Here is a 130,597-nt window from a genome sequence, read left to right on the forward strand (position 1 = left end):
TTCTGGAATTTGTTCAAATGCTATCTCCTCTCTAAAGCCGATCCCAATTCCCTCAGTGAGAATTAGCTTCTCTCTGTATATGTTCCCACAGTACTTTCTTCTTATCTGTCATAGAATTTTCCAGTAGATTGTCTGGTATTGGAGTTAACTCCATGAAGGTTTGCAAAGGCAGCCCCACTGCATGACAGTCTCATTTTGTATGTCATGGTTAAGTTCTGTTGATAAATAGCAACCCACCCATAATCAACACATCAGTGGGTTATTCTTATGTTCTTTGCAACCCAAGGGTTTCTGTATTTAATGACTCTAATTAAAACTCTTAGCATATCAAAGGAATTTCTTAGAAAAACAGCAATAATTAGCTTTAGAAATTTCCACAATTTGTTACTTTGTCAAGCTCAGTAAGCACTGGTTTTGTTGGTGGTGGTTTTTTTTTTTTTTTTTTTTTCTGCTTGCAAATGTTCCAAGAAAAGCTTTGAAATCCTGAACCTTACAGTCTAGTAAGAAGAAATAGCAAGGGTGACTGTTTTGAAATCCTTCTTTATTTCCCTCTCTTCTCTCACGTGAGAGAGAGACTCTACACAGTTTTTAGGGAGAACCAACTCAAAGACTTATTAATTGTTTCCTGTCTTCTGGGTAATTCTTATCAGCTTTCAAAAATATGCCAGAATCTTCACATTTAGAAACCTTTTCTTAACCTAGTTTATCATTCTAGTAATGGCACCAGCAAAACTTCTTAGCAGGAATTGTCTAAACTCTCTATCCTTACTTCCTCACTGCTTGTTCTCTATTTACCAATTTATTTCTATTTATATTGCATTAGAAATATAGATCCATTGTGCAAAATTAGAAAATACAAATAAACTAAGAGAAAACATGTGGCAAAACTGTTAACACATGGCAAATGACACTTCCCAACTTCCCTTGCCATTGGGGCAAACACTCGCATTCCATTGGTGAGTGAGACACATTATTGCTACCCACTACTAAAATACAAGTGATAGTGATGTGTTCTACTTTCTGGCATGGTCAATAAAATCTCCCATGAACACTCCTCTATACTCTTTCTTATTCCTGAAAAATTCAACAGCAAAGAGTACAGCAACTTTGGAAACCATGTTTTTAAAATGGCATAGTCAATATTAGTCTTGGTCCATAAATGACCTCTGAAAATAAACTTGAGTTTACCCTCAGCCAATGAACAAACATCTACTCAAGAAAATATATAAAAATTCGGTACAAAATGTGAAGGTCTGTGGTATTTGGATCAAGACTACTTTTATCTCCGTCCCCACCAGTTCAGTGATGTGGAAACTGCACTGCAGAATACAATACTGCCAAGAACACAGGGCAAGACTGTGACATTTCCTATTCTGCCCTTAGCACCTTGTTGCCAAGGCCAAGTCTTGGGTGACTGCAGTCAAGGTGCAGGTTGCTCCCTTCTTCCTCCCAATTCCCAGCTATGAAATGACGGCTTCATTTTAGATGTGCCACACTGAGAATACTGGGGCCCTGGTTGCCCTTGTCTTCATTCTTGAGGCAATGGATCCACACCAGTAGTGGCAAGCTGAGAGAACCCTAGGCTGCAGTCCACCCCCTATGCTTCTAGAGCACAGCTGTCATTCGAAAAGAGGCTTAGCATTGTCCCTACCCCCAATTCCAGAGTCCTGACTCAGAGATTTTTGCCTAGAAGGGAAAACTGGACATAAAACAAATAGCTTCTAAACTCTTCTCCAAAAAACTGACTTTATTTGCAACAGAGCTAGAGATGTTCAAGTCTAAGGGTGTTCTCAAGAACAATGGAGACTGTAGTGGGAAGAGATTCATGGATCTAATGAAGATATAGCCTAGACTGTAGGCTGGCCAGTTTACAGAGAGGAGTGGGGAATAAGACAGCTGAGAGAAGCCCTGATGTTAGAACAAATATTAAACACTGACCTCAGATACTATTTATACAAACAGTGACATCAGCAAGATGGTGGGCTAGGAAGTCCCAACCCACATACCACCACGAATGCAATGAATGATTTAACAATCACCACAAACAGTCATATTCCAGGAAATCTCCAAAGTACAATGAAGAAGCTGCAGCAACCAGTAAAGAAGAAAAACTGAGAGTGGCCAGGTAGAAAAACATAGGAAGCATTTTACCTGCATCACCCCATCATGCAACTTGGCACGGATTTGCAGCGCCATCATGGACAACCACAGTTTTTAGTACCAAGGATCCCCGCAGTCTTTGCCAAAGCTGCACTAGTGACAGAGCTGCTCAGAGTACACACTGCTCCCCCTCACCTGAGCAAAAGCTGCTACTGCACCCTCCCTAGGGCCAGAGGTGCCACATCCCCCAACCCAGCACTGACACCACCTCACACACACCTGCACCTTGGAACCCCAGGGCTATTATCACATGCTACACTCTCACCCCGAAATTGGACGGCCAAGGAGGATCTCCTCAGCCATCACTTCCCTTTGCAGGAGAAAAGGAGCACAGGAACTCACTTCACAGCCAAAGAAGTGTGACAGTGGTTTCATACTCATGAAATTCACTGGTCTTACTGTGTTTCTCATCATTTTGAAGCAGCTGGCTTTCTAAAATGGTAGAATGTCATTTTGAAGTCACAGATGCAGCACTAGCTAGGTGACAATATTTTGTGTGGCTGGAACAAATTTCTCCAGAAGGCAAAATATGCTCTGAATCACTATCCAATATATGGTACTATTTCTCTCATCTCAGCATTCATGGGTCCAGGAATCAAGGAGGAGAAATAGAAAGCGTACCACTCAATATTATCCCTAGTGACCCACTAGCAAAAATTTTGCTTCCTACTCCCACAACTTTATGCTCTGTGGCCTAGAAGTTAGTCCCAGAGGAAGAATGCTTCCATCAGGAGACACAACAATGACTTCATTCAACTGAAGGTTAAGATGCCAGCCAGCCACATTGGGATTTTCAGGTCTCTGAGTCAACAGGCTAAGAAGAGAATTACAGTGTTGGCTGGCATGATCGATCCGAACTACCACTGAGAAATTGGACTACTATTCCACAGCAGAGGAAGGAAGAGTATGTCTAGGATAGAGGAGGTCCCTTAGGGTGCCTCTTTGTATAACTATGCCTTGTGATTAAGGCCAGTGGGTAAATACAACCCAATCCATGAAGGACTACAAATGGAATGAAGGTGTGGCTCATTCCACCAGGTGAGAAAACCATCACCAGCTAAGGTGCATGGTGAAGACAAAGAGAATACAGAATGGATAGTACAAAAAGCTAATTATCAATACCAGCTGTGACATGTGATCAGTTATAGAAATAAGGACTGTAACTGTCATGAGTATTTTTCCCTATTTTGTTAAAAATAGGTTTGTGTGTATGCATACATATGTTAAGCAAATATCTTTATTTCCTCCCCTATTCCTCTATCGTGTAAGATTAGATGTATTAACTTCATATCAGAATTTAAGTATTGCTAATTTTACATTATAGTATTTAAATTATGGACTATCAGAAGAAGTGTAAATATCACTCAAGGGCTTTACCTCCTCTTCTCAGGAAGAGTTTAGTGCATTTTCAGGCATGCATGTTAGATTGAACTATGATCTTGTTATTGTCTTTATTTGAAGATTAGGTATGGTTTAAGGAGATGCATGTGGATGCCAAATTGACAGAGTGAACTTGTAATGGTTTTGTTGGTGTTAATTTGACTGGCTTACGGGATGTCCAGATGGCTGATAAACCATTATTTCTGAGTTTGTCTCTGAGGTTGTTTCCAGAATAGATTGATATTTGAACTAGTGAACTGAATAAGGAAGATCTGCCCTCACTCAAATATGAGCAGGCACCAGAACAAGGCAAAGGAAATAATTTGCTCACACTCTCTCTCTCTCTCTCCTAGAGCTGGACACCCATTTTCTCCTACCCTTGGATGTAAAAACTCCAGGCTTTCTGGCCCTCACACTCTGTGACTTTCATGACTGCCCCTGCACTCAGTTCCTCAGGCCTTCTGGTTTGGACTAAGAGTTACACCATCAGCCCTCCTGGCTCTCAGATCTTCAGACTCGGATGGAGTCACGCTACTGACTTGCCTGTTCTCCAGCTTGCAGATAGCACATTGTAGGACTTCTTACCCTCTGTACTCACATGAGCCATCTCCTCTGACAAATTGCATCTCATATGTCTATGTCAGATAGATAGATAGATAGATAGATAGATAGACAGATAGATAGATAGATAGATAGATAGACAGATGATAGTATCATGCATACATACATATGTATTCTATTGGTTCTGTTTCTCTGGAGAACTCTAATACCAATTACAGACGGTTAAAATAAATAAAGTCATATAACAACAAGTATTGATGAAGATGTGAAAAAATCAGAATCCTCATATGCAGTGGAAATTTTAAATAATACAGCCACTTTGCAAAACAATCTGGCAATTCCTCACATGATTGAATAAAGAGTTAAAATGACCCTCCTAAGTACATGTATTCTACTCTTAGGTACATACCCAAGAGAAATGAAAACATATGTCTACACAAAATCTTGCACATAAGTCTTCATAGCAGCATTGTAATAGCCAATAGGGGGAAAGAAACAATGTCCATCAACTGATGAATGGATAAACAAAACATGGTGTATTCATGCAATGGAATATTACTCAGCCATAAAAAGCAATGAAGTGCTGATACATGCAACAAAATGAATGAAATTGAAAATATTATGCTGAGTGAAAGAAGTCAGTCACAGCCAGGCATGGTGGCTCATGCCTGTAATCCCAGCATTTTGGGAGGCCGAGGTGGGCGGATCACAAGGTCAGGAGTTCAAGACCAGCCTGGCCAATATGGTAAAACCCCGTCTCTACTAAAAATACAAAAATTAGCCAGGCGTGGTGGCATGCACCTGTAATCCCAGCTACTCAAGAGGCTGAGGCAGGAGAAGCACTTGAACCCAGCAGCAGGAGGCTGCAGTGAGCCGAGATAGTGCCATTGCACTCCAACCTGGTCCCACCTGGGAGACAAGGGCAAGACTCCATCTCAAAAAAAAAAAAAAAAAAGTCAGTCACAAAAGACCACTGCTATGGTTTGAATATCCCCTCTGAAACTTGTGTTGAAACTTAATTCCCAGTGTGGCAGTGTTGAGAGGTGGGGTCTTAAAAGGTGACTGGATTATGAGGGCTCTGTCCTCATTAATGGATTTATCCATTTGTGGATTGACAGATTATATGGGTTACCATGGTTGGCTTTTTGAAAGAAGAAAGAGATACGTGAGCTAGCACATGAGAGCACCTGAGCACACTCAGCCCCCTTGCCATGTCAGAGTCCCCACCAGCAAGAAGGCTCTCACCAGATGTGACCCCTTGAACTTGGACTTCTCAGCCTCCATAATTACAAGAAATAAATGAATTTTCTTTACAAATTACCCACTTCCAGGTATTTTGATAAGCAACAGAAATTGAACTAAGATAACCACATGTTATATGATTTCATATATGTAAAATGTCCAGAATAGGGAAATCTACAGAGACAGAAGTCAGTCCAGTGGTTGCTTAGGGTTGAGAGGATGGCAATCAGGGGCAGTTAGAGGAATGACACCTAAAGGGTACAGGATTTCTTTTTGAGGTGATCAAAATGCTCCAAAATTGATTGTGGTGATGATTGTATATATCTGTTAATTTATTGAAAAATATTAAATTGTACACTTTAAGTAGGGTAATTGTACACATATGAATTATACCCCAATAGAGTTGTTGGAAAAAAGCTTGAGCCCATTAAATATTAGGATCTATTTGTTATAACGGTTCAGCCTACCCTAAATAATATAACTCATAATATCACAATCCAATGATAAGCTTATTTTGATGTACATATTTACAGTTTGTTTTGCATGAATATAACTTTTTAAAATCAATGAACCAGCTAATATTCTGTAAACTGTACTTTTAACTTAAATGATTGTAACTACCTATGTTAATAAATATGCTTTTTTCATTTCATTTAATACCCAGGATTAAAAATTTTCTGTTTTATGGTAGTTCAACATGTTAATTTTAACAAACTACTAACCTTTATCATCCTTCTTTATTTTGTCAAAGTAATGTCAATTTTTTAACTTTTATTTTTCCATTTTTTTTTGTTCTTGTTATGTTTTACATTCTGGAAGATTTCCTCAACTTTCTGTGCCAATTCTTCTATCATATTTTAAATCTCCTATCCTCTTATCTTTTTCTCTAAATGGTCCTTTTAATAGTACCCTCTTCTTTTTCTATGTACGTAAAATCCTCTCTTATGTCTCTGAAAATATTAATTACAGTGTTTTGAAGTGTTTGAGCTCTATATTGTCTGTTTTCTCTGGGTTCTTTTTTTCCTGTTTGTCAGTTTTGGCCTCTGTATTTTACAATAGAGGATGCTTCAAATGTATGTTCTTCATTGGGTTTCTGTACATGTTTAAAGTAAGGCATGAGAATGTAACCGGAAGCTGTGAGTGTGGGAGTGTAGTACACTGACTGGTATGTCTCACTGTAGTCATGGGGTGGGTATGTGGTCCCTTTGTTTTGATTCCTCAGATGTCAGTATCTGCAGTTCTTTTGTGTTCACTGACAGTTTCTCCAGGCAAAAGTCCCCCAGCCTCCTGCCTTGCACACATAGGTATGGCTGCCAGTATTCTGACTGCTGAGAAAGGCAAGGGCACTGGTGGTTGCCCTGCTCAGTATAGAGAGTTTCCCTTGGTCCCTATTTCGCCTCCTTGCCTTGCTTCTATCCTTAGCTGTGTGGCTGACCCAGGTCCAGAGTTTCCCCATCTCAGTTTCCCCCCGGGGTGCCATTCTCTTCTCACCCCACTCTACTTGGTTTTCCATCATGCTTTCTGCAATGAAGACCCTCTTGCCCAAGTCCTCAATGGCTTCCACCCTGCTGAATCCAAGGATGATTTTCTGCCCTCATTTTACTTAGCCTTTCAGAAGAATTCAGCACAGTTTTAGTGTTCTCGTAGTCTAAAAAATCCTTATTGATTCCATGAAAGGCAATTTCCTGGCTAAACTTGGAATCCATTTCCCACAAACATTTGTAAATCTAAAACAGTCATGACACTCTCTGGCTTAAAACACATGAAAGCTTTTCATCACACTTTGAACATATCCAGTTTTCCTTGCTGTGGCCCACAGACTCCACATCAGCTGTCTTCGCCTGCATCTAACTCATCTCTGACTGCCCTCTGTGCATTCAAAATGCGCCACTGGCTTTCCTTCTGTGGCTCAGACATACTCAACTTAGTCCTCTTCAGGGAATCTGCATTTACATTCTTCTCCACTAAGCATCATTTCCTCAGATCTTCCTAAGACTGACTACTTCTTAGTTATTATTCAATTCTCAGCTCAAAAACTCCTCAACCAATCCAATGACATATTCTCTCACCACTACTCCTGTCACACCTGTTATAGCAATATGTTCTATTGCCACCATGACATTTATAATCATGTAATATAATCTTGATTTTTTTTTTCTTATTCTGAGTCCCCTACAAGAACGAAAGCCCCACATGGACAGAGGTGCTGTCTGTTTTGCTCCCAAATATTATCAAACAGTGCCCAATACATAGCAGATCCTTGATAAGTATTTACTGTATTGATAAATGAAGTGGGTAAGTAGTCATGTGCTCAGTCCTCCATGGGAATCATTGCAATACTACTAAGTGAAGGATCCATTTTCAGCTCAGACTACCACCTAGATGGAACTCTTCCCACCAGAATAGATTTAAAGCATTCCTCAACCGTCATGGTACCCAAAAGTACTCATCACCTCAGGGAGCACAGAACTTCTACCTAGAAAGGCAGAAGACAGACCTCACAGTGTCGTTTCTCATCCATAGAAAAGCAGGCAACTAGTAAGCAGTAAAATCTTCCAATGAAAATATTTAAGAAAAATCCAGTACATTAAGAGGGGACATTGAGCAAGTGAGCAAGTAAATACTAAGAACTTAGCACAAATAAGTGCAGCATGTGAATAACAGAAAAATATCAGAAATAGCCTTTAAGAGAAATTATTCTCTTGGCCCCACTAGTTATGGATTCTAGTCACTTCTTTGATGTGAAATAACTAAAAGTTGCCATCAGAATTTGCTGTAAACATTTTATTATTTATATAACATAATTATGCATAGTAAGCTGCATTTAGGTATAAGCAAAATGATAACAGATTAGTCAATTACCTAAGTCAGCAATTACCTAAGTTAACAAATCCTAACTTAAAGAATGTCTCTCAGTATTGTATGCATATAACATACAAACAGGTGGATACTATGCTTTCTTAACAATGTGAATACTTTTTGATTCTATAATTCTACTTTAAGGAAGTTAACCTAAGCAACTAATTAACAATATGAATTAATTTTTGGCTGTAAAGATAGTCATTACAATGTTATTTACAATAGCAATCTAAATGTCCAACAATAGGAGATTGGTTATAGTCATTCAAAAAAGTATTCTATAGACAAACGTTTATTGGCATAGAATGTGGTCATTAGATTGAAAAAACACATTACAGAGCAATGCAATCCCATTCTATTTATTATATATGCATGTGAACATGTGAATATACGTGTGAATATGTAAATGTGGAAGAGACAGAATAAAAGAGCAAGGAAGAGCATACATGAAACAGATTTTATTAGGTTGGTGCAAAAGTAATTACCGCTTTTGCCATTGAAAGTGATAACAAAAGCCACAATTACTTTTGTACCAAGCTAATAAAAATAGTTTTTCTGAACAGGAAAGATATTCCTTTTACATATTTTTTGTTTTTCTTTATCCTACTCTAATTTTTCCTATCATAAATAGTTGTCTCCATCGTAACATGAGAAAAAAAACTGAATTTGTAATCAAAACTATGTTGGTGACCAGAATGGGTGTTTCTTAATTCATTTATTCTGTCTGAAAGTGCCACATATACATACACGGACAACAACACAAACTTTTAAGTACAAAATAGACCTATGTACCCAATGGACACTTGAAATTTGTATCTTTTCTTCACACAGTTGAACTGTCATTTCTCTTTACACCAGCTTAGTTCTTTCACCTCTATAAAGCTATTATGCCCTGCTTCTCCCCTTAGCCCTCTTAACTGTCTTATTTATTTATTTATTTATTGACAGAATTTTGTTCTTGTTGCCCAGGCTGGAGGGCAATGGCATGATCTCAGCTCACTGCAACCCTGCTTCCTGTGTTCAAGCGATTCTCCTGCCTCAGCCTCCTGAGTAGCTGGAATTATAGGAGCCTACCACCATGCCCAGCTAATTTTTTGTATTTTTGTAGAGACAGGGTTTCACTGTGTTGGTCAGGCTGGTCTCAAACTGCTGACCTCAGGTGATTCACCCACCTCAGCCTCCCAAAGTGCTGGGATTACAGGTGTCAGCCACCATTCCCGGCCTTGATAGTGTTTTTATTCTTTTTTGCAGGCTCCTGGTTTTAGTCAATTTGGGATACTATAACAAACCCCAAAGGCTGGGCAGATTAAACAGCAGAAATTTATTTCCCACAGTTCTGGAAGCTGAAAAGTCCAAGACCAAGGTACCAGCTGGTTTGGTTCCTGGTAAGGGCTCTCTTGCTGGCTTGCAGACAGCTGCTTTCTCACTGTGTCATCACATTCCTTTTCTCAGTTTATGCACATGAAGAGAGAACAAGACTTCTCCCTCTTCCTTCTCATGAGGCCACCAATCCCATCAGAAAGACCCCATCCTCATGGCTTCATCTAACCCTAGTCACCTCCCAAAGCCCCATCTCAAAATACCATCAAACTGGAAGTTAGGGCTTGAACATAGGAATTTGAGGGGAACACAAACCTTCAGTCCATAACACTTTCTTCTTCTGATTAAATATGAATGTTTCATAGGGCTCTGTCCTGATGTTCTACACATCCTCCATCCTTCAGACACGCTGATGGTTTTCGCCACATCTTTTTAAAATTTCAAATATGTACTACTATCCCAGGGAGACCCAAGCTTCAACTCCAGACCTAAATCTCTCTGGAGTCCCACAAACAGCTCAAGCACACATACTCTTAAGTTTCTTCCCTTATCAAATCCTATCTTTTCTTTGTGTTTACCATAAGGGTAAATGAATGGCATGACCATGTACCCATTCACCTAAACCAGCAGACTGGGAGATCACCTACATTCTTCCCTTTATGATACAAAGAATCATGTGGAGAATCATAGTGAGAGAAAAGAGAAATTGCTCAGTCCAGAACTTCAAGACCCAGAATTCAGACTTCAGTGTGAGGAGTGTGTCCTGCCTTGCACAGAGCTATCAGCGGTTCTAGGTGCTAATAGAACCAAGCCCATACAACTCATAGATCTTAGCCTCTCTGGCCTGGTGGACATATCATTTAAGTGGATCTCCAACAGCTGCAAAATATGAGAAAACTCTAGAAACAAGAAGAGCAGTGGGAGGCCTTTGTTCTAATCCCACAAAAGGCATTTCTTGCTGATTTGAGGTTTTGTAAGCAAACCAAAGTAAATGCAACCTTGAGCAGAGGTGAAGGCCTACTCCTCACCAGATTTGGCTTGCCTCACATTGGTCCTATAGATTTCTCAAATACATCTCAAATTTCCTTTTTCCACTTCCCTTCTTAGCTCATGCTCTAGCCATTTCTCTCCAAGATTAGGGCACAGCTCCTAGTTTTCTCCCTCACTCAAATCTTTTCCAACTCTCACCTGTCCTCCACACTGCCCCAGGAGCCGCCTTTCTACCATTGAAAATCCCAGGATGGCTTTCCATCTCCCCCTGAAATAGAAATTCTCTCCTGCGGGCTCCTGCTGGCCCGTCCACACCTTTGCACCTGCATCCTCCACACTGTGGCTACACTTGCCATTCTCAAGCACTCTACGCTCTGCTTCCTCCACACAGTGCAGGTGCCTTCGCTCACCCTGGCTCTCCTTGTGCCCATCCTCCCAGCTCCTCTCCTATGAGAACCTCCCTGAGAACACTTCACAACACCACCACCTAGAGGTTTCAGAGTTCCTTCCTACTTGCTCCCATCATTCCTCCAGGGTATAGCCTCCAGGGTAGCCAGGCCTTGCCATATTTTATAGTAGGTGTTTGTTGTTTTTTTTCCCTCCCCCATTTATTTATTTTATTGCATTTTAGGTTTTGGGGTACATGTGAAAAACATGCAAAATTGTTGTATAGGTACACACGTGGCAGTGTGATTTGCTGCCTTCCTCTCCATCACCTACATCTGGCATTTCTCCCCTTGCTATCTCTCCCCAGCTCCCCACCCCCCACCGTCCCTCCCCTATTTCCCCCCAACTGAACCCAGTGTGTAGTGCTCCCCTCCCTGTGTCCATGTGTTCTCATTGTTCAACACCCACCTATGAGTGAGAACATGCAGTGTTTGATCTTCTGCTCTTCTGTCAGTTTGCTGAGAATGATGGTTTCCAGGTTCATCCATGTCCCTACAAAGGACCCAAACTCTCTCTCTCCACCACACGGCAGGCACTTAGACGACAGGCATAGAGGCTTTTCACGTTTCTTCTGACATGTAATTTGGGGCTTAGACATAAATGTTCAAGGCATATTTCTGAATAAGTGGATTAAATAAAATAATGAACAAACCAAAGAATGACTGAATGTCACCCATGATAATAGGTATTCACCTCTACGGTGAAAACCTGCTTCAGTATTGCTTAGAAATTCTTGCCTTGAGAACATTGAAATTGGACAGTGAGGTTAGCCTTGTGAAGTTATTTGGGTTACGTGGAAATCAGGGGAGTCGGAATAATCCAAAGAGAAAAAGGCATAAGATGTTGGCCTGAAGACATATGCAAGTTTCTATCATACTGGTGTTTTTTAAATAGCCACAAGGAGACATTGCAGCTCAAATCCACCTTTTCTTAGCAAATAAGCTCTAAAAGATGATCCAGAGAAAACAAATTCCACTGAGAGCAACGTTCCATTAATCAGGGGCTCTGAGATGTGACCTGCCCAGGCAGCTATTGGCCTCTTCTGCCATTTTATATTTCCTCTTTAATCAAATCCCTGGATGCTACAGTTCTCAACTTGCAGAGATTTAAAAGGCACTTTGATTAATGGACTTGATCAGTGTCCGCTCTTGTTTAACCATGGTGCTCTCCTCTGTGTTTCACACCCACATCAAACCATCCCCTTTTATTACATGAACTGAAGAATGTGATGGCCTGCCAGACAGCAGAGTAATTTATGAAAAATATATTTTTAAAGGGAGAGTGTATTAAAGCTTGAAAAGAACTCAGCCTGTTGCTATTTTAATTTTAAATAGGCTATGCAAATAATTAAATGTCAGGTCATATTGATGCCATCAAATTTAGGAGAGTATAGATGGTATACAACCCCAGAGTCCTAGAGAATATTAAATCAGATCTATCAGAGCACTGCATCATATCCTGCTTTTGACATGAAACAACAGTATCGATTGAGTTAAAAATGAGCCAATTTTCAAAAACCTCTACCTGCTACAAACGTTTCCATATATACCACAGCTCTTTAAAAAGAGATAAAAAGAAATTGAGATGAATTCATAAATATATTTAAGCACTAAATCCCTCTTTGGTTTTTTTATTTTTCTTAAGCCTCTCCTGCCTCACAAAAGCCTATTTCAAATATTGACTTCAAGGAGAAGATGGATAAGAACAGCCAGTATTCAGGGATAAGGTAATGGATGCTGCTCACTCTACTTTAGAACGGTTTAATTTGGATATTTACCTGAACTTCACTCATGGCTTTGTACACCTGAGTCTCAGTCAGGCACACCAAAGCATACTGTGTACTGTGAGCTATATACTGTGTTCTGCGGTGCAGCTCTTTCAGGGTAGTAGGAAAGTGTTTTAAAAATCCTCTTAAAATGACATTGAGAAAACACAAAAATTGTCAGTGAATAAACATTTACTGTGCACCTACTATGTGCTAAGAATTCTGCTACATTGTAGAAGTGTCAGGATGAATAAGACAATGAGGAGAGGAGATAGCAGAAAACGTGCCTTTCTTCTTTTAAGTTGCCTAACTAGTGATTCAGGGAATTCTTCCTTCCAGAGTACCTAATAACTGGCTATCTCACAATGGCTCAGAATCAAACTGAATGTCAAAAGGAAACCGGTCCTGCATCCAAGATTGGCTGGTTGGCCAATAACCTCCAGTGACAAAAGCTTAGCATTAACCCTGGTAATTTGTCTCTCCATTGCCCATGGCAGACATCACTAATCAATTACAGCATTTGGCCATCTAATCCACAATTACTTATTGAGTGATTCCTACATATCAGCACTCTAATAAGCACAGCAGACCCTACAGTGGACGAGACAAACAAAGTCCCTGCCCTCTTGAAGCTTACATTCTTACGGGGAAATGAGGCAATACACAAGGAAGATAATTTTAGATAATAATAGGTGACAGGAATACAATTAGGCAAGGAAAGGCGACAGCGTGTGCCTGAGGGAAGTGGGGAGAGGAGACACTTTTTAGCTAGGGTGGTCAAAGTTCTCTCAGTAGAGGTCACATTTGCAGAGAAACCACGAGATCTATTCCACCAGCTCCTCCTCAGGACAGCACTCTGGGCAGCCATTACCAATCAAATGTTGATCAGATGTTTCTATGCTATGAGTAAGGCATACTTGGGGATGGAGAAAAAGCCAAGGCAAAAAGCATTCAATGTAGCTATGGGATACATATTTAACAAAATAAAACATTGCAAGATTGAAAGAAAATTTGAAATACTTGGATTCTAGTCTTATTTTAACCTTTTAGACTCTCAGTTTCCTCATCAATGAAATGAGAAGGTTGGATGAAATAATCTATGAAATTCCTTTTAGATCCTGTGGTCAATAATTCCAACTAAGAAGTAAAGTGGGTTTTTAGACAATTGGAGAGAGAGAGTAGTTTAAGTAGAAAAGTATTTTTGTAAAAGAGGTCATTTGAACAGTCAGAGGAGACATGAGATGTAGCTATGACTTCCTGGAGGCTTCTGGGTGACCAGCAGCACCACAGTCAGCTCCTGGTTTTGCAAACAGCTTCAACTACCATCATCCAAAGCAGTTTTCACCTTGAATTCTGCATATAAGCCAATTGGTGTGGTCTTCTCAGCCGTGTGCACATTCAAAATTTCCAGCATTGCAATCTGTCATCTGCTCATCTCAGAACACAAAGACCTACACGAAGGCAAAGCATCATGTTGTGAGAGAAACAAGAAAGGGTTATTAGAGATTACCAGGAAAGAATCCACCTTTTACTGCTGCCTGTGACAGGAGAGCCACCACTTTCAGAAGTGCCACAGGAGAGAATTACAGGTATGCACAGTAATGATGGGTCTGGATCAAGACTCAGGTATTTATTTTTTAAATTCTTGATTTTGCTCTACAATAGCATTAAGGACAAGACCCAAGTGCATTAAAATGTCCCCTTTTTATACAGGCGGTCGTTCAAGATTAGGTCCTTAGCCATAACCCAGATACTTACATGTTACTATGATACTGTGAGTTTGGATGATAAATGATTCAAATGCATTTTGTGGGTACAAAGTGCTTCATAAATACTTAATCTCTGGAGTGATTTCAACTTAGAATTTCTGACTTTATTTGGACTTCTCTTTATCCAACCCATACCAGGTCCTTGCTCCATTTGTAAATATGCAATCTTCCACACCGGCCTCCACACCCCTACCCTTGCTGCTGATGGATGCTGACCTGGATCTTGCATCCAGGCAGACTGAGAGATGCAAGTTAAGAGAGGAATGGTCTCTTGAGTAACCTACGATCCAAGAATAGCCCGGCTGATTTACTGTATCTCCCATTTTCCATGCTCTGGTGCAAAGATGGAACTATCTTTGTGACCTCTGCCAGATCACAGGAATGGATGTTTTCATGAGAGGATGCTCTCTCCAGAGAAAAGCACATGATAGCAATCCAGCATTTTGGACCCACCAATTGTTCATCCACCAAATCACAGCCCCACCTTTCTGCTAGGAGCAGAGCAGAAGGGTGGCCAGGGGCTTGCTTTCTCTAGGAACATACAAGAAATGGCAGTACAGGTGTCATTTCTTCTATTTCCCTACTAAAATAACACTCCTGAAGACACTCTCTCAGCATGGCTTTGGCCTACACTTCAGAGAGCCCTGAGGATCAGGCTGGAGTCTACTGCTATGCTCTGTAACTAACCATATCAGAGAATGTGTGATTAGTTACAGAACACAGCAGCAAAACTACTTAATCTCTCTGGTCTTCAGTCTTCTCATTGATAAAATGAAGGTTTGGGTCCGTCTCTTAGGCTTTAACATCACGGTAGCCTATTTGGTGAACAAGCCTGGTTTGAAATCCTGTCTGGCACTTACAGCTTGTGTTGCCTGGCCTCAATTTTCTTGTCTGTATTATGGAAATAATACCTACTTCAAAGAGTAACTGTAAGAAAGAGATTAGTTAAGCACATGGCACAGCTGTTCAACTGCAGTAGCTGTCTCACCTTATTTTTATAGGGAGAGTCCTCTTACGTTACCATTCAACAGGATTCTCTTTCCCATGGAGAGGCTCACTAAACTTGAGCACCTCCAAATCCAATTTGACAACAAAATTGCAGAGCAGCCCAAACCCTATTTGAATGAAGAGTTTATCTGGATCATTTCTGTAGAAGATGAATATCCCAGGCTCATCACACCTCCCCGCTCATTAAATCTGTGAGAACAACCAGGCAGGCCACACAAAAAGGAGAAAGGAAAAGCAGGCCCCCAGGAGAGAGTGTTAAGTGTATATATATCTGTTCTATTAACTTAGTGGCTTGAGACAACAATTATTTTAGTTTATCTCATGACTTTGTGGGTCTGGAATTCAGGCATAGTTTATCTGGGTGATGATATCAGCTGAGGTCGGTCTGTGGTATTTAGATGTCGAGTGGGCTGGACTTCAAGGTCCAAGACAAATTCACACATGGTTTGGGGGCTGGGCTCAGCTGGGACTGTCTACTGGAGCATCTACCCATAACTGTACCAACAGGGCCATCTCAGGGCATCAGACTTCTTACACGGTAAGGTGACACTTCGAGACAGTGTTTTGAGAGACCAAAGCAGGAGCTTCAAGCTTCTTCTAATCCAGCCTTGGAAGTCATGCAGCGTCACTTCTACCACATTGTGTGAGCAAGTCATCAAAGCTGGTCCAGAGCCAAGGAGGAGAATAAGACTTCACAGCTCAGTGGGACAAGTAACAGAGATTTTACAGCCATCTTTAATCTATCTCAATATCTGAGCCTTAATTCTGCTCTGTAGAATGGGCTATGGGCAGACCTCTCCCATCTTCGCATCCTTTCCAGTGTCACTGCCAATGTCTTTAATATCTAATGAAGAAGCCAAAGGCAAGAGGTCACAGGGCAACAAAAAATCTACAAGTAGGGCCTAGAGGCTCCCCTGACTTACCACCATCTCAAAATATCTGCTGTGTTCAACTGCCTTTCATCAGCCTGGAATCCAGAAAGCCAAAGACTCTCTCAATGTCTGCTTCACAGAGACCTGTACTGTGGATGGGAGGCCATCTGGAGGCTGGCACCGCTGGGATGCTCTCTGTCAACTACTGTTTTCCTGAGGGCAAGCCTGCTGACGTGGGGTGGGGGGGTCATTTCCTCAGGAAGGACAGGGAAATTGGGTGTCTGAAAAGGCTGTATCCTTTTGCAGCTGTTAGCTATTGTGCTAGAAGAATTCAGGCCCTATTAGGTTTCTCAGGGTCCCCAAGCCCTTCCCATTAATTGTGAGCATCCAAGGGCTTGCAACAACAAAGGGTTGATTTTTCATATGCTGCCTTTGCTGTGGGTCGTTGTGGCTTTGTTCCACATCATCTTTACTCTATAACCAGAACTGAGAAAGCAGCTTCTGTCTGGAACAGCGTCAGTTGCCATCACAGAGGAAAAGCTAAACACAGTGATTCTTAATCCTTCTACTCAGAGGCTACACCTGTCAGTTACACTCATGTGTCATTGGTTAAAGCAAGCCAAATGGTCACACTGCATTCAATAGAGCAAGCATGTAGAATCCTCCCACTGCAAGGAGAAGCCCCGCAGAGGAGAGTGACACAATATTTGGTGAACATTAATATGATCCTCCACAGTCTGTGCTCTGGTAACCAAATACACAGTTCCCTCCTCTCCTCTCACAGCAGAACACACTTACTGCTCCCCAAGGGAGACAACCCAAAACTCCCCTCCAGGCACCGTTTGGAGCTGAAAGTCCAGGATCCGTGCTGAGGCAGGAGCCTCTCCAGAGCAAGGTTGAACACACCTCTTTTTGACGGAGACAACTAAGAAATGGCAAGGCAAATCACCTGCTCCCACACACAAACTCAGTATGCAACTTGGGACAGGGACACAATAAACACTCTCATTTGGAAACAGAAGCATGGGAGACACAGCAGTCACAGACCCATGTCATTTTAAAGTCCCTCCCAGGGTATACCCGAGAAACCCTTTTCCTAAGGCTGGGGACTATTCCTTGACCAGCCCCACTGATCGTTTTCCCTTGGAGAAACTTCCCGGCCCATTGCTCCCTCTTGCCCCCAGGCTCTGCCCACTGGGAGGGCCTCTCAATTTCCTACCTGCCTGGGCTGTAGCTGAAAAGGGCCTTAGAGAATGTGCATTCCCTGGGGTGCCAAGCAGGCCTTCAGCCTGCTTCCTACCTATAGATGTCGGGCATCCAAGGCTGTTTTCAGTCTCAGATAGGCACAGTCTCTTTTCTCCAGCCGCTGGCTCCTTCGCCTGTGCAATTCTCTTGCAATGTAAATTGGTTTCTTCTGTGTTTGAGTCGAGTCTGTATCCAGAACCACGAAAGATAATAATAAAATGATCACTTTTGCTCCAGGACCCTTACTTTTAAGTTAGCTTGTTATGCAGCTCTAGATAACCAGAAGAGCATTGTTTAAAGAATAGAGGCCGGGCGCGGTGGCTCATGTCTGTAATCCCAGCACTTGGGAGGCCGGGGCGGGCGGATCATAAGGTCAGGAGATCGAGACCATTCTGGCTAACACAGTGAAACCCCGTCTCTACTAAAAATACAAAATAAATTAGCTGGGCGTGGTGGCTCGTGCCTGTAGTCCCAGCTACTTGGGAGGCTGAGGCAGAAGAATTGCCTAAACCTGGGAGGCAGAGGTTGTGGTGAGCCGAGATCGCACCACTGCACACTCCAGCCTGGGCAACAGAGCCAGACTCCATCTCAAAAAAAAAAATAATAATAATACAGATACCCAGGCCCACTCAAGGCCGATTCAATCAGAATCTCTGGCAGAGAAGCCTCCACAGCACTGATTAATTTCTCCAGGTGATTTCCTGCGGTAGAGTGTTGAGAAGCTGCTGATCTTCTATTGGTGACACCAGTGAAGAAACCCAGAGGCCAAGACAAAAAGCCATCTCTGGTTTCTCCTTACCAGAAACTACCATTTTTTTTTTTTTTGAGATGGACTCTCACTGTGTCGCCAGGCTGGTGGACAGTGGCATAATCTCAGCTCACTGCAGCCTCCACCTCCTGGATTCAATAGAGTCTAGTGCCTCAGCCTCCCGAGTAGCTGGGATTATTGGTGTGTGCCACCACATTCAGCTAATTTTTGTATTTTTAGGGGAGATGGGGTTTCACCATCTTGGCCAGGATGGTCTTGATCTCCTGACCTCATGATCCACCCACTTCCGCCTCCCAAAGTGCTGGGATTACAGGCGTGAGCCACTGCACTCGTCCAGAAACTACTTTTTTATTGTTTCTCCCACTGCATTCACTTAGTGTATACAGCCTGCTACAATTCAGTTAGTATTTATTACCAGTGGTAGACAAAGTTCTGGAAATTACATCATATAAGGAAAGTCTAGTAAAAAAAAAAAAATGGGAATGCACATAATCCTGAGAAGAAAAGATAAGGCACAATCTCAGCGTGTACTTATTTTCACATATTTAAGTAGGCATGGAAAGCTTTTTTCTGCTCACTAGAAAGCAATGGTTAACCATTAGATAGAAATTACAAGGAAAAAGATTATGCTCCATACAAATTTCTTTTTTTTTTTTTTTTTTTTTTGGCCTTCACCTCTACCCTACCCTCTAATTTTTTTAAATAAGCTAGAGAAATCACTTTTTCCTAACAGCAGTTATGGAACTAACTCTCACTATGGTAGTGATGTGGGCTATTTACAGATTACCTGGCATTCACTCCTTCTGAGCACAGGTTAGGACTTCATTTCCCCACCCCTTCCAGGTTAGGAATGGTCTACTGGCTAGCCTTGACCAAAGACATGCGATTGGAAGTGCTATAGATTACTCCACCCAAAAAACTTCAAGCGCCAGTGTGCAAATTCTCACATCCCCTGTCTCTCTTCTGGGATATTGACATGTAGAGGCACCGTTAGCCTGAGTCCTGACAGAGTCCATGGAACAGAGCCCCCAGCAAGATTGACAGCTCAATACAGGATGCCCAGTTACATCTTAATTTTAGGAAACAAATAATAATTTTTAGCATGCAATATCTGAAACATACCTATACTAAAAAAATTCACCAATCATCTGAAATTCAAATTTGAATGTCTTGTATTTTTCTTTGCTAAATCTGGTAACCCTATCCTTAAATGATCCACTGTAGTCATGTAACATCAGGAAGAAATAAACCTTGTTATTTTAAGCCACAGAGATTAGGGATTGTTACTGCCAAATAACTTAGCCTATCCTGACTTAACAACTTCCAATCTTTGATGAGAAAATATGTTGATGAGGCCTAAGTGTAGCCCCAATATTTGAAAGGAAGAAGGCAGCTTCTGTACATAGTAAAAGAGAAACTTGGGTGCTCTGGGATACAATTTGAGAAGAAAGGATGGGTGAAAAATTGGTATAACACAGCCTCAGCCATCGGGGAATTTCACCTCTACTTGGAAACTAAAAATTAAAAAAAAAAGAAAGAAAGAAAACTATAATGGTAGAGAGAAGTCCTGAGGATAAAGAGGCCATGTGAGTTTGGAGTACACACAGAAGGACTTCATGGGGAAAGGTTTGCCTGGCCAGGAGATAACCAAAGAAGCAGGACTAGGGTTGCACAAGAGCTGAGTATCGCAGTTTGTGAGGTTATTTTCCAGAATTTCCAGAGTATACAGGACCAGCTGTCCCTGCAGGGCTGGAGATAAAATGCTAGGTGGTGTGGAAGTTGTAAGAATCAAAATAGGCCGGGCACGGTGGCTCTCACCTGTAATCCCAGCACTTTGGGAGGCTGAGGCGGGAGGATCACAAGGTAAGGAGATAGAGACCACCCTGGCCAACATGGTGAAACTGCGTCTCTACTAAAAATACAAAAATTTGCTGGGCGTGGTGGCGCACACCTGTAGTTCCAGCTACTTGGGAAGCTGAGGCAGGAGAATTGCTTAAACCTGGGAGGTGGAGGTTGCAGTGAGCCGAGATCATGCCACTGCATTCCAGCCTGGCGCCTGGCGACAGAGAGACTCTGTCTCAAAAAAAAAAAAAAAAAAAGAAGAAGAAGAAGAAGAAAAAGAGTCAAAAATGAAGTTACTAATGTTTTTTTCTTTAAAAAAAAAAAAACAAACACTTGACAAGCCAGGCACAGTGGCTCACCCCTGTAATCCCAGCACTTTGGGAGTCCGAGGCAGGCGGATCACCTGAGGTCAGAAGCTCGAGACCAGCCTGGTTAACATGGTAGAATCCCCATCTCTACTAAAAATACAAAAATTAGCCAGGTGTGGTGGCAGATGCCTATAGTCCCAGCTACTCGGGAGGCTGAGGCAGGAGAATTGCTTGAACCTGGGAGACGGAGGTTGCAGTGAGCCAAGATCCTACCACTGCACTCCAGCCTGGCTGACAGAGCAAGACTATCTTGGCAGGTGGGGTAGGGGCACGGAAACCTTGACAAATAGAGCTAGGGAAGGCTAAGAAGGAAGTGTTGACACACTTGTATGCCTGATAACAAAAACTAACACAAAAGACTCTGCAAAACCACAACCTTGCTCAAAGGCCATCACAGGCTTACGCACTGAATAACAACAAAAAAAAACTTCTGCAAGGACATCCACTCAGCAACTGCCTCTAACCTTGGACTGGCAACCCCTTTGTTATTGATCCTTGCAGCCAAGGATAACCATTTCAAAACAAGTATGAAATCCTCCTCATTTTTTCTTTAAAAACCTTTCTCTTCCTTTTTTCCTTTGCCTCCTTGAATACGCACGTAGTTTACTATCACACGCATATTCCCATTGCAATGCCCTGCTCCTGAATAAATACCTTTCTTTAGAGAGCCTCTCTCCGTGTGTTATGTAGGTTGCCAGTGGCCAGCTGGACCCAAGTTTACCAGACTTCTCTGAAGCTGAATGATTGAGTGCATCCACAAAGCCCACGTCAGTGCCTCTGGCAGGCAGTGGTGATGAGACTGAGTAAAAGCACCTTGGTGGGGGGTTGAAAGGGAAGATATTTCAAAGCACAAACCCAGGCACTTTTACTACCTTTTGTTTGAAGCATCAGTGTTACAGTAAAGCTCCTTGGCAGCAAGGGTCTGGCTCTCTTTTTCTGCATGTGTCCCCACCCCACATGGATCCCATGCTTAGCCCATGGCGGGTTCAAAAAGCATAGAATGTATGGAGGAACAGGGCTTGCTTTGTATGTATTGTGACACCCCTTTAGCCGCGACAGTAACTCCTTTTGGCCACCAGGGGGAAGCATGGTGTCTCAAACTAGAAACTGCTCCGGGCTTCAGAATCCGAGAGGAACAGTGAGTGATTCGCAAAAGCCAGTTGGTGCCTGGATGCCAGTCTCTGCCAGCATGTTCACGGGATCATGGCAAAGGGGGGTAGACAACAGCAACGCAGTCATTTTTCTTCCATAAAGCTATATGCATCTAACATAAAGGATTATCCTTCCTTTGGAGATTGTCCTTTTCACTTTTGTCATTCAAGCATCCTTTCTTTTAAGAATGGTGGTAACCACATGCGGTAGAGTTTTTTTGGTTTACTGTTAATATTCTCATGTAAACAAATAAACAGTGGCAACCTTTCTGCATTCCAGAATGTTTATAGAAAACTGCTTTTTAGTCTTGTGAAATCAAAACACAGAGACCCATTAGCATGGAATGTGGGGATGAGCTTGGCAGCATAGGGGGGCAGTGACCCCCACCCTGGCTCCCCAGCCTTCTGCCCTGCCACCCACAGCTCCCTCCTTTCTGCTCACCCCTTTCCCGGTCAACAGATCAGCTCAGGGTCCTGCTTCCAACTTCCTCCTCCTAGATAAAGCCGGTTCTCAACAAAGAACCTGCCATCCACAGCTTATGCCTCAGAGAGAATTTAAGTCACTCTTTTGCTGTCTCAGGAAACCATGCCTTACCAATCTTATCTCTGATTCCAGCATGCAGGTCTGTGTGGCTGGTTCAAGGAATTTCAGCTTCAGCAGGCAGAGGGAAATACCAGCGTGGAAGGCAGCCCGCAAAGTGTTGAAATCCTGCCATCCAGGGAGCCTGCAGATCCCACCCCCTCTACTAGAGAGTTTGCTGGGAAGCACTTCCAGTGCAGGGAACAGGGTCCTCAGCTAGGGTGGCCCCAACTGCTGATTCTTTCTTTATCTTTGTGGATAGTCACTCATCACCCCCATAAGCACTGTGATATTCCCATCCTGCTGACAGGGACCCTTCCATCTCGTAGATCATTGCAGACCTGGTGAGAGATGTCGCCCCAAATCATTGAGGTCCTGCTTCGGTTACAAGTCAAGGGATGTTCTCTGTAAGTGCCCTGTGGAATATGGTTGTATTTTTGCAATGATTACACCACACAAATCAGCAGGGCTGCAAGGAGGCTACCACAGGAGGCTACCTTGCCAGTGTTACAGGCGCCACACAGAAGCACAAGAAGATGCTGCCTTCAAAGAGATCTCACAAATGCTCCCAAACTGCCAGAGTTGGAAAAGAGATGATGACTGTTTGGTGGGACTAAAGAAGGCTTCATACACTGGGCCTGGAACAATGGGTAGGTTTCTGACTGGCAAACATGAAAGGCAGAGCCTATCTGTCAAAGATACAGCCTGAACTAAGGTTCCAGCTAGGAAGGACAAGGCTGTGTCCAGGACATGCGGCCCAGTGGAGCTTGGCCAAGATATCAGGCTGAGTAGCAGGAAATGGATGGAAACAATAACAGAAGGCAGGAGGGCATGGCAGGCAGGCAGAGGTGGGCCCAAGTCCCACTGCCCCAGTGGACCATGTGCTGGCCTTGGCTGGCTTTCTAAGTCTCCACTCTTTGACCCTCAAATGTGGATAACAACCTTCACTCGGCGGAGAATTAAATAAGGGAATCGGTGTGCAGCTGGTATTCCATTTTAGTCCACAAAATCAAGGGTGAAAAAAATGTAATTTTTACTTTTTTCTGACTCAATTTCTGTTCCAAGCCCCATTGCACCTAAGAGCAGGAAGGTCATTTCTTCCTGTCAGGGTTCCTGCTATAGGAGGTCCTGCAGGCCCGTCGGTCCTTTCTCTGACACCTCTGTCTCCACCTGCTCCTCAAGTGTGACCCACGCTCACCGCCCCTCCATCCTTCTCATTCCTGTATTAGTTTGCTAGGGCTGCCATAACAAAGAACTGTGCATGGAATGGCTGGACATAGCAGCAGCATATTCTCACAGATCTAGAGGCTAGAGGTCCAAAATCAAGGTGCTACAGGGCTGTGCTCCTTCCAGAGGCTCCAGGGAAGAAGAGGCTTTGCCTCGTCCAGCTTCCGGCAATGGGCAACATCACAGCAGCCTCTGCCTCCACCTCCACATGGCCTTCTCCCTCTGCACACGTGGCTCTGTGTCCAGATTTTCCTCTTCTTGTAAGAGTGCTAACTCATTGAACTAGAGCCCACCCTCATCCAGTATGACCTCATCTTAATTTAATCTACAAAAACCCTATTTCCAAATCACGTCACATTCTGATGTTCCTTCCAAGTGGGTATGAATGTGAACAACTGTTCAACCCAGTGCACCAAGAGACACCTTGGAGCCTAAAGATTTCCTCTGTTGTTTCTGTGCCTCTCAAAGGCACTGGAATCTCTCAGTATGCCCCTGCTCTGGGATGAGAAAACAGCCCTCTCCCCTCTGATATCTCATATCCTTCCTTTGTTCTACTCAGCAAAGGGGGCTCACTTCCCCACTCCCAGACCCCACGAATCCGTCCTTCCCCAGGCAGCACGGCTGACGGCAGAGAAAGAGACATCCCTGCTCAGAGATCCCAGCACCCAATCCCTCATTACCCCTTCGCCACCCACACCACTACTCTCTTTTCCCTCCCCAAACTGGGAAAGTTGTATTTATTTACCAGATGTTCTCCCACATCTGTTGGGTTTTACCTTTCCATAAGGCTTGAACTTCTAAAACTCAAAAGCCAAGAAAAGATCTCTTTCTCCAGAACTTCACCTGTTCTGACATATACCTCGCTGGCAAAATGAAGCACGGAGATCTGGTAAGAAAATGCCAAGAATAAAATGATTAATAATGTGAAGAGAGCATCTACCACCTCAAATCGCCCAACTCATTGAACCTGCGTGAGGATCCAGCTTTGCGCCTGGTGTATACAGCTCAGTGCACCGACACGACCAACCGCCTGGGTCTGCTTTATTGTCAGTGTTAAAGGCAGGAAAGTACCTGCCAAAGCAGGACAAGGTGGTCACCCATGGTAAACATCAGTTACCCTCCCCAGCCCACGGAGAAAACGACCCAGGGAGACTACAGCTCAGGGACTGAACAGCCCAAAGGCCTGAACAAATGAGGAAGTTTCTCCAACAAAGGCTTTCTTTGACAGGGTAACCAGCCATAATTTCTGAGCATTCCAGGAGTGCTGTGCAGACTCACAGGTATTTGGCAACCAGTGGGATAAGACAAAGGTGCCATTGAGGATGTTTACAGCCAACCCCACCCAGGAGATAACCTCAAGGTCTTCCCTTGCACTTGGCCTTTCCGTGACTCATCCGCAGCAGCTCCCTCCCTCCACCACATGAAGGACGCTGCATGTTCTGTTTCAGTATTCTTGAGAATAAAAACATTGTGGGTTGTTCCATGGAATTGGTTCTCATCCATTTTCTTTCCTTTGACTATAGCCAGGACAAGCATCTAATTCTATAGCTTGTCCATGGAGTGGAAAAACAATTTGGATTTTCACAATCTGAAACCTAATTTCTGGTAGGAAGGTACCATCTGGTGGATATTTGTGAAACTGCTCACGTCCTGCATTTGAAAATGAGCATCTGGGGGCAGCGTGCCTCCCTGAATGTCAATGGGAACGTTGCTCCAAGAGGAGGAGAGCTCCACACTCAATGTGAATGATCCCCTTAACTACGTGACACTGCATATGTGACCATGTGTGAAGCAGTGTCATCCCTGTTTGCAGTTTGCCCAGTTGACAACAAATTCAAATCGCTTCTCATTGTCTCTTCCTCTCAAGCGTGCCCCTTGCTCCTCTGTGACAGGCACATTGATCTATGAGAGTTGTCTCTTGAGAAATCTAGTCATACCTCAGGCAAACATTTTCTAATTGGTGCGCCCACCCCTCTGTGGGTATGTTTGCACACTGTCCTGGGCTCTTTGTGGAGGGTCGCCCCCTTTGCTCACTGCAGCCCCTCTCTCTGAGACTCTGCACTCTCAGCGGGAGGTCACAGGGTGTCTGACAGGTTTGTGGGACTAACCCCCAAACAGCAGGGTGAGCAGGGGTGACTATTCACTCAAGCCGGGCAGTCAGATTCCCACTCTCTTGAGATCTGGAATCAGTATTCAGAAACCACAAACGAGTGTGGCTGCATCTGCGGTGGGGTGGACCCCAGCACATGTGCACAAAGCAGCAGCCCTGCCTAGCCTGCCGAGCAGAGGGAGCTAGGGAGACCCTTCTGCCTCTGCTGTGGGGCAGTCCACATCCCTGAGCTGCATTCTGGCCCTTGGACTTCCTGTGTTATTCTAACAATGAATCCCCTTGACTACCGAAGCAGGATCTGGTGGTTGCTTACATTTAGTACTATGCATTTAGACAGACAGACAGGCACGCACGCACGCACACACACACACATCTGCTGCTGAGGGTCTATCAGCAGATCCTGAAGCCTGCCTTAGGAGGTCTCACAGAAATTTAAAAAAAAAGAAATGCTTCTAATAAAAAAAATGTCAAGGGATTTCAGGTTCCATGTAACATCTCTAGTCAATGGGGTGATAAACCAACCTGCCCCAAGCCTGTTCGAAGGTTTCAGCAAGGGAGGCCACTAAGCCTCTGCCCCAACTGAAGGGCAGGCAGTCTCCACAGGCAAGATCATCCCCTGTGATGCAAACAGTTTGTGGAGGAAGCACATGATGCAGGAGGGAGGAGGCACTCCCTCCCCAAAAGAAGGAACTTGGAGTCTTGGTGGGGAGAGATGAGGCAGCCAGAGAGCGTCTCCATGATGCTGCCTGGTCTCCCTGGAAGCAGAGCCTGAGCAGAGTTCCGTGGGCAGGAGGTTTCTTTTTTTTTTTTTTTTTGAGACGGAGTTTCACTCATGTTACCCAGGCTGGAGTGCAATGGCGCGATCTCGGCTCACCGCAACCTCCGCCTCCTGGGTTCAGGCAATTCTCCTGCCTCAGCCTCCTGAGTAGCTGGGATTACAGGCATGCACCACCATGCCCAGCTAATTTTTTGTAGTTTTAGTAGAGACGGGGTTTCACCATGTTGACCAGGATGGTCTCGATCTCTTGACCTCGTGATCCACCCGCCTCGGCCTCCCAAAGTGCTGGGATTACAGGCTTGAGCCACCGCGCCCGGCAGGAGGTTTCTTAAGGAGTGTTCTCAGATCCGTAACTGTGAAAGGAAGGGAGATGGGGCAGGAATGGGTAGAGGGAGGAGCTAAGCTGCGAGAGGGCACAGCAGTAACCTCGGCCCACCCCACGGGGACCTTTGGAGTTTTAATGGCCTGTCAGGCTTGCTCACAGTGGGCTAACACGGCCTGGCTTTGTCCTTCTGTGTCAGTCATTCACTGGATGTGTGCTGCCCCACAAACGCTGAGACTGGGACGAAGAGGATCTCTACAGCCTATAGCCAGGGCCTGTCTGCTGACGGGGTCCTAGCAGTGGGGTGGCAAGTCCTTCCCTGTGTGAACACCAGAAGGGTTCCTCATGTGATCTTTACTGCCTTGTTAAGGTGTTGTGCTCACTAGGACATGGCATCGTCCACATTCTGTTCCTTCAGTGAGAAACTGACAGTTTAAATTACACTATATCCCAAAGGCCAGGGCCTAGGTGAGGAATATTATGAAGGCATCATCCATTTTGTTCCGTTTCTACTTTTGATCCTTTGCCCCTTCCTTTTACATACGATTCTCCCCTCTTTTTTGTTTTCTCCCCTCTCTCCTTTCCCTCCTTCAGTCGTTTTTCTTTTCCCACAAGATAACCAACAGGACGGGCTAATTCATACTGTGGAGTAAATGACTGCGAACTAATCATTCCAGTCCAGTGTGATCTTCCCCATTCCTGCTGCCATCCAGATGTGCATCATAACTGGGTTTAGATCATGTCCTACCTGATCTCCCTTCTCCATTTCTTCTCTAGTCCATCTTGACCACTGAAGCCACACGAAGCATCACTAAATGCCACCTTCATCATGTCACTCCCTTGTTCAGGAGAGTACAGTGTCACCCCAGTCCCTTCCATGCCCGGTTCAAGCAGCAGTGGCCCAGGAATCAGAGGCCCAAGGGATCATGTAGCTCAGAGGTTAGGAGCATAGGCCCTGGAGCCCAATGGCTGTGTGAGTCTCATTTCCAACAATTACCATCTCTGTGACTTTGGGCAAAGTATTTATCCTCTTCTGTCTCAGTTTCTCCATCTGCCAAGCAAAAATAACAAGCTGCAGTGAGGACTTGATTAATCTAGCTAGTACATCTATAGCACTTAGAATAGGTGCTTGATCATCTTAGCTGTTGGTCGTATTATTTGGACTATTAATCACTGAGTATCAAATACCTAAGTGACCCCAACCTTGGACAAATCACTTCACCTTGCCAGGGAGGGGTCTCGGTGTCCTCATGTTTAAATTGAGGGGATTGCCTACATCATCCTTCAGGCTCTGGCCAGCCCCAGGATTCAGTTTCTCTCATTCTTATCGTGTCATTCAAGGCTCACCCATCCACACGCATTTCCACACTACAGCTATAGTTTTGGGCTCACTCTTGTATAAGCCTTTGTTCCTACTCCTGTTCAGCCTAGCACTGTTCCTGCTCCCTTCAGTGTGTTGTCAGTCTTACTAGATTATAGGACAGAAATGGGTCGCTTTTATCTTTGTGTGCACACAAGGATCTGGAATAACTTCTTCTACACAGGTTTTTTGGAAGTATTTATTGACCAAATTGATGCGGAGCATGGAGTGTTTGGCCACTTTCCAGCTATTCCGCTTGCCAGACTCTACCCCTCTGGAACCACTCCTCTAGCAGAAGCCCTGGAAATGCTCTGGCTTTTCCAATTGCCAGATTAATTTGCTACCATCTGTCACAAAATATGAGTTTCTGGAGGCCGAGAGCACATCTTCTCCCAGAGGCTTAGCACAATGCCCCATCCAGCCCCAGGCAGAGGTAATTTATACACAAAAAAAGACCAGGGTCATGGTGCAAGAGGGGAATGAAGATGGAAGTTGGAAGGACACAAACCATTGCAGCCTTCAGTTTCCTACTCAATTTGCATTGACCAAATTTTAGGAATACATTTCTAAATGTTCAGAAAAAGTAGTGTCTTTGCATAAAGGAATCTTCCAGAAAGAAAAGAACAACCTAGCTATAATGTTCGTTATTTTGTATATTAACACCTGTGGCACCCACCGTAAGTTGTTTGGGGTTAGACCATGATAAGAGAAGAAATTGACAAAAATTCTTAAGATCAACAGGAGTGGGAAAGGGAGGTAAGAAGTGACATTTTTTTCTAGAGGTATCAGTGATAAAACCTGTAATACAGAATAAAGAAGCCACCACAATGTGAATGCATAGGGCAGCTTTGGACCCGTGCCTTCTACCTAGTAGGTCAACAAATACATCCCTACTATGTTTAATAGATGTATATTTGGACCCGTTACACTGGGCATACTAAGAACATTCACTAGAATTTCCAAGAACTAGAACATTCCTTTACAGAGTAACCAAATTTCTAGCAACTATAGCCCTCTGGCACATAGCCAGGACTGTAGAGGTCAGGTAGGAAACACCACAGCATCACTGTTCCCCTGTACCACCAACGGATGTGCATTCAAGAAGCACAGAACAAACAATTCAAGCCTGAGCAAATCATGTACTTGCAAGCATCATGTTAATTGCAAAGCCAATTCGATCTGCTGGGAGTCCCTTTTGTGCTGCAGATAAAATTCTAAAAACGAGTGCAAACAAGAAGTGCTTCTGAATCCAAGGTCTGGTATTTCCCAGTTTCGCCTTGCCAACCTACCCAGCCAATGCTAATCTCCATTGTTAACGCCATGTAGTTTGGTCTCTGATTAATCTGATTGAAGGACATGTGCCCAGTTTCTCTTATTAACGCTTCATGGGATGGTTCCTAACCTAGGGCTTGCTGCCATTTGCTACAAACACAATACAGTGGTTACAGGCTGACTTTTGGGGGGTGATTTCTAGCATCTTGCCTGGAGCTGTTGGAAAACACCTCCTCTATATGTCCTGCTTCAAAATCCTGCCTCCTGGTCCTTAAAAAGCACATTTTATAAATCTCATATATTCAGAGTAAATATAGCAAAAAAAATTTGAGGGGCTGTGGTCATGCTGGAGACAACCAGAGCGGGAACTGCTCCCTCCTCACCCTGAAATGTATCACCTATCCTCTCCTCCATTGCTTTCCAAGAAGAGGAGTGACCCCTCACTCTTTTCCAAAATTAACCCACTTCTCTCTTACTTTCCATCCCGCAATCTCTTACCACTTGTGGGAGCTTGAGTCAAAACCCACCCCCTCTCACTTCTGCCTCCTTAGCCTCAGCGCACAGGCATGCTCAAGGCTGCCAAGGGAACAAACCCAAGCAACCCATTTCCAACTTTCCCTCCAGCCCTCACATAAACATTGAGCTTTTTTTCTTTCTTTAACTGCATATTTCTTGAAAAGTAAAAGCCGTTTCCAATGATTGGAGCCGTCTCATTATTCTCTCGTACTCCAGGGCTCCTTGCAATCCTCTTCAATTCCCATTTCCCAACTAAAGTTGACCCGTCAAAGGCCACCAGTGATCTTCCAACTGGGAAATGTAATGACCTTTTATTCAGTCTTTATCTTTGTCAACTCTCTGCAGTCTTTGGCATTTCTGCCGGCTTTTCCATCATGTCCTTTGCTCTTCTGATTCCCAGGACACTCTGCTCTCTCTCATCCTAATACTGTGGCCACCCCCTCCTTCCTTCTTTGGCTCCTCTTCTTCCTTGGGCCCCCCTTCATATCATTCCCCAAAGCCCTGTTCTTGGCTTATTTCCCATCTTCACCTTTCCTTTCTCAAGGTTTCAGCATTCACCTCTTCATGTATTACTCTTCATCTTCACTTTCAGTTCTGAGGATGCTATTGAGCCAGCGATCTCTATTTCCACCTGCCTAGTGGATATTTCCATTATCTTCCATATAAATCAACAGGTACCAAACTGCACTTACCATTTTCCCTCATAAATGTGCCCCTCTTATTTTAGATATTGTACCAACATCCATCCTCACCTCTACCCCAGTCACCTTGGTCACCTCCCAGGCTAAACAACTCAGCATTGCCCTTCCTCCTCTGCCTTTCCCTAGGTCTAATTATGTCCTAAATCCTATCAATGCTGTCACTACACTAGCTTTCTCATAGTCCCCCTCCTCCCTGTTCCCCTACTCCACCCTAAGTCAGGCCTTCACAGTCTCTTCTCTGAATAATTATGTGGCAGGCCAATTGTCTGAGATACTAACTTGTGTTTTCTGTGCTGACTTTTCCCGCCTCTATTCTGTGAGGAAATGAGCACTCTGCATCCTTGGCTTCAGGTGAAGGCTTTCTGACCTGTATTAAAGAAAGCACATTTAGTGCCTTTGAGGACAAAAAGAGGAGAGGGAAAGACTTAAAGGTAAAAGAAGTTGAATACAATTCAGCAACAAAAAAGAAATACTAAACAACAAAATGGTATGAACCATCGATTTCTACAACAGTACAGGGAAGTCTCACGTATACAGTGTTGGATAAAAGTAGCAGGAGACACTATAGAGTGTATCCTGAGTGATTCTATTTATATGAATCTCTAGAACAGGAAAATTAGTCTATGAGGATAAAATTCAGAAGAGTGACTGCTTTCGGGTAGAGAGAGGATGGGCTGGAAGGAAGCACAGGAGAATTTCTAGAGTGATAAGAATGTCCTATATCTTGATTGGGGTGTGCTTATGTGAGTATTCATCAGAGCACATCAAACTATAAATAAGGTCTATAAATTTCACGGAATGCAGTTTACAAAGAGGTCAGAGACTGAGGGAGGGTGTAGGGAGCAACCTCTTGAGCCATACTGATGGCGGCACCCCAACGAGGCAGCACTACTTCAGAGATGTGTGACATCTCTAGGGAGCCTAGACCCTGGAGACCAAGCTCCTGTGCCCTATGCCACAGGAGGCCTCCCAGCTTCAAACATGTCCATGGCAACCATGATGGGATGGAAATTGGGACTCCTTCCCAGGACTCCCGGACTCCCAGTCATCTTTCCAGACTCGAGAACATGCTTAGGAAAGCAGGAGTACCAAATCATGATTCAGACTGAATTTCCTATAAGCCCAGCAGAATGGAACTTGAACCTCAAATTTTTCTCTCAATTCTTCTTATCCACTTCTGACAAATTAATCTTTCTAATTACAGCTTGGGTGATGTCTTTCTCTGGATAACTCTTTCAATGATTCCATATTCCTTAGGGAACACAAAAATCTGTATCTTTTAACCTAACATTCAAGGGCTTCTTCTGTCGACCTTCCCAACCTCATTAGCCACCACTCCCTAGTAAGGGAGAGAGTGAGAGGGACACGATATTAAAATGATTAACACCAGACAGAAGAAAACAAGTTTAAATGCTTGTTGTCCTGTTATTAGAAAGCCACACTCTCCAAGGCCACAACTCGTTCCCACACCACTTGGCCAGTGTTCAGAGAAAGTGAACAAATTATAATATTTATATAACCCAAATATAATTTTAAGTGCAAACTGCTCAAAATCTAGGGTTATTACAGACATGTTTTTCATAATGGCCAAACACAGTAAGCCCCCATATGCGTGTGACTTAGGGAACGTGAGACAAACACAGGTTTGAGATGAGACAGACTGGGGTTTGAATCCCTGTTCTACTCTCTGTATAGCAGACAATGCTGGTGTGTATCCAATAATGAACATGGACATTCCCCACGTCTTCCAAACAGAGAGAACTGGTTTTGTTCTAGTAGGACACATCCTTTCACTTGTTATCTCACTAAGTCTGTCTTTGAAATCTATTTAACCTAAGAGAGACACATGGTGCAGTTCTGACCACTAAGACATAAAGAACTCTTCTGGAAGACTTGAAGGAAAATTTTCTTTCTTATGAAGGGCCACCCAGGAAGAAATATCTCTTCTTCACATGGATTTGATTATGTCTGGGCCTGAAACAGCAACCACCATCTGTCAACAAAGGGAAGGCACAACGTAAGGACAGAGCCTCCATGCTGAGAATGACAGAACAGAAAGATGGGAAAATACTGGGCCCCTGATGATGCTGGTGGGTCACTAATTGAATCAGTCCTGGAGCCACCTACCTATAGACTGCTTTGATGTGTGATGACATTCTTATTTAATTAGTGAATGCATTGGAATTGCATTTTTCTGTTATTTGCATGCAAAAGGGTCTAGCCAATATGCTCTCTAACCTTGGTCAAGTCTTTTATCCTTATGAAGTGTCCATTTTCTCCTCTGTAAATGGAGTTAGAAATGCCAGTGCATGAAATGGTTGCAGGATCAAATATAAAATATCTAAAACACTGCCTGGCACATAGTAGGCGCTTGATAGTAATTTTATCTTTACCTACTTGGCAGCTTTGTTTTTCAGATGTACTCCTTAAAGTACTTTCTCTTATTAATCATTTCTAAACCTGATTTATCTTAAAGAATTTAATTAATTTAATCTTTCAGGGAAAAATGATTGAAACCAGACTTAAGATCATGACTAGGAAGCTTATTTTTAATTTAACACAGTGCATTCAGGGCTTGCTGATGCATGTAGATTCTTCCTGTCAAATGTGAGAAGAGGAACTTGACACAGGTCTGACAATCTCTGGCTATGCATCTGGTCCTGAAAACTAGACCCATTCCCCAGAGGACTGGGCAGGCAGGACTTGGCAGAAGGGATAGAAAGAGACCCAGCCAGGAAGAAAACCATCCTGGAGACCTGGAGACATTCTGTTTAGCATCAGGAAACTCCATCAGCAGACACATAAGATAGTGATGTATAAAACAGTGGCTCCCAACTGAGAAAGACAGCTGCAGAGGGAGAGAGCATTACCACCTCACAGTAATTTTCTTCTCTAGAAGGCTTCTGTCTCCTTCCCATGGTACAAGGGAGGACTTCTGTTTGTCCCCCAACTCCCATCCAGGCTGGGGTACTCCAAGTAAATACTTCTTGGTGTTTGGAAATGTCTGCATTTTACTCACCAGTTGGAGGTCTGGACAGCCTTGAGTAGAGAACTGAGTAGAAGGGAGCTGTGTGTGCTTCAGCTGTGGCTGCCTCTCCTGGGAGGCCCATGGCTGTCAGAGGAACCAGGGATGGGGCCGTTATCGGCAGGGCCCAATCTTCCACCATCTTGTCTTAATAAATCTAGAGCATTAGGAATTAGATTGGCAGCAACAACTCATCACATAGAGGACAGCAAACTCTCCAACCTCTCATTCTTAATGGAGCAGGAGTAGGGAAGTGGGGAGAGAAGTCAGACCCTGGGCCTCTTAGCCTCAAGTTGCTGGAGCAGCCTCGCCTAAGTTAGCTTGTGGTAAAGGACAGGAGCTCTGAAGTGACTGAAGATGGCAATTTTGGTAAACTGATTAGAACACGAAAGAGTGGACTACAATGGATTTAACAGAAGAGGCTCGGGTTCACTCCTTCCCGGTTCCTTCAATGAGTTGGGCAAAGGAGGGGCAATAAAACTGTTCCAGGCCGTTCTTGGCATGTATGTTACTGAGGTACCCTCGCTTCATCCAACCAATTAGAGCCTAGAAGGATGTAGGGACAGGGACAAAGGTAAGTCCCTTGTCACTAGCTCAAAATATAATACAGTGGCACTTGTTAGGGACCAAATACCAGAAAATAAAGCTTCAGAACTTCTCATTAAGCAAGCATGAACTGAGGAGACATACTATGTGGTAAGAGAACAGGCTAATTTAGAATATGAACTTTATCAAATCCTCTTTGGCTACTCAAAAGCCTCTTTCTATTACTTCCCACTTTTGCAGGCTCTATGAATAGGTGAGGTCACTGTATATCCAAGTTTCAAGGAAGGAAAAGTGTCACTGTAGGTAGATCAACGGCATAGATCCACTTCTAGCCATAGAAAGGGAGAGATTTCTGTTCTCCACTAATCCTCTACCTAAAGGGCATGGTCCACCTTGAAAGCATATCCAGTAAACTGAAACTGTTTTCTATGCCACTATATTCAGATCTATTGATTTCTCCAGTGGTACTACTGAGCTATTTTTAATTTACGGTTTATTTCACTATGCCTTGACTAAAGTAGTGGATGAACCGTAAACATGCAAAGCTTTGAAAAACAAATTACATTGGGGTGAAGAATTGTCCACTTACTTCTGCACATATTCAGGTGCAAATGGCATGCTATATTTCCTTAGAGTAAAAACTGACAGCTTATGACCTCTTAGTTCCTATGCATCTATTTCATTTCTAATGACACCACTAACAAGGGGCGGGTAAAGGGTTATTTGCGCTTATCACACATTATGACAAACACATCTATCCATTGACATTTAGATGACTGCAGACAAATGGAGCTATAAAAGTCTTCAATTGAACAGTGCCTCATTGCTTAAGAGTAATTTGTGCTTTATTAGGCAGAGGTGAAACTGTGATGAGAAGGATGTCACTGATAATCTGTTAGGTTTCAAACTGGGAAAGTTTCAAGGAAATAGCTAAGATGGGAAACTTCTTTGATTCAATGTGGAAAGTATTTATTAAACATTTACTGTGCATCCAATGCTGGTTAAGGCAATTTTTAAAACCCGGTGGAAATGGCCAGGCAAGGTGAGTGGTTCACGCCTGTAATCCCAGCACTTTAGGAGGCGGAGGTGGGTGGATCCCTTGAGGTCAGGAGTTTGAGAACAGCCTGGCCAACATGCTGAAACCCCATCTCTCCTAAAAGCACAAAAATTAGCTGGATGCAGTGGTACATGCCTGTAATTCCAGCTACTAGGGAGAGAATCACCTGAACCCAGGAGGAAGAGGTTGCAGTGAGCCAAGATCGTGCCACTGCACTCAAGGTTGGGTGATAAGAGCAAGACTCTGTCTCAAAAAAAAAAAAAAATTTCTACAGACAAAACCATTAAAAGTGAAAAAACAAGATAAAGGGATATATGTTACATATTATATAAATACACACATACATAATGCTAAATTGCGAATTACTGAAATAAAAAATATCAATACAGTCTTCTTGGTCTCCTATCTGCAATATCAAATACTGCTAAAAATAGTGACAACAGCCAGGTGCAATGGCTCTTGCCTGTAATCCTAGCTACTCAGTGGCTGAGGCAAGAGGATCATGAGCCCAGAAGTTCAAGACCAGATTGGGCATCATAGCAAGACCCCAGTCTCAAAAACAAAAACAGTGACAACAAATATTATGAATACAACTGCCTTAGTAAAGTGTTCCTGAATACTCGGTTAAAATCACTTTCTATCCTTTTGTACTTTTCACTTGGAACGTACTTCTGTCTAGCACAAACAGCCTAAAACCTCTAGGAACCAATCTATGTTTGACAAAGATGATCCATTATCATGAAGAAAACTACACACAGAGGAACCACGGAAATTAAGATTTAGGGGAAGGGTAAAATTTAAATGAATCTGCATTGACCTAGGCTCAGAACAAAGCAGGGCTATGTTTAAAGGGATCAGGTGTGCAAGTGGACCTAGGATCTTGTACCCGTGGAAACTATAGTTAAGATAGATGTGGAATGTGTATCCAAGAACTCCTTATCTGAAGTTCTGCATTTCCTTGAAGAATCAAGGCTGCTTCTCTTTGTCAAAGTGAATTATAAAAAAAAGTGGGGTGTTTCATTCTTACTGATAGAATTTCAACAGTAAAATTTGATAGTCTATGATTTTAGAGAAAAAAGTTTCTCAGTAAGACAGCAAGAGTCACTCAAAGGGAGTTATGACAAGTAAGAGCTGCAGCAGGCCCTTGGGAGAAATACTGTCTTGGCTTTATCTGTGTGTGATGAAGGACAAGGCACTTATACTTTCTCAGTCTGAGTTAATTTTTACTTACTTCCATGACAACACTAAACACACTGTCCTGCATTTTGGTTAATAATATTCAGGGCTGTCTCCATGCTAGGCTATAAATGCAAAATGCACCGTATTCCCACCAAGGTCTAGCACAGTGTCTCTCATATGGTAAATACTTAGAAAAAATTTTGGACTGAACCTGATTACCAAGAAGCAGCAATATTTCAAGTTCATCAACCTAAGGGGGTTACGTCAAGTGGCAGGTTAGGGAGCTCTTCTGCAATTAGAAGAGCTTTCCACTTGCAAAACTGAAGGCAAGCCACTCCTCCTCAGCTGGAAGAAACATTATTTTTACAGGATTCCAACAGGAATCCATTCAACAAAGTTGCTCCTACAAAGGGAACTTTTCAAAGGAAACAGCTTTACACATAGGATAGCCTTCTGTGTAAATCCTGTTTACATAAACATACTTTCAAACCTGCACCTTTTAGATTTTGCTTTTTTTATGGACGATGACAATGAGCCTTTTCTGTATTATCTTACCCTAAGCATTCATTAACTGCTTAAAAAGGCATCGCCTATCGAGTTATTACTCAATGTATGTTCAATCATCTCAGCTCAAATATGTCAGTATTAAACAATCACACCCATTACAGAGAACATAATGAAACCATTTGGAGTGGAAAGCTGTTCTTAACCCCGCAGTACCCCTTGAGTAAAGGGCTTTTGTGTCATAGGAACACTTTCCACTTCATCTCATCATGAAATGTTAATACACTGCAAGGAGTTGTTTGTAAATTAGTCTGGTGGGTGTAAACCAGAGAACAGATAGTACAAAAAGCTGTTGTTCAGAAGAGTGAAAGACACGAAACTAGAACTTCTCTATGTGTTTAATAATTCTAGGGTAAACTTACTGGGATTTAGTGAACATGAAAGTTCCCATCTGATAAAGCAGTTCAGCTCTGCACCAAAATATAATCAAGTTCATCAATGTTTAAATTACTTAATTAAAACTAGATTAATACATGAAAACCATTCCTAAAGCGAAGTCCTTACCAAGTATTCAAAACCATGTCCCGTTGATCAGCCACATGTGGAAGAACTGGCCCTTATCTCAGAGATGACACATAAGGTACATATTCAAAGGCAGCAGTGATGACAAGTGTCAGGAAGGGCTCTCCCTGTAAGATTGCTTTTATTCAATGTGTGGGGCTCCTTCTTGAGGTCAGGAGTGACACTACACATGCACTACTCACAGCTACTGCTTAAAGCCAGGTGTGTAAGACATCTTCGAGCAGGAGTCCTACTTGGCACAATATGAGATGCAGAGGGAAAGCTCCCTCACTCTAAAACAACTCAAGGCTACCTAAAAGACTTTGGCACTGTCAGAACACATATTTACTCCATTTTTCAAAATACTTACAAGCCTTCATGTACCTAACTTCAGGCAGCTATCTCAATCTGAAGTGTTATCCCCCAAACTTACAACCTGGGATGAGGATCTTCTCTGTAAGTGTTAGCTTTAAGCTGTCCACTTTGAGTCAATTTTGCAAGTTTTATAAGAATACTCTAAAAGAATTTGGCAGCATATGGAGGAAAGAAAGCTGCTTGCTTTCTTGATAAAGTTTAGCTTCAGCTTGTTTGCTAACTACTTATGCTAAAACGGCCTGCATCCACTTCCCCCCCCCCTCATTTATTTATTTTATTGCATTTTAGGTTTTGGGGTACATGTGAAGAACATGCAAAATTGTTGCATAGGTACACACGTGGCAGTGTGATTTGCTGCCTTCCTCCCCATCACCTACATCTGGCATTTCTCCCCTTGCTATCTCTCCCCAACATTTCCTTCCTTCTACAGTTGCTCCTTTCTAAGTTTATCATGAGAACAAGGAGGCCAGTTGCTTTGGAAAGGATGATCTAACCAAGGATATAAGCGACCTAGGGCACGTAATGCCCAGACTTCAGAACACCATGCATTTTTTGTTTTTAATGTAATTTGATAATTTCGAGCATTTTAAAGTTATTGAGATTTTCTGTGGAAAACAGCCAACTTAAATTATTAGGATACAGAGGCGAGTATACCTTGAGTAAATATATTTTGGAATACAAAATCAAAATCACAATCTTCTTTCATGCTAAAGCTCACCTTGGGAAAGTATCTTGGGATTGGGATGCCAATGGTCAGTTCTATGCTAAAATAATAGAGTAACTGGTTAAACTAATCCATGCTATCACTCAGGATTCAGATTGAAACATGAAAAACATACCACTTATGTAGTTCTAGATCACATGTTGCAAATATGGAAATAGTTTCTGAACTTTCTTTTCCTGGGAAGAAACCTTCATTTATAGTACAAATATCATCAATATACAAATGTAGGGTCAGTTTATGAGTGCCTCATATCTGCGCGATGATTTAAAGCCAGTTATCATGTATGCATAATGTAATATTAAGGGATAAAGATGTCTTATGTTTTAGTCGATTATGCAATTAACTTTGCCTCTTTTCAGCTGGAGAAATTGTACAAAGTCTAACCTTAAAAAAAAAACATAGAGAACACTAACAAGTACTGTAAAAAGAGAATTTTAGGGGCAAAAAAGAAAAAAAAAAAAAAAAGAATCTTAGAAAAGTTACTCAATCCTTTACCTCTCCTGGCTTTCCTTAATGCAAAAATGTAAATAATCTTATTTGATTTTGAAACTTTAATATTGCTTTGCTGTAGCTTGAATATACTTTTAAAGTTCCAGAATGCAAAAATCATGTGTTTAGTTCACCACTACCCCAAGCACGTTGAAGAGTGCTTAGCATATAGAATGTTCCAAATCAATACTGCTGATAAATCCCACTGCATATTACTGTCACAGCCTAAAGAACACCTTTGGATTTACTGAAGTCATGGGTATATTACTGAAAATGGCATGCTTTAAATGGGAAAATGAAATGCATTATTTCCATAGTCCACATTCAATTTGCTTTTAATAGTAAGCCTTATTGAAATATATTCACTTATAGATAAGGGCAGAAAAGAGAGACATCTAGTGGATGGACTCAACGAGTAAGCTGAGCAGCCACATCTGCCACTTCTTCCATCTCCTGGCTAAATGTCTGAAAGTCATTTGTCAACTTTGTGAAAACAGTTCAAAGGCATGTAGCTACCTCAATTTCAAAGAGTACTAGAACACTAATGACTGAAAAATCTTCCACTTGGGGTTTAAGAAGTCATTTCCTTCTCCTTGAGGGGAAAATACATACAACTATTTTATTCATTGTTCTAGTACCCTGAGGAATATTGTCCACAGAATTGTAACCTTCTACTTTATAGAGGTGAAGATAAATAGCAAAAGATAGTGCTGCCCAGACCAAATAATGCTATTTCTTTTGAGATATACCAGTGGCAGGGGACTCCACAGACATTCAACTCAGATGTTATCTAAAGGTGAGATCACTAGCAGATCTTTGAGCTAGAGGTTAAAACATATATACACGTATAAGGGCTGATCCATTTTTTCAATGGACCATTTTCATTTTTAAATAAAAATTTTAAGACAGCTATAAATGATTGTACAAATATAACTTTAATTTGCACTAACATGGAATCTGTCTTAAAAATCAATATCCCCTTGCCTGTATTGTAAATAATCTTTTTAATTACGGGATCAAAACAGTGATAAGATCAGGGATAGCAACTGTCTCCATGTCTTTTTCGATCCAGAAAACTTTATTCAACAAACATTTAAGCATCTGACACATGCCAAGCATTGTATTTTATAATACCATCACAAACTTCCCTTTTATTTGTAGCTTAAAAATGCTTTACCAGTCTTTAAAGCCAAGTGAGGTGCTTTTTAATTCATAAAAGATCCAGTTTTGTCACTGGCAAGTTGAACCTTCAGTATTAGTAAGATCAGAAACAAGGTACACAAATCTAGAACCAATGTGGAGATACATAGCCCAATTGTGAAAGATCTCAAGTATGCCTGTGGACAAGCTAGATTAGGCAGTCTGAAATCCCCATGGTTTTTCTGTATATGGAATGTCATTTTTCTTTTAAGAGCTCATTGCCTATTCATAAAGTCCAATCCGATCTCAACTAGATTGCTGAGTTTTAGGCTCCTGCATTAGGTTCAGCACATTAGCCTGGTAACTATAGTATCAACCATGACTTGGTCATCTGATACCTCCCTCTAGTAGTCTAGCACAATAATGTTGCTATCAACTTCCCCAATAATGGGTCAGAGAAGGTAGGAAATGTTGCGAAATTTTGAAAAAAAAAAAAATTAATAAACCATGTGCTACTCAATAAAATATCAAAAGAATTATTACCAGTAAGTTCTATTCTGCCACTACTTGTGTGACTTTTGCAGTCACTTTTCCACATGCTATTTATGTCAATCTTGTGTGATTCCACCCTGAACTGCATCGATTTTTTCCACCAATGTTTGTGTTTGAAGGTGTCAAGATATCCTTCAATCTTTTCTCCCATTCTTCTCCTAACTTACTTAACTTCTCCTAATCACAATATGCTAATCCTTCCCCCAACTGCTGTAACTCAAGTTGCTCCTGCCATATCTAAAATATCTTCCCCACATATTCTCCATCTACTAAAACATTCATCTTTCAAGGTCTTGGGTAAGAAAAATCAGTCTACTGCAGTAGAAATTACCCCAGTAGTGCTTTAGTCATCTCATAAATGTGTATATTATTCCAACTAATCATTATGGCATCAAAAACAAGTCTAAGATTTTCTTGTTGCTCAGGAATTTATTTGGGAAAGATCCCATGTACTCCCAATAAGAAAAAGATGTTTGGTTCCAATTCCAATATCAACTTTCTAATATAATTCCAAATAAGATTAACAATCTACTGCAATCTTTTTTTTTTTTTTTTTAGATGAAGTCTCACTCTGTCACCCAGGCTGGAGTGCAATGGCACAATCTCGGCTCACTGCAACCTTCGCCTACCAGGATCAAGCAATTCTCTTGCCTCAGCATCCTGAGAAGCTGGGATTACAGGCATGTGCCACCACACCCAGCTAATTTTTATATTTTTAGTAGAGACAGGGTTTCACCATGTTGGTCAGGCTGGTCTCAAACTCCTGACCTCGTAATCTACCCAACTCAGCCTACTAAAATGCTGGGATTACAGGCAAAAGCCACCGTGCCTGGCCTAACCTTGAATCTTATTCATCAAAAACAGAGGAAATTTAGAATTAAGTCATCTCTAAATCAAGTGGTTTAAGTTGGGATCTGGACAACAAAAGAGAGTCAGTCTGATCAATAAAAGCCAGAGGTAGAAATTAGGCATGTTTCTACTGCTGATGTTGAATGTTACAAGACATTTTAGGACATTTCAACGATCTTAGTACAATGATCTGATTTAGAGCCTATGACCATTTACACTATAGAAATTTCAAAATGACTGAAGACCTAGACAACTATTTAAGACTTACTTCAAAACAGTTATGATCACATAATCCCCAACTATTTTACATAGAATGTCACTTTTAAGGTAGAAACTATTGGAAGAGGAAAAAATGTAATTAATATGGTCATATTTGACAAACATGGGTAAAGGAACAAAAGTTGCATACTCGTGTAATTCAAAGTTTTAATTTTAACATGTAAAATAATTTTTATTTATTCATTCATTGATCAAACACATCTACTGAACTACTACTATATGCCAAGCAATATATAAGGCACTGGAAACATGAAATGAATAAAGCAGATCCTACTGTAGAATTACTTTCTTCATCTGTTGTTGAATGTAACATTTAGGTAAAAATTTTAGGAGCAAAGTACTAATTTTTAAACCATAGTCCCACTTTTATAAGCCCCACTTCCACCTTACATAGCTGAATTTACCCCTATAAACAACTACCACTACTGTTTTTATGAAAAGAAATTCTACACTTACTATCTCTCAAATCTTATCTAGGCAAAATATTTGTCCCTCCTCTAAGAGTGCCTTCACTATTAGACTAGCCTCTAAGCCAAGGAGAGAATATTTATTCATCTTTATGCACAGTATTTGCACCACAGTAGACAGTCAATAAATGCTTCTGGAATTGAAGGCCCAAAACCTGATGCAATATATAGGTAATATAAGTGAATGCTGGTGCTTGAATAAAAGTGAAACTTTAATTTGTCATCTTCATTTTAATGTAATTACCAAAACTGATAGAACACTAGAAAACAAGTAATTGCTAAACCAAAATAGAAAATCATATACTTTTTTCATTTTTTTCTTTCAGGTTTTTCAATTGCCTTCTTTCCTAAATCATGTATTTCTATCATTGTTCCTTTTTTATTGTTCCTGTGACCACTGGAGCACTTGTAATAAATTCTTAACTCAAATAGGTTGTATTTAATTTCAGCACCCAAGTTCCAAATGCATCAGCTATATAGGGTTACAGCACGGAGAATACCTCAGACGACCACAGATTTTGGTTTATTTTTGTTAAGATTCTATCAAGACCAAGGCAAATTTTTTAACGGAAAACAAATTAGGTGGAAAAGGATAAACATTTATACAGTATTAAAGAGTTATCAACAATGAGTAGAAGAAATTCTTTTTCACTGAAGTCCAAAAGCCATTCCCCCAGCCCCTCAGCAGATCTAAAGATTCTTGCTAAAGGTCAATTCAGGATATAGACCTAATACAAGAGCAAAGTATTTACTGTCAAGATTTGCTGTGAAAGTTCCACATAACTTGTCAATAACAACTCTGTCATTGGCCAGCTATACATACAAGGTGCTGTTACAATTAAATATATTCTAAAACACAGATTCCAAACTGAGTAGAACATTTTGCTCCCAGAGTTTGCATAGCTTTTGGATAATTTATACCAGCTAATACAATTAGTACCAATTAACCTGAGTTGGAAATCTGGGTGCTAACAGAGAGACTTCAGAGCGTAATTCAAGGTACTCATGCCTCATTGACTACGAACTACGAAAGATAATAAAGAATGAGTCACAGGAATCAAGGCTGAGCTGGTAAGAAAAGGGGGAAATGACTGACTTCACTACTGATAGATTAACCCAGAATGAAGAGGAAGAGGAACAAAAGCATTATTTTCTATGGCACAAATAAGCTTTTACAACACAAATAATCTCCTCAGTAATCTTATAAATATTCTAGTATCACCCTTAGGGTTACCTGAAACAAGAAGTTTCTATTTCTGTATTCTCTAGTGCTTTTCTGTGGAATTTAAGAATAAAGATCCATAATTGGCCTATTATCCCTGTATTTCATATTATTTCCAAAAATATTCCTAGAAATATCTACAAGAATAGTTATATTGATCTTTAAGCAGCTGTGAAAACAACCCAAAAACTTGTATTGGAGTTCTCAATAGATAACCACTTTATCTCTTATAGAAAAGAAGATAGGTAAGAAGAGGGTGAAAACTTATAGTATGTGCCATGAATTAATGTCTAAGGGTTAAGACATGAAAAATTGCTTACTTTTTAAAAAGCAGGCATCAAGTTAGATAATGATCATTGATTTTATTTATCCATTACTACTTCCCACTTGATCAAAGCACTGCCTATCAAAAATAAATTAGATAATACCTTTACTACTACAAATGAATCAATAGAACAGGCTAGGTTTTGCAGTCAGAATCTACTACACTGCGAATATTAAGCTACGTTATATTCTAACAAATCGAAGAAATTGCAGGATAATCCAATAAAATGCCTCTACTTTACATGTAAACTGAATTAAGATCCAGAGAGTTCAAATAACTTGTCCAAAATAATACAAATATATTTTCCAAGTTTTAACAAAAAACAAAGTTTAAGGAGCTAATATCATCAATTATCAGAACCAGAATTAAAAATTCAATCACTGGTGTCAGTTGGTGCTTTTCTAACGTACTATGCTCATGTTGTTTGGTATCTAATCAGTGTTACAGACTTTAGTTCACCTTGGCCAATCTCTAAATATTTGCAACTGAAGTTGCTTTAAGTTGAAAAAATGGTATACAATCATAGGGGAGACATACAAACAAACACGAATACTGCTTCCATCCTATTAGGGTTCACTCCTCTAAAAGTGGAGCAAAAGGGATATCAGGAAATACAAAAGAAAGGCTGGAGTTTTGTTTCCCCAAATAAGTGTAAGCTTAAAGAAAGTTTTTGACCGTCATGTTTTCATAGTAAATAGTTAAGAACATCTCTATATAAATATGCCTGAGATTGTCATCAACAGCTTTATAAACAACAGCTTTATAAACATGTCTTTCTAGCTTATTCACTTACTACCCAACCATCACCGGTGGAAAAGACATATTTACGACAATGCTAACAATACTTTATTGGGCCAGGAGCATGACATCTTTACTGCTTATCAATATAGTTCTGTATCAAAAGATCTTTAATAAAGCAAAGTACAGAACAGTATATACAGTAAGTTCCTATTTGCGTAAAATAAGGGAGCTACATTTATTTCTATCCACACAGAAAATTACAATACTAGGACATCTAAGACATTCCAAGTAGTCTGTGTAATGATGTAAACATGAGACAGGGTAGGGAAAAAAACTTACTTTTGTTAATCTACTCTTTGGTACCGTTTGAATAGTATTTGTATAAAGTTTGTGAAATACTTTTTCAAGTTAAACAAAAAAAGACCTTTGATACTGATGATAAAACTATAGGATATACAATTTGTCTCTTACAATCCCGTACTAAAAGAATGAAGATTCACAAAAATGATCATAAGATTTTAAATATTCAGATCCACTCTAAACAAAAACTAAAGTTTACTCCCCAATTCTATCTTTATAGTAAAAACAAAACACTTTAATTCTCCTTCACTTTTGAGTAGAAGTATTCTAATCCTAATGTGTTATTTTCATGAATAATGGAGTTCAAGTGTTCATTGATATTGCCTGTAAAAAGACTATAAAACACTTCTCATTTTATCTTTCTATAAATAAATGGTAAAATTTTAAGTTCACAAGAAATTTCTACCATACACATTACAGATATTTCAGTAACTCCCAAATCTCAACACCATCAGAAATCGTATCACATACATTAAAAACAAAGAATTACATTACTTTAAAAAAAAAAAAAAAAAAAAAAAAATTAAAAAAGGTAATTCAGTTTTAATTTATTTTCATCACTTTTTCTTCATAATCCAGATATTTTAAAATGCAAAGAAAATTAACTTTCAATGATATGTTCAGGGACTGGCACTAAAAAAATTTTCAGACTGCAAATGAGTTATACAAATGAAAATATCAAATGGAGATCCAGTTATCAAAATGAAAGCACTCAACATATTAAAAGTTCACAAGTATTTGTATAGAGCACAGTAAAAAAGTCAGCTTGCTAACTTGTGATTTTAAAGAACTATTGCAGAGGTTTGAAGAAAATAGATTTATTAGTTAACTTATAAAGAGATTAAAGAGCCTGAAACAAGTATTAAAAAGAAATCTGTGCCTTTATTAGAATGTTGTTAGGCTTTAAATATGCCAATTTTGATAATCAAACTATTGTTGTTTTGGTTTTTTTTTTTTTTATAAGAAATGACACTACAGAGCTGCAATACTGGTCCAACACTCTTGTCTTTACTCTTCTTTTAAAGCAAGAAACAGAATGCGAGTAATCAGAAAGCACTAGCAGGCATCAGTTAATCCAAGATACTAGCTCTTAGTTCCAAAAGCACTTGCAAAGAAAACCTTTGGGGGAAAAGGGTGGAAGGGGATGGAAGCACTCCATAATAACTGGAATCCCATGAATGTGTATGCCAAGTCTCATGAGGCTATTCTTTGAATTTATCCTTTACTTGGTCATGATTTTTTCCCTCAAATACAATTTTTCTTTGACGTTTTTTCCTCAAAGTATAAAAAGTATGAAATATAAACAAGCTCTTGCATTGCACACTTAGAAGTGTACAATTCAAGCATTATAGAGCTATCTACACACGGATAAATCCCATCAAATCTTGGATAATTCATTAATATACAAAATATCAGGGCACAGAAAGAACTAAAACCCACTTCTTTTTGTTACATATAAGATTCAAATATTCAATCTAAAGAAAAACACAATCACTTTCGCTCTCTTCTACATCTGCATGTTGATACACTTATTAAAATATTCCTGTATAATCATGTTTGGTCTTACTATTTCAAGTCAGGCTTAAAACCTCAAAACCAGCCATCCAGACAAAACAGGTAATCAGAAAGATTATCTCTTCCCCACCTCCCTAACCCCAATAACTATGAAGTCAATTTTACGACATGACTCCAAACACTGGATTGTGACGACAAATGCTAGGTCCAATTTCTTCATAATCCTTTTTGGTGTGGCATACTTGGTAGAACTCAGGCTGAAAACAAAAATATATATTTTTATAAAGATCAAAAATCTACCATCTTGAAAGTATACTGAAATGTACTTTAAGAGTAATGCTTTAAAATAGATGTTAAGTCTAAAATATTTATTAGTCCATTTATGGCATGAAAGCTTAGAAATTCCAGCAACCATGACTTAAAACCAGCTATAAATCTTTATCAGAACTCCAAAAGAGCAATTAATTCCTGTACCCCTATCCTCTCATACACCTGCTGAGAGGATTCTGAAATTCAGAAGAATAGAAGGTTCTCAAATGTGCGGTCTGCTCTACTAGGGCTTTCCCACACTTTAATTGCACCAGTAATGTAAAGAAGCAGCATTCCCCTAAGGTACAGATAAACTACTCCTAGTCATGCTATGACTATTTTTAATCTAGTTCTAAAAAATGTCTAGATCATTTGCCTTCCTCACTCAAGGTCTGGAAAAGACAGACTGTTCCATGTTTTGTTACCTCATTTCTCAGGAGAAAGTCACAAACTCAACTAGGTTATATGGCCAAATTGAAGAAGACTAAAATTTAGGAAGGAAATAACTTTCACCTCCGATTTTGGAAACGGTTTTAAATCCAAAGTTGTATAGTTATACAATAATTCAGATGAAATCTCCTTCATTTTAATATTCCATGCACTACCAGGACAAAGTACCAATACTTCTTATGCTAATGGTATTAGAACACCTTTTAAGAGGGCTTTAAAGACATTTTAATTTGGGGACACGGTCCTTAGAACAACTCCCTTAACTCAGTGTAGAATAGCATATTTCCTATGCAGTGAAACTTTCACCTTAATGTTTTAAAATACTTAAACAGAACAAACAAGGACCTTCTAATGACTAAATTACCAATTTTAATGGATCTTTCCCTACAGATAAACTTTTAAACATAAGATAAAATGGTAACTCTAAAATGTCTAGCAAGCTAAAAAAATACATAAACATTAAATTCAAATGAATTCAATTAAGTTTAAATTATTTTCATTTTTTAAAACACTACAAACATGTATAAAAAGTTTCCAATTATTTTTAGATAAAATTTAAAGGAATTTGCTTTGTTCTGCTCTAAGTACTGACAGACTCTTCTATCTTAAAAAATATATATACATATACATTTAAACATAAGCCTCAGCCAGGTATGGTGGCTCACACCTACAAACTCAGCACTTTGGGAGGCTGAGGTGGAAGGATCACTTGAGCCCAGAAATTTGAGACCAGCCTGGGCAACACAGTGAGATAATAATAAAGGCTAGGTGCAGTGGCTCAAACTTGTAATCCCAACACTTTGGGAGGCTGAGGTGGGCAGATCACCCAAGGTCAGGAGTTCAAGACCAGCCTGGACAATATGGTGAAACCCAGTCTCTTCTAAAAATACAAAATTAGCTGGGTCTGGTGGCACACGCCTGGTAGTCCCAGCCACTTGGTAGGCTGGGGCAGGAGGATCACCTGAACCCAGGAGGTGGAGGTTGCAGTGAGCCAAGATCATGCTATTGCACTCCAGCCTGGGCGACAAGAATGAAATTCCGTCTCAAAAATAAATAAGATAATAAAATAAAATAAAAGTAAGTTTCATCACACTCACCGTGGAAGCCAGCATTGATCCTCCAAACCAAACTGCATATCGCTGCATGTGGTGTGTAATGACTTGTACATCAATAGGTTTTGGCTAAAAAAAGACATAGTGAGATCATTTTAACAGTAAATTGAGATAACAATTTCTGTGTCATTTAACCTTAAATGTACATACACAAAAATAATATTTGTACCAAATTCAGGTGGTATCTTATAAACCAGAAACAACTGAGATTGGCTGTCTACAGAGGAAAGGGGTTGGGAACACAGTGAAAGAGATAGGAAGGGAATAAATGGAAGAAAAACAACGAGCACACGTTTTATATAGCTCTGACTTTAAGAATCAAGTTAGTGTTTTTTACATATTAAAAAGTAACACCTTAAAAGAAGGGGAGGTATGAGGGGCAAAGAAAGTACAACAAAAACAAATTAAATTGTATTTTTTTCAAACATAAGTACACTAAGTTGAGGAAAGGGACTAACTCAAGCAACTTGTGAACACAGTATTTTAAATCTTATAAGCCTTCAGGCTGAAGATAAAATATAAGCCAATATTAAACTCTAGTTGTAGGTCTATTTTTCACAGTGGTATAGATTAATAATTCTGAAACTATTATATACATATTCCAGGATTAAGCAAAAACATAAATATATTATAGATAATAGAAGCCAGGATTCTCACTGTCAGAGAAGGGCATTACAATATGGAAGGGCAGAAAACTAGAGTGAACCCTCTATAACTGAAGACATCAGTATAAATTCATGGTTTTTAATTTATATAGAGAATTAGATATAGATGTATAGACACACACATAAACCGTAGCTCTGATCACTGAGAAGGCCTAGACTCAGTGATACCCCAGTAGCAATGAGCACAATCTAGTATTCAAAACTTGGTTCTTAGTAACATTCTCCACTAAAAGGAACAAGACAAGGGTGTCTTGAAGGAAGCAAAGGGGAAAAGTGGGCTGATTCCAGGGCCAGAAAAGAGAAAGTACAAGATCAGCCTGAAACACTTTGCTGTGCCAGGAAGTACGGAAGTAGGCAAAAAAGGATGGGGCTGCATCAAAAACATATTAGAGCCACTTGAATAACTCCCCCTTGTCAAATTTGAAAAAAAAAAAAATGTGGCATTAAAATTAATGATATGAATGGTATTAATGATATTATGATATCACAATGATATTAAAGATATAGACCAGCTGTGGCTCATATCTGTAATCCCAGTATTTCAGGAGGCCAAGGTGGGTGGATCACAAGGTCAGGAGTTCGAGACCAGCCTGACCAACACTGTGAAACCCCATCTCCACTAAAAGTACAAAAATTAGCTTGCCTGTAATCCCAGCTACTTGGGGGCCTGAGACAGAAGAAATGCTTGAACCCAGAAGGCAGAGGTTCTGGTAAGCCGAGACTGAGCCACTGCACTCCAGCCTGGGTGACAGAGTGAGACTTTGTTTTCAAAAAAAAAAGATACAAACTACAAAATGAGAAATCAGGAGTTCATAAAGATATTACTAAAAGAATCAACGAATGTGGGAGAAGGAAAAACTCTTCCTTATAGTAAAACAAGACTTAAAAACATAGAAGGAATGATGGAATTTGCAAAATGCTGTTTAGCAACTACCACAGTAACAACTGTTTTAGGAAAGAATCACAGTGGATGCTAAAAACCACTGACTGAAACTTTAACAAGAAACAAGGCAGTCTGAAAGTGTCTCCTCGTAAGATTCTTACTAAATATAAAGGAAAACATGTAACTTTATAGTGAAGAAACCTGGCAGACACAACTTCAACCAAATGCTCAAAGTTAACACACAGGACAAATCCTATCATGTGTTTACTGACACAATGCACTAAAAATGATACAACATCAATTCTCTGGCATCACTGCCAAAAGTACATAATCTGAACCTACTCAAGCAGAAATACTGTACAAAATACATGACTGTACTCTTCAAAAATGTAATGGTCACAAAAGACAAAAAACACTGAGTATGTTACAGATGAAAGCGGCACAATAACTAAATTAAACATGCAATCCTTGATTGGATCTTGGATACGGGAAAAAAAGATATTTTGTTTTCCTTTTGCTATAAGGGACATTAGTGAAACAACTGGTAAAATTAGAATCAGTTCCACAACTAGATAACAGCACTGGATCAAGGTTAATTTCATGATTTTAATAACTGTAATAATGTTCTTGATTTTAGAAATACGCTAAAATATTTGGGGATAATCAACCATCATATTTGCAATTCAGAGAGAGAGAGAGAGAGTGAGTGTGTGTATATGTGTGTGTTTACACACTTTACAGAAACAGAATGATATGGCTTTTTTCAAAGCTGTCTGGTTGCCATTAAAAATTATAGACTGAAGAAGAATAAAGCCAGACACAAATACAGATATATAAAGACATGCAATCAAGACCAATAAAAGTTACTGTTTAAGTAAAATTAAGGTGAAGAGGGCAGAGTTCTCCAGAACACAAGGTTTTTCCTTTACATGATGAGCATCCTAAGTCTGCAAATCCAAAATGCTCCAAGATTCAAAACTTTTTCAGCACCAACATGATGCTCAAAGGAAATGCTCATGATTCAGATTTTTGGATTAAGGATGTTGAATCAGTTATATAATGCAAATACTCCAAAATCCAGAAAGACGCAAAATATGAAACACTTCTGGTACAAAACAATTCAAAAAAGGGATACCCAACCTGTTTCTTTAGACATGTTGATATAGTACTGATCACTGGGTAAATGTATTTCTTATTTACATTTCGTATTTACAAGTGTACAAAGAGCTTAAAAATGTTAAAACATTCTTACTTTATTAAAATACTATACCCAAAAACGTACAGCGTTATTTCTTACTTATATATCTGTAATGAATCATTAAGAGCTAAACAGTTACTTAATATATAGATAACCATACCATTAAGATAATCAACTTCAATCTTTTAAGTATTCTAACAAAAAAATCGGAAAAACTCCCAACATGCACAATGTTCAGTCACATAATCAATTATACTAATTATAATTACTATAATTAGTAATTAGTATGATTTCCAGCACAGAGAATTTAAAACCATACTTGCAAAACTCAGTGACTTCTTTTTTAAGGTAGAAGGTAGGATACTAGGCATGTGGGTAACGGGAGTAGATGGATGGGCAGATGAATGGATGAATGGGTGGGTGGGCTGGTGGTTTGGTTGCTTGGGAAGGGGATGCAAATGCAAAGGCAACATTTTAAAAGTCTATTGAGTAGACTTCCTGATATGTGAAGTCATGACATTATAGGGACAGAGTTCAATATTTTGCCTTCCACCCAAAACATACCTTTTTACTGTGCTCCTAGGGATAGGCTTACTTGAAACAATCAAAATACAGATGCTGAATACGGTCAGCGGTCATGCAATTTCTCATCAATCAGCAAACCCTAGAGTGCTGTTCTTTAAGTAATTCTGAATGATTGTGGAAATATCAGATAAAGTCCTTATTCTTGGTAACTTTCCAAGAAGGTATTTTATTTAGCAACTTATCCTCTGAATCAATGTTCTGCTTCAACATGTAACAAGGATTAAAAAAATGAAAAATCTATCTCTAAATACAGAAAGTAGACATCTGAGAATTTTAAATTAATTTTTTTTTTTTTTTTGAGACGGAGTTTCGCTCTTGTTACCCAGGCTGGAGTGTAATGGCGCCATCTCGGCTCACCGCAACCTCCGCCTCCTGGGTTCAGACAATTCTCCTGCCTCAGCCTCCTGAGTAGCTGGGATTACAGGCACGCGCCACCATGCCCAGCTGATTTTTTTTTTTGTATTTTTAGTAGAGACGGGGTTTCACCATGTTGACCAGGATGGTCTCGATCTCTTGACCTCGTGATCCACCCGCCTCGGCCTCCCAAAGTGCTGGGATTACAGGCGTGAGCCACTGCGCCTGGCCCTTAATTTTAATTTTTTTAAGCTCAAATCCAAAGGTCCAGGACATGCAATACAAAGGTTGCTTTGCTAAACCACCAATTTGGCTGCACAGTTTGAGGTTGCTATGTGGGAGCTAAAGTCAGGTTTTTTTGTTTGTTTTTTGATTTTTCGTTTTGAGACATAGCCGTCGCTCAGGCTGGAGTGTAGTGGCACAATCTTGGCTCACTATAACCTCCACCTCCCAGGAACAAGCAATTCTTCTGCCTCAACCTCCCGAGTAGCTAAGAGTACAGGTGCCCACCACCACGCCCGGCTAATTTTTGTGTTTTTAGTAGAGACAGAGTTTCACCTTGTTAGTCAGGCTGGCCTCGAGCGCCTGACCTCAGGTGCACCCATCTCAGCCTCCCAAAGTGCTGGGATTACAAGCATGAGCCGCCAAGCCCAGCCCTGAAGTCTGCTTTTGAGAGCAGGCTTGACTACTCAACATCAGCATCAATGTCAACTCAGCTGTGTTGTCCTTCTACAGTGGTATACAAAATTTTGTGAATTGTATTGTTGGTGCATGCAAAGAACTCTATGAATTATCTAAGGGAGAGGTAGGAAAAAAGTCTTTCCACAGAAATTACTAAAAATTATTTTCCAGAAAATGCAGACAATATCCTAAAAGAATCAAATGATTCAGAATATCATGGACATGAATCTATAACATTAACCATTTCCTTTAGAGTACCTGACAGGTTCCTCTTATTTTCCTAAATCAGAGTGAATGTTGGCAAATATTTGTCATCCCAATCCAGGCACCCTCAACCTTCTCACCAATAATTGAGAAAAACCAACCTTCAATCTACCGCCACTCAATTCCTCACTTAATTTCAGCCGGGCATCTACAGTTCTTTTCAAATCTCTTTGCAAGCGACGTCCAAAGTCCCTGAACATGGTTGAACCTCCAGAGAGGACAATATTCTACATTAGTGGAGAGAAAATAAATATTTAAAAAGAGAAAAGTTTAAAGATACAGTACTGAAATGCTCTATCCTTTTTATGAAAGGTGTTTAAAATCAAAAAACAGACAGAATATATAAAAGTTTTTTTTAAGTTAAGACCCTGAAGAACAATTTTGTTATAAATACCTTGTAGAGAGGACGTCTGACATCAATAGGACAATTCTGAATTACTTCATCTACAACTTCTGAGATAGGTTGTGTAAAGTCTGGATTAGCAAACTGAAAAATAAATTGGATATATAATAGAGACCATATCACTACTGACAAATATCACAATAAAAGGTTAAACAAAGTTTTCAGCTCAAAAACAAAAGGTCTTTTAGAAACTATTAATAGCAGCATGTAACAGATTCAAATTGAAGAAACTGAAATCAGAGAAAACTCAAAATTATGATAATTTTATAACTATCAGAATAGCAAACATGTAAAATCATACATGTATTATGAGCTGGCAAAAGTCTGGATAAATGGAAACTTTCATACGGTGCTTGTGGGAGTATATACTGACATAACCACTCTGGAGAATAATTTGGCAATAATAAAACAGTGACATAGTCTGGCTCTTTGTCCCCACCCAAATCTCATCTTGAATTGCACTGCCATAATCCCCATGTGTTGTGGGAGGGATCTGATGAGAGATAACTGAACCATGGGGTGGTTTCCCCCATACTTTTCTCATGGTAGTGAGTAAGTCGAACAAGATCTGATAGTTTTTATAGGGGTTTCTGCTTTTGCATCTGCCTCATTCCCTCTTTGCCTGCTGCCATCATGTAAGACAGGACACTTCCTCCTTGCCTTCCACCATGATTGTGAGGCTTCCTAGCCATGTGGAACTGTAAAGTCCAATTAAACCTCTTTCTTTTGTAAACTGCCAAGTCTCAGGTATGTCTTTATCAACAGCATGAAAATGGACTAATACAAATAGCTAGTAAAATTTTAAATCCACATGCTAGTAACTCCACTTCTTAGAACAAACCCTGAAGAAACTCCCTAAACATGTATGCTATCACATATGCATATTTACTGTAGCCTTGTTTATAAGAGGAAAATCCCATAAGTCCATCAATAGAGAATGAAATAAATAAATGTAGTCAAACCTCATTATTCATGATTCCATATCTGTGAATCTACCTACTCACTAAAACATATTTATAACCCCAAAATCAACATATAGTCATTCATGGACAAGCACGATCATAGAGCAAAAAAATTTGACTCCACTGGTGTGTACTTTCGCAGTTGAGGTTGAACAGGATGACATAGCCTTCTGGTGTCAGCTCTCACCAGTGTCCTTTTCACAGTTCTATTTAGTGCCACAGTTTCCATATTTTTGTTATTAGTGATTTCACTATTTAAAACGCCCCCCAAGCATACTGCTGAAGTGCTGGCTAATAAACACAAGGAGGTTGTGATGTGTCTTCAGAGAAAAAGCAAGTCAGATCGCTTTGTTCAGACATGTGTTCTAGTGCTATTGGCTGTTAGTTCAATTCAATCCTCATAAATGAATATACTAAAATAATACACTAAATGCAGCGCCTTTAAACAGAAACACACATGAAACAAGGGTAATCATTGATGGGATAACAAAAATGTTACCAGAGGCTCACAGAAACCTAACACCGTAGTTCCCCTAGAGGCAATAAATAGCTCAGTTTTCACTAATTCAATGATCTCAAGAATTTTTTGACACATCTACTTTGAATAACAAGTATCAGCTGTATATTCAAATGATGTATACCATAGTCAAAATAAACTTACTACTTCCAAACAGCTGCCAGGCAAGAAGAGCACACTTTTTAAAAAACTAACTTAAAAAAACAAAAACCAACAACTTGATGCTGTGGGCATGGTGGCTCACACCTATAATCTCAGTGCTCTGGGAGCCAAGGCAGGAGGATTGCTTGAGGCCCACAGTTTGATACCAGCCTGGGCAACACAGTGAGACCCTGTCTCCACAAAAAATTTAAAACTTAGCTAGGCATGACAGCACACACCTGTAGTTCCAGCTAACTGAGAGACTGAGAAGAAAAATTGCTTGACCATAGGAGTTCAGGGTTACAGCGAGCTATGATCAGACCACCACAGTCCAGCCTGGGTGACAGAGAGAGACAGTGTCTCTAAATAAACAAATAATCAAAATCTAGCTCTATTTAGTCAAAAACAAATAAGTGTAGTTTATTAAAAATGAACAAAATAGCTCCTCAGCCACTCATTTTTATAATTAGGTTGTAATAATTGAGATACAGTATTCCTTATTAAACTGAGTCTATAACTGTACCGATTATTAGGCATGTGTCAATTTTTTCAAATTTTTAAGATTAGCTTTAAATTATTTACAGGCTTTGCATACAGTGAAGAGAGTTTAACATTATCAAAGTGACACATAATAATACGAAATCTTTTAATTTAGATAAAATAAAACATCACTAAGAAAGATTCTACTGACTTTTATTATCATAAAAAAAGAAAAGAACCTGGCAGCCAAAACTCTGTCTTTTTGAAGCATGCTGAGGATTGTACATAAGGAACTCTAAGAGGAATATACACCAGGTATGAAAATGTGGCTCATATTGAGCCTTGAGAACCTAACCTACAGACTAGGGTATAACTTATCTGTCAGGAAAAACACAATAGAGCTCAACTCAGCTGGCTCTATAAGTAATTTAAAGGCAAGCTCATGTGCTGGCAGAAAATGGCTTAGTTATTAAGTGAACAGCAGAACTGGAATCCTACAAATTTTATTTTCCATGAACATATCCATGATCTTCGACAACCATTTTCAGCTTCAGACTGTGAAATCTTCTAAAGAGCCTTCAGTTCTCAAAACATTGTGTTTTTATGATCCCATAGCGACACTTTAACCTGATAACCTACCATTTGCTCAAACTTTAAAAAAAGATTTACTTCGCCAAAATCTGTATGGAGAATATTAACAACCTGACAAAAATGTGTTCTGTAATACTCACTTTTAAAAGTGTTGTCAAATTGCTAACACAGAACTTGTAAATTCTTTACATTGTCCTTTGTTGGCTGTACTCTTCAGTATTTACCTAAAACAAGTCTCTCTCTCTCCCTCTCTCTCTCTCTCTCTCTCTCTCTCTCTCTCTCTCACACACACACACACACACACACACACACACACACACACACACAAATTAACCTTCCCATAGTCCTTTTCCTACCTATAAGATAGTTTATCTGCTATACCATCTGTAAGTAAAAGGAACAAACAGGGCAATTCATTACTGTGCTATATCTCTGTGACCTTTTTTTTGGTAGTTTTTAACCAAAAATGCACAGAAGAGGCCAGGCGTGGTGGCTCAAGCCTGTAATCTCGGTATTTTGGGAGGCCAAGGCAGGCGGATCACCTGAGGTCAGGGGTTTGAGACCAGCCTGGGCAACATTGTAAAATCAGGTCTCTACTAAAAATACAAAAATTAGCTGGACGTGGTGGAAGGCACCTGTAATCCCAGCTACTCAGGAAGCTGAGGCAGAAGAATTGCTTCAGCCTGGGTGGTGGAGGTTGCAGTGAGCCAAGATCATGCCACTGCACTACAGCCTAGGTAACAAAGTGAGGCTCTGTATCCCCCCCTACCCCCCAAAAAAAGAATGCACAGAAGAAAAAAAAAATACAGAACCTTTAAATATTCATATACCCTAGGATCCACCCACAAAAATTCTGATTTATAAAAAAATGAAATCTGACTTGGGCATATATTTGGAAAATGTATAAGGACTACTGGACTATAGAGCCCCAAGTGAGAACCGGTAAACTACAGAACAAAGCAGGAAACAATGACTATTTAGTACCTAAGTGAAGAAGAAAAGGAATTAACAATTTTAAAAAGTGACAATAAATTGTCAGAGTATTCAATACTTTAATACTAATAGATTCAACCTAGGGTCTCTCATAATATTTTTTAGACCTTTTCTTTCACTGTCAGCAAAAGAGTTAGTTCTGCATCTAACTGCTCCCCGGTCAAGTCTTAAGACTACTGATGCTGAGAATAGAAGAGGCTGTCAAGGGAAGAATATCTTTTCTTTCTCTCCTCCAAAAAATACAGGAAGTAGCAAATATATCCAAGTAAACACAGTAGTCCAAATCTTTCATATACCTGGAAACTTATTAAACAAGTTTTAAAAACTTGTGATGATTGTTTAAAAAATTAATTTCCTTTTAAAAACAAAATCCACATGCCAAAAACTCACTCCTTCTAAAAACAGCTCTTTCTAATATTTGTGATGAACTTATAGAAGTATAAACATAAATTTCCTTATTCTTTCATACATTTTATCTTCAGCGTTGAAGTACTGGACAGTTCAGTAGCCTACACTTTCGTCTAACCAAAACAAAACACCAGATGAGCCCTTCAAATGACAGAGGAAGCAGGACACAGAAGTCAATAAATAAAAATTTAAAAGTGTGTATGACACACTTCATAAAATACAAAAATCAGGTCTATTCTGAGAAAAGATGGTGAAGTAAACATATATGTATCTAATTTTGTTCTCTTCCAAAACACTACTAAAAATACCAGTAATGGGAATTTTTTTAAAAGGCAAAATAAAAGTATTGAGAGCAAAAGAAAACCAGCAACAAAATTTGGTAAGCTGGAAAGCAGATGGACAAGACTTTGTGAACACTCCAAAACACTTTACAAGTCATCAGTAAAAAACAAGTTAAGAACCAAGCTATTTTATATCACAAATTTCATCTCTACATCCCCTAAAGAAATGGCTGCCCCTGGTAGCTTGGAATTGAGGTGGAAAGAGGGCAGGAAGGAGGACAGATTTAAAGTCTCTCTGAGAAGCTATTAAAGCTCCAGATCCTCTCCAAAGAAACATCAAATGATGCCTCCTCATCCAAAGAGAAAAGTGGTTAATCCTATTCTCTAAACTCAAGAAAGAGAGTTTCCAGGACTCTTATACACAGCAGAAAGTACTAAAAGGGGACTTTAAGTGAAGGTAGGCAACCTGGAAAGTCTCTTCCCGCTTTGGCTGTCAGCCTTTACCTAGCAGGCAGGAGTTTTCTCTGGGAACTAGACTACCTAAGAAGTCCTAAAGTAACACATATAGGACAGTCCCCCAAAGAAAAGGCCATTGTCAACAAGCCCCACCCACAAAACTCAGATCTCTAATCAAGTTTTTAGTGTCCCCTTCTTAAATAACTGGCCTGCAAAAGTCTCTAGTGGGAAAAACACAGTAATCGAAAAGAGAAAAAGCAACTTGGAAGAGACTATAGAAAGAAGAAAACTAAAAAACAAAAACAAAACAAGAAACAACCCAATGATTAATATCTTTAAAGAGCCAGAAGACAGGCAGCAATGAGAACAGGGACAAGGCAGCATTTAAAAAAGAATATTAAAAAGCAGAGGTGGGGGAAGCTCTTGAGAATTAAAAACGTTGCCAGAAAATTTAAAAATCCAATAGAAAACTCAGTAGTAACCTACAGATTAGAACAAAAAGACAAAACAGAGAGCATATTAGAATGCTAGGGGACAAACAGAAGATCCTACAAGCAACTGTACAGGGGAAAAAAACAGGTCCTATATATAGAAATCAGCTTTTATTAACTTCAAGGTATAATGAAAAGCAATGAAGCAATGGCTTCAAAATGCTGAAGGAAAATTGTTTCCAATCTAGAATTCTATACACAAACTATAAACAAGTGTGAAGATAAAATGAATACATTTCAGACACATAAGGTCTCGACATTTTCCTCTCATGCACCCTAAAAGAACTCTATTGGCAGGCGATCACCAAAATAAAGAAGTCAACAGTAGGAGTGAAAAAGACATAGGATATAGGAAAAAGAGATCCAACACAAAAGAGAGGGAATGGGAATCCCTAGAATGATAAAGGAATATGGCAACTCTATACTGGGTGCAGACAGAAGCAAGTTCAGATTGGGACATAAGACACTCCAGAAAATTAAATTGATAAATAAACCCTATACATCTGAACATCCTGAGAAGAGATAAAACTACTGAAGAGAGTTTGGAGGTGAATTAGTGATAATTATTTGAGCACTAAGCAAATAGTTTATTAATGACTCCATGGAAAACAAAGCTAGTTATAGGATAGGAAAAGATTTCATGGTCAACTACATGGCTCAGATCTGAACAAAATTTGTGGTCACAAAAACATAAGCACTGAATTTCAACCTATCTGAAATTATAATGTAACTATTGAGATGCAAAGGGAACAGAAAGATCCTTGTCTGTGATGATAGAAGACGGATAAAAAAGACAATCTTCCTCTTCCATAGTTGGAAGTCAACAGACAATGCCTAACACTGGGCTGGGCACAGTGGCTCACTCCTATAATTCCAGCACTTTGGGAGGCCAAGGTGGATGGACTGCTTGAGCCCAGGAGTCCAAGACCAGCCAGGGCAACATGGCAAAACTCTGTCTCTACGAAAAACACAAAAATTAGCTGGAAGTGGTGGCACACATACCTGTAGTTCCAGCTACTCGGGAGTCTGAGGTAGGAGGATCACCTGAGCCTGGGTAGGCGGCAGTAGCCACATATGAGTCACTGCACTGGGTGACAGAGGAAGACCCTGTCTCTAAAACAAACAAAAAAAGAGCCTAACACTGAAAAAAATCTGAAGTTGCAATATAACCAAGTAATACACAGCTAAAGAGGCTAACAGCGAAAGAAGCAACTAAGAAGAGTTTCAAGAAGTGGCTGCCTCTAGGAATAGAAAATAGGGAGAGAAACATGCAGGGTACTCCTAGTTTTTGTTAGAATATGTAGACCAATACTTTCAAACTATGTGCACATATATAACTGATTTTTTTTAAAACAGCTATACCTTTCCTAAGCAATATGAAACATATTTTATTTACATGCCTAAAGCTTCAGAGTTATTTATTTATCTATGAGACAGGGTCTTGTTCTGTTGCCCAGACTGCAGTACCAGTTTATCCTGCTTCTATCATCACAGACAAGGATCTTTCTCTTCTCTTTGCATCTCAATGGTGCAATGCCAGCTCACTGCAGCTTCGACCTCCTGGGCTCAAGCAGTACTCGCACCTAAACCTTCCAAGTAGCTGGGCCTATAGGCACACGCCACATGCCCAGCTAATTTTTTGTGTTTTTGGTAGAGACAGGCTCTTGTCATGTTGTTCAAGCTGGTCTTGAACTCCTGAGCTCGAGTAATTCGCCCACCTTGACTTCCCAAAGTGCTGGGATTACAGGTGTGAACCACGACAACCAGCCTACTTCGAGGTTTTTAAGAAAGCCAAGGCATCATCTAAGCTCATTTGTCAAGTGTATTCCATTCAAATGCTCATCTCCTATATCCCATCCTATTATCCATCTATCATCAAGATCCTATTCATACAGGACGTTGGTTCAGGATCTTCTGCAATTTTCTAATTCCTGTCCCCAACATGGAATTTAATATTTTTCTCTACAATTTCAATTTCAAATTAATTGATGTGCCTTAACTGAAACGAGATCTGACACACTTATATTCATCTACTCGCATATAAATGACCCATACAAAAACCTGTCCAAACTTCCAGCTACATATGATTATCTCTCCAGTCTCTTGAATCTCCTCTAAAATGACAGCAAGAAAATTAAAAGGAAAGGTAAAGTCCAAGGATGAATCAGGGGGCGAAAAAACAATAAATAAAATATTTCAATCCTGTTTTGATGACCAAAAGAGATACCAAAAGGGCATATTGGTAAGAAGTCAATCGAGAACCTTCACAAGTAAAGGTGAAACAAGGCGAAAGAGAAGAAAGAGAAAGAGAAAGAGAAAGAGAAGGAGAAGAGAGGGGAGAGAAGGGGAGAGAGAGAAGGGGAGAGGAGAGGAGAAAGAAGAGAAGAGAAGAGAAAAAAGAGAAGAGAAGAGAAGAGAAGAGAAGAGAAAGAAGAGAAGAGAAGAGAAGAGAAGAGAAGAGAAGAGAAAAGAGAAGAGAAGAGAAGAGAAGAGGAGAGGAGAAAGCAACTGTTAAAATCCTCTATATAGAATGAAACCCAGCCTCGTTGGTTCCCTTCCAGACCTTGTATTACAAGAAAATTAATTCCAACCCCAATAAATAAAGAATTAATAAATTAATGAACAAACAAAATTACGCAAATCAAACCATTGTGGACATAGGCATGGGCAAAGATTTCATGACGAAGACAGCAAAAGCAAAAAATGACAAATGGGATCTAATTAAACTAAAGAGCTTCTGCACAGCAAAAGAAACTATCAGCAGAGTAAACAGACAACCTACAGAATGGGAGAAAATTTCTGCAAATTACACATGTGACAAAGGCCTAATATCAAGCATCCATAAGGAACTTAAATAAATTACAAGAAAAAAACAACCCCATTAAAAAGTGGGCAAAGGACATGAACAATTTTCAAAGCAAGGCATATATATGGCCAACAATCATATGAAAAACAGCTCAACATCACTGATTATTAGAGAAATGCAAATCAAAACCACAATGAGATACATCTCATACCAGTCAGAATGGCTATTATTAAAATGTCAAAAAATATTCTCACAATGTGCCTCTGAAAAATTAAAGAAAGAGAAAATATTTTTTAAAAGTAAAATTAGCCAAAATAAACAAATGGGATCTAATTAAACTTAAGAGTTTCTGCACAGCAAAAGAAACAATCATTAGAGTGAACTGGCAACCAACAGAATAGGAAAACATTTTGCAATCTACCCACCTGACAAAGGGCTAATATCTGGAATCGAGAAAGAACTAAAGTAGATTTACAAGAAGAAAACAAACAACCCCATCAAAAAGTGGGCAAAAGGTATGAACAGACACTTTGTAAAAGAAGACATTTATAAGGCCAAGAAACACGAAAAAATGCTCATCATCATTGTCATTAGAGAAATGCAAATCAAAATCACATTGAGATACCATCTAATGCCAGTTAGAATGGCAATCATTAAAAAATCAGGAGACAGATGCTGGAGAGAATGTGGAGAAATAGGAACACTTTTACACTGTTGGTGGGAGTGTAAATTAGTGTAACCATTGTGAAAGACTGTGTGGCAATTTCTCAAGGATTTAGAAACAGAAATACAATTTGACCAATCAACCCCATTACTGGGTATATACCCAAGGGATTATAAATCGTTCTATTATAAAGACATATGCACACGTATGTTCACTGTGGCACTGTTTACAACAGCAAAGATCTGGAACCAACCCAAATGCCCATCAATGATAGACTGGATAAAGAAAATGTGGCACATATACACCATGGAATACTATGTAGCCATAAAAAACGATGCGTTCATGTTCTTTGCAGGGACATGGATGAATCTGGAAACCATCATTCTCAGCAAACTGACACAAGAACAGAAAACCAAACACTGCAAGTTCTCACTCATAGGTGGGTGTTGAACAATGAGAACACATGGACACAAGGAGGCAAACATCACACAATGGGGTCTGTTGGGAGGTGGGGGGCTAGGGGAGGGATAGCAGGGGCTGGAGACGTTGGGGAAGGATAACATTGGGAGGAATGCCTGATGTAGGTGACGGGGGGAGGGAGGCAGCAAACCACCATGGCATGTGTGTACCTATGCAACAATTCTGCAAGTTCTGCACATGTCAACCCCAGAACTTAAAATATAATTTAAAAAAAAGAAAGAAAAAATAAATAAAATTTAAAAACTAAAAGAAAAAAGCAAAACAGGTGCTGACCAGGTTGCAAAGAAAAAGAAATGCTTATACTCTGTTGGTGGAAGTGTAAATTAATTCTACCATTGTAGAAAACAGTGGTAGAATTTAGGTCCTCAAGGACATAAAACAGAAATACCATTCAACCCAGCAATACCACTACTGGGTACATACCCAAAGTAATATAAATTATTCTATCATAAAGACACAACGAATATGTATGTTCACTGCAGCACTTCAGAATAGTAAAGACATGGAATCAACCTAAATGTCCATCAATGGTAGAATGGATAAAGAAAATGTGGTACATATATACATGGAATACTATGTGACTATAAAAAAGAATGAGGTCAGGCCGGGCGCGGTGGCTCAAGCCTGTAATCCCAGCACTTTGAGAGGCCAAGGCGGGTGGATCACGAGGTCAAGAGATCGAGACCATCCTGGTCAACATGGTGAAACCCTGTCTCTACTAAAAATACAAAAAATTAGCTGGGCATGGTGGCACGTGCCTGTAATCCCAGCTAGTCAGGAGGCTGAGGCAGAAGAATTGCCTGAACCCAGGAGATGGAGGTTGCGGTGAGCCGAGATCGCGCCATTGCACTCCAGCCTGGGTAACAAGAGCGAGACTCCGTCTCAAAAAAAACAAAAAAAAAAAAGAATGAGGTCATGTCCTTTGCAGGAACATGGATGGAGCTGGGGGCCATTATCCTCAGCAAACTAATGCAAGAACAGAAAACCATGTTCTCTACTGCACGTTCTCACTCAAAAGTGGAAGCTAAATGGTAAGTACACACAGAGGGAAGCAACAGATACTGGGTCCTATTGGAGGCTGGAGGGTGGGAAGAGGGAGAGGATCAGGAAAAATAGCTAATGGGTACTAGGCTTAATACCTGGGGACAAAATAATCTGCACAACCTCAGGACAAAAGTTTACCTATATAACAAACCTGTACATGTATCCCTGAACTTAAAGTTAAAAAAGAAAAAAAGAAAGCAAAGGAATAAACAAGGTGAAAATTTAAGAAAAGCTGAATTTTAAGGGAAAAGAATCACATTACACTACTTGCCTCAAAAGTGAACAACAGTCTCAGGTATAATATTATAAACATTACAATACTATTGATTTACCTAATAACAATAACCTAACATGGTCAGACTAGAAGAAAAGAGAGTCTAGAAAGAACTAATCTAAAAGGAGGTTAGCATTTAAACCACTAACAGTGACATATCAAGAAACAGCTCCATCCATGTTCCTGTAATACCGTGACAGTACTTAGAAATCTGGGAGTGATTACCAAGAACAATAACTAAAAGCTAGTGGATGCTCTATAGAACACAATGGCAGTGGGAGGGTGAAGAGCTGCTAATTTTAAGTCTCTCAGTGTTACCTAACCTTTAAAACTGTGTATATACATCCTCTTAATTTTTATTTTTTGAGAAACTGCAAAGAAAATGTACCATCAAAAACCTTCACACTTCAGTATACTAGTCTGACCACAATTCCTTATTCTTCTTGTACTCACTCCTCTGCTACCAATTCACAGTAATTATGTGTCAATTCATCATGATCTCCAATCCCTGTATCCCTTGCTATCTCTAGGTAATTTGGCTTTCGAGATTTGCTCTCTGTGCTGCAACAGTTTAATCTCTGCCTCGTCAAAACCTTTTCCTCCTTTGCCACAACTGTCTGTGAGAGGGGAAGGGACACTACTGTACAACTGAAAGTTTTGGGTCTCCAACCTGCTACCGGGAGTAGAGAATGAGTGCCCCATACTATTAATATACACTCACTAGTCACTCTCTCAATTCCCCTCAACAGTAAATATGAAAGTCATTATTCTTCACAAGCCCTCAACTTTATGTCCAATCCCTTCTCCCAAAACACAGGCTTGATTTCACCTCATAAAAAAATTAAAACTATGAACTATGACGATCAACTTCTTGAACTACCCATTTGCATCTCTGACCTTCCTAGTTCATTTTCCTATACCTATACTTAATTCTTTCCCTCCTATCACTGGAGTAAACCCTCTTAAAAATTAAAACTATCCTCAGTCTTATTCTTGCAACTGACTTTTTACCAGTCCCCAGTAGCCACTGTTGTTTTCTTTCGTAGCCATCTCCCAGAAGAATGTCCACACTGCTGATTTCCAAACCTTCACCTCTCACTGAGGCAACAAGCTCTAACACATCACTCCACTGAAACTGTTCCCCTATGATGACCAACAACCTAGAAGCTGAAAAACTCGCAGTATTTCTAAGGTCTCCTCTAATGCTACTTCACTGCAGCAATTGGCACTATTTACCATCCCTTCTTGAAACATTAACTTCTCTCCATTTTATGCCCATAATCCATTAGCTTGGCTTCTACCTCTCTGTCAGGTTCCACTTACTCAGCTTGTCCATTAAGTGTCTGTGTTCACAAAGGCCCTATTCTTCACCTTTCTACTCCACAGCCTCTTCTCAGCCAACCTCTGCCTTTGTGCCCCACACATGGTGATGACTTTACAACACCCAAGTGTTTGTTTCTGAACCTTTTAAAGGTGCATATAATAAACTCATCTGTTTCTATTTCACCTACACCTCCCTTTCAGTATTACAAATCTCAGTGGATGCCACACTGGGTTGCCAAAGTTACAAACCTGGGAATTACCAGATTCCTCATATTCTTACTCCCTTCATATCTAAGCAATTACAAATTATGTTGATTTTATTTTTCTCTCACCTCCTTCCTCATTCTCATCGACCTACAAATATTATTCATATTTCATCTGAAATACTGTAGTAAAATCACCTATTTCCAACATAATTCACACCTTTGTTCCAATCCATCCAAACCAATGCTGCAAGAGTAAACTTTCTAATATCGTACATAAATCTGTCACTTAACTTCCATGCTTAACATTTTTGCATGACTACAGAATCCAGCAAACTCCCTTGCATAGCATATCTGCCCTTCAAGACTTGGTCCATAAATACCTCTCTGGATCCCTCTCCTACCAATCTGTTAGTTATACTTTTCTTATCTAGTGCTCTCATGCCTAAGACCTCAATCTGCCTAGCTAACCTGACAGAAATACATATTCTCCCCTACCACACACGACTGACAAACACCCATTCATCCTTTAAGTCTCAGCTCAACCCATTATCTCCTCTGAGATGTTCTCCCAAGCAGACTTAGATGCTCTTTCTTCCTAAGCCCTCAACAGATACAAGCACTCATTAAAGCAACTACACTCTTGCCTGTTTAAATATTCATCTCTTTTATTCTTTGAACTCAATAAGAGCAAGATAAAATAATTTTTTGTCTTTGAATACCCAGCGCTTAAGCTGGGATCATGAAAATCCTAACCATATAACATTTGCTGAGTGAATAAACAAGATTTTAAAAATAACTGTTCTTAGCATTAAATAAGGAGAGTATATAATATTAGTAACTCTACTAATAAAGTTACAATTCTGATACTAAGTTACCAGAAGAATTTTCCATTATTAAAAGCATGTATTTCTTTTTTTTTTTTTTGAGACGGAGTTTCGCTCGTTACCCAGGCTAGAGTGCAATGGCGCGATCTCGGCTCACTGCAACCTCTGCCTCCTGGGTTCAGGCAATTCTCCTGCCTCAGCCTCCTGACTAGCTGGGATTACAGGCACGCGCCACCATGCCCAGCTAATTTTTGTATTTTTAGTAGAGACGGGGTTTCACCATGTTGACCAGGATGGTCTCGATCTCTTGACCTCGTGATCCACCCGCCTCGGCCTCCCAAAGTGCTGGGATTACAGGCGTGAGCCACCGCGCCCGGCCCAGCATGTATTTCTTAATTTATGTTGCTAAACTTTCACAGACAAAAGACTAGTTTGCTACCAGTTATATATTTTGATGGTCAATTAAAGGTTTTTGTATAAGTCATTTTACACAAATAGGGAGGGGGGAACTTTCTAGAACCTTTTCCAAAATATTTTATTTAAATGATTATAAAACTTTACCTGACCTGAGTTCATGAGTGAGGGAAGAAAAAAAATTTAAGGGCTCCCCTCTTCCCGTGATGCCCCATAAGCCACATGTTTTTTGTTTTTTTAAAGATTTTTTCTAAACATATAAAAAAATACCAACATTGCCTGTTTTAACAAAAGCAATTTTTTCTTTTCAGGCAATTTTGGTTAATTACATTTTAGGTTTTGGGGTACATGTGAAGAAGCAATTTTTTCTTAAAATATATGATTCAAACTGTTGTACTTTAGTATACCAATGAAAGTGTCTGAGATTAATTATTTCTGAGTATCTATTAATTGATATTTGCTGCTGAGTATTTTTAAATAATTCCGTTTAAAAAAACTTACCTCTGGATGAAAAAAGATTTCAGGTCCCAAAAATCTCTCATAACCAACATCAATGGAAAATTCTTTCTTTGAGATAGCATTGATTCCAGTATACTGTTTAATCCATTTTGACCCATCTGTATCATACTTGTTAAATTCTTTTACTAAATCTGGGCAGACATAACTATAGCGCTCCTAAAAAACAAAGAAACAAAAGTAACTTTTTTTGCTTATTACACGAACAGTAAAAAAGAATGGCATGTTTTCAGTAAACTAGAATCAAATGAAAAAAAAAAAAAACTTTTCAGAAAATAAAATTAGGAATTTAAGCTGGAAGAAAAATTCATGTTAGGATTTATCATATGTGTAATACAAATAAACATACTTGTACATATATTTTCTAATTTTATGTATAAACAATTAATATTTGAGAGACTGGAGAGCTGATTTCTACTATTTTAATGTTATTTCCTGAAAATATTCATTAATATCATTCAACATTTAGTCTCAGTAATAATAAATCTTGTGCTCTAAGTAAGGAGAATAAATAAAATACAGAACTGAAGAATAAGTAATAATTGTAATAACCACACAAATTAATATACATCCTTAATATCTATCTGAAACAAAACTGATTATGGTCTCAGTAAATAAATGACCAAAGAAAAAAAGCTGAAAATATAAGTTACTCTATTTCGCTGCATATTTGGTTATATGACCTAAGTAAAAGTTTTCATCAAAAACATTGAAAAATATATTATAGGTTATAACATCGTATTTGTAATTTATAAACTCCCAACTGCCAGTCTATATTATTTTAAATAAAACTTACTTTTCCAGTATTTTTACACATCACTGGCTCCATCCAAAACAGATGCAAATATTACTAGTAATAATTAAAATACACAAAGAGAAAAAATACTGGAAACAAAAGACATTTGATTACACTATTTAAGATCTTCTCCAAACCTTGGAAGTGGGAATGACAAAGAAATCATATTCCTTTAAAGACATTCAGACTGACCATCAATCTTCTCTGCAATAGATTTAAATCTCTGGTGTTTTCTCCTTTTGCTCTGTTTTAATTTCACAGATTTCCCAAAGATTTTGAATCAGTAGTATTCACATTAACTTTTTATATATTTAATTCTTATGCCACCAACTTAGGGTTACTTTTGGCAGTCATTTACTAATTTCTTTACTGCCTAGGAAGTAGTTGATAAATTTTCATTTTTAAGCTTTGACGAGCAAGGAAAATCCCATAAACATGAAGAGGTCCAGGCATGGTGGCTCATATCCAGCACTTTGAGATCCCAAGGCAGGAGGACTGCTTAAGGCCAGGAGTTCAAGACTAGCCTGGGCAACATAGCAAGACCTCCATCCCTATAAAAAATTAGCCAGACATGGTGAAAGGCACCTGTAGTCCTAGCTACTCAGGAGGCTTAAGTGGGAGATCATGTGAGTCTAGTTTGAGGCTGCAGTGAGCCAGGATTGTGCCACTGCACTTCGGCCTGGGTAGCAGAGCAAGGTCCCATCTCTATAAAAATAATAAAAATTAAAAATAAAAATTTTAAAAATTTAAAAGTAATTAAAAAAAAATGCAAAGAGAGACAAGTAAAATTTACTTTTGCCAGGGCAGTTTTGCTTTTCAAAACATGTGAGAGCCACTGAAATTTTTTAGTTATGTGGCAAATAATAAGTTGGAACGGCAATGCTAAAGTATTTTGACAGTTTGCATGAAGCACTGATATAATACTTACATAGCAGAAAAAATTAGTAAGATTTTAGATAGCCTTCATGTTTTTCTTCTGTGTGCCCCATCACTAGAGCCAAACACTGCTTCTATAGCATAATAAATCAAGTGCATCAAGATAATTTTTATGATAAAAGCTTTTAGGATTAAAATAAAGAATTCAGTGAAGAAACTGAGGTGCAAGGACTTTATAATGAAATAATTATTTTTAATAAGGAGAATAATCACAAAAATGTATGTCATTTAGTAAATAAAGTGTTCTTATATATTACTCCTCACAAATATGAAATATGAAGAAAACAGACAAACTGTTGTAATGCGCAATAATTTTCTTGCAAGAAATACAGAGATATATTTAAATAAATTTAAATATATTTAAGAGTAATAATTTATAACTGGTTAACAAGATTATTTTTTAAGTGCTGTTGTTCAATTAAGAATTTCTCAGATGGGCGTGGTGGCTCATGCCTGTAATCCAAGCACTTTGGAGGCCAAGGCGGGCGGATCACCTGAGGTCGGGCGTTCAAGACCAGCCTGAGCAACATAGTGAAACCCCGTCTTAAAAAAAAAAATTTTTTTTAATTTTAAAAACTTAAAAAAAAATTTTTTTTTAATTTTAAAAACTTAAAAAAAAAAAAAATTTCTCATGTTGGCCAGGTGCAGCGGCTCAAGCCTGTAATCTCGGCCCTTCAGGAGGCCAAGGTGGGTAGATCACAAGGTCAGGCATTCAAGACCAGTCTGGTCAACATAGTGAAACCCCATCTCTGCTAAAAATACAAAAAATTAGACAGGTGTGGCAGTGTGCGCCTATAATCCCAGCCACTCAAGAACCTGAGGTAAGAATAACACATGAACCTGGGAGACGGAGGTTACAGTGAGCCGAGTTCACACCACTGCACTCTCGCTTGGGCAACAGTGTAAGACTCCGTCTCAAAAAAGAAAAAAAAAAAAATTTCTCATGTTAATGTTATAAATGTGATTTTAATTTTTAAATAAATTACACTTCTATCACTACTTTTTACCTTTACTGCCTTAGCAGTTTCCAAAGATTGTTCTGGAGGGATTCCTACTTCTCGGTCTCTCAGCAGTTGCTGAATAAAATATGTTATGTCTCGTCCTGCGATTGGAATGTGTTTAATACAGCTGCCAATCACATACCCTTCAGCCTAGAAGGGGGGAAAAAAGACGTCAAATTTACTTTCAGTGTTTTAAAAATTAATATAACCTAAAAATACAAACCATTAAAGACGAATTTCTTAAGTTAGTGTATTTATATTCTCAAGGACTGCTTTATCCCAGAATTCACCTTTATTCCTCAGAAACTATGAATAAGAATGGCCAGCAACTTCCCATTGACAGTTTATAACCATGACTAAAATGACTCAACATAGAAATAATACATTTCAAAATATAAATATCAAATGGTTTAAGATAGCAGATTTTTTAACAGATGGTACTATTTTAAAGTCGTTTATAATTTCAGTAAAAAATTTAGACTGCATTATAAGAAATCTGATCATTTACCCACAAAGTGCCTATCATTTCCCTAATGAAGTAGGTTTCCATTTCACAAACCTGAAGCTTTCCACATACTATCATAATGTGAAATAACTAAATTCTGTAGAACTGATTCATATTTACTGATATGTCAGAAGTATAACAAATAAGGTAGCAAAATTAAATCTAATTAGGAAAGAATATTAAGGATATCTTCATCTGGCATGACAGAATATTAGGGATTGAATTTACCCTCTCAACTTAAAGAGAAAAACAGGACAATTTATAAGAAATAAAGGTTTTCATACATTTGACAATCGGCAGAGTAGGGCAGAGATACTTTCTAAGAAAAGGGAAACAAATAATGTGAATGTTACAAACACCCTATCCCACTGTCCAGGGAGAGTTATTAGGCCACAACAATGGGAAAGAGAACTCACACAGAACTGGTCTCATTAAGTTAGGAATATAGAATTTAAACTTCAGAAAGGCCAAAGTGGCTGAAGTTTGCAGGAGGGGAAAGAGGTGCACAGAGAGCTCTGAAGATGTAAAGAGAGTGTCTCTTTAACTGACTACTGATCAGCACATTCCTGTGAGGAAACCATTAAGGTGAGACAAGAAAACCCTAGAAAAAAGTAGACAGAATAACCTCCAGAGCTCACACATGGCCAGAAACTGTTCCTGATCTCCACTGCCAAAGTTGAAAGATGTTTTCAAAAACAAGACATCAAGTAGAGTCCGCACAGGAATACTGCCTCAAGAATGGGGACAAATCAGCCTTGGAGAAAAACCTGTTACAGACCTGCTTAATAACATTTAAAAGAAGCCCGTGAGAGGATCAAACTAATTCCTAGTATCTTAACTATGGTCCCAGGAAAAAATCCTATATACTTATAAAGAACTTGAAAAATCCAGTACACAACAATGTATATAGTGCCAAATCAAAAATTGTAAGCATGCAAGGAAGCAGAAAAACATAACACTTGACCAAGAGAAAAATCAAACAATAAAGAAGAATGACAAGGACAATAAAACAGCAACTACATACTCCATATTATGAAGGTCAACAATGAGTATGAGGAAGAGAGAAATGGAAGATATAAAAAGACCCAAATGGAACTTCTAAAGAAAAAAATACAGTATCTGAAATTTAAAAATCTAACAGAAGAAAAAAAAGAATCACCAGATGAGATTACAGTAGACTACACAATGAAGACAAAATAGTGAATTTGAAGACAGAGCAATAAAAACTATCTGAAAAATAAAGAAAAAAGATTACCAAAAAAAAAAAAAAATTGAACAGAGCATCAGTGACCTTAGACACACTGTGAAGCACGCTAATATATGTGATTACAGTACCAAAAAAAGGGAAAAGAAGAACAGAAAAAATATGTAATAACAGACAAAAACTTTCAAAATATGAAAATTACAACTCTATATATACAAGAAGTTCAATGAACCCCAAGGAGAAGAGACATAAAGAAAACTTTACTTAGATATGTCACAATCAAATTGCTAAAAACCAATGAACCAGGAATAAAAAGAAAATCTTGAAGACAGGCACCCAAATAAACACACACAAGAATAACAGCTGACTTATTTTCAGAAACAAGGTTAAGCCAGAAGACAGTGGAGTGATACCTAAAGGGGAAAACTGTCAACCTTCTATACCAAGCAAAAATCATCTTTCAAAACTCAAGGAGAATAAAGACTTTTTCAAAGAATGTATAAAAGTTGAAAGAATTCAGAGCCAGCAGATCAGCACTATAATAAATGTTACCGGATGTCATTTTGACAGAAAGAAAATGATACTAGGTGGAAATCTGGACCTTCACAAAGGAATAGAGAGCATTAGAGATGGTATGTTAATAAAAGAACGGTTTTTCAAAATTTCAAGGCCGGGCACAGTGGCTCACGTCTGTAATCCCAGGACTTCGGGAGGCCAAGGCAGGTGGACTCCTTGAGGACAGGAGTTTTGAGACCAGCCTGGGCAACATGGTGAAACCCTATCTCTACTAAAAATACAAAAAAATTAGCCAGGCATGGTGGCGCACATCTCTAATCCAGCTACTCAGGAGGCTGAGGCACAAGAATAGCTTAAACCCAGGAGGCAGAGGTTGAAGTGAGATGAGAATGCACCACTGCACTTCAGCCTGTGTGAGACAGCCAGACTCTGTCTCCAAAAAAAAAAAAAAAAATCTCTTTTAAAGATAACTTTTTGCTACTGGCTAAATTGTGTCTTTCCTCCCCACCAAATTCCTATGTCGAAGTCCTAACCTCTATCTCAGAATGTGGCTGTTTTTGGAGATAGGGTATTCAACGTAGTATCTAGTTAAAATGAATGCAGTAGGGTTGCTTCTTTTAATCCAATATAAGTAGTGTCCTTAAGAAGAGGAGATTAGGACACAGACATGTATGGGGAGGACTATGTGAAGTCATATAAAGAAGATAGACATCTAGAAGCCAAGAAGAGTCTTCTGAAGAAACCAACCCTGCCAAAATCTTGATCTTTGACAACTAACCTCTAGACCTCTGAGAAAATAAATTATTCTTTAGGTACCCAGTCTGTAGTACTTCATTATAGCAGTTCTAGCAAACTAATATACTCCTCAAAATCAAGTAAGTTAATAACGTATTATTGAGTTCACAACATACAGAAGTAAAATGAATGACAATAAAAACACAAAGGCTAGAAGGCCCAAGTTGTATAATTATTATTTATAACGTAGTAGATGTTATTTGTAATTAGACAATAAGTTAAAGATGTTTACTACAACCCATATAGCAACCACCAGCAAACACAAAATGACAACAACAGATACAGCATAGCTATTAAGAAAGAAGAGAACGTGGAATAATAAAAAATACTCCATTAATTCTAAAGAAGACAGAAAAATAAGTAAATAAACAGGAATACCCCCTCCCCCATCCTTTTTTTTAAAGAGACAGGGTCTCACTCTGTGGCTCAAGCTAGAGTGCAGTGGCAAGATCACAGCTCACTGCAGACTCAACCTCTCCAGGCTCAGGTGATCTTCCCTCCCTAGTCTCCAGAGTAGCTGGGACTAAAGGCATGCACCACTACATCCAACTAATTCTTGAATTTTTGTAGAGACAGAGCTTCGCCATGTTGCCCATGTTGGTCTTGAACTCCTAGGCTCAAGGGATCCTCCCACCTTGGCCTCCCAAAGTGCTGGCATTACAGGCATGGGCCACCACACCAGCCGGAATACTCATTCTTAATATCCTTACTAAAAAACACATTCTTTTTCATGTTTATAACTTCTATTTTGCAAATTACCTATTCTAATAATCAAGATATTGATAGTACTACTCAAACTTGTAGATGTTAAGACTGAAGAAAGGCAGAATCAGGTCAAATCCCAGCCTCACTACCTATTATTTGGTGACCTTGGGCAAGTCACTTACTTGCATTTTGTAATGAGTAAACTGAGGTACTCATAGAAAAATATAATATTTATCACAGACTGATTTTCAGATTTAAATGAGAATTTTAAAATGAACAATTATTTTATGTACCACTAAGAAAGAAAAATAAACTGTCAAATAAACTATAAAAAGCTATCAAATCCTGGACATGTCCTAATTTCCAAGTTTACTAAAATACCTCCCAAAAGTCATATAAAATCTCATATATCCATACAATGAGTTATTTAGCAGTAAAAAGAAATAAAATACTATAATGCTATAACATGGATGAATCTTGAAAATGTTCAGCTATTTTAAAGCAGCCAGTCACAGAAGACCAGAGTGTATAACTTCATTTACATAAAATGGCCAGAGTAGGCAAATCTACATAAGACAAAAAGTAGATTCATGGTTGCCAGGGGCTAAGGGCATCAAGGGGAAATAAGAGGTGACTGTTAATAAACTCAGGGTTCCTTTGTGGGGGATGAAAATGTTCTAAAATTGTGGTGATAAATGGACTTTGTGAATATATTAAAAATCAATAAACTGTACACTCTAAACAAATGAACGATATATGAATTATATCTTGATAAAGCTATCGTTAAACAATGGTAGTTACTACTAAAACTATTACAACACATATCATGAGGGTGAAAGTGGAGGAGGACCAGGAGTCTAATCCAAAGGCAGTCACCCTAATGTAATCCTCAACAGGCACTGCCTGATGCATTAAACAACGGAGTGAGATTTTTTAAAAAGTTCAAAATAATTTAATTCCTTAAATCATGTTCAATATAATATAAATATTACTTTAAAAGATAAACCTTTCTACATATACCCATTTAATAATAATCAGTATAAATTCTAACAGCCATTTTGAATTCATTAGGCATAATTTTTTTTTAGACCTGATTTATCATTAGGAATTGGAAGCACAAAGGCCTTGGAAGAAAAATGTTATTTCTGACAAATAATCTAATTTGATGCATTTTTCTTAATATGCTTTATTAAATACAAACCATAATGCATCCACTAAAGTTCACGTACTTACAACTAACTGTTATACAGTTACCCTATATACCAGTGTGACATCTGTTAATTATGAATAAAAGAAGTCGAGCACAGTGGCTCACGTCTGTAATCCCAGCACCGTAGGAGGCCAAGGCAGGTGGATCACCTGAGGTCGGGAGTTCAATACCAGCCTGACTGACATGGAAAAACCCTGTCTCTACTAAAAATACAAAAAATTAGTCAGGCGTGGTGTTGCATGCCTGTAATCCCAGCTACATGGGACGCTGAGGCAGGAGAATCGCTTGAACCTGGGAGATGGAGGTTGCGGTGAGCCAAGATTGTGCCATTGCACTCCATCCTGAGCAACAAGAGCAAAACTCCGTCTCAAAAAAAAAAAAAAAAAAAAAAAAAAAGGAAGTCATCAAATGGCTAACACACAACCAACTGGAAAACAGAATGAAAGCCATTAATGCACTTCCATTCCAGATATTGCAATTCACAATTTTCTTAAATGCAGTACAAACCTACAGCAAAAGAAACATTTGGAAATGTTTATAAAATTTTTAAAAGGTGAGCAAAATATAGGTATAACTGAACAAATGGCCAAATTATAGCAACATTTTAAAGCACAGTAAACTTTTTTAAAAGTAATACCAGTTCGTATAATTTAACTTTGCCAGATGTGTTACTTCATATTCTGTTCAGTAACTGTAAAATAGCCTTACCACAGGAATGACATGAGTGACACCATCTCCACTGTCTATTACCGTACCAGTCAATGTCCGTTCTCCTACTTGTCTTGAGGTCCAAGATGCAGCTAAGGCAAGAACAGCCTTGAGCACAAAGAAAGAAGAAAGGCAAAAAAGTAAAAACAAAGAGTTAATTGAAAAAAAAAAAAAACAAAACTAGTTTCCTGGAGTACTTTATTCAATTTTAAATGTAGTATCTGTGGAAAGAAAATACATAAAATTAAATTTGTAATATGCAATAAAATAGCTCACTCCCTACATTTTACAAAGACAAACTTACAGGTTTGCATTTGCTTTTAGAAGCATATTTGTAAGATTTACATATTTTATAAGGGCTATTTCTGTCCTAATGCCAAAATGTGGAAGACCACATGAAATACTGTAGAACTAACTTGCCAGAACTTAAACTATGTCCACATGGGCTGGCCTGTTACAAATTGCAACGTAAGGCATAAAGTACACAAACACCCAACCTCCAGTTATTCAATACATATATGACTATGAACAACTATTATTCTTAAAAATTCTATCTTCAAATTTTTTTGATGCAACATATGTTTAGTACTATATGACTATATGCCATCACACACTTCCAAATACTACAATGATTTAATTACGAAGCAAAGTTGATAAAATTTTTCTATGAAAAACCTTGGTACAGACAATACAACACAATTCTTTAAGTGTCAGATTTAAGAAATTAACATAGTTCATTTTTTAAAAACTAAATTTCTTAAAACAATCCAAGCCTCAAGCAAAGTATATGACTAAGTAATTAAAAACAACTAAACTTATACTGGCCTTATTTTACCTACCTGGACTGTAATAGCCAAAAGGGACCTAGAAAGCTATCTAGGTCACCCTTCTATCTGAACACAAGATCATTTTAGCACAATCACCACACAGTCACTATAGGCTAACAGAACTATACATTACTTTTTGAAGATCTTACAATGAAAAATTCTGTCTTAACACTAGTAAAATATATATACACATACATTTATATATATATATATATATACACTGTTTAGACATCATTGTGAGATATCTTTCCTTTTTAAGTAAGTTCAAAACTATCATCTACAACCAAGAGTTATCTCTGATCACTTTTACAAGTAAACAGTTAAGACCCCAAACTAGAATAGTTATGTATCAGCACATCATGTTACAGAAATGTCATTGACTACTGAACATCAACAAAACAGAACAGAGATCAAATAATGAAATTAAGAGCACTCAGAGGCCACTAGGAAATCACTGAAATATCAAATCACAACTCCAGAGGAATGAAACAAAACTCATGATGCCAGTGTTTTAAAGTAAGCTATACCTGACAATATGGTTAAACATAAGTTCATCATATTTAATATAAGATGAGAAGCAAAAACTCCCAAGTGAAAGATGAATTACCCCAACTCCTCATTTTATTCAGATTCTAAGAACTAAAAAAGAGCCTCCCACTCAAGACTGAATTCTTCTATAAAGTTCATGACAGGTATAAGCAACTCCTTAAATATTTTTAGCAACAGAGAACTTAAAAGGCAGCTCATTAAATTTATGGACTGTATTAAACAATAAAAAGTTCTTTGCTACCCAAGTTAAAATATTCATCCATAATTATTATTTATTGATTCTGTGTACCTTGGAGTTACAAAAACTCAGTCTGTTCCCAAGAAAGAGCCAAGTCAGACAGATCTCAGCTGCCTATGTCACAGCTAACCATTTAACGCTGAATAAGGTGATTTCCAACTTTATTTTTCCTTCTCCACAAAACAGAAACAAAAAATAGAAATTCTTTAATAGAAATAATAAATTAATACACACTTCACATTTGTGATATGTCAAGTATTGCCTTTGCTACAAGGAAGAAAAAAATGAGGTAAGCTCTGATCCTGAGGGGTGGGAGACAGACTGTTGCATACAGATAAATGTACAAATTAAATGAAATGAAGTATTACAGATTACCTGAAGTCAACCAAAAAAGACCAGAATAAAGCACAAAAAGATTTATATGGATAAATTATAAAGGATTATTTACGAGGATAAATGAATATATATAAAATGTACTTCTCATGGAATAAGCATTCAATATTAGTTCCTTTATTTCTGTCCTATGAAAGCCCTTGAAATACCCAAACACCATTAACTTATTTGTTTAACACTTCTCTTTTCCTGACTAAATATCTCCATTTCCCATAATATTACTTCTAAATTAACAATTCAGGAAAGAAGTCTAACATGCTTTGACATTATGTTTAAGCCTTTGCAGGAAAAAAAAGAAAAAAGTACATATTTTAGGCAGCAAATTAAAATAGACTAAAATTCAAGAATCAAACTTAGATAAATATGAACTTGCTTACCTGCACAGCAATGTACAAGCCTGGAACATTGAAAGATTCAAACATTATTTCAGCAGTATATTCCCTGTTTTCTGGAGTATTCAATGGAGGTTCAGTCTATTGAAATAAATGACATTTTAAATAGACAATATCAGATTATTTTGATAATTTTATAATTCTTAAATGAGAAGTAATTTATTTCAAACATTTTATTTAAAATGCATTAAATTTACAGGTAGAAAGACAGACACAGAGATCAAAGGAAAACTATAGAGAATTCAAACATATCCGTACATAGCTGAAAACAATATGGTAATTCACATTTAAAAACAAAACAAAACAAAAAACCCTGAATCCCTATATCCTGCCACTCATACAGATTAAACATTAAAAAGAAATGAAGTAGGGCGAGAAAGCATTGGAGGTAGGTAGGTAAAAGGTGATACAGTCAAACCATCCTTTAAATATGGTAATGAAAAACCTCCAGAAAAAAACATCAATGTTACCTGCCAGCAGGAGAGCCCTCATCTAAGTAATACTTTTAGCAGAATGTCTCCAAACTATCTAGGATTATAGTAAACAAGCTGAGATTCTACAGATCTAATGGTATAGCTTTCTGAAAAATATATTAGTTTACCCGTTAAGAGCATAGAATAGAGATGTTTACACAGCACTCTTCTTTCTGTTTAAGTTATACGACTGCATACATCACTGATAAACCTCAGGTTAAGTCTAGGATAGAACATACTCTAAAGAGGCAAAGAGGGACCCAGAGATCTGGCAGTGTTGAACTTAACATTTCACCTATGCCTTATGATCACTTAAATTGTTTCAATTTTTAACGATTGACACTGGGTAAGACCTCTTATTTTTGTGAGTCTAACAATCCAATCCTTTGTGGTATCTCAAATACTTAAATAAGAAGAAAAAAATTTTAACTTTAAAAAATACAGAATTCTCTTTTTTACCTTAAGGTAAGGAATGATTCCCTAAATTTATGGAGCACAAATCACAAAGGTAAAAGTGATAAAACTTTAATCCATTAAAAATTAATGGATTAATTAATTTTTAAAATTATTATTTCAAAAGAAACATAATAAATGTAAAACTAAGTACACCTTACCTTACATAAAACCTTTATAAGCTAAACTCCCTGAGGTGTTTAAACTTATTTATAAGAGTTCTGAAGCTATGTTTAAAAGTCTGGAGATAATTTACTGATGAATACATACCAAATTAAGTAAACTAAAAACCAAGGCAGTTAAATTATAAACTCCAAGAAAAAAAAAATCTACATTAAAAATAATCAGAGGACCCCATGAAGGAAAATATATAAACAGCTAATAATAATAATAATAGTACATGAAAGACTGCTCAACATCAGAAAATTTAAATTTAAATTTAAAGCAAATGAAAAATCTTACACACCCACCAGAATGGCTAAAATTAAAAAGACTGACAAGCCAGCAATGCAGTGGCTCATGCCTATAATCCTAGAACTTTGGGAGGCTGAAGTGGGCAGATCACTTGAGGCCAGAAGTTCAAGACAAGCCTGGCCAACATGGCAAAATCCTGTATCTACTAAAATTACAAAAATTGCCCAGCTGTGGTTTCATGCCTGTAATCCCAGCTACTCTAGAGGCTGAGGCACAATAATCACTGGAACCTGAGAGGCGGAGGTTGCAGTGAGCTGAGAGCACAGCACTGCACTCCAGCCTGGGCGACAGAGCAAGACTGTGTCTCAAAAAAAAAGTTTAAAAGACTGACAAACCAAATTATTCAATAGAACCAAATTACTAGTGCATTATTGGGGGGGAGGGGGCGCCTGCAAAAGTTTTCCTAAAAAAATCAATCATGCATCTACCCTATGACACTGCAATTCCATACCTACATATTTAGACAAGAGAAATGAAAACATATGTCCACAAAAAGTCTTGTAGAAGAAGGTTCACAATGGTCAAACTACTTTATTATAGTCAAAACCTAGAAATAGGCCAGGTATGGTGGCAGCACTTTGAGACGCCAAGGCGGGAGGATCACTTGAGCCCAGGAGTTCAAGACCAGGCTGGGCAACAAAGTGAGGCTCCATCACTAAACCAGAAAACATTAGCCAGGTGTGGTGGGCCTGTTGTCCTAGCTACTCAGGAAGCTGAGCTGGGAGATCAAGATGTGAGCTGGGTGGTCAAGGCTGCAGTGAGCCATGATTGCTCCATTGCATTCCAGCCTGGGCCACAGAGCAAAATCCTGTCTAAAAAACAAAAAAAGAAAAAAAAAAAAAAAAAGAACTGGAAATAGCTCAGGTGTTCATCAATGGAAAAATGGATAAAGTGAGGCAAATTCATACAACAGAATACCACCCAGCAACAAAAAGTAACAGATCACCAGTATATGTAACAACATGAATCAATCTCGAGATTATGCTAAGTAAAAGTATTTCACCAAAAAGCACATATTGCATGATTCCATTTATATGACACTCAGATATGGGCAAAACTAATCTCAGCTGAAAAAAGAAAGAAAACAGTGGTTACCTCTAGGACATGGAAGCAGAGATTAATTACAAAAGGGCATGAGAAAACTTTCTAGGCTGATAGTAAAGTTCTCTGTGTCTTGGTAAGAGTTTAGGTTACACAGATGTATGTAACCAACAAAGATCGGACAAACCACATCATGCATCCTCTAGGTCAAATGCGGCCCACTACCTGTTTCAGTAAAAAGAAATTTATTGAAACACAGCCATACCTATGAATTTAAGTATTGTATGTGGCTGCTAACATGCTATAACAGCACAGCTGAGTAGCTGTGACAGAGACCCCTTAAGTTCTCATTAAGTTTATTCAGAGACTGTATCACCTGCAAAGCCAGAAATAATTGCTATCTGCTCTTTTAAAGTTTGCCAACCCCTGGTCAAATGGTATAGATAGGTGATTTTATGATATGTAAATTTTATATGAAAAGAATAACCATACACAAATCACAGCTCCAGTTGATTAAGTACATGCTAAAGTATGTAGGGGTCAAATGACTCCCATTTGCAAATCATTTTGAAGTGATTTAAAAACTAAAATGAAGTGACAGATGGACAAACGTCATGAAGCAATTACAGCCAAATGTTAAGATTAATCATCAAATCTAGATTGTGGGTATATGAGTGTCCATACTCTGATTCTTTCAACTTTATAGTCCATCGAAATCACCATAAGACACAGAATTTGAATTTAACCAAAAATTGTGATATAACTAAATGTGAGGAGTAGGGAACGGACAGACATTTTGCGTTGAAGGAGAGAAAAGGAAAAAATGGAAATTCTCATTTTTTTTATTAGGAAATTGGTAAATAATGTATAATATTTTTAAAAATATAAGAAATAGAAGAAACACGTTAAATTTGTAAGATTGCTACCAGGGCAAACTTTTTCAAAAATCGAAATGTTTGCCTCCAGGGAATATGAATCAAAGGATGGGAGAGGTAAGAAAGGAAAGTGTTATTTGGTTGTTTTAAATCTTATAAAGGCATTTGATTTTTTAAGTTATGAACATGCATTGCTTTAATAAAAAGATGTTTAAAAATTAAATTATATTTTTGTTAAGAAGAAATACCAATGAAATAATCAGACTATTTTTTAAAAGCAAAAAAAGGAAGTGTCACAGGTTTCTAACTTTTTTCTGAACTTTACTTACTGCTCCTGTCATCAAGATTAGATATTAATTACCAAAGCACTTCTTAAGTGTTTAAAACGTGGTGCTTTGACATACTACTATTATCCTGTAGCCATAACTAGATGGTCTTAAAGATGATACAACTTTATAATAGTCATTCAGACATATGATAACTTAATAACCAAAGTATACCAAAGAAGTGTGATAAAATGTTCTCATTAAGTATATTCAAAAATTTCCTCAGTGAAAGTATAACTTGTAACTTACCAGAAGAAAATAATGGTCTTCAGGTTCTGCCCTTAAATATTTAAAGATCACTTGCTCCATAAACCTTTCCATCAAGTCCCAATCTTCAACTATACCATGGCGGATTGGCCACTATTAGAAAGGAAATACAAATTAAATATTATTAATATAAAAAATAAAACCACAAAAAGGAAATATTAGATCATTAGGGGATATTAGATGAGGATACATTTTCTTAGGTGTGATACTACATACCATCCTTAAAAGATTTAAAGATAAATTAGTCCAACAATGCATTGTCAGATGGTTCAATAACAACAAAGTGAGTATGTAAAAATGTTAAAAACTATTAAATCTAAATGGTCATTGTACTAATCTTTCTAGATTTTAAAAGTTTTGTAATAAAAGGATAAGTTAACCTATAAAAATTAAGCCTAAAAAAACCGTACTTTATCAAAATCTCCTTAATTTTTAATTCATTAGCTCATTAACAAGTATTTATTGTATGCTGAATAGAAAAAGTGCACCTGGTAAGTAGATACCTAGAATAATCATAAGAATCAAGCATATAAAATTTTATAAGAAAAGTTTTATAAATGTATAAGAATCCTGCTTCCAAAACTGTGTGCCAAGATACCTAACTATGATTTGGATGTGGTGTCTCCCCACAAAAACTCATGTTAAAATTTAATTGCCAAGTGTTATGGTATTGAGAGGCAGTGGGGCCTTTAAGAGGTGATCAGGTCATTACAGGAATTAATGCAGCTCTCAGCAGGACTGAGTTAATTCTCCAAGGAGTTGAAGGCAGGCTGTTATAAAGTGAGGCTGTCCCTTGTATTTTGTCGTTTTCCCCTACCCTTCCCCAACATGTTATGAAGCAGCATGAGACTCTTACCAGAGGTCGACCAGATGTGGCCAACTCATCTTGGACCTCCTCACCTCCAGAATGGTAAGTCAAAATAAACCTCTTTTCTTTATAAATTACTCCATCTCAAGTATTTATTATAGCCACAGAAAATGAAGTAGGCACCCCAGTGCACTACCAGAAATTCACAAGGACACTACAAAGTAGTTTAAATTTTCCAGGGAAATATAGTGATACTCAATATCAGTTGGACACTGCATGATCTAAAAGTCACAGTAATTCAGTTTCAACAATAAATCATACTATTATATACTCCTTTTAATGATATTATTTCTTTGAGAAGCTGGGTTGACAGCAGTTGCTGGGATAAAAACCAAGTATCATTATTGAGAAACATTAAGTTTACCCTGCCCCCCTGGCTCTTTTGCGGAGGATACCTTTTAGTTTATAATTAGTGACAGGCGGGTAACAGCTGCCTACTTGGTATATTCTTGAGTTATGTGTATATAGAAAACACCTGTGTATTAATAAGAATCACCTGTCAAAGAACAAATAAATATGGGGACGAAAATCTGCTTGGGGTCTTCAGTCTGGAGAGCTGTCAGCCCTGCAGGCTCTCAGGCTGTTGGTCCCCAGGATAGATGCACTCTGTTGTGCTAGATCTGGGTGTCTGCCTCTCAAAACCTTCAGCCTGCCTGGGTGGGGGGGGGTGTCTCCTGACCCAACTAGTACTCAGTAAGTATATCACAAAATAACATCTAGGTAAAACAAGAAATCAGGGTCGCAATGTCCCATCTGATTCCAGGTTTGAGAAGTCGTGCAGTGCCTAACAGAAATAATCATCTTAACAGTAATGTGATTACTCAGCAATGAAACAATAATATTTCCAATTTAAGTGTCTTGTTTTTTTTTTTTTTTCAAGTGGCTACTAAGTTGCCTAGACCTAGGTATTTAATAAACAGAATTATTAGACATTTCTTTTGATCTAGGTAGCGTGGTGAAAAACGTTACTGAGGCACTAACGGCACTGAGAAAGTCTGTGAACCTCTGTAACAGAATATAATTCCATGAACATAATACATTCGATACCTAAAGTTAAACAAATTAATAAACAAATATATCTTGTAGTATCCATCCCTAACATCATCTTCTTACTCTAGTTTCCACACTACTTTTTAAGGCATTATACTTATAAAATGACTTCTACTCCCCAGTTTGCTTTAGGGAAGGAAAAAAATTATAGTTACTGTATCATTCAATTTTTAACATTACTGGAAATTCACTAATTTAAATGTTTTAAGTATTACTTATTCATCAATTATCACTGTGTACCTACTGTCAGCCACCAGCACAAACAAACAAGGACTTCCTGCACACAAAAAACTCAGTCTAGTGAAAGAAATGTATACGAACAAATGTTACATTACAGATTTTTTTTTTTTTTTTTTTTTTTTTTTTTTGAGACGGAGTCTCGCTCTTGTTACCCAGGCTGGAGTGCAATGGCGCGATCTCGGCTCACCGCAACCTCCGCCTCCTGGGTTCAGGCAATTCTCCTGCCTCAGCCTCCTGAGTAGCTGGGATTACAGGCACGCACCACCATGCCCAGCTAATTTTTTGTATTTTTAGTAGAGACGGGGTTTCACCATGTTGACCAGGATGGTCTCGATCTCTTGACCTCGTGATCCACCCGCCTCGGCCTCCCAAAGTGCTGGGATTAGAGGCTTGAGCCACCGCGCCCGGCACATTACAGATTTTTTTAAAAAATAAAGTTCTGACTGGGCACAGTGGCTCATGCCTGTAATCCCAGCACTTTGGGAGGCTGAGACGAGCAGATCACCTGAGGTCAGGAGTTTGAGACCAGCCTAGCCAATATAGTGAAACCCCATCTCCACTAAAAATATAAACACACGCCTGTAATCCTAGCTACTAGGGAGGCTGAGGCAGAAGAATCACTTGAACTCAGGAAGCGGAGGTTGCAGTGAGCCGAGATCACTCCACTGCACTCCAGCCTGGGCAACAGAGTGAGACTCCTATAATCCCAGCACTTTGGGAAGTTGAGGTAGGTGGATCATTTGAGGTTAGGAGTTCGAGACCGTCATGGCCAATATGGTGAGACCTCATCTCTACTGAAAATAAAAAAATCAGTCGGGTGTGGTGGCAGACACCTGTAATCCCAGCTATTGGGGAGGCTGAGGCAGGAGAATCTCCTGAACCCAGGGGACAGTGGTTTCAGTGAGCCAGATCACATCACTCCACTCCAACCTGGGCAACAGAGTGACACTCAGTCTCATAAATAAATAGTTCCTTGAACAAGATGATCACCTTGTCTTGTGAGAGAAAAGAAGGTTTCACTGAGGAGGTCATATCTAAGCTGGGTCTTAAAGAAGCAACATTCTCACTTTCACTTTCTATTTTTTTTGGATTTTTTTGGCAGGGGAATGAGAGGTATGGAGGAACTTGAGGAGAACAGAAAAAGATTTATCAAAAGACAAACACTGCATGATATAAAACAAAAGCAAAAACTGAGGGTATCACTGAGAAATATATGTGCCAAAAGGTTTGAGGTGAGGTATGTAGAGAGACATACCAGTTCTAGATCAAAGGAAACAGATTCTCAAAAATTTGCCTGGCATTTGAGTTTTATTCTATAAGAAATAGAAAAGCATAGAAATTTTCAAGAAGGGGAATAAGAACAGTTTTTAGGAAGATTATTATAGCAGCATTGGGAAAGCTGAAATGAACCTCAATAGAACTAAGAGGGAAAACAAGAGTATCAATTGTGGTATGGATGACATTAGGCCACATTGAAGATTTCTCAGTCAATAAGAATAAGAAAGGGCTAGGCATGTGGCTCACACCTATAATCATAATCCCAGCACTCTGGAAGGCCGAGGTGAGAGAATGGCTTGAGCCCAGGAGCTTGAGACCAGCCTAAGCAATATAGTGAGACCTTGTCTCTACAAAAAAAAATTTTTTAATTAGCCAGGTGTGGTGGTACACACCTGTAGACCCAACTACTCAAGAGGCTGACGTCGTAGGATCACTTGAGTCCAGGGGGTCAAGGCTGCAGTGAGCCAGTATCTTACCACTGCATTCCAACATGGGCAACAGGGCAAGACACCTGTCACCAAAAAAAAAAAAAAAAAAAAAAAAAGAAAGAGAAGAAAACTCAGAAGATATCAATAGGTTTCTAGCTTTGAAGTCAGGATGGACAAGATCCATTAATCAGAACATAGAAACTGTGTTTTGTCTGATCTTGGAGTAAACAAGAGTGGAGTATATATATTTTGTTTTGAATATATTAAAATTCAAGAGCCAGGAAATAGCTGGATGGAGATGTAGTCAAGGAACTGAAAGTAGAGATCTAGTCTGTGGCTGCAGACAAAGGAATGGATGAGAGCACCTAGAGAAAGTCTGTAAAGAAAGAATAAAAGATTGAGTCATGCCATTTTATGAGAAGAGGAAAAAAAAGAGAACTGAAGGCAGTACCTGGAGAAACCAACATTTGAGCAGTGGCAAAGGAGAAACCAGTGGCAATACAAGCAACAAATAAAAACAAACAAAACAAATATTCCATGTTAGGAAGAGAACCATCAAAGTAATCCTGTGAAAGAAAGACAAATCAAGAAGGAAGAAAATTGTTACATATAATTGGTTTAACAAAAAGCATATCAAATATCTTGAGACTCAGTAAGAAGAATGGTTTTAAAAGGAAAGAGGAAAACAAAACAATAAATTGCTGATGCCAGAAGATAGGAATAAAGATTGACAGAAGTTTTGTTCTGGTTTATCTGTAGCACTCAGAAGACTTGAAAATGTGTTTAAAATGAGAGGACAGAATTAATGGAGAGGAACTCTGGCCTCTGGACTGACTGACTTCATCACCTTCAGTGGTTTCTCTTCCATTTTGGTCATAGTATAGATTTTACATCATGGTCACTATCATGTCTCAATCCCTGAAATGTAGGCAAGCCCTTCTCTAATCACAACCTCTTACTATACTAGCATACTCAACCACCTCCAGATATCTCTTTTGAACACAAGTAAGTCTTTCAGTCCACTGAGTGCTTTAATTATTCCCTAACCATCCATATACACAGTCTAGATTTTGACCCATCACTTTTACTTCACACATCCTTTTTTCATCCTGTCTACCAAAATCCAACCCAGCATATGTCCCTAATATAAACTTTATTTCCAAAATGTTGACCGTACTGCAGAAACATTTGTAACTGGGTTGTTAATGTTAAGAATTCATAATCATTATTCTCAAATGGGCCTAACCTTGCCTGGTAAGGCTTTGCTCCTCTACTCTGTTCATCTTTACTCTCCACAATGATGATTTTCAATTGCTGCCCCTACCACTCAGATTTCATCTTCTCCCTGCATCCATTCCATTACCAGCAGATGATGCAACCACACATTTTGCAGAAGCAGCAGAAGCCAACCGTCAAGAATTCAAACCTGTAAAACTGATTCCAAATCTGTAAAATGGATTCCATAGTCTTTTTTTCTCATTTACTTCCATTAAAATGAAGATATTCTTTCAATAGTTCTTTCATATTAGCATTCAGATACGTCTTGCATCTTAACCTTGAAATGTGTCTCTTCATCTCTCCCTCCCAATCACAATTAAAACTCAATGAACAGTACTCTTCCTGTTACTTTTTCCTGGCCTACCACTCACAAGGCTACTTTCATGCAGTCCAACTACTCATCTAAAACTATTCTCATTAAGGTTACAAATGATCACCTTATGATAATGGGCTCTAGCTCATCTCAGCACCACTCCACAGTTTACCTCTACATCCCTACCCATGCTTTCTCCGCCTCTTTCGCAGACTTTTCCTCCTCTACTCAAACCTAACTGGCACACTGCTCAAGCTCGGTCCTAGGCCTCTTCCCCTGTCATACGTTCCCCTGGGTAATCTCATCCAAAATCCACATATTTGACTCCAACAAAATCTCAGATGTCTCACAGATACCTCACACACAATCTGTTCAAAATTAAACTAACTTTCTCCTCTCTACATTACCCCAGTCAAGTGTTTCTCCTTATGAAACAAGACCTCTATCTCTTACCATACAGAAAAATCAACTGAAAATGAATTAAAGATTTAAAAGTAAGACCCAAAACTATAAAAGTACTAGAAGAAAACTTAGGAAAAAACCCTCACAACATTGGTATGGGGAAAGATTTTACAAATAAGATCTCAGAAGCATAGGAAGCGTAAGTAAAAATATACAAAAGGGATTATACTAAACTAAAACCCTTCTACAAGGAAAACCATCAACAGAGTGAAAATACAAGTTATGGAATGAGTGAAAATTCCTATTCCTGAAAACTGTACTTCTGACAGTGAATTAACATCCAGAACGTATAAGGAACTCAAACAATTCAACAGCAAAAAAAAAAAAAAAAAAAACACTGATTTTTAAAAGGGCAAATAATCTAAATAGACATTTCTCAAAACAAGTCACACGAATGGCCAATAAATACATGAAAAAATGTTCAACATGACTAATCATCAGGAAAATGCACATCAAAACCACAAAGAGATATCATCTCACCACAGTTAGAACGGCTATTATCAAAAAATTACAAATGCTGGCAAGAATGTGGTGAAAAGGGAACTCACACATAACATGGGGAGAATGTTAACAGGTAGAGACGCTATAAAGAATAGCACAGAGGTTCCTCAAAAAAACACAAATAGAACTACCAAATGCTACAGCCACCCTACTATTAAGTATTTATACAAAGGAAAAAAAGTTACTATATCAGAGGTGCCTGCACCTTCATGTTTACTGCAGTGCTCTTCACAATAGCCAAAATATGAAATCAACCTAAGTGTCCATATAGATATGTGTAGTATATATACACAATACTATTCAGCCATAAAAAAAGAATGAAATCCTGTCATTCTTGGCAACACAGATGAGCCCAGAGGACATTAAGTGAAATAAGCTAGGAACTAAAAGATAAATATTGCATGTTCTCATTCATGTGCAAAAGCTTAAAAAAAAAAAATTGATCTCATGTAAGCAGACAGTAGAAAAGTGGTTACTAGAGGCTGGAAAGGGTAGGGGAAAGAAAGGAATAGGGAGAGCTTGAATAAAGGATACAAAATTACTGCTGGACAGGAAGAATAAGTTCTAGTGTTCTATAGCACTATAGGATAACTACAGTTAATAATTTATTATTTATTTTCAGATAGAACAAAATTCTGAATATTCTCAACACAAAAAATAAATGTTGAAGGTGAATATGCTAATTACACTGACTTGATCATTATACATTGTACATATCAAAACATCACTACATATTCCATAAATATGTACAATTATTATATGTCAAGTAAACATTTTTTAAATGGCTGGTGCAGTGGTTCATGCCTGTAATCCATACTTTGGGAGGCCTACTTGAGAGGATCACTGAGCCCAGGAGTTTGAGACCAGCATGGGCAACAGAGGGAAAACCTGTCTCTACAAAAAATAGAAGTCTGGGCGCAGTGACTCACATCTGTAATTCCAGCACTTTGGGAGGCCGAGGTGGGCAGATCACCTGAAGTCAGGAGTTCGAGGCCAGCTTGGCCAAATGGTGAAACCCCATGTCTTCTAAAAATACAAAAATTAGCCAAGCATGGTGGCACATTCCTATAATTCCAGCTACTCAGGAGGCTGAGGCAGGAGAATTGCTTAAACCCAGGAGGCGGAGGTTGCAGTGAGGTGAGATCACGCCACCGCATTCCAGCCAGGAGACAGAGCAAGACTCCATCTCAAAAAAAAATAAAAATAAAAAATAAAATAAATTAGCCAGGCATGGTGGCGCACACCTGTGATCCTAGCTACTCAGGAGGCTGAGGTGTGAGAATCACTTGAGTCCGGGAGTTCAAGGCTGCAGTAAGCTGTGACTGTGCCACTGCACTGCAGCCTGAGTGACAAAGTGAGACCCTGTCTCAAAAAAAAAATAAAATAAAATAATTTTTGGAAGTTTCTCCTTTAACATTCTCAATCGCAGCAGATAAGGGATAAACAGACTATTATGAACTGGGAATCACCCTTGACTGATATGCCTAGTTTATCACCAATATCTCATTAACCACGCCCTGTTACTCTAATTATCCACTTTTTTTCCTTGTCAAAACAAACAAAAACCTCTCACAAATCTAATCAGACTTCTATTTAACTACCATTTACAACAAAAAAAGTAAATATAGGAAATAGGGTACCCTGTTAAATGACCCAATAAGGATGTAATAATCAGAATCCCTAGAATACAGAAAATTTTACAAGACACCCAAGTTTTATTTCCATAAATAAACAGCAAGAACAAAAAAGAAAAGAAACATACACACAGGAAAAAAACCTATAGATAAAAAGAGACATAAGAGAATTACCAATTAAACCTAGTGAGTAGATGACATTTTAATGTCTATTCAAACAGAATGACCAATATAGTAGTAAATAATCAGAGAAATGTAAGCAATGACTAGATATCAGACAGTATTAAAAACCTGCATACTAAATTTAGGTGTCATATTTATCTTTTTTAAAAGTCTTCATATTTAAGAGGGAAGTATTTGTAAGTGAAATAATATGTACAATTTACTTTAAAATAATTGAAGGTTGGAATAGGAAGATTATAGACAAAATGAGATTGTCCATAGATTGAAAACCGCCGAAGTTGTGTGATGCGCACGTGGGGGTTCATTATATTCTTTTCTCTTTTTCTTCATATGAAGTTTTCCAAAATAAAAGTTAAATAGCTGTGTGTGTGAATGCACATACACAATTTCCATTTCTCTCTATCCCCACTGCCATCACTACAGTCTAAGTCACTAATATCTCTTGCCTAGACTATTGCAATAGTCAATTATCTAGTTTTCCCAGAATCATGCTTACCTTACCCAAATAATTTCTCTTCATTGTCAATGTGGCCTGAGTAATCTTTTCTATGTAAAAATGGCCAACATATATTGAGTAATTATTATGTTCAAAGCACCAGAGTATAACAATTTCTTTATACACATCTCCTGAAGCGTTGTAACAACAATCCTGGGCCAGGCATGGTGACTCAGGTCTGTAAACCCAGCACTTTGGCAGGTCAAAGCGGACAAATCGCTTGAGCCCAGGAGTTTAAGAATAGCCTGGGCAACATGATGAAACCCCGTCTCTACCAAAAAATTAGCAGGGCATAGCGGCACACATCTATAGTCCAAGCTACTTGGGAGGCTGAGGTGGGAGGATCACTTGAGCCTGGGACATCAAGGCTGTCGTGAATCATATTCATGTCACCGAACTCTAGCCTGGATGACAGAGACTATGTCTTAAAAAAAAGAAAAGAAAAAAATCCTGAAGTACTAACAATACTTCCATTTTACAGACAAAGAAATCAAAACTCAAAATGGTTAAGGCATTGAATGATATCACAAAGTTGGAAATTAGTATAGCCAGGATTCAAGTTCCAACAGGTAGATTCCAATATTTGCACTTTAAGCTCAAAAAGTATTCCTCTAGGTATTCCCATTAATGTTGCCTATAGAAAAGTGTTCAAATTCTTTAACATGGTCTAACAATATTTCCAGTGCTCTTTCCTGGCCTACCTATCCAGCCTCTACACTTCTTTCTACCTCATTCTCCATGCTTCAGGCATATCGCTCATGCACTTCTAGTCTCCCTCATGCTGCAAAGCCTTTTCATGTATCGGCTTCTCCATCTAAAACAACTCAGCCTGCCAACCTCACCAGCTAACTGCTATTTTATTCTTCAAGACTCAGCTTAAAGGTTTACTCCTCGAGGACTTTCCTGAATCCCTACACTAGGTTAGCTACTCCTATGATACATATCCAGAGCACTCTATGTGTGTCTCCCTTTCTCTAACCCTCATCACAATTGTAATTATTTCTTCAATGTCTTCCTTTCCACCACATTATAATAGCCTTGAAGTCAGGGAAATTATTTTTCTTATACACCGTTTTACTCTAGACACTTGGCAAAGTATTTTACACATGGTAGTTGTTCATAAATGAATAAATTATGAGAAGGGAAGACGTACAAAGGAAGATATTTGTAAATCAGACAAAGTCAATGTCAAAAAATAAGATGATAAAGGTCAGAATAGCATTTATTTTTTTGGTGCAATTGGAGTGGTGACTATGTGAACAGCACAAGGAAAGCTTCGGGGTTACTAGATTTGATCTGTATCTTTACCTGTTATGATTACAATCATAAAATTATTCAACTGTATAATTAACACTTACATACTTATACTTCAATTAAAAGAGGAAGGGAAAAGGGCAGAAAAGGAAAAGGGGAAGAGAAAAACAGGAAAGAGAATAGCACTTCCAGATAGTATAAACTTCAAACAGAGAAAAATGGTATAGGTTTGAATAAAGACGGGAAGAAAATATTTGCAGAAGTAGCAATGTGGAAGTAAGGGAAAGCTAATTTTATTGAGGGCCCTGAGATCCAGGGGATGTGGAAAAATAAATACTGCTAATTTGAAAGGGCTAAAATTTTCTTCTTAGGGATTACTGAGGGAAAAAAAAAAAAAAAAGCAAAGTTAAAGCAACAGGGAAGGGGTGCCACAAGGAAAAAGAAATTTCTATGAGAAGAGGTTTAAGGGTATTAATAAGGCCTATTACAGAGTGAATTCCAGAGGGCATAAGCACTGAACAAACTAATTTTTGGAAGTGTTATTTATACAAATCAAAAAAAACATACCTTTGTTGCATATGTAGGTTTTTCTATTGCTTCATCACCAATGAAGAAGTCTAGGTCATCAACACCTTTCATCACCCTCCTTTGAGCTTGATCACCCACTTTTGCCGACTCCTTAATAGCAATACCTTTAAAATAAGTTATTTAGACGTGTCAAACAGCTCATTTTCTTCAAATAAGACAAACTTTTACCTTACACTTCTTCCATTACAAAGTACTACAAAGTAAAACATGACCCAGCATATTTAAATTGTCAAACTAATTCACAAAAGTCATAAGAAACCAGTGACAAAATTCATTACACAAAACCACAGTTTCCACTCAGAGGCAAGTCCTCAAATGCAAAAAGCCAAAAAACAGCTGTGCGAATGTTTCAAACATGTATTTTTAAAATTATATAAATTCTCTTTTGATTCTGAGTAAAACTATAGTCCCACCAACTCCACATATGCTTGATGAACAACTGGAAAGAAAAAACTGAAAAACACTAACAAATGAGAAAAAAAAAAATTCAAGGAGGATTTTTTAGACTTTCCATATATCTCTACCCTATCACTATTGGGTCTAGTAACACTGATTGGGTCTAGTAATAGCAAGTACTATTGTGGTCTAGTAATTTAAATGTAATGCGGATCTGTTAAACTACATATACAAAAGGAAATCTCAATTGATTTAGGTAACACCCACAACAATATCCTTAAATAATTTCAGAAATCCAGCATACAGTTTCAAAGCTAAAATTTGTTAGGTATTTTTAAATTAAGTTATAAACGTCTGAATCCTTCAAGATCAGTTCTTCATTCAAAATAATTGTATGAATGCACATAATCTGGCATTCAACTGTTACTTTCATTTAGTAACAGCTATATCCTTAAGAAAGTGGGCAGAAAATAACTGGAGGAAAAAAATTTTAAATGCAACATCTAGTCCTTCTAAATGCTAGAAATTCTCTCCAGCAATTTACTTATGATGTACATAGATATCCAGGTGGCGCATTATAAATATCCTAAATATATATACAAATGTATATGAAAAAAACCTTGAACAATATGCATAGGCTTTCCAGATCAAATACCAATACCCAACAGTAAAAGATAGTGGCTATGTTTCTATCTGCTAATTATAAACACTGTACCTGCAGCATTAAAACTGGGTGAGGAAAAAAAAAAAAAAAAACTCAAAAATCAAAAACCTTCTTACAGTAGGCAAATGCATTTTTAACATACTGTAACTACTCATAGGACATGAAAAAAAGCAAAGACTTCATATTTTGTCAGAGAGATGAAATAAAAAATGGATTCAACAGTGATGAGCTCCAACGGTTCAAAAGTTCAAGATTATATAGGCCTCCAACAAAAAGTTAACACAGTCATATAAGAACACAACCAAAACCAATTTTGCTAAGATGGCAGAAATAACTTCAGTAGTCTCCTGAAATAATCATAACAAAAGATTATACACAAAAGATTAAAAGTTAAGAGATCATACCACCAGCACTGTTACAGGTTGAATTGTATAGCCCCAAAAAGATATGTTGAAGTCCTAACCCCCAGTACCTCAGGATGTAACCATGTTTGGAAACAGGGTCTTCTCAGCTAAAATGAGGTTATCAAGGTGGCCCCTAATCCAGTACAACTAGTGTCCTTATAGAAAGGGAAAATTTGAACACAAACACACAGAAGGATGAAGAGGTAAAGATGCACAGCAAGAGGACAGCCAGGTGACTGGAGTGATGCATCTACCAGCCAAGGATCCTGAAGAAACATCAGATGCTAGAAGACAAGAAGGGAGGTTTCTCTCCTAGAGCCACCAGCAAGAGCATGATCCTGCTGATGCATTGATTTTGCAGTTATAGGCTCCAGGATTTTAAGTGTCTGTTGTTTTCAGCCACCCAGTTTTTGGTACTTTGTTACAGTAGCTTAAAGAAACTAATAAGTACATACACAATGGTCTAACACTAAACTGAAATACCACTGAGTCAAGAACTAGCCCACAGAAGTACCTCTACATTAGTCAGCAATAAAGTCAACCTGTATCACCGAATTCCTAAAACAGATAAAAAACAATCAATGTATTGTAGATATGTGGGAAAAACTGTAAAGAAAAGCAAACCTCTTCCTCAGTTCAGCAGACAATAAATATGCATGAATAAAATATTTAGAAGGTAACAATAAAGGCCACTAGACTCACATGAATGAGCTTTTTCATCAGTATCACCTAAAATCCATTCTGAGTTTTAAAAAAGCATTAGATTTAGGTAGTAGCCTAAGTTCTTACATGATCGATACCTAGAAAAGTATACAAAAATATGAGAAATGCAAAAGTCAAATAAGTTTGTTTCTAGAAAATGAGGAGTGGATAAAAACCCTAAAAACATCTCCCCTTTTAGATGCAATTTTGACAGTGTAATTCTTCAATGTCACACACTTAATCTTGTTCTTACTATACAAATGACAAAACAGTTGACCTCTTGTGTCCAATGAGTGCTCAAGTGATACTAAAGATCTGCAGTTTTTGGCAAAGCCTAACAATTCCTATCTTATTCTCAACTTCATTTATTCTGAAACATACACTGCTTTCATTACTCTCTACATATTCATTTTTCCATTTTCTTTTCATAAATGAATAACAATACAAAGAATTCAGTCCATCACTATGACTGTGAAAAATTAGTGACACTCTCAAAATTAAAATGTCTAGGAGTGAGACCCCCAAGCAATAGCTCAAAAGGTTTGTCATTTGATATGCGAAAGTTTTAATCTGGCTGTAAGACAAATAGATCAGAAGTGTTACTACATTACGTACAAAAGAAGTGAACTGTTTGCAAGTCAAAAGTATAAAAGTATGTTCATTAGGCCGGGCACGGTGGCTCAAGCCTGTAATCCCAGCACTTTGGGAGGCCGAGGCGGGCGGATCACGAGGTCAAGAGATCGAGACCATCCTGGTCAACATGGTGAAACCCCGTCTCCACTAAAAATACAAAAAATTAGCTGGGCATGGTGGCGCGTGCCTGTAATCCAAGCTACTCAGGAGGCTGAGGCAGAAGAATTGCCTGAACCCAGGAGGCGGAGGTTGCGGTGAGCTGAGATCGCGCCATTGCACTCCAGCCTGGGTAACATGAGTGAAACTCCGTCTCAAAAAAAAAAAAGTATGTTCATTAAGGAACAGACATACAATTTATCCTAACAAACAAGAGCACTAATAGCAATCCAAATATCAGAATATGTTTTAAAAGCTACTGAAAGACAGTTAATGGTCAGCTTAAGCAAGATTAACAAAAACAGGATAAAAGAAAAACACTCTGAAGACATGATATACAACAATATGGTTATAGGACATTAGAAAACAGCTGAGGTCAACATCTCTGAAGCTGAGATACTATCCTTCCATCCTTATTTTGAAACATGGGCACTCAGTGGGGACATCAACAGATACAGGCCCTGCAAACAGCAGTCATATCCACAAACCAAAGGACAGTCTTCATAGGTATATGATGAGGAATGAACCCGTTGATAATTAGTTACACCCACACACTGTTAACTGCAATATCGCCCCCAAAAACTGGGGTACTGTTTCAGTATCAGCTCGTTTCTTTTTTGCTTTAAAAAGAGATATTTAGTAGACATGGCAAATAGGAGCTAAACAGAAAGCTGAAATGAATGGTCAGAGGTAAGAAAATGAGGCCACACTTAGAACTTGGCAAACCATGTTTTTAAATGATTAAATCATATGGGATGTCAGAACTGATTACTTCTTTTACTTAAATTATTAGGGAAGGAGAGCTTTTTAAATAAGCTCATTTGTGGCTTAAAATACTTACAGGAAGGGATGATAAACTGTGGTTCCGTATTTCCAGCATATCCTAGTTTTGTATACCTGCAAAACAAAATAATTTTATAAAGATTTCACTAATCGTTTAGCAATTATAAATTTCTTTCTCAGAATTTCTGTTGTAGGTAAACAATACACCAAGTTCTTAGTTTCACTTCATTTAACCCCTACTTTCACAATTGTATCAAAATTATAAGTGCCCAGAGCTTTTGAACAGAAATTCCACTTCAATAAATTGATCCTTTAGGAATATATGTGAAATAATATGCAACCAAGGTCATTAGCTACAATCTTGCTTCTAACAGCGAAAGACTGGAAATAACCTAAAAATCAAACAAACTGGATACTAGTGAAATATGCTAAGTTTATACTATGGAATATTATGCAGCTACAAAAAAGAGACTGAGAAAGCTCTTACTATAGTGAATGAAACAATTTCCAAAATTATTACTAATTGAACAAAGATACAGAACAATGCATCAAGTATGGTATAGTCGCATAAACGGGGAGGTGTAAAAACAAAATATTTTGTATTTTGTATAGGCACAAAATATCCCTAGAAGACTACACTAGAAATCAGTAATTTTGGTTGTCTACAAAAAAAGGGAATTGGGAAGTAATGAACAGAAATAAGAGAGAGATTCTTCATTGTACATCATTTCATATGATTCAAATTAATTACTATTCAAAAACAAATATTTAATGCTTTGTCACAGTAGATTTGGCCTCTATTCTTATAATAACAACATAAAGATTAGCAATTATAAAAGCTGAACTCTGACAAGCAGTATGGAGGGGCTACTTAGGAGATAGGTGGACACTTTTTGGCTATGTGGGAAAAGCTATTAACTACAAGCAGGCTTTAAAGAGAAGGTAACATTTTATATTATTCCATATTCAAACTCACTGGTAAATAGCAGACGGTAACTGCTATGACATTCTTAAACTCTAATATCTGCAGAATCTTTTTTTCTAAGATTAAATGGGAAAAAAAAAAGTCTACTGGTGGCCGGGTGTGGTGATTCACACCTGTAATCCTAGCACTTTGGGAGGCCAAGGGAAGTCGATCACTTGAGGTCAGGAGTCACCAGCCTGACCAACATGGTGAAACCCCATCTCTACTAAAAATACAAAATTAGCCAGGCGTGGTGATGGGCACCTGTAATTCCAGCTACTTGGGAGGCTGAGGCAGGAGAATCACTTGCACTTAAGAGGCAGAGGTTGCAGTGAACCGAGATCACACCACCGCACCCAGCCAGGGCAACAGAGTGAGACCCTGTCTCCAAAAAAAAAAAAAAAAAAAAACTTCTTTGGGGAATGTTTTAGCATCCAAATCAAGTTCAAGAACTGAGTTTGCCAAGGACGAGGAGGGAGGATCACATCAGGTCAGGAGTTCGAGACCGGCCTGGCCAAAATGGTGAAACCCCAACTCTACTAAAAATACAAAAATTGGCTGGGTGTGGTGGCAGATGCCTGTAATCCCAGCTACTCCAGAGGGTGAGGCAGGAAAATTGCTTGAATCTGGGAGACAGAGATTTCAGTGAGCCAAGATCATGCCACTATACTCCAGCCTGGGTGATAATGCAAAACTTCATCTCAAAACAACAACAAACAAAAAAAACAGACTAACCTTTTCAAAAATTCCCCACTGTCCACATTTTAAAAATATATATTCCTTGAAAGGTAAACAAAAAAGTCCCTTTGTTATTTGGCCTCTGTCAATCTGTCCCAGCTGCCCTGACACCACATTAAACTCCCTAACCATAAAAACAGCTGACAATTTCTCAACACTCCAACCCATTTCCTGCCACCAAGCCACTATTAACGCTGCTCCTGCTACATTAGATGCTCTCCTTCCCATCCGATATAGTTTAACATTTCACCAGCAGACAAATGAAACTGACTAGTATACCATACCAAAATAAAAACTTGTTTAATACAAGGCACTCTAAAACTGCTGAACCAAAACACTCTACCTAAAAGCCTACTACTATCTGACCAATATTCAGTGAAAGAATTGTTGATAGAACTAACTATTCTTGGTCTGATTCCACATATTAATATCTCTACTTTTTTTCTTATTTGTCACCATTGCAATTCAAGTTGCTATACCCAACAATACCCTAAAACAGGACAAACAGTATTTTCAATTCTACAACTCCTACAAAGAACAACAGAATAATATACCTAAAAAAACCAATACTCAAATTGTTTTTTTTCTAGGCTTTCACACCACCACAACAACAATCAACACAGAAGACTTCTATGACCAAATGTGTGGAGGGTTTCTCCCAACAACAAAAAAAGCAACCAATTCTGCAGTGGACACCAGTTGGGTGTTTTCTAATTCAATTCCAACACTATCTACCTGGAGACAGCATCAGATCCCACAGGTTGAGGGCTCAGTCCCAAGGACTGCCCCACTTCTTCAGACACCAGTCACAAGCCCAGGCCTCTGGAACTTCTGACTCATGAGCTTGAAGATGGGTTTCCCATATGCCCTCTTTAGGTTCAATTAATTTGCTAGAGTGGTTCACAAAACTCAGAGAAACATTAACTGGTTTATTCTAAATAATATTACAAAGCATACAGATAATGACGCACACTGAGTGAGGTGTGTGGGAAGAGGCGTGGACATTTCATGCCCTCTCGATTGTACCACCCTCCCAGAACCTCCATGTGCTCAACTATCTGAAAGCTCTCCAAACCCTGTCCTTTGAAGTTTCTATAGAGGCTTCAGTGCACAGACATTGACTGACTAAACAACAGGGCACTGGTGATCAACTTAACCTTCAGCCCCTGTGGTGGGGCTAGAAGTCCCAACCCACTTATCATTCCTTCATCTTTCAAGTGACCAGCCCCATATTAAAGTTACCTAGGGGCAGCCAGCCAACAGTCATCCCATTAGCACTCTAACAGACATCACTTGGGAGTTTCTAAGAATTTTAGGAGTTGTATGTCTGAAAACAGGGTTGAAGACCAAATATGTATTTTCCAGTTTCAAACAACCTAACTCAAAAATCTTCTTTTTTTTTTTTTTTAGTTATGATGCTCTACTGCCTACAAAATTAAGTATGAACTTGCTTCCATGTAAAATTATTCACTGTAAAATTGTTCCTAAAGGCCCATCCACATGAACAATCATAACATTCTTTGATTCTTTCAGCTGAATATTAAAGTTCTCCATAATCATTTCCAATTTTTTTATAAGCATCTGCTATCACTTTTTACATAAACCCAGCTCTAAGCATACTACACCTATTATTTTTTCCCCAGTATGCCTTGTCCATTCCCCCCTCACATATTATCCATGCTCACGGTGCACCCTCTCAAAAGAAAAGCTTTTATCACAACTTAAAACTCCTGCAGGAAGTCTTTCCTGATCATTTTAACTATCATGAATCCTTTCTTTCAATTATTCTTCATTTCAACCACAAGCCTATATATCATTTTTATGTATGTAAATGTCATCTCCTAAATATCACTGTAATATCTGAAGTACAAACCACATTACAGTAGAAATTCCCTTAAGAAACATTCATTTAACCAGCTTACCAAACTGATCAAGACCCCATTCCTGGCCAAAATCAAGTTTCCTAGGCTGAGCATATTCATCAATGAATCACTTTCATAATAAACACTGAAAGGATCAAATGAACCTAATACAAAACAACCGATACATAATAAAAACAAATACGCTCTTCCCAAAATACAAAAATGCATATAGTATCCAACAACTGTATGGATATACCATAATTTATTTAATCACTTCTAATGTATTTTAAATGCCACGCCAAAATAATCTACTATATTTTGTGAGCAGTAACTAATGTTCTACTACGTTAGATTTAAATTTTAAATATCTCAAAAGAACAAAATCATGTAAAGTCTATCTATGTAAGTTATGCTGACTGCTAAATTACAGCAGTTGATAGTAATCAAAGACAACAATATTTTCACTAATTCTTAAGAAATATGAGGGAAACTATCACAGATAACTTTAGAGGTTGCTTAGGCTCTAAAAACTAATTTGATTCCTGGCTCAAAAAAAAAAAAAAAAAAAAAAAAAAAAAATGGTGTAAAAAGAAAAAATTAAAAAAAAAAAAAAAAAAACCTAAACATTAAAAAAGGTTTGAAGGCTCAACCTTCAAAAAACCACATTTTCTCTACCAGAAAGCAAAGTACTGAATGACAAAAAATAGCACTCTTTAAAACCACTAGCTGTATGCTATCAGCAAACTTTAATAATTAAGATTGGAAAATTAAAAAAAAAAAAAATCACAAGTCAAAGTTCAGAGAATAAGCATACAGTAAATACATTGCAAGAACTTTAAAAATCAGAATAGAACTGTAGAAATCTCAGACCAAAAAAAAACTTTTTAATGCTCATACAAAAATATTTTAATGCTCATATATGAGTTGAGAAACATTTAAGCAAGGACAGGAGGAGTCCTGGGGGAAAAAAGAGTAGTTCTCAACAAAGCTGGGTCTAGAAAAACATGAAGGAAATGATGAATTGAGTCAAAAGGATACACTGGGACACAGTATATTCGCAACCATTTTCAAATCAGCACACATAAAGTACAGTAATATTAAAAGAGCACATTCAAGTAAACTGGAGGGGATTTGGATACAGCCATATTAGTTTTGCTTACAAACTTCATTTAAATTTATAAGAAAAAAATGGAAAGCATATTAAATATTAAATTTAAAATTTCAAAATAAAAGCTTTTCAAATGTAAACCAGCCTCCATTAACCCACCAATTCTATTGAGTTTTACAATTGAAATAACTACATATTTTCCTTAAGATATTTTTATGAGCTCTCAAAATTCTCAACAGTCACCATAAAGGAGAAATTTTGTGCAAGCAGACGGCAGAAGAATTTCTCTCACTTTTTCCTCTCACTTAAAAAACTGCTATCTAACAATTAATTGGCATTTGACATATGAACTTTTTAAATTGTAATTTAAGGATGTAATCACTATCTTTAAATTCAAGGCTCTCGTTTTTCACTGACACAAAGTTCAAATTGTTTTGTAATAATAGAAAGGATTTCAAATGATTTTCATATTAAGCATTTCTCTACGAATATACACATTTGTTGCTCTCTAAAGAATAATGGTTCTTGAGGATACTGACCAAGTATCAGAGAAACCCACATTTTTTGTTGTTGTTGTTTTGTTTTTTGCTTTTTTGAGGAAGAAGTTTCACTCTTGTTCCCCAGCCTGGAATGCAATGGCATGATCTCGGCTCACCTCAACCTCCACCACCTGGGTTCAAGCGGTTCTCCTGCCTCAGCATCTTAAATAGCTGGGATTACAGGCATGCATGCACCACCACACTCAGCTAATTTTGTATTTTTAGTAGAGACAGGGTTTCTCTGTGTTGGTCTGGCTGGTCTCAAACTCCCAACCTCAGGTGATCTGCCTGCCTCACCCTCCCAACGTGCTGGGTTTACAGGCACAAGCTACCAGACCCAGCCAGCATCCCACTTTTAAACTTAGTTTTCCAAAATAAATTTTTGCTTTGAATTTATAAATCCTATTGGTGTAATTTATTGTTCCACGACCCTTGCAATTTTCTGTAAAATTTTCCTGAATATTCAAAAAGGCCATTTATGAACTGGGCATGATGGCTTGCACCTGTAGTCCCAATGCTTTGGGAGGCCAAGGCAGGAAGTTCACTTGAGGTCAAGAGGTGAACACCAGCCTGGGCAACAAATTGAGATTCCCCACAACTCTACAAAAAATGAATCAGCTGAACATAGCAGCTCACACCTGTAGTCCTAGCTATTTGGGAGGCTGCCTGAGCCATGGAGTAGCTATGACTGACCCCCTGCACTCCAGTCTGGGCAACAGAGCAAGACTCTGTCTTTTAAAAAATTATTATAAAATTACAATTAAAAAAATAAATGAAAAAGTCATTCATAACAGCAACTTCACCCCTGTTCTAAGTTACTTTTAGCAAAAACTGTTTTTTGGACAGCTAGTAAACAATCTGATCTCATTCCCTCCTAATGAGCTTTAAAAATAGGTTTAAATGGCTTCAATTTGTCTTAAATTTGCCATTTGGAAAACAGCAGTCAGTAGAGAATTCAGAGTTGGGACAAACTTTCACATCTGAAAGCTATTTACCCAAATTGATCCACAGATTCACATAATTCTCATCAAAATCTTAATAACATTTTCGCAGAAGTACAAAAGTCCATCCTAAACTTCATATGGATCTGAAAGGACCCTGAATAGCCAAAATAATCCTGAAAAAAAGAACAAAGTTGGAGATCTCACACTTCCTCATTTTAAAAGTTACTACAAAGCTACAGTGACCAAAACATTATGGTACCAGTATAAGGACTAACAGAATAAGAAGCCCAGAAATAAACTCTCACATACATAATTAAACGATTTTTAACAAGGATGCCAAAACTACTAAGATGAAGAAAGGGCAGTCTTTTGAACAAACGGTGCTGGAAAACTGGATATCCACGTGCAAAAGAATAAAGTTGTACCTTTACTTTATACCATACACAAAAGTTAACTCAAAGTGGATCACAGACCTAAACAAAAGAGTTAAAACCATAAAACATAGGGTGAAAGCTTCATGATACTAAATTTGGGTATGATCTCTTGGCTATGACACCAAAAGCACAAGTAACAAAAGAAAAAACTTCATCAAAATTAAAAACTTTTGTGTATCAAAGGATACTATCAACACAGTGCAAAGGCAATCCACAGAATGAGAGAAAATATCTGTAAATCACTATCTCTAAGAGATTAATATCCAGAAAAAAGAACAACACAACAATCAAAAACAAAGCCCAACAGGCCAGGTGCAGTGGCTCACGCCTGTAATCTCAGCACTTTGGGAGGCTAAGGAGGGTAGATCACCTGAGGTTTGGAGTTCAAGACCAGCCTGACCAACATGGAGAAGCCCCATCTCTACTAACTAACAAAATTAGCCAGGCATGGTGGCGGCATGCCTGTAATCCCAGTTACACGGGAGGCTGAGGCAGGATAATTGCTTAAACTCAGGAAGCGGAGGTTGCGGTGAACCAAGATTATGCCATTGCACTCCAGACTGGGCAACAAAAATGAAACTCCGTCTCAACAAAAAAAAAAGCCCAACAGAAAAATGAGCAAAGAACTTGTATAGAAGTTTCTCCAAAGAAAAATACAAATGGCCAATAAACACATGAAAAGATGCTCAACCTCACTAATAATTAAGAAAATGCAAATCAAAATCAGAATGAAATACCATATCACACCCATTAAGATGGCTATCACAGAAAAAAATTATAATAATAATAAATGTTGCTGATGTAAAGAAACTGAAACCCTTATGCAATGCTGGTGAGAGTTTAAAATGGTGCAGTGCTGTGGAAAACTATACAATAGTTCCTCCAAAAATTGAATACAGTAATTACATGAGCCAACAATTCTACTTCTGAGTATATACCCAAAAGAACTGAAAGCAGGGACTTGAACAGGTATTTGTACATGCATGTTCACAGCACCAATACCTGCAATAGCCAAAAGGTGGAAGCAACCCAAGCATCCATCAACATGTGAATGGATAAACAAAATATGATATATACTTCCAATGGAATATTATTCAGCCTTGAAAAAGAAACACACTATGATACATGCTACAATATGAACCTTGAAAACGTTATGCTAAGTAGAATAAACGAATTATAAAACAACAACTATTGTACAATTTCACTTACAGGAGGTAAGTGTAATTTGATCTAGGAAAGTCAAATCCATAAAGACAGGAAGTAGAATGGAATTTGCCTGAAAATTCACATGTGGGCAGAAAATGGGGAGTTATTGTTTAATGGACAGAGTTTCAGTTTGGGAAGATAAAAAAGTTCTAGATAATGCAGGATGGTAACGGTTACACAATAATGTGAATGTACTTTATGCCACTAAACTGCACACTTAGAAATGGCTAACTAGTAAACTTTATGTGTATTTTGCCATAATTTTTTTTTTTTTTTTTTTTTTTTTTTGAGACAGAGTCTTGCTCTGTTGCCCAGGCTGGAGTGCAGTGACATGATCTCGGGTCACTGCAACCTCTGCGTTCCGGGTTCAATCAATTCTCCTGCCTCAGCCTCCCAAGTAGCTGGGACTACAAGCACCTGCCACCATGCCAGGCTGATTTTTGTATTTTTAGTAAAGACAGGGTGTCACCACGTAGGCCAAGCTGGTCTTTAACTCCTGACCTCGTGATCCAACCACCTCGGCAGTTACCAGAAAGAAATTAATACTGGATACCTACTAAACATGTTAAAGCAGAATAAATCTATATCAAATATAGATTTTAAAAGAAAATGTGATATAGTTTATAACCTGGGAGTACAGGAATCTTTCTAACTATAACTTAAAATCCATACACTAAAAAAGGTTATTTAAACTATGTAAAAATTAAAAATTTATTTACAAAAACATAACCAAAGTACTCAAAAGAAAAATGAGTAACAGAGAAAAATAACCTACACTAAGAGACAAGAGATAACTTCTGTAACATATAAAGGGTACCTAAATGTTGACGACAAGGGAGGGAAGGAGGAGGAAGGGAAGAAACAGAAGAAGGAAAGGCAAAAGATACTAACCATTCTTAGAAAAATAGAAATGGCTATTAAATGAAAAGACATTCAACTCCATGGGATTTTTAAAATGCAAATTAAAAGTGCACTGAGGTGCTTTCAAACATTACTAGTTAGAGGGAGGGTTGTATAACAACAACAACAAAAAAAAAACATTACTAGTTAGAATGCAAAATGATATAGCCACTTAGGAAAACAATTTAACATTCACTTACCATCTGACCCAGCAATTCTACCTCAAGGTAGAATCTACCCAAGAACAATCAAAACAGTTATCCATACAAATGTGTACACATATGTTCACAACAGAATAGTTTATAAAGACCCAAAACTGGAAGCAAAACAAATGTTTAACAAGAGAATGAATAAACAAGAGTGCTATATTCATACAGATCAAAATTACTTCACAGAGGAAGAACCAGGAGAACGTAACCCATTCTCCCAGAAGAACGTAACCCATTCTCCCAGAAGAAGTCACTTAACAGAAGGCAATTCTAAGATGATCCAAATGTTGGAATTATCAGATAATGACTTGGAATCAACAATGAGTATTAACACAGACCTGTAATTGATTAATATAGGAAATATCACCAGAGAAACTAAAATAAAGACAGAGCAGTAGAAATTATCCATTCTGAAAATGGGGGAAAAAACAGAGAAAGAGAAAAGAACAGAGCTTCAGAGACTTATCAAGGACAATACCAAAAAGGTGACAAACTAAAGTCCCAAAAGGAGAAGAAAGTATAGTAAAAATCTTTTTTAAAAGAAATAGTGACAAGCCAGATGGGGTGGCTTATGCCTATAATCCCAGCATTTTGGTAGGCTGAAGCAGGCAGATCACTTGAGGCCAGGAGTTCACGACCAGCCTGGCCAACATGACGAAACCCCATCTCTACTAAAAATATGAAAATTAGCCAGGCATGGTGGTGCATACCTGTAATCCCAGCTACTCAGGAAGCTGAGGCACAAGAATCGCTTGGACCTGTGAGACAGAGGTTGCAGTGGGCCATGATCGCGCCACTGCACTCCAGCCTGGGTTGACAGAGCGAGACTCAGTCTCAAAAACAAACAAACAAAAAGAAATAGTGGCTAAAAATTTTTGCCATTTAGTGAAAGACAGAAATTTAGAGATTGAAGAGGCTCAAGGTCACCCAAGAAGAATAAACCTAAAGGAAACCACACTTAGGCACAAAGTGGAACTATTGAAAATCAAAGATAAAGAAAATATTACACTCGTATATGGGGATCTAAAATAGAACTTGAGGTATAAGAGTAGAATGCTGGTTGTCAGGTATTGGGAGATGAAGGAATTGGGAGATGTTGATCAATGTGTGCAAACTTCATTATAAGATGAGTATGTACTAGAGATCTAGGTTATAGCATAGTAACTACAGTTAATAATTAATATACACTATTTTACATTTTAAATTTGCCTAAAGAAGATCTTAAATGTTATCACGCAAAAGAGGTAACTATGTCATGTAACAAATACATTAATTAGCTTGATTGTAAGACTCATGACACAAGGTTTACTTATATCAAAACACAACATTGTGGCCAGGAGCAGTGGCTCATACCGGCAATCCCAGCACTTTGGGAGGCCGAGGCAGACAAATCACCCAAGGTCAGAGTCAGGCCAGTCTGACCAACATAGCAAAACCCCATCTCTACTAAAAATACAAAAATTAGCCAGGCGTGTTGGTGGGTGCCTGTAATTTCAGCTACTAAAGAATCGCTTGAACCCGGGAGACAGAGGTTACAGTGAGCCAAGATCATGCCACTGCACTTCAGCGTGGGTGACAGAGCAAGACTGTCTCCAAAAAATTTTTGAAAAAACTAAACCAAAAATGTTTCTTTGTGACCTAGAGAAGCAAATTAAATATACAGAAAAGCTCTTACTATGGCAGCAATGAAAAAAATCTACAATGCTGATTTTGGCTGGGAAAGGGAGGTAGTAAGGGACTTGGAAAATGACTTGCTTAGAGAAAGGAATTTAGAGAAAAGAATTCAAAAGCACTTTTGAAGCTATCAAAGCCTTGGTGACTAGAAGAATAGTAGTAAAAATATAAGAAGGCTAGGTGAGAGGGGAGGCCAGACTGGCAGAAATCAATAGCAAAAGAAAGATGAGTTTTATACTAAAAAAGGTGAGTCTGGCCCAACAGTAATTGCCTCTGAGGAAAGGGGGAGTGGATCTGGAGATAGTCATCAATAATGCTCTTTTGTGCCTTAAAACAAGAAAGATAATGTAAGTATGATAAAATGTTTACAGGTAATAATTCTAATAAATAGAGGTATCCGTTATATTATTGATGTTACTTATCAAAAAGAAATCCATTAATAGAATCTTTTTCAGTAGTAAAATAACTTATGCCTGTATTGTAAAAGCATTAATATCCCTTGCCTTACATATTATTTTTAAGTTTACAAATTTCAAATGCTTGTACATTAAAAGCATGTACAATCATACTCTCTTGTTAGGGGCTAATATGGAGGTGTCTTTGAGGGCAATGTTCCATTACAATTACGAAAATTCTAGGGCTCCTAAATGATGCTAAATCTACTCTGCCTGTGCTCTACATATGGAACAAGTTTTAACTTTCAATATTTCAACAAATGAAATGATGTAACAAAATGAATATAAGACCCCAAAACTTAAGGATAGAAGAGACTTTAATGGCCTAGCACAACTCTTTCCAAAACCTTCATACTGACAACCACTAAAGCTCAAATAATTCTATCCTAGTATGAATGACTTGCTTATACCCTAACTATATTATAAAAATAAAGCACATCTTATAGAATTTATGTAAGACATGATTACCAAATAAATCCAAATGAAAACAGAGGTTTACAAATTGATCCCAATGCCCCTTGTATCTCAATTTTCAGCTTACCCAGTTTTCTTCATACAATATCAAAGCTCAAAAGGTAATTTGATGCTAGAAAACTTTTTTCTTTTTTTTTGGAGACAGACTTTTGCTCTTCCTGCCAATGCCGGAGTACAATGGTGTGATCTCAGCCCACTGCAACCTCCACCTCCGGGTTCAAGCAATTCTCCTGCCTCAGCCTCCAGAGTAGCTGGGATTACAGGCAGGCACCACAACACCCAGCTAATTTTGTATTTTTTAACAGAGATGAGGTTTCTCCATGTTGGTCAAGCTGGTCTCGAACTCCCAACCCCAGGTGATCTGCCCGCCTAGACCTCCCAAAATGCTGGGATTACAGGCATCATCCACCACACCCGGCCAGAAACTTTCAAAACAAGAACACAGTGGCTAATGCACAGGGAAATTTGTCAAGTAGAGTAAGACAATATTAGCTATAAAGATAAACAGCAATGGTTTAAAAAACTTTTCCAATTCCCTCCAACGTTTTTCTCACTACACGCAAGTCAATGTTTAACCTGACACAAAAATACTGATGGACTCTTGAGTGGAAGAACCTGGACTCTCCTACTCTGTGTATCAACAGAAACATTTTCCTAAACCTTAAAATCTTAACTCCTTTTCATTAGTGAGTAGAAAAGAACATGAAGCTTGATATAAAAAAGACATGAGTGAATGCTTGTTCCACCATTTACTACCCTGTGATTCTGTGATCATAGACTACTCCTAACGCATAGGGAATAAAACTAAATTCATGAGGTTGTCATAAGGATTAAGGACATAACAGTGAACAGAACTCACTTAAGTATTCAGTAAACATTTCCTTCCCAAGATGATTTTCCTTTATCCATAAGCCTTCCTTTATCCCTCTACCCATTCCTTTAATTTTGCTTTCAAAGATCCTAAACAATGTTTTCCCAATCCCTTTGCTGCAGGTCCAACTATCACCACTGAAAACAATTATAGCAGTCAGTACATGCTCCATGAAAGAAATCAGTCACAAAAGGCCACAAATTGTATGATTCCATTTATATAAAATGACCAAATTAGGCAAATTCATAAAGACAGAAAGTAGGCCGGGTGCGGTGGCTCACACCTCTAATCCCAGCACGTTGGGAGGTCAGGAGTTTCAGATCAGCCGAGCCAAAATGGTGAAACTCTGTCTCTACTAAAAATAGAAAAACTAGCTGGGTGTGGTGGCGCGCGCCTGTAGTCCCAGCTGCTCAGCAGGCTGAGGTGGGAGAATCGCTTGAAGCTGGGAGGCAGAAGTTGCGGTGAGCCAATATTGCACCACTGCACTCCAGCCTGGACGATAGAGCAAGACTCCATCTCAAAAAACAGACAAAGTAAATTAGTGTTTGCCAATAGTTGAGGATAGAGGTAATGGAGAATGACTGCTACTGGGTATGGGGTTTTTTGGGGCCATGAAAATATTCTAAAATTGACTAGATGCCAATAAACGGTATCTAGGTATTAAAATTTACTGGAAATGGTTGCACAACCTTGTGACAATGCTAAAAACTACTCAATTACACACTTTAAAAGAGTAAGCTTTATGGTATATGAATTATAACTTAATCAAGCTGTTTAAAATAGAATAAAATAAAACACTAGACCCAGACTAATACTGGATATATTTAGCTTTTATCATTTTTCTGCTTAATGATTTACATAATCTACTACTAACAAATAAAATTCAACATTTAAAATCTTTCTGAAATAAGGCAAGATGAGTAAATAAACTACTTGCTATCCCACAGCTCCCAGTAGAAATATCTGAATTCCAGGTAGGGCGATTTCCTAACTGACCCATCCCCCAAATACTTTGAAACTCCTTCACGACTTCCCTTCATCAGTAAAATATTTACGGGGCATTATTAAATACCATGCAGGGGGCTATCACTTGAATAGATAATGAACAAAAAAGAAAAAATCCCCGCCATTATGGAGCTTTATCCTATTTATACTTTTCCAAGAATCTGATCAAGTTCAGCTTCTTCATAAATCATCCTCCAAATACTAGGGCCCTTATTAATCTCCCGCAACAATACTAATAAACTATCCATAATTATTTCACACATTAGTTTCATCACTGGCACTAAACTGTAAACCTCAACTATAAAATCATGCCTTAAGTTTTCTTGCATTTACCATAGTGTTCAGCATACAACTGAGATTGAAATAAGTACTTGATTACTTTCTTAAGTTCTATTTTTTGACTTTATGTGTTTTGTGCAGTCATTAATGAGCACACAATGCACAGTGAGTAAATAATTACAGTAAGTAATGCATCAGTAGAGCTTATTCATTTTCAAATTGCAGCTTCAGAAATATGTATGCCTTCGTTTTAAAGATACATGTAATTAGGCATCATTTCCTTAACTGAGCTGTTCTGAATTTATCAGCAATTATTAGTCCTCGCAATACTCAAAGCAGCAATACATAAATTCATATTTCACTTTAATGTGTTACAGGTTAATCAAATCAGTGGACTGGTCACTAAGACCTCCCTATATGTTTTATATTTGTACTAAAAATTAGTATCTCTCGGTTTAAGTATGCATAAGATGAACACTCTACTGCACTAACAATTCGACCACTCTCCTTGGATACATCTTAATTAGAAAACAGTAGAGCAGCCGGGCGCGGTGGCTCAAGCCTGTAATCCCAGCACTTTGGGAGGCCGAGGCGGGTGGATCACGAGGTCAAGAGATCGAGACCGTCCTGGTCAACATGGTGAAACCCCGTCTCTACTAAAAATACAAAAAATTAGCTGGGCATGGTGGCGCGTGCCTGTAATCCCAGCTACTCAGGAGGCTGAGGCAGGAGGATTGCCTGAACCCAGGAGGCGGAGGTTGCGGTGAGCCGAGATCGTGCCATTGCACTCCAGCCTGGGTAACAAGAGCGAAACTCCGTCCCCCCCAAAAAAAAAAAAAAAAAAAAAAGAAAACAGTAGAGCAGTGAGCTCTGGAATGAGACTACCCTAGGGCTAAAATTCTAGATCTACTACTTAACTATATCCTTACTTTCCTCATCGTTGAAATGGGAGTTATGTAATAGTAACCACTTCAAAAGGCTTCTGAAAAGGTAACTAATATCAAAAACAAAACTTGTAAAGGGCCTTGAAATGGCTGATTGGTACACATCCCATTTAATACATCTTTAATAACTAAAATCCAGATATAAATCTCTGATACGATAAAGAATTTTTTTAAAAAAGAACATTAGTTTTATGAAAGTCATCTGTCCTGGCAACTATAGAGTACAACTTAAAAAAAAAAAAAAAAAAAAATTTCTAGACTTGTTTTAAAACATTACATTGGGGAACATAAAACTAGTTTCTCCTTTATGCCATACAGCATGCCTCTGCATAACAAAACACTGAAGAATTCTGATGCAGGCCTCAACCAAAAATACTTTGACTATAAATAAAATACATTATGTTATTCCAATTAATTAATTTCAACTACTGTAACTTGTAAATGTGAACTCACAAGAAAATTTAAGAGAATTCAATAATACTATCAATAATTAGTAACACTCCCAAAAGATATTTCTCAACTCTGAGCCTCTGTTTCATTTGTAAATGAAGATTGGATTAAATTATCTCTCAAAATCTCTTTTCAGCTCCATAATTCTGTGTGAGTCATTAGGCACTTCCCTTAATTCACTGAAGCAAGTTTCACAAATACACATTAAATGCTATATTTGTACCCTTGAGTAACTGAATTTTTATTTATTTATTTTTTTTTTTTTTTGAGACAGAGTTTCACTCTTGTTACCCAGGCTGGAGTGCAATGGCGCCATCTCGGCTCACCGCAACCTCCGTCTCTTGGGTTCAGGCAATTCTCCTGCCTCAGCCTCCTGAGTAGCTGGGATTACAGGCACGCGCCACCATGCCCAGCTAATTTTTTGTATTTTAGTAGAGACGGGGTTTCACCATGTTGACCAGGATGGTCTCGATCTCTTGACCTCGTGATCCACCCGCCTCGGCCTCCCAAAGTGCTGGGATTACAGGCGTGAGCCACCGCGCCCAGCGAGTAACTGAATTTTTAAAATGCTTATAGCAGAAGAAAAGCACACTAGATTTAATTAAAATAATCTCTATAACTAAGTAAATACTTGAGTCCTATCATAGACCAATACTAAAAACATGGTTTACATGTTTACAATAGATTAAGCCAACCCTAAACTGCAAGGTCTTTTGCACCCTAATTCTCTTTCTAGGACTTTTAACCTCCTCCTCCTCATTATATACTCTCCTTTACACTAAATACTGAAAAATATAGACACCCTTCCCAAGAGTATTGCATTTTCACAAATGGCAAGATGTCTTAATGCAAGGACAAAATGTTTAAAAATAAAATGTTTACGTAGTGTCCTTGGATGGGGAAAAAAGATGGAATGTTGAGTATCCGAACAGATGAGTATTTCTCTCAGGTATGTTTAGGACTGGGGAGAAGAGCAGAAGGAAGGCTAAAAGAACACATCTGGCCACGGCGGGCGGATCACTTGGGCTCAGTTGAGATCAGCCTGTGGCCAACATGGTAAAACCCCGTCTCTACTAAAAATACAAAAATTAGCCGGGCCTCGTGGCGGGTACCTATAATTCCAGTTACTCAGGAGGCTGAGGCAGGAGAACAACTTGAACCCAGGAGAGAAAGGTTTCACTGAGCCAAGATCACGCCATTGCACTCTAGCCTGGACGACAGAGCAAGACTGTCTCAACAAAAAACAAAACAAAACAAAACAAACATCTGGCTATACAAAGTCAAGCTATTCATTTCCTGGTTGCAAGGAGTATGTAAGAGTGACGTGAATTTAAATCACAGTTTGAAAAGAATTTTGAAAATTCTGAAACAAAATTATTAAAATTCTGCAAAATCGGCCTTTAGAAAAACTACACATTTTTTTATGCTCTAGTATTAATCAATTATGTAAGTTATGTTGTTTTCTGATACAAAGGCCCATACAAAGTTATAAAACCAGAACATAAAGTAGTATTAGTCACCATACTATTTTCAAGAACTAAATTTAAAACAATCCAATAACATCACCTTATCTCACTTTTATCTAGTAATTCATAAATGTGTTTGGTAAGCTACAGCACACATTTTTGAAGTGCTATTATTACTTAATTGCTTCTTTATACTCCTGCCTATTACTGATTAGGTTGTATCATTAAAAAGGCTACAAGTTCTAATAGAATTACAAGGGAGCATTCAAATGCTTTTTTATTATAGTGGAATTTTGTTTCAGAAAACACATGTTGCTACATTTTAACCATTCCAAACTTCTGCTCCTAGTCCAATCCTTTAGCTGTTTCCACAAGCTGTGGGAGGAGGAGCAGGCTGGACAAGGGAAATTTAGCTAGTGCTAAACTCTCCTCCTGATTAAGAATTTTGCCTCTATAAAAACTGAATGAGATAGGTGGAGATTGACTGTCAGCATAGTGATCAGTCACCACAAGCTGATCAGTTACTGCAATGCTCAAGAAACTAGATCACATTATCCACAATTTTTTAAAGAAGGAATAGTTATATTCAGTCTTTCCGTTTTCTCCGAATGCTCTCATATTATTAGCTCAAGTAACAAATTATAATGATTCCCAAATACCCACCTTCATTCCCAAAGATCCTGTATTTTTAATTTCCTCTAGAATGTTTCCAATTATAAATAATCATTCCAAATTCAACAACAAATTCCAGTTTTACTCAGTTTCTTAAAGCTAACTCCCTAATTGTCCCAATCACTCAGGCTCACAATCTTGAAATATTCATTGATGTCTATTTACAATCCACTGGAATCAACTACAAAGTCCTAGCTATACCTCCTTCAATCTCTCAAATCAGCAAAAACATTTTGACTGTGCAGAGAACTGTGTGTGGCAGGCAGGCCAAGGTGTGCAGGAGATAAGAAAATATGCATAACACACTGTATTCCTTTCCTTCAGAACTTAAACTCAGAAAAAGAGAAAGCCAACTGATTGTTACCCAGGCTGGAGTGCAATGGCGCGATCTCGGCTCACCGCAACCTCCGCCTCCTGGGTTCAGGCAATTCTCCTGCCTCAGCCTCCTGAGTAGCTGGGATTACAGGCACGTGCCACCATGCCCAGCTAATTTTTTGTAGCTTAGTAGAGACGTGGTGTCACCATGTTGACCAGGATGGTCTCGATCTCTTGACCTCGTGATCCACCCGCCTCGGCCTCCCAAAGTGATTATTATGATTAAAACATATTGTGCTGGGTACTATGCTGAACCATTCTCGTGCATTATCAAAAAACAAAACAAAACAAAAGGCTGCAGCACATGGTGGCTCACACCTGTAATCTCAACACTTTGAGAAGCCAAAGCAAGAGGATACTTGGGCCTAGAAGTCTGAGACCAGCCTGGGCAACACAGTGAGACCCCATCTCCAAAAAAAAAATTTTTTTAAGTTGCCACACATTGTGGCATGTGCCTGTAGTCCCAGCTACTCAGGAGACTGAGGCAGGAAGATAGCTTAAACCCAAAAGTTTGAGGATGCAGTGGGCCACGATCTTGCCACTGAACTCCAATTTGGGCAACAGAGACGCCGTCTCAAAAACAAACAAAAAAAACCTACTATAAGGTAAATACTATCATCTCCAAATTACAGATGGGAAGAAATAAGACCTACAGCAGTTCACGTGTATAAAAGTCATATAGCTATTAAGTGACAGAGCTTGAACTCAAAAACAGATGACTACAAAGCCCGTGCTATCCACAAATAAAATAACACAGAATATAACTTGCAGGAAAAAAAAGTAAAAAGAAAAAAAAAAAAAAATCTTGTCCTAACTTATCTCTTCTGCTCCATCTCCACTGGCAATACCAGGTTTCAGAATTTCTGCAAAGTTGGCCCTTAAGTGGGCTGCTGAAGAATCATCTAGGAAGCCTACCAAAATGAATATTCATAGTCCAACCCTTGAGATTCTGAGTCACGGGGTATGGGGTGTTTCTGATGCATAGTTTTTTTAAAACCATACTCCTAATTCTTGTTCATTCATTCATACAACAAAGATTTGAATTCCTACTATGCACCAAGCCATGTCAAAGGTTCATCTTTAACAGAAGGAAGATCTAGTGTAGAGGCTCTGCCACACTTACTGCTACAATATCTTGGGTAAGTAGCTTAGCCTCTCTTAAGTCTAAATTTTCTAGCCTATAAAACAAAGATAATACTTCTCAGTTTGTTGTGAAAAGTTAATGAGATAATACAAAGCATTAAGCACAGGGCCTGACATACAACTCTTGATAAATGCTAGCTATTATTATTTCCTGAGAAACTCAACCTAAATAGTAATTTTTTTCTAGAGATTAAATTTAAGCAAAGTAACAAGAAAATAGTCCAGGCATTCACACATCCAGGAGGGGGAAAACGTAAACCAAGTAAGAAAGATTACACAGAAGGGTTTCTCTAAGTGAATCAAATTCATAAGGCTGAGATTTTTTTTTGTAAGATGACTTTAAATAGGAATAGAGTTAACTTTACTAACAAAAATAAAGCAACACATACAGTTCTGAAAAGGCAGTCTCCTAGGAGAGTCCCTAAAGTGTTAAAAGAAAGAACACAGGACTTAAATACAGAAGAACTCAGGTCCAAATAGCAGATGGAACCACCTCCTAGCTAGATGGCATCAAAAAAAGTAATTTAAATTCTCTAATCCTGTTTTTTCACTTATAAAATTAGGTTAAAAAATAGCTGTCATAGAAAGCATGGCCAGTAGGTCCTCCACAAGTGACCTTTCCCTTCTGTGCCTAAAATTCTGAACTGTGTCTTATAATAAAACTGGAAAGTTCATTCACTGCAATACAGTATTTGTAATCCAAAGTCACTATTTCAACACAAAATTGGCAGGTAGGAAATGAGAGAGAGTTTTTCGCTAAGTCTGAGAAAGAATCTGACTTCTCACCAGGGGCATGTCTGTTGTACTTACTTCAAACAGCATGCAAACATGACTCATCAAGGAATAAGAATTTCTTTGAGTGCTTTTTGGTTAACAAGATATTGTGAACGTCTCTGCCTTTGGAGATGGCTAAAGAAATAGCCATCTGCAATTAGTAGGCCAGGCACAGTGGCTCACACCTGTAATTTCAGCACTTTGGGAGGCCAAGACAGGCAGATGAGCTGAAGTCAGGAGTTCAACACCAGCCTGGCCAACATGATGAAACTCCGACTCTACTAAAATTACAAGAATTAGCTGGGTGTGGTGGCAGGCGCCTGTAATCCAACTACTTGAGAGGCTAAGGCAGGAAAATCGCTTGAACCCAGGAGGCGGAGGATGCAGTGAGCCAAGATACCCTCATGGCATTCCAGCCTGGGAGACGAGAAACTCAGTCTCAAAAAAAAGAAAGAACGAAAGAAAAAGCATTATTATTAAACAATATGTACAGAATTCATGGAAGAAACATGAACTTTCCACATATATCTACCCAGATTTTCCTCACATCTCTCAAACAAGATCAGTCTTATCTGCACTAATTGCTACAATGTGGCCACAATACAAATATGCTCCTCTTTCACTGACTCCTACAAAATATTTATGCTTACATTTTAAGATTGCTAAGAAGTTGAAGTCAATTAGCAAAACTCCTTAATTCACTCCAGACATGAATACATCCAAGACTTTGACATAAGGCTGTATTAGCCTCTGCTATCGTAATAAATGGAAATAATTTACCAACATAGTATTTACCAGGGGAAAAAAAGGCATAAAGGAGAAAAAATTCACAGTGCAGCTCTGTAACGAAGCTACGATATGACAAAAGTATGTAAGGAGTCCCCCATTTGCCTTGAATGATAGAGAAGCTTCAGTAAAAACAGGCATTTAAAAAAAAAAAAATTAAAAAGAAATTCCCCTCCCCCACCCAAAAAAAAAAACCTTAGGATGATCATACAAGTGTTACAATTAAAAAAAAAAAGTCTGTGAATGCCGTTAAAAAAAAATGCTTTCCTCACCACTAATACCAGGTTTGAGTTCTGCTAGTTTTTAAGCAATCAATGGGAAGCTATGTGCTCAAACTGTATTTTACAATGCTTTCCAATACAGACCAAGAAAGTGTGTAGGTGAGGGTATCAATGTGAATGAAGGAAGTATTCCTTTTCAAATTCTTTTCAAAATAAGTATTCTCTTTTATGACCTGAATCTACGCGATTCATATGCTGAGTTTTGCTGGACAATCCCTAACAGTTTTGGGATTAAGTTTCAAGTCTCCTAACCCTTAACAGCCTTCTTGTCTAAGACAATCAAGTTTTACAGATGGCCATTTTTTTTATCAGCCACCTTTTCCCTAATTTATATAATGAATGAAATGAACAACCTAATTCAGGTTATAATTTTTTACTTAAACTAAGTGGGTAATTGTAATTTAGAGACCTAAGGGCTGAATACATTCTCTAAAGCATAAAGAAATAGAATTATAGGTGCACAATTTGCATTCGGGGACCACAGAATTTTGAAATGTAAAAATTCCCTATTAAGGCCATACTTAGAGATGCCTATCTCAGGGCCCCAACCTCAAGGACTTATCCATGTGTTAATAAAGTTGAAGGTGTAACTTTCCTGGAAGAACCATTGGCAACTCGAGAGCCCAAAAAGCCTTTTGAGGACCAAAATAACTGAAACTCTAAAGGGGGAATTTCAGGTAATGACAAATTGTAAAAGAGAGTGAGGTGGCAAATGGACTCCTAATCAAGTTCCAATAAAATCATGAACGCAGTTAACAACCTCTACTTGTTGGGGAAACCAGTGTAATAATGTCAAAATATACTACTGTAAAAATCAAAATTTTAAAACAGAAATATCCTAGATTAAATTGAACCCCTCTCCCTGGTCCTACTGGTCATTCAGCATGTTTTAAATTCAAGGTTGCCCTTTAGGAAAAGAGGTCACTTAAGGACAGTTAACCTCAAAGAGATATCTAGTATACTAATTCAAAACTATTTCAAAAGGGAAAAGGTGGAAAGAATAAAAGTAACATACTACTTGAGATGTTACCATGTTCTTTCTTAGGGCAGCAATTATTTACACTATTTTTATGACAATTCAGTAATTTCTAAAACATTAATTATGTAGCTGTATTGTCACTTCAACAAAACATATTTGAAAAGTCCTACTGACTCAGGCCAAATCTAATTTTAAAACTGAACCTAGACATAAAACTACTCACCAATTAAGCGAAGAAGGGGGAAAGAAAAAAAAAATTATTGGTTCACAGAAATGAGACTGGATTAAGAAGAAACTAAGGAAGTGTTCATCGAAAAAATACATAGATGTTTCAAGGCTAATCTAGGCTAGTGTTTTCCTGGGGAGAATATTAAGTTGGTTGTTTCACCTGACTGGGATTTTAGAAACTGCCACACTAGCTAGTTATGAGAATGAAGATTAAAGAAATTTTACATGGAATAAAGAGTGAAAGACATACAATCTTTTAAGGAACAATAATGAAAATTATTAATAATTATGATTAACAATAATTTTTTTTTAAAGCCTTGCAGTCCACCTCTCACTGCCTTCCCCCTCAAAAATAAAATTGGAAGTGTTTGGGAATTAGAGTAATGTAATCACAGAAAAAAGAAAACACTTTCCTATATGTCATCGTGAAGCAGTGATTCTACATTAAAATAAAAGAAGCCTACTCTCTATGTAGTTATACAAAGTGTGGTACAACTCTCTAAAATGTCTATTAATACAAAATGAATGACCACTTTAAAGCCATTCTATATTTTAGCAAACAACCCTACAGATCTAAGGGTAACTATTTGCAACTTAAACACATTCCTATATACCTCTATACCTTCCTTCCTCCTTCCTTCAAGATACCATCACGGAAGGAACGTATGCAACTTAAATTAGTTTATTTTCCAGGGTGCTTCCTTTCTCCCCTCTCCATGAAACACAAGTACATTTTTTTAAGTTACATAAATGGATACCAAGCACTGTTAATTCAGTCTCCTTAAAACCTGCTTAATTTTAAAAGTTCTAATAAGATGTGTTCAGGTTGGAAACGAAAAACTACCTTATAAGGGTATAAAAGACTGAAAGCAGGAAGCGGCTTTGACAAAACTAAGGAAGTTGCAGCGCGCTTGCTCACTGGGGGACTTTTTGAGGCTACAGAAGTAACACATGACATTTTTCTCTCTCGAATTAAAATGTGACTTGGTTCACCGGTTACAATGCAGAGGGAGATGGAAATGACCGGGAGTCGAAAAGAGAAGGTGGGTGGTCATATGAAAGCCCCGCTGTAGGTTCCCATTTTCAGAGTCCGATTCTTCCCTTTCCCCACCCACACCCTGGGCAGAGTGTTGTCACTGCGATCTTGCAAAACCTACCAGGAGCGCTTCTCTTTTCTAGCTCCTCTGCCAGGCCAGTCCCCGAGCACGGCCTCTGGGTCCCCAAACCCACGGGGAAAAGGTGCGCGGAGGGAAAGGCAAGCCGGATGGGTCGGGCCCGGGGACCACCCCCAAAGCGACCGTCCCCAGCACTCTTTGGGCGGCACAGCCCACCGCAGTGGGGGAAGGGCCGCGAGGGGTCGGGCGGAGGAAGCCGCTGAGGGTTGGAGGTTGAATCTCGGGCCCGCGCCCCCGCCCCAGTCCTAGGAGGGGGAAACTAGGGGACCGGCGAGGCCCTGGCTCCGAGCCCCACCCCTTGCTAGCCGCCGGGACTAGGACTGACAGCCGGCGGCGGCGCCTTGCCGCACCATTCATTTCCCGGTCTCCTCCCTCCCCCGCCATTTTCCTTCCTCCGCCTCAGTTTCCCCACCCCCGCCCGTCAGCCCCCTTACCCCGTGCCACAGTCCACTACACAGGCCGGCAGCCGTCCCGCCATCTTCCTCCTCGCCTGCTGCTGCTGCTGCCGCCGTCTGCTCCGTGCTGCTAGGGGCCAGAGATTGGCGGCGGGAGACAGGGGCTATCTGACCATCCACAGCCGGGCCGCCCTCACCGTCCGGGGGGTAGCCGGGAAGCCGAAGCAGTAGCAAGAAAGCAGCAGGCTCGGTCAGCGGCTATCACTTCCGCAACCCAGGCAGGCAGGCAGTCCCCGCCCTGCCCCGCCGCGGCCTCCTCCCCCTCTCTCTTCCCTCCTCCTCACTCCTGCCCCCACCCTACAACTTCTTCCCCTCACGCCGCCTTTCCCCGGGAAGCCAAGATGGCCGCCGGTGCCGACGCCCCGGCCAGGCCAGGCTGAGGCCCCGAGCGCTCCCCCTTCCGCTCCGAGCGGGAGGGGCCAGCGAGCATGCGCAATAAGGTGCGTTCGCCTGCCGGGGCTCCGATCCCGAAGTTAGTGAAATCCATTGCGAGTTTTCCAGGAGGATAGAGGCGGAGAAGTCTAGCCGAGCTCCTGGTTCTGCTTCTAAAGCTGGCAGGGGCTTTTCGGTTGCAGCCCTTGGGTTGGTTTCAGCTGCTTCTTTGCTAGGTTGGTGAAAGAGTCGAAGCGCCTCCTGCAGCCACGAATATCCTCCAGTTCCTGGGAGAAAGCGGCCTAATCGAAAACGTCCGCGGCATGCATCCATTCTAAAAAGTTGAGTGGCTGCTTTTCTGGGTGGAAAAGAGCGGTATCAGGGTGAGCAGTCGGGGAACGGATGAACAAAGACTTGTCACCGTGGCCCTTAGGCCTTTGTTGCGAGTTTTCTTCAGTTGTACTTGTACGTTGTTACAGGACTTTAGAATGTAGCCCTGCTCCCCAGCCCCCACCTCCCAGGGCTGACCTGGGTCCCTAAGGAAGGCAAACCTCCCAGGAATATATTCTACATGGTATACGCTATCCAAATAGGCCTTTATTCAAGGTTTTTAGATTATGACAAAGATTTCCCTCAGGAGTAGTAAGAGTCTGCTAAGCAGTATAATAGAAAAAATTAAGGGCACTCCCTCCCATCCCCCCCAAAAAAGTTTTAAGTTAAAAACGGAGGCCGGCCACAGTGGGTCATGCATGTAATTTCAATGCTCTAGAAGGCCAAGGTGGAAGAATAGGAGAGCTTGAGGCTAGGAGTTCGAGACCAGCCTGGGCAACATAGGGAGGACCCCCCCCCCCCCCCCCCCCCCCCCCTCCAAAAAAAAAATAAAAAGGAAACTGGAAAGCCTTAAAGAAACCTTTCAAACTTTAGTGTGTATCAGAATCACCTCAAAGGTTTGTTAAAACAGATTGATGGGCCACACCCCCAGAATTCTCTGCTGAGAATTTGCATTTCTACTAAGTTCCTAGTTCCACTTTAGGAACCTAGAAGGTTAATATCATTCCTCTCCACCAGGGTTTTCTTATGATAAACCATTCTGAGTTTGCTAATGTGAAGCCAAAATAAAAATATTTCTTAAAAGCAAGGATGTCTTATTCAGTCCATATAATAATATAGTGTGGTATTAAGCTGGCCTGGGGGATGGAATTGGGTGTTTCATTTATTCATTTGACAGCGAAGTACTGCTTACCTACTCTATTATGGCAGGGACTGTGCTGACTGAATATTCCCTGGGATGGAAAATAGTTAAGGTCTTTTGTAGAGTTTACAGATTAGCAGGAAACAGACAAATTGTGTTAAGAGCAATAGAAAGAAGAGAACTGAGGACTCTGAGAAATGAAGGCGAGGAATGGGAGAATGGAAGGGAGGTGGAAGGCAGGGAAGGAGTCTGACCAGCTGATATGTAAAACCTGAGATGGGGGTAAGAGTCTCCCAGGAGAGGAAACAGCAAGTGTCAAGGACCTGAGGTAGGAACAAGCTTGGCTTCTTCCAAAAACTTAAAGAAGATCCATATGGTCAAAATGAAAGAGTCAGGGAAGATGCAATAGGAGATGAAGCCTGAGAGGTAAGGAAGAGTCAAACAGTACAAGAATTTGTAGACTGCTCTAAGCATTTTAAAGTTTGATCTTAAAAGCAGCTTGATAAAGTAGATTTATGGTAATTAGTTCAAAAAAAAAATAAAGCAACTTGAAAGGATTTAGGCAAGAAAATGTTGTGGCCGCTTTTTAGAAAATGGCTCCAGCAGAGTCCAGATTGAATCATGCATTGTGTGATATAATGTGTTCCAGAGTTCAGGGATAGAAGCATGTGAGGGCCAGCTTCCAGATGAGATCAGGTATGTGCAGAGGAGACTCACTAAAGGGCATCATCATCAGTTAGTGTCCAGCATGTCTACAGCTATTCACAAAAGAAGTCTTTTCTTAGAGGTTGTTTCCAAAGAAGTCAAACAAGTGGTTCTCTGAGATGCATTGTTGTTCGTTTCTCTGCTATATTTTAGAAGATGCTAGATGGGGTTTCTTTGCTGTCACTTCTACTACTTGCATCCTTTGAGGAAGCATATGCTTGAGGATTGGCTCTGACAGAAAAGACAGATGTGGCTGAGTAGGGGTAGAATCAATGGTTGTTTCCAGCAGTTGCAAGTAGTAAGTCAGGGTTGAAGAGATCCTACCAAAGAAGTCCCAAGAGCAGAGGTTAGTGCCCTAGATCACTTGGACAGGCCATGCCAGTGGCGCTTAAGATGGCTGCCCACACTCTTGCACAGTTGTCGCGGAAGTAGTTAAGCAGGGTTGGACACTGGTGCTTCGAGGTCTAGGTAGGTACTGTTATGAATGAAGGGGACCATGAGGAGGTTATGGCAATGCAAGAAGCCCACAACTCAACAGAAGGCAGCAGACAACTGTTCCTGTGTTGAAATACAGGCCTGGTACTTTTTTTTTTTCCCCAAGAGAAATCTGAAATCTGCATTTTTATCTTTGGTAACTGTTGCGGTTTGAATGTGTTCCCCAAAGTTCATGAATTAGAAATATAATCTCCAATGCGACAGTGTTGCAAGGTGGGAGTTTTATGAGGTGGTTAGGTCAAGAGGAGGCTGTCTTCATGAATGGATCACAGGACTGGGTTTCTGATAAAAAGGAGTTTGCCCCTCTTCCCTCTCTCTTGCCCATGTGATGCCTTCCATCATGTTTTGACACAGCAAGGACACCTTCACCAGATATTGGCCCTTTGATCTTAGACTTCTCAGTCTCTAAAACTATGAAAAATATTCTGTTCTTTTTTTTTTTTTTGACAGAGTCTTCCTCTGTTGCCCAGGCTAGAGTGCAGTAGCACAATCTCAACTCACTGCAACCTCCGCCTCCTGGGTTCAAGCGATTCTTCTGCCCCAGCCTCCCCGGTAGCTGGAATTATAGTCATGCGCCATCACACCCAGCTAAGTTTTGTATTTTTAGTAGAGATAGGGTTTCCCCATATTGCCCAGGCTGGTCTTGAACTTCTGACCTCCTGATCCACCTGCCTCAGCCTCCCAAAGTGCTGGGACTACAGGCGTGAGCCACCACGCCTGGCCAATTTCTGTTCTTTGTAAATTACCCAGTCTCTGGTATTCTGTAAGCAGCACAAACCAGAGTAAGACAGTAATTTTTTTCTGCATGTCATATCTGACCTGTGGCCTGCCAGTTTGCATCTTTCAATTTCAGAAGCTAAATGTGGTTCAGTAGTTTGTTGCCTTCAACTATGAAGCTCATGTCAGCGCTAAGTACCATCTCTCATTTCATAGGCATGAGGAAACTGTCACAGTCTCACATAGACAAGACTGTCCTGTATTTGTAAAGGCAGTAACTGTTAGAAGCATTTGGAAGGTTTCAACGCTTTGTGCTTATTCCTTATAATCTATCTACCCAAACACTTTGCTTGCTTAAGATCTCTTCTACTTCCTGTTTGCTGCATGCAAGATTGGCCAGCCTCTCTGCCACTGTGGTGGCCCAGCCTTCCTCAGCTGCACATAGCCGTCAGATACACATCCGGCCAAAGCATTTCTGACCACCCTGTTTGCATATGCACCCCCTCCCTGCTTACTCATTTCAAAACACAGAAGCAAAGGATGTCAGAGACATTTCATATTCCATTTCATATTTCTCCCTAATAGCACCTCAATTTCCTTTAGTTCAGGTCAGCGAGGTGCTTGGTTCTCACCCATTTCCAAACCTGTTCCCAACCTTTCAAGCATTTGTGAGTCTTGCAGTATCCTTCTCCTTTGGCTCAAGTTAGCCATAGCAAGCTCCCATTACTTGCATCAAATTTAAGAAGCCTAAGCCCATAGAGTTTAAGTGATTTTTCCCCGATACAATATCTTAAAGAAACTAAGAAACAGAGTCCAAAATGTTCTTATGCCTTTTGGGGGCTCTTTAATTGTAACGACAAATTAGCAAATGTCTTTGGATCTTAAAAAGTGTCGAGGAAATTCATGTCACTCAATTTCCATTAATTTAAGATTAGAAATAGTTTTGTGTGTGTGTGTGTGTGTGTGTGTGTGTGTGTGTGTGTGTGTTTTGTTTTTTTTTTGAGATAGAGTCTCTCTCTGTCGCCAGGCGCCATGCTGGCTGGAGTGCAGTGGCACGATCTCAGCTCACTGCAACCTCCGCCTCCCCAGTTCAAGCAGTTCTCCTGCCTCAGCCTCCCGAGTAGCTGGGACTACAGGTGCGTGTCACCACACCCAGCTAATTTTTGTATTTTTTTAGTAGAGATGGGGTTTCACCATGTTGTTGAGAATGGGCTCAATCTCTTGACCTCGTGATCTGCCTGCCTTGGCCTCCCAAAGTCCTGGGATTATAGGCATGAGCCACCACGCCTGGCCGAGAAATAGTATTTTAAACACCAGCTTAGGTGTGTACTACAGGGATGACTATTTGCAAATTGGCAATGAATCAAATTCACAGAGCATTGATTGGGAGCAGGTAAGTGGTTAGAGGGGAGAGACTATGAAAACTGTCTTCTCACTTCTCAAGTTGTGTGACCTTAACAACTAACTTATTGTGTAGAAAGAGCACTGAATTTTAGAATCAAGACACATGAATTGAGTATGACTCTTTGACTTTGGTTCTTCATCTATAAAATTGACAGAAATACTTAACCTATAGGGTTGTTATAAAGCTTGAATTTGGTAAGAAACCCTATTATAAATTACAGAGTGATCTCATTAAGGACAGATCAAGAGGAATGTGGTTTAATTATAAAGTAATGACTGACTTATTACCTAAACATACAAAATTAAACATCCAAAAGCTTGTCCTCCTCTTCACAGATGTTATCTTGGTGCCTGTGTGCCTACTCTTTTAATGCTACCATTGTGCAGAGTATTTTTAGAAGCTCTTCTTTAGATTTGCCTTCAAAACCTACAGTACCTTGTTTTAAAGGTCTTCACTGGTGTCAGATCTTGCCCTTTGGGAGTAGATTTCATTTTGAGGATTGGCCAAAAGTCATTTCTTCAGAGCCAAGTCCTGTGAGTAAAATGGCTTATCAACTAGTGTTGTTTTTTATCAAAAGTTTTATGTGACTATAAGTTAAACTGGTTTTCATATGTGACTTATAAACTTAATCTACCCTGGTTTTAAAATGAAGTTGTAGAATATTTTATTCAGTGGCCACATCCCTGGGAGCTATAGACTGAAAGTCTATGTTCTCTCTCCCTCCACCAATTCATGTGTTGAAATTCTAACGGTGAAAAAAAAAAAAAAAAAAAAAATTCTAACGGTGATGGTATTAGGAAGTGGGGCCTTTGGGAAGTGATTATGTCATGAGGGCAGACCCCTCATGAATGGGATTATTGCCCTTTTAAGAGAGACCCCAAAGAATTGCCTCAAACTTTCCATTATGTGAGGACACAAGAAGACAGCCATCTATGAACTGGAAAGCAGCCTTTCTCCAAAGATGAATCTGCTCACATCTTGATCTTGGACATCTCAGCTTCCAGAACTATGAGAAATAAATTTCTATTGTGTTTATTTGTTTGTTTGTTTGCCTGTCTTTTGAGGTGGAGTCTCACTCTGTCGCCCAGGCTGGAATGCAGTGGCTTGATCTTGGTTCACTGCAACCTCCGCCTGCCTCCTAGGTTTAAGCAATTCACCTGCCTCAGCCTCCGGAGTAGCTGAGACTACAGGTGCAGCCCAAGAAACCCTGCTAATTTTTGTATTTTTGGTAGAGACAGGGTTTCACCATGTTGGCAGGCTGGTCTCGAACTCCTGAGCTCAAGTGATCTTTCCTCCTCGGCCTCCCAAAGTGCTGGGATTACACACGTGCCATCACACCCAGCTAAATTTCTCTTTTTTACATCCCTAAAGTTTTATGGTTTATAAATAAATTGTTTTTTGGATAGCGGATTGAATATCCCTTATCCAAAATGCTTGGGACTACAAACATTTAAGATTTTTGATTTTTTTCAGATTTTGGAATAGGCACATATACAGAATGAAACATCTTGGAGATGAGACCCAAGTGTAAACACAAAATTCGTTTATATTTCATATACACCTTATACACATAGCCTGAAAGTAATTTTATACAATTTTTTTTTTTGTGAGACAGAGTCTCACTCTATCCACCCAGATTGGAGTCCAGTGGCACAATCTCAGCTCACTGCAAACTCTGCCTACTGGGTTCAAGCATTTCTGCTGCCTCACCCTCCACAGTAACTGGGATTACAGGCACCCGCCACCAATGCCTGGCTAATTTTTTTTTTTTTTTTTTGGTAGAGACAGGGTTTTGTCATGTTGGCCTGGCTAGTCTCAAACTCCTGACCTCGTGATCTGCCCACCTCAGCCTCCCAAAGTGCTGGGATTACAGGCATGAGCCACCACACCAGGCCTATACAGTATTTTTAATTTGTGCATGAAACAAAGCTTGTATTAAGCACTGACATGTAGAATTTTCCATTTGTGGTGTCATGTCAGTGCTCAAAATGTTCAGATTTTGGAACATTTTGGATTCTGTATTTTCAGATTAGAGATGCTCCACTAGGGATTCTTTGCTACAGCAGCCTGAACAAGCTAAGATGCTGAGATGGAAATAGTCATTATATGCTCAATTTTAATTGAAAATATATTTCATAGAGCAATACCTGTACAACATTTGAAATGAGAGATTCTGTGGGATAGAATCCTGATCCCCTCACTGCCTGTAAAAAATGAATAGTTTGGCTGGGAGTGGTGGCTCACACCTGTAATCCTAGCACTTTGGGAGGCCAAGGCAGGCGGATCACCTGAGGTCAGGAGTTTGAGACCGGCCTGACCAACATAGAGAAACCCCCGTCTCTACTAAAAATGTAAAATTTGTTGGATGTGGTGGCGCATACCAGTAATCCCAGCTACTCAGAAGGCTGAGGCAGGAGAATTGCTTGAACCTGGGAGGCAGAACCTGGTTGTGTTGAGCCGAGATCATGCCATTGCATTCCAGCCTGGGCAACAAGAGAAAAACTCCAAGAAAAGAATGAATAGTTTAATAAAATTTTGACTCTCTATTTGAAAGAAAATAAAAGTCACATTATCTCCCCCCCCGACACACACACATACACACACACGCACGCGCACACACACACACTTGCAGAAACACATACGCCTCCTGTTATATATAATAACAGATTCTAGGTGGATGACAAATCTCCAGTATACAATAAAACCTATACTCCTTGTTGGGACCTACAAAGCCCTCCATGTTCTGGTGCCCACCTCAGTGTTGAGCTTGTCTCATCTTCACCCCTATTCCATTAGCCGCATTAACCTTCTTGCTGCCGTTCACACCCACCAGGCCATTACCACCTGGTCCACTCCCCAACTTCTCCACCAGTTTTCAGTTAATCCTGAATCACTTGCCGACTCAGAGAAGCCTTTCCTGACCACCCAATCTAAAGTAGCCTGTCACTGTCTTTCCCCATCACCAAGTGTTAATTCTCTGGAAGACATGTCTTATTTACTTATTGCTTCGTTTGTTTATTATCAACTAGGTTTGTCTTATTTATTTATTCATTCATTTGTTTATCATCAACAAGGATTTTCTTTTTCTTTTTTTTTTTTTTAAAGATAGGGTTTCACCATGTTGGCCAGGCTAGTCTTGAACTCCTGACCTCAGGTGATCCACCCACCTCCGCCTCCCAAAGTGCTAGGATTACAGGCATGAACCACCACGCCCGGCGAGGATTTTCTTATTATTGCTTTGTTTGTTTCTCATCCATTAGGATTGTCTCTCCCAGCTGGAAAATACTCCCACCAGAGTTTGAAGAGAGCCTGGCATATAATAAATACAAAATAAATATCTGTTGAAAGAAAAAATGAATCAAATAGCAAAAATAAAACTATAAATTATAAGAAATTAGAAGGGAATTTAGAAAAATATGTTTATATAATCTCAAGGTGGGGAGGACTTTCTTATATAAAAAAAGAAACCCATAGCCATTAATGGGAAGATTTGGTTACATGAACAATTAAATTCCCACTAACTGAAGATATATTTTTAAAGTATAAAATAGAAGAAAATATTTTAAAATAGAAAAATATCCAGAGCTGGTATGGTAAATGAACATGCAGATCACTGGCGGAGATGTTTGCCACACCCTTCTGGAAAGTTATTTAGCAGTATCTAGTAAAACTTAACATTCACATATATTAGACTTAGGAATCTCATTTTGGTAAATTCTAAAGACGTACAAATACTGATATTGGAGAGATTGTGATTATGAAGGATTTTAAAACCAGAAGATTTAGAAATATATTATTTGTTCCCAGCACCACCTTGGCAAGGTAAATCTCAGGGGCTTTCTTAGCCCAGAAGAAGGCAAGGCTGAATCTTGAAGGGCAACTAGCAATTTCTTCCATCTGTCTGTACTAACCTGGAGAGATACGGAACAGAGATTGATACTTACTCCTTCCTCCTTAGTAACAACCCCTGGATTTTATTCAGAGGCCGTGTACCCAGCCAAAAGACTACATTTCTCAATCTCCATTGTAGCTGGATGTGGCTGTGTGATCAAGTTATGACCAACAAGCTGTACATAGAAGTAACTGGACAGGGCACAGTGGCTCACACCTGTAGCCCCAGCACTTTGGGAGACCCAAGGAAGGAGGATCACTTGCACTCAGGAGTTGGAAACTGCAGACCAGCCCGGGCAACATAGTGAGACCTTGTCTCTACATAAAATGAAAAAATTAGCTGGGCATGGTGGCATGGACCTGTGGTCCCAGCTACTTCCAGCTACTTGGGAGGCTGAGATGGAAGGATTGCTTGAGCCCAGGAGATTGAGGCCTCAGCGAGCCATGATCATGCCACTGCATTCCAGCCTGGGTGACAAGAGCAAGACCCTGTCTCTCAAAAAAAAAAAAAAAAAAAAAAAAATGGTAGCTGGTTGGAACATCTGGAAAACATCTTTAAAGAAGGCTGACTCTTAACTGTATTGGTTTAAAGGACATAAATCAAAACAAAAAAAGGCTGACTCAATTAGGCAGAGTGCCATTTTGTTTCTTGCCCTCCACCCTTCTTCCTGCCTGAAACAGGTAAGGTGACTACTGCTCTTTGGCCATTATGGATGACAAACTGACCTTGAGACTGGAAGCCATGTCCTATGGAAGGTAAATAGAAGGAGCCCACGTACCTCGTGACCCTGGAGTGTCATATTACCCTTGGACTACCCACCTCCACACTTGTTTTATATGACAGAAAATAAACAGTGTTTAAGCCACTACAATTTGGCATTTTTGGTTATATGCCACTGAATCGAATACTAATTGAATATACCATGTTACAATGTTAAATACAAAAACTAAGTTGCTAAGTAATGCCAGAAGAATATAAACTCAAATGTGCATAGGTGATAGGCCAGTAATATAGAAAGGTGGCTAAGCGACAGTATAAATAGTAGGGATGCAGAGGACATGTTGAATTGGAAAGCCTCTGCAGCATTAATAATATTATTGTGGCTATGCGGATTGAACTCTTTCAGTTTTTCATGTTAAATTTCCCTAATGCTCTGCAAACAAAACATTTTTCCAACTGTATCTACATTGCAGCTTACCAGTTTGTGACTTTTGATTTATAGTATGATCTAACATTTTAAAAAATTGAATAAAAGGGAGGAAAGGGAGAAAAGAAGGAAGGGTGGCCCTTGACATATATATATATTTATATGTGGTATAGGCATAGAGATTATGGAAGGTTACATGCTGTATTAGTCCATTTTCACACTACTTTAAAGAACTACCTCAGACTGGGTAATTTATGAAGAAAACAGTTTTAATTGACTCATTTCCACAGGCCTAACAGGAAGCATGACTGGGAAGGCTCAGGAAATTTACAATCATGGCAGAAGGCAAAGGGGAAGCAAGCATGTCTTACAATGGTGGAGCAGAAGAGAGAGAGAGACAGCCTAGAGGGGAAGTGCCATACACTTTTAAACAACCAGATCTTCTGAGAACTCTGTCATGAGACAGCACTGAAGGGATGGTGCTAAACCATTAGAAACCATCCCCATGAGCCAATCACCTCCCGCCAGGCTCCACCTTCAACACGTGGAGATTACAATTCAACATGAGATTTGGGTGAGGACACAAAGCGAAACCATATCACACACTGAACAATGGAAACTTACATGGATGAGATTGGAGGGGGAGCATATCAACTTTTCTTTTATAACTCTGTATTGCCTGTCTTGTTAAAATGAATACACATTGGCTGGGTGTGGTGGCTCACGCCTGTAATCCCAGCACTTTGGGAGGCCGAGGCGGGTGGATCACGAGGTCAAGAGATCGAGACCATCCTGGTCAACATGGTGAAACCCCGTCTCTACTAAAAATACAAAAGATTAGCTGGGCATGGTGGCACATGCCTGTAATCCCAGCTACTCGGGAGGCTGAGGCAGGAGAATCGCTTGAACCCAGGAGGCGGAGGTTGTGGTGAGCCGAGATTGCACCATTGCACTCCAGCCTGGGTAACAAGAGTGAAACTCCATCTCA

At 38.9% G+C, this 130,597-nt stretch overlaps 1 protein-coding gene and 2 long non-coding RNA genes across 3 annotated transcripts; 1 reads left to right on the top strand and 2 right to left on the bottom strand.

The window, feature by feature from the left end:
• Window positions 1-45,537: 45,537 nt before the first annotated feature.
• On the bottom strand, window positions 45,538-120,428 carry ACTR3 (actin related protein 3). Its single transcript, XM_032250669.1, has 12 exons — window positions 119,664-120,428; window positions 96,353-96,408; window positions 92,536-92,660; window positions 81,966-82,076; window positions 78,060-78,155; window positions 75,676-75,783; window positions 70,039-70,182; window positions 67,285-67,458; window positions 53,420-53,512; window positions 53,127-53,252; window positions 48,381-48,464; window positions 45,538-46,781 (listed from the first exon to the last, which is right to left on the bottom strand). Exons 1-12 carry the CDS (start codon window positions 119,705-119,707, stop codon window positions 46,686-46,688), a joined length of 1,257 nt encoding a protein of 418 aa, XP_032106560.1. The 5' UTR covers window positions 119,708-120,428; the 3' UTR covers window positions 45,538-46,685.
• On the bottom strand, window positions 56,040-56,684 carry LOC116531762. The gene is made up of 2 exons (XR_004260565.1): window positions 56,412-56,684; window positions 56,040-56,354 (listed from the first exon to the last, which is right to left on the bottom strand). It is a non-coding gene; the product is annotated as an uncharacterized LOC116531762 (long non-coding RNA).
• Window positions 94,800-110,530, top strand: LOC116531761. The gene is made up of 3 exons (XR_004260564.1): window positions 94,800-94,886; window positions 95,782-95,787; window positions 110,499-110,530. It is a non-coding gene; the product is annotated as an uncharacterized LOC116531761 (long non-coding RNA).
• Window positions 120,429-130,597: the final 10,169 nt, after the last annotated feature.

The sequence above is a fragment of the Sapajus apella genome, unplaced genomic scaffold (assembly GCF_009761245.1).
Source record: "Sapajus apella isolate SASKATOON/1434 unplaced genomic scaffold, GSC_monkey_1.0 scaffold72, whole genome shotgun sequence".
Classification (NCBI taxonomy): Eukaryota; Metazoa; Chordata; class Mammalia; order Primates; family Cebidae; genus Sapajus; species Sapajus apella.

Coding starts and splice junctions, on each gene's coding strand:
- ACTR3 (XM_032250669.1), bottom strand. CDS start 119,707: ATGGCGGGACGGCTGCCGGCCTGTGTAGTGGACTGTGGCACGGG. Junction 92,661..96,352: donor ACAGTTTATCATCCCTTCCT/GTAAGTATTTTA, acceptor CTTATTTTAAAG/GTATTGCTATTAAGGAGTCG. Junction 70,183..75,675: donor TCACTCATGTCATTCCTGTG/GTAAGGCTATTT, acceptor CCCCCCTTCTAG/GCTGAAGGGTATGTGATTGG.